Source organism: Takifugu rubripes, chromosome 8 (genome assembly GCF_901000725.2).
Source record: "Takifugu rubripes chromosome 8, fTakRub1.2, whole genome shotgun sequence".
Classification (NCBI taxonomy): domain Eukaryota; kingdom Metazoa; phylum Chordata; class Actinopteri; order Tetraodontiformes; family Tetraodontidae; genus Takifugu; species Takifugu rubripes.
This window is the reverse complement of record NC_042292.1, coordinates 9805173-9943090: the sequence shown is the minus strand read 5'-3', so window position 1 is coordinate 9943090 and position 137918 is coordinate 9805173. Positions and strand designations below refer to the sequence as shown.

At 48.1% G+C, this 137918-nt stretch overlaps 12 protein-coding genes and 2 long non-coding RNA genes across 33 annotated transcripts in view; 9 read left to right on the top strand and 5 right to left on the bottom strand.

The window, feature by feature from the left end:
* inpp4ab (inositol polyphosphate-4-phosphatase type I Ab) overlaps positions 1-7444 on the top strand; it is an 81498-nt gene extending 74054 nt beyond the window's left edge. For 4 of the 9 annotated variants that reach the window (XM_029840301.1, XM_029840305.1, XM_029840302.1 and 1 more), the window contains 6 exons: positions 1-11; positions 272-471; positions 734-831; positions 937-1049; positions 1442-1596; positions 2402-2583. The exon at positions 1-11 is cut by the window's left edge and continues 57 nt beyond it. In XM_029840301.1, coding sequence (XP_029696161.1) covers positions 1-11; positions 272-471; positions 734-831; positions 937-1049; positions 1442-1596; positions 2402-2582 — 758 coding nt within the window. In that variant the 3' untranslated portion in view covers position 2583. Of the gene's footprint in view, positions 12-271; positions 472-733; positions 832-936; positions 1050-1441; positions 1597-2401; positions 2584-5840 lie in introns of those variants that run through there. The other 5 variants (XM_029840307.1, XM_029840306.1, XM_029840308.1 and 2 more) reach the window with 4 other exon arrangements.
* Positions 2593-5366, top strand: LOC115250690 (uncharacterized). Its single transcript, XR_003889257.1, has 2 exons — positions 2593-4668; positions 5204-5366. It is a non-coding gene; the product is annotated as an uncharacterized lncRNA (long non-coding RNA).
* A 96-nt stretch (positions 7445-7540) lies between the features above and the next one.
* LOC101072033 (D-beta-hydroxybutyrate dehydrogenase, mitochondrial) lies at positions 7541-10832 on the top strand. The gene is made up of 4 exons (XM_003966695.3): positions 7541-7921; positions 8017-8169; positions 8247-8380; positions 8641-10832. The coding sequence occupies exons 1-4, from the start codon at positions 7567-7569 to the stop codon at positions 9001-9003; spliced, it is 1005 nt and encodes a 334-aa protein (XP_003966744.2). The 5' UTR covers positions 7541-7566; the 3' UTR covers positions 9004-10832.
* A 3577-nt stretch (positions 10833-14409) lies between these two features.
* On the bottom strand, positions 14410-16221 carry LOC101071806 (frizzled-7-A-like). Its single transcript, XM_011606433.2, has one exon. The coding sequence runs from the start codon at positions 16219-16221 to the stop codon at positions 14545-14547; it is 1677 nt and encodes a 558-aa protein (XP_011604735.2). The 3' UTR covers positions 14410-14544.
* Positions 16222-18443: 2222 nt separating this feature from the next.
* Positions 18444-24848, bottom strand: cdk15 (cyclin-dependent kinase 15). The gene is made up of 13 exons (XM_011606432.2): positions 24625-24848; positions 24287-24415; positions 24118-24212; positions 23241-23320; positions 23044-23138; positions 22818-22880; positions 22616-22739; positions 20620-20740; positions 20425-20518; positions 20295-20358; positions 20048-20096; positions 19784-19926; positions 18444-19556 (listed from the first exon to the last, which is right to left on the bottom strand). The coding sequence occupies exons 1-13, from the start codon at positions 24778-24780 to the stop codon at positions 19444-19446; spliced, it is 1326 nt and encodes a 441-aa protein (XP_011604734.2). The 5' UTR covers positions 24781-24848; the 3' UTR covers positions 18444-19443.
* An 845-nt stretch (positions 24849-25693) lies between these two features.
* Positions 25694-26640, bottom strand: LOC105416804 (putative claudin-24). The gene has a single exon (XM_011606439.2). The coding sequence runs from the start codon at positions 26607-26609 to the stop codon at positions 25962-25964; it is 648 nt and encodes a 215-aa protein (XP_011604741.1). The 5' UTR covers positions 26610-26640; the 3' UTR covers positions 25694-25961.
* A 1371-nt stretch (positions 26641-28011) lies between these two features.
* Positions 28012-29167, bottom strand: dph3 (diphthamide biosynthesis 3). Its single transcript, XM_003966673.3, has 3 exons — positions 28951-29167; positions 28381-28455; positions 28012-28311 (listed from the first exon to the last, which is right to left on the bottom strand). Exons 1-3 carry the CDS (start codon positions 29056-29058, stop codon positions 28234-28236), a joined length of 261 nt encoding a protein of 86 aa, XP_003966722.2. The 5' UTR covers positions 29059-29167; the 3' UTR covers positions 28012-28233.
* A 102-nt stretch (positions 29168-29269) lies between these two features.
* LOC101066425 (glycerol-3-phosphate dehydrogenase [NAD(+)], cytoplasmic-like) lies at positions 29270-32598 on the bottom strand. Its single transcript, XM_003966671.3, has 8 exons — positions 32291-32598; positions 31809-31986; positions 31469-31609; positions 31259-31397; positions 31069-31181; positions 30763-30996; positions 30470-30576; positions 29270-29926 (listed from the first exon to the last, which is right to left on the bottom strand). The coding sequence occupies exons 1-8, from the start codon at positions 32506-32508 to the stop codon at positions 29830-29832; spliced, it is 1227 nt and encodes a 408-aa protein (XP_003966720.2). The 5' UTR covers positions 32509-32598; the 3' UTR covers positions 29270-29829.
* A 62-nt stretch (positions 32599-32660) lies between these two features.
* Positions 32661-73044, top strand: LOC101071355 (nck-associated protein 5-like). 8 transcript variants are annotated; one of them, XM_029839797.1, is made up of 11 exons: positions 34391-34943; positions 37643-37798; positions 46273-46527; positions 48152-48268; positions 49502-49575; positions 63333-63396; positions 66385-66521; positions 70059-70140; positions 71032-71163; positions 72167-72235; positions 72948-73044. In XM_029839797.1, the coding sequence occupies exons 7-11, from the start codon at positions 66493-66495 to the stop codon at positions 73011-73013; spliced, it is 378 nt and encodes a 125-aa protein (XP_029695657.1). In that variant the 5' UTR covers positions 34391-34943; positions 37643-37798; positions 46273-46527; positions 48152-48268; positions 49502-49575; positions 63333-63396; positions 66385-66492; the 3' UTR covers positions 73014-73044. The 8 variants fall into 8 exon arrangements, with proteins under 8 accessions (XP_029695656.1, XP_029695657.1, XP_029695659.1 ...); XM_029839796.1 differs by lacking the exons at positions 34391-34943; positions 46273-46527 and adding an exon at positions 32661-33075; XM_029839799.1 differs by lacking the exon at positions 46273-46527 and having other exon boundaries at positions 37643-37725.
* A 15-nt stretch (positions 73045-73059) lies between these two features.
* On the top strand, positions 73060-87038 carry LOC115246457 (nck-associated protein 5-like). The gene is made up of 11 exons (XM_029839794.1): positions 73060-73204; positions 74964-75069; positions 75617-75800; positions 76064-79505; positions 79593-79677; positions 80244-80331; positions 81308-81619; positions 82715-82827; positions 82910-83009; positions 83080-83219; positions 85503-87038. Exons 4-11 carry the CDS (start codon positions 78565-78567, stop codon positions 85731-85733), a joined length of 2010 nt encoding a protein of 669 aa, XP_029695654.1. The 5' UTR covers positions 73060-73204; positions 74964-75069; positions 75617-75800; positions 76064-78564; the 3' UTR covers positions 85734-87038.
* Positions 87039-87379: 341 nt separating this feature from the next.
* On the top strand, positions 87380-89150 carry LOC101071126 (ly6/PLAUR domain-containing protein 1-like). Its single transcript, XM_003966692.2, has 4 exons — positions 87380-87538; positions 88166-88297; positions 88615-88862; positions 89036-89150. Exons 1-3 carry the CDS (start codon positions 87487-87489, stop codon positions 88857-88859), a joined length of 429 nt encoding a protein of 142 aa, XP_003966741.1. The 5' UTR covers positions 87380-87486; the 3' UTR covers positions 88860-88862; positions 89036-89150.
* A 1345-nt stretch (positions 89151-90495) lies between these two features.
* Positions 90496-94229, top strand: LOC101066039 (actin-related protein 3). The gene is made up of 12 exons (XM_003966669.3): positions 90496-90694; positions 91060-91115; positions 91455-91579; positions 91652-91762; positions 91851-91946; positions 92027-92134; positions 92204-92347; positions 92677-92850; positions 92943-93035; positions 93121-93246; positions 93440-93523; positions 93689-94229. Exons 1-12 carry the CDS (start codon positions 90651-90653, stop codon positions 93782-93784), a joined length of 1257 nt encoding a protein of 418 aa, XP_003966718.1. The 5' UTR covers positions 90496-90650; the 3' UTR covers positions 93785-94229.
* A 320-nt stretch (positions 94230-94549) lies between these two features.
* tmem182b (transmembrane protein 182b) lies at positions 94550-96955 on the top strand. 2 transcript variants are annotated; one of them, XM_029840622.1, is made up of 5 exons: positions 94550-94897; positions 95265-95304; positions 95379-95497; positions 95569-95706; positions 96233-96955. In XM_029840622.1, the coding sequence occupies exons 2-5, from the start codon at positions 95297-95299 to the stop codon at positions 96484-96486; spliced, it is 519 nt and encodes a 172-aa protein (XP_029696482.1). In that variant the 5' UTR covers positions 94550-94897; positions 95265-95296; the 3' UTR covers positions 96487-96955. The 2 variants fall into 2 exon arrangements, with proteins under 2 accessions (XP_029696482.1, XP_011604725.2); XM_011606423.2 differs by having other exon boundaries at positions 95208-95304.
* Positions 96956-100054: 3099 nt separating this feature from the next.
* On the top strand, positions 100055-107761 carry LOC115250849 (uncharacterized). Of its 4 annotated transcripts, XR_003889412.1 has the most exons (5): positions 100055-100232; positions 103277-103327; positions 103483-103660; positions 104462-104729; positions 106955-107584. It is a non-coding gene; the product is annotated as an uncharacterized lncRNA (long non-coding RNA). The 4 variants fall into 4 exon arrangements; XR_003889410.1 differs by lacking the exon at positions 100055-100232 and adding an exon at positions 107696-107761 and having other exon boundaries at positions 102589-103660; positions 106955-107368; XR_003889411.1 differs by lacking the exon at positions 100055-100232 and having other exon boundaries at positions 102589-103660; positions 106955-107164; positions 107250-107584.
* Positions 107762-137918: the final 30157 nt, after the last annotated feature.

The following is a 137918-nucleotide window of genomic DNA, read 5'->3' as shown; positions in this document are numbered from 1 at the left end:
TCACCTTTAAGGTTGGTTCTCCTGTGTCTGATTGCCCTTTATGGTCATCAGTAAGTTCTCACATCTGTCATCAGTGTTTTTATCACAGCTGTGAGGGATTTCTCCTCAATCATTATCTGTACTCATCAATCTTATTGTGCTACTAATGAAAATAATTGTATATTAATTCCAACTGCAAGAATTCTGCTTTTGTTTTTATAATTGATCAGTGATAAAGGTCATAACATTCATTCATAGTGTTAACCAATCCAAAATTTTGTCTGACTCCAAGGTTACTCAGGCCTCTGGACGCTCTGCCCCTGACATGCTGCCCACCATCACAGGCAATCGGGATGGGATTAACGTTCTGGTGCCCCTGCCGGGAACCATGTTCGACGCTCTGCCTCGAGAGATCCAGAGCGGGATGCTGCTGAGAGTCCAGCCGGTGCTCTTCAACGTAGGAATCAATGAGCAGCAGACACTGGCCGAGAAGTGAGACCGCTGTGAACAGTTCTGACTCTGACCCGTGCGCATGCATGGTTGTGTGTTCCTGTATTTGCTACACAGTCAGGCCCATAATACTAATTTTCTCCGTGAAGTGAGGACATTTTGTCTGGTCCTCACATCTTCAGATCAGGTGTTTGTGAGGGGTCACACTTGGTTGAAAGGTCCAGGGTTGGGTCAGGGTCAGGGATTATTTCGAAGAAAGTCCTCACAAAAATAGTTGGACTAACCTGTGTCTTTGTGTCTTCAGGTTCGGAGATACGTCCCTACAAGAGGTGATTAATCTGGAGAGTTTGTCCAGACTGAACTCATATTTTCAGCAGTTTCAGGAAGTTCTGCCAGAGGACTGTAAGTTCAGCCAAAAAAAGGACTTCTCTCATATTTCTGAAGTCTCCTGTTTTTCGGGTTGATCCGTCATTTGGATGCAATTGACCTTCTGTTGTCGCTTTTCAGGCCTCCCGAGGTCTCGTTCTCAGACGTGCCTTCCGGAGCTGCTCAGGTTTCTGGGCCAAAACGTCCAAGCCAGGAAGAACAAGAACGTGGACATTTTGTGGCAGGCAGCTGAGGTTCCACATCTACTTAAATCTCTCATTTCTTTAGAGTGATTGATAAGATAAGATGATCACCTGTGGCACAGTAACCATAACTGAGGGGATTATAATCAATGACAGAATCAGAACTGCTCAGCAGGAATTTCCAGGCTTTTGGTTCAGATGATGATTTACATCATTAGTCCCGTCAGTAGATGTCAAAGCAGCCATTTCACTAAAGATTCTGCTGGAACACACATTCTTCCTTTAATGACATGATGTCGTACATCGGACGCTCCTTTAGATCTCACATGAAGCTGTGTATTTGTGCACAGGTCTGATACAATTTCACATTTGATCAAACCTTCTCATGAGTGCACCAGGCACTAAAAGGTTTTTTTTTTATTTTCTTGTTTTTTTTTTATCAGATCTGCCGGCGACTGAATGGGGTTCGTTTCACCAGCTGTAAAAGCGCCAAAGACCGTACAGCCATGTCTGTGACCCTGGAGCAGTGCCTGATCCTGCAGCACGAGCATGGCATGGCTCCGCAGGTCTTCACGCAGGCCTTGGACTGCATGCGCAGGTAGGCGGCTACCTTCACACTCAAGACAAAGACCTTGAGCACGGCTCCACATTGCATCCACACTGCTGTACTTTAACAGAGGGCACATTTCAGCTGCTGTAAAATTCCTCGCAGCCTCCATGAGGTCAGCGAGGTTCGCTTCGTGTTGTAGGTGAGCTGCATCATTGCCGCCACTAGGGGGCGACGGCGTCAGGGTTAAGATCACACACGGCTCAGTGAGTTCACGTCTTTAAAATCTTAAACAGTTTTAAACAGTGCTTTCAGTGGGTGGTGGCAATTGATTCCCCCCGTTCGCCTCAGCCACACACAATCTGGCAAGAACAACACTGATGTTCCTGTTTATTAACCTTAGAAATATTTCTTTGTCCTTGTTTGATCCTTTAAAAGTCACGAATTGCTGCGCACGCACATTTGTTTCTTTGTGAAGATTCCTCATCTTCATCTCCTCTCTGTCTCCACACGTGCTCTTCCTCGGCTCTTCTTAATGTGCCAGCGGTCCCGTTGCTTTGATGCTTGCTTTGCTCTCCGTTTTGTGGATTTGTCCGAGTGATTTCTTTCTTCCTCATTCTCAGAGTTCTGCGTTGTTTTTCTCTCTGTTTCCCACCTTCACGCGTCATCTCCATTCCTTGTGATTTTCGGTTATTCCGTCAACTGAATCGATCCATCTGTATGTCTTGAAAGATTTCTTACTTCTCACTCTCTTACTTTTCTGCCACTCTCTTTTTCCTTTAATTTTCTCCTCTGTTCTCTTCCTTCCCTCTCCGTCACCCCTTTGCTCCTGGTCACTGGCTCCTTCCTCTGGCAGCAATGGGACGAGGGAGGGGGTGCTCCAGAAGAACCAGAGTGGTTTGTTGCCGATACGAGATTTGCGCCTGGACCCCAGCCTCCTGTACTCGCTGCCCCTGTTGGCCCTGAGCCCCAGCCTGCTGTTGGTCTGGATGTTCCTCAGTGTGGCCGTCTTCCTGGCCAAACTGCGCTGCAGCTGAGGCTGCCTCGCCGTTGCATTACAAATATAGTCTTTCTGAAGCTTCTGCATCCGCAACCACTGAACCTGAACATTGGTTCTGGGGTAGAATTCAACACCAATACGATAAGAACAAAATGTATTTATTCTCTGTTCATTGATTGTTAGAATAACCTCACTTGATTGAGTATTCATCCAGAACAGGGGTAACTTTGTTTCTGGACGTGAAATCATTGTTTGGAGGTAGTCTGACTCCCAGTACCGACCCAGTTCAGCTCATCAACAAATCCAGACCGTTACTGAATAACAGAGGTGCTGGTGGTAGAGATGTCACAGAACCATGTTCTAGGGTTCAGGAGATACAGGTCGACAGGTTCACCTGCTGCTCTGAAAGAACTGCGCTCATAGTAGCAAAGTCCTGAGACACAACCACAGGACGGCCGGAGGGTGAGTGGGACACAGACAAATCCTGAGGTGTGAGGGGGACACAGGACATCTTGAGGACGGATGGGGACATAGGAAGTCCAGTGGTGTGATGGGGACACGGCAAGGCCTGAGGCATGTTACTGCTATCATATTATTACCCCCCCCCCCCCCCACTGCTCTGTCTGCTGTTGCCAGAGGGCTTCACAGAGGTCAAGGAAGATCAAGAACAAGAAGAGGCTTTCATCAGGTCATAAAAAAATTAATTTCCTCATAAATCCAGATCGTGTTTGATTGACACTTTAGCAGTTCGGGAAATAATGAAGTGGATTCTCCAGTCACGTTTTTCTGGTCGAATATATACTTCCGAGGAGAACCTTTTTGAACGTTTAGAGGTTTTTTGTTGTTGTTTCAGCGTATCTGGCCCACGCTGATATGATCATCACTTAAAAGCCAGCGTTCCAGCTATCTAAGAAGAGAGAAGCTAGCTAAAGTCAATATTGGATATAATAATGGCCACCACACCACCAGTGCCAGTAGAATTTATCACTGGTCCATGTTTGGGTATCAGGACACCTCAGCTGAGTATTTAGCACTGTGCAGGTTTACTTTAGACTACGTAAACAAACACTTGCAGTGATTTATGTGCTAAATGACAATGGAAGACATGTCTTATTCATGCTGTTGGTCTCTCAAAAATGTCTCTGTGCACCCCTGAGGACTGACACGTTCAAGACGTCTCCCCAGGGAGGCATCTGACCTGAACCCCCTCAACCGGCGCCTCTCGATGTGGCTCCGATCCGAGCCCAGTATCACCGCAACGGTTTCCAAGCCCTCGCTCAACCTCCTGCTCCATTTCCCCCTCACTCACGAACAAGATTATGAGAGAGTTAAAGTCCTCCAACCCTCACCTGGAACGGGTTCTACTGACAGCCAGTGACGCCAGCCAAGCTGACACTGTAATACAGGGATTGGATGACCCCTAGTGTTGACCCATATCCTTGGGCTGCCCCTCATAAGGTGCCCCTGGGTTGCAAGCCCTTTTTTTTGCACCAGGGTGAGCCCCAACACCCTGGCAGATAGTTGGGGGGCTATTAATATGCCCACACCAGCTCTCTGCCTCTCACCTGGGACAACTCCAGGAGGGTCCTACCCCTCAGGAGCACTTTGGGTCCGGAGCCTCACCTCTGTGTTGAGGGGAGGCCGACCATGTCTAGTTGGAATCATTCCGTCATCCTCAAGCTCTGGCTCGAGAAACCGTCTCTCTGCTTCAGGTGGGGCAAATTTCCCCAGACAGCAGAGCTTCTAGGGTCCAAAACGTCCACCACAATAAGGGGGCGCTTCATGCTGGAGACTCATTGGTGTTAATTCCCGTGTCCACACCGACCCATAAACTCTAATCAGAGACGTCTGTCCTTGGTTGGTCTGTGTCCCCTTTGTGCAGGGTTTGATATTCCAAATTATCCATGTGCAGACATCACTGTGATGTGTTTCCTGCAGGAGGACAGGATGGGGGGGGGGGGGTCCTCTGTCTGCTACACACCCTCTACTAGCCAGTGAATTCTTTGTCACCAGCTGGGCCTCCCTGCTGTGATTCTGTGATGTCCCAGCTTCTCCTCTGCAGCTCCTTCTTCCTGTTAAAGTGACCGCGTGGAAAACGTTCAGTCGGCCGTCTTTACTCGCTGGTACATTCATGAATTCCTGTTTGAATCCACTCTGTTACCACCATCCAGTTGCCTCTTCGTGAGAACTTTGTGGAACATTTGCATCCAGTTTGTCACATTTAGTCTTCGTCGGTTTTGAATTTACTTTTAGACAAGTGTGATAAGCTTGAATAAGATGATTCAGATGCTAAAGGCCGTTTGATGGCTCTGAAAGTGTTAGATTTGTGTCCATTAAATGACTCCATGGTAAATGTCTGATATGTAGGCCTGGATCCTTAAATGTTGATGGGCTCCATCAGTGTATCGCAGTAAGAGCTAATCTATACAGAGAACTTTTTAGTATTATCACAACTGAATGTAAAGGTTTATTGTTAGTGATAAAGGAACCTCGACAAGAAAGCTTATCCTCATCACGTTAATCTAATTCTGTTATTTTAAGATGGAGTATTTTGGTTTCTAATCTGAAATATTCCAGTAAACACAACATACTCTTTTTTCTATCTCTTGGATCGTCAGTCCGATTGTTTTGATTGACTTTGATTATGTTCGATTTCAGTATTTCTATATGCCGTCAGTGCTGTTGACCCTCACATGTAGCGCGGACAGAGAAGAGGCAGTTTGGTGGAGCGCCACCTGGCTGCAGCTTCATCTGTGGGATGTTTGAAGCTCTCTGGTCTTCCAATAAAAGTTTGCAGCATCGTTGCAGAATGGAAACTGTCTGTTGGTTTCAGTCTGTGTTTTGCTTGAAGTTCCGGGTTCATGCGAGGATGATTCCATCTCTGAGCCAAGCTCAGTTCTCCATTCTCCTCTTTTACTGGCTTCTTGGTCACTTTATCTGCTTTTCACCAGCTCTCTACACAGAATTCCTGTTAGATGTTAGCAAAGATTCAAACAGTAATTCTCCCGTGAAGCTACAAAGCCCTAAACATTTGAGGAGGGTTAGAGTTTCAGTTCCAGGAGAACCTCTGAATGGTTCTGGTAACATTAACCTGTGTAGCAGCAGTTCTGGTGCAGTTTAGGTCAGCAGCAGAAACAAACTAAAAAGTTGTTTTTTTCCCCCTTTGCAAACCCAGAATAGCAGCTTGGTAAATAAAAGTGTGTGTTCTGCCTTCATGCTTGACACATTTGTTCCAATCATCAACCGACCAGTCATTACATGTCTCCATGACTTCCCCCCTGTCCTTTCTCCTCAGCGAGGGCTGCCGCAGAGAGAACACAGTGAAGAATGTCGGATGTCGGAAGTACGCCTTCCACTCCCTGCAGCTCAGAGCGTTCCCCAGATACTACCGACCACCTGACGGCACCTACGGCAAGACTGAAACCTGATTGGAGTGAGGCCTTCTTGTGGAGAGACGTTGTTGTCCAGTCAGATGGGACCATTTAGGAGTGTTAGTGTTAGCAAACAAGTTGTGTGTGTGTCCGTGTCATCAGCACTAGTGAACTGATTCAGACGTGAAATAAAAGAGGCATTTGTCCATCATCAGCTCACAGGGTCGGAGTCTGCATCTGCTGTTTGTGTGAAGACCTGCTGTGACTTCTTCGCTGCCGCATTCATCTGGATTCTTCATGGATCAGATCAACATCATTAGCACACGGGTGTCAAAAGGGTCTCATCCGAGTTCAGAGCACGCAGAGCTGGTAGAGTTCAGGGGGGATGAAAGGGATCTTTGAAAGAACAAAGCAGTGCTGTCCAACAGTTTTCAGAAAGCCAGATTTGAATAGGAGTTTAGAGGAAATCCAGAAAATGCCAAAATTTTCCTGTTTGCACACATTAATTATGTGTTTATGCACTGTTTTTACTTGTGTAACAAACACAAAGCATGATTTTAGATTAGCATAAATGGCGCATTATCGCCGCCGTACATCTGATCATGAAGAACTTCCTGTCGGAGCCTGAAGCAAACATTAAGCCTTTCTGATGTGATGTGCGGTGAGGCGGAGGCGGGGAGCGATCCGGGTATGACCGGTGTGCGTGTTCACCGAAATTAAACCTTTATTTGCGTGAAGGGAACCAATCCCAAATATTGCAGCTCGACACCGAAATATTGAAAGGTCCTCTGGTTGGTTTGACCTGACAGCATCCTCTTGGCCTTCGGTTTTTCTTAATCTGGTGAGATGGAGCTGATGGAACACGCCACTGTTGGCATGAAAAACGTCCTTTCAGGCAGGACAAACAAAGCTCAATAAGCGAATACATGCCAAAGGTTGTGGCTAATGCTCGATTGTAACAGCCCAGTTTTAGAATGTGGAACTGTGACGTTTCCAAATATGCGACTGTAGTTGGATGGGTCGCAACTGAAAAGTGTGGGAAACAACTAGTGCGACATTATGAGGTGTCCTCTGATTGAATCATAATAAACAGCAGTGAATCGTGACACCGTCACCATGACAACAGTGCCCAGAGCTGCTTCTGCAGCAGGAAACAAGGATACAGCAGAGTTTCCACAGAAACGAGGCCTCCCCGATGATGCAGGAAACAGGAAGTGAGCCAAACACCCAAACTAACTGCAGCAGCAACAAGCCACACCCCAGAACCGAAATGGGTCTTGATGGTTCTGGCTGCCAGACCTGTGATATCAGTGAGGTTTGGTTTGTATTGTTGCCTCGCTGTTGCGTAAGTGTGAGATGTTTTTTCCCAGGAATGTTGTGCTGGGCAGATCTTATCTGTAATCGATTAGAAAAATGGGTCCGAATTTCTTTGAAAACAGTCAGTGACGTGTTCGCGTTGCTTTATTCACTATAAAACCAAGTCATTTTCAGGAACTTGAAACCAAACCGTCCCAATAAACGCATGGCACAACTGATCTTGTGTGCGTTTCTATGAAAAGCTGAACAAATTGGGCCGCTGACGGCTTTAAATGGAGGCGGCGGGCGAGCAGCGAGCAGACTGATCTCAGACGCCAGCAGTGCTGCAGCAGCATGAGCGGCACCTTCCTCATCGGCCAGGTCATTGGCTGCCTGTCTACCGTGGCTTTGTTGATCTTCATGGTCACCAAACTGGTGTCCTGTCAGCAGCGCAGCTGCCTGCTGGACGGCCGCGGTTACGGCGTGCTCATTACCGGCTGTGACAGCGGCTTCGGACACCAGCTGGCCCGATGTCTGGACCAGAAAGGATTTGTGGTCTTTGCTGGCTGTTTGTTTCCAGATGGCAACGGTGCCCAGACCCTCACCAAGCACAGCACCTGCAACCTGAAGGTGCTCAAACTGGACGTGACCAGTGACGCCGACGTGGAGCAGGCGAGAAAGGTGGTCCTGGAGAACCTTCCGGAGAAAGGTACGTTTCCAAAAAAGATTCGAAACAAGGCAGTTTTTAAGGCTCCTACTTGGTCAGGTCATGTGATGTTCTGTACCCTGTCAATCATGGGTCAGGCTTGTGGGCAGTCGTGAACAATGCTGGAATAACGCAGTGGGCCGAGATCGAATGGAGCACCATCAGGGATTTCTCCAACATGGTGGACATCAACCTGTTTGGTTCCATCAGAACCACCATCGCGTTTCTGCCACTAGTCCGAGCCAGCAAAGGTGGGTCCAGATTGTTAGGGTTCAGTTTGTAGTTTCTTGCTTGGTGTGTTCTCAACTGGGCTTGTGCTTCGCTGCAGGTCGGATGGTTTACACCTCCAGCATCTTCTCCTTCTTCACCTGCCTGAACATGGGGGCCTACAGTGTGTCCAAGAGAGGCCTGGAGGCTTTTGCAGACTGTCTGAGGGTGGAGATGGCGAGTTTTGGAGTGAAGGTATGCACTGGTGATCCTGTTCAGGTTCTGGTTCAGCAGATGGCTTCGGGTCACGAACAGCACATGATGAGATGTTGAAGCTTTCATTTGGAAGACAAGAGTAGTAATAAATTTTTTTTCTTTTGCTATTTTGAGCTAACCTTCACTCTTGTCCTCCCGGGTCTCCGCCTACCCCTTGTCCTCCTTGCTCCTCATTCTCCTGGTTCTTTAAATAGAGGCAACATTTGTATTCCGGACTAACTTTTGCCTCCTCCTTTCAGGTCAGCATCATCCAGCCCGGAAACTTCAGCCGAGCCACTGACATCCTGAAGATGATGAACTCCGCTGATATTTGGGACAAACTGGACAAAGAAAAGAAGCTGATCTTTAACCGCCAATACATCAGGTTAGCCAGCAAGTACTTTGCATCCGCGTGCAGTTCTGGATTCAAAACCACCAACATGGTGACCGATGCGATGCTCCACGCCATCACGTCATCTCAACCCAAGCACAGATACCTGCTGGTGTCCACCACAGAGAGCTTTTTCTTTAAGCTTTTGCCGTTCCTCCCCACCGTCCTCACTGATGGCATCTTCTCCTTTAACAACATTTACGCTAAAAGAAAAGAGATGCTTTACAACTGAACAGTTATTTAATAAATCCAAGGAATTATTGTTGTGTTATATTTCTCTGCACTGCCTGATTGTGAATCCAGATTTCTAAACTTACAAAATGAAGCGGCGTGACGGAGAAGACACTTGCTGTTTGTTCTTATCAGCTTGGGAAAATGAGAATAAAAAAGTGTAAAGAGCACAATAGAACTTCTTTTCTACAAATGCATCAATGAAAATAAAAGCTTATGAAGATGTGGAAGAGGTGACTTAATGCAGGAAGGTGACACAAACGATCAGAAAGACCTGAAGTGTTTCCTACAAGCAACATGTCAGCTCCCAGATGTGAGTGGTGGCTCACATCTAAACATTGGCCGTTTGTAATTAACCCCCCCCCCCCCCCCCCCAACCTGGCTGCTCCTAAAAATACTGACTATTAAAGGTCCATACACCTGGAGTGCCCTCCATAGGGGGCCTCTGGGTACGCGGTCGTAATCCTTTTCCAGATCTTTAAAACCAACATTCACTGGTTGGGTGAAGCTCCCATGTCCTCTGCAGCAGTCTGGCAAGATTAAAGGGCTTGTCCACTGTTCCAGAACCTGGATGGAAACCAGTCAGACTCTCCTCTCTGGTACCCAGGAATTGACCTTCCCTGGAAGGCTGATGAGTGGGATCCCTCGGTAGTTGGAACACACCCTCTGGTCCCTTTGGGTCTTGCCCCTCCACAGGACACTGCCCCTGGTGTCCACGTGGAGGCCTCGTAACACTCTGACCATCTTCCTTACCTGACATAAATGAATAAATAATTGAAATATGACGTATTTTGTTTACACCCAAACTGCTGAAAGGCCTCTGACAGTTGAGCGCGTTCATGGCTGAGTGGAGCCAGCATAAACTCTCTTTGTTGGAGGGTTCTGAGAGTGGCCCTGTGGGCGTGATGACAGCACCAACGCAGCCACGGGAGGCCGCCCGCCGAGGTCTTACATTGGTGTGGAGGTAATCAGGTGACATGGCGTCCCCAGCAGCTGCCCGAATGAATCAGATGATGGGTTTGTGGTCTGGTCAGATGATCGAATGGACCCTGCAGAAGCTAGGCACCGAATACAGTTAAATGCTGGACAAAAAAACAGAAAAATCCTTTTTTTACCCCATCTCTGGCTCATAATTTGATTCAGGAGTAAATAACAGCAGGTGAGAAAAATCTTCCTGATTTTTAATACAAATGAGAAAAATCACCTGCTGATCTGATCATTTTTTTGTGTAGAAAAGGAGCTCCAACTGTGTCTTTATTCTTTTTTTTATTTCTAAATTCTTATTTGCTTTTGCTGATAATAGCAAACAATCAAGCATCTCCTCCTCCACACCGCTTCATTTAACTCAGCCTGGATTTACAGAGATGAGAAGTAAAATAAAACCCTCAAACCTTTACAGGATTCATCACCATCATCTCTCATTCCAGATCTGAGAAGATGAGCAGATAAACTGGGACTAATTATCAATTTTTACTGTTTCAGATGTTTTCTTTACTTTAAATATGTTCTTTATGTGGATGTGGCCTGTGGACATGACAGTGTTTTAGATCTTTGGAAGTTGAAACAGAAGTAGAAAATGGCGAAGAATCATTTGAACACAGAAGCGTGTCATCACTTGCAATGATGTCTAGAAGCTTCTACTTTTGTTTGTAATCTGACTAATTGAATTTTGTGGAACAATCTATTTGAAAGGGCAATGAATCACAACACCAGTTTAAAAAGGATTTCTTTGAGAATCAGGGGGACTGAACCACGCTTAGTTATGGCTGGTACAGGAGGCTGGAGGACAGGAGGCTAGAAGACAGGAGGCTGGAGGACAGGAGGCTGGAGGACAGGAGGCTAGATGACAGGAGGCTAGAGGACAGGAGGCTAGAGGACAGGAGGCTGGAGGACAGGAGGCTAGAGGACAGGAGGCTGGAGGACAGGAGGCTAGAGGACAGAATCAGAATCAGAATCAGAATCAGAAGAAGGTTTATTGCCATTGTTCATGTAATACACAGTATTACACAAACTAGGAATTTGTCATGGTGTGCCGCTGCGACATTCAACATAACACTAGACATCAACACCACACTAGAATAAGATAAATAAAATAAAATAAGACTTATATACAGTGTATACATAAATAGTGAGTGGTAAGAAATAGTGCAGGTCAATGCAGGAGTAATGTGATGTTCATGAGTCCGACTGGCTGCTGTACATGGTGCTTAAGTGATAAGTCACTTGGTGTTCAGCAGCCTGATGGCAGAGGGGAAGAAGCTGTTTGTGTAGCGGGAGGTTCTGGTCCGAATGGACCGTAGTCTCCTGCCTGAGGGGAGAGGGGAAAACAGTCCGTGACCAGGGTGGGAAGGGTCGGCCGTGATCCGACCTGCACACCTCCGGGTCCTGGAGATATACAGGTCCTGGATGGATGGAAGTCTGCAGCCGATCACCTTCTCGGCAGCGCGCACGACGCACTGCAGCCTCAGTCTGTCCCTGACAGTGGCACCAGCGAACCACACGGTGATGGAGGAGGCGAGGACGGACTCGTTGATGGCCGTATAAAACTGCGCCAACATCCTGGGAGGCAGTTTGAGCTTCCTCAGCTTCCGTAAGAAGAACATCCTTTGCTGGGCCTTCTTGATGAGGGAGCTGATGGTTGGCTCCCACTTAAGGTCCCGGGTGATGGTGGTGCCCAGGAAGCGGAAGGAGTCCGCGATGGTGATGGGGGAGTCCATGAGGGCAAGGGGGGGCAAAGGGGCTGTGACTTTCCTGAAGTCCACAATCATCTCCACTGTCTTCTGAGCGTTCAGCTGCAGGTTGTTGTGTCCGCACCAGGACACCAGTCGAGCCACCTCCCTCCTGTAGGCAGTCTCATCGCCATTGGAGATGAGACCGATGAGGGTGGTGTCATCCGCAAACTTGATCAGCTTGACAGACTGGTGGCTTGAGGTGCAGCAGTTAGTGTACAGGGAGAAGAGCAGGGGGGAAAGTACACAGCCCTGGGGTGATCCAGTGCTGATGGTAGACAGGAGTCCGGAGACAGTCTTCCCCAGCCGCACATACTGCCTCCGATCCGTCAGGAAGTGAGTGATCCACCTGCAGAGGGAGTCAGGCACACTAAGCTGGGACAGCTTGTCCTGTAGCAGAGCGGGGCGGATGGTGTTGAATGCAGAGCTGAAGTCCACGAACAGGATCCTCGCGTAGGTTCCCAGGAGTCCAGATGCTGCAGGATGGAGTGAAGGGCCAGGTTGACCGCGTCGTCCACAGATCTGTTGGCTCTGTAGGCGAACTGCAGTGGATCCAGGAGGGGGGTGGTGATGGACTTGAGGTGTGGCAGGATCAGGCGCTCTAAGGACTTCATGACTACAGAGGTGAGCGCCACAGGTCTGTAGTCGTTAAGCCCGGTGATCCGTGGCTTCTTGGGGACAGGGACGATGGTTGAGGTTTTGAGGCAGGCTGGCACCTGGCACGACTCCAGGGAGGAGTTGAAGATGTCTGTGAAGACAGGGGTCAGCTCCTCTGCGCAGTGCCTCAGGGTGGAGGGAGACACGCCGTCCGGGCCAGGGGCCTTGGGGCCTCCAGGAGGCTGGAGGACAGGAGGCTAGAGGACAGGAGGCTGGAGGACAGGAGGCTGGAGGACAGGAGGCTGGAGGACAGGAGGCTAGAGGACAGGAGGCTGGAGGACAGGAGGCTGGAGGACAGGAGGCTAGAGGACAGGAGGCTGGAGGACAGGAGGCTAGATGACAGGAGGCTGGAGGACAGGAGGCTAGAGGACAGGAGGCTGGAGGACAGGAGGCTAGAGGACAGGAGGCTGGAGGACAGGAGGCTAAAGGACAGGAGGCTGGAGGACAGGAGGCTGGAGGACAGGAGGCTACAGGACAGGAGGCTGGAGGACAGGAGGCTGGAGGACAGGAGGCTAGAGGACAGGAGGCTAGAGGACAGGAGGCTGGAGGACAGGAGGCTGGAGGACAGGAGGCTAGAGGACAGGAGGCTGGAGGACAGGAGGCTGGAGGACAGGAGGCTGGAGGACAGGAGGCTGGAGGACAGGAGGCTGGAGGACAGGGATGGACCAAACCTCATCCTTAACCCTTGTCCTCACCCTTAAACAGCCCAGCTGATTTTGCAACTCAATATGTAGCAAACACACACACATGCACATGAAAATGGTAACTTTTGTATTTAGTCTTTAAAATTTTATTTTACACCGACAAAACAAGTCTACAACTCGTGTTTCAAAGTCCATTGAACATTCTGTCACATGACCGTTGGATGTGCGGCACCGGGCAGCTTCAGTGGTTCCACTGATGATGGTGAGGTTCTCCCAGAACCTCCACAGTTCCCTTTGGAAACACGATCAGAAATGTAAAGGCTTGGTAACACTTTGTCAAATGTGAATGTGTGTGAGGTGCCTTCTGAGCTTTGTTTACAGATCAATATATGAGCCAGATGAAACTGGAGCGGTGGAGTCTGAAGTCCAAGGACCTCATCTGATGTTTATCCAGGACGTTTCCAGGATCATAGAATTAAGCTTCCAGAAACCCCAAGAGGCTTTTTCATCCTTGTTAAGGAGCACCAGATCCATCAAAGAAGGTGATTGAGCCTCTCAAACTTGTGGGTCTTTCTGAGGTCCTGACAGGACCCCCCACCCCTGATGCTCAGATCAGGTCAGGGGGGCCTCTTCACCAGGGCTCACCAACCTTTTTGAAACCAAGAGCTACGTCATGGGTACCGAGTCGTGTGAAGGGCTACCGCTTGACACACTCCTCTAAAATAACAAATTGTGTGTGTGTGTGTATCAATAACTTAGAGTGGGTAACAGAAAAGATCAATATTCAACACTTTATTATTGTTAATCTCAGCAATTGTTCAGATGATCACTTCTACATTTGATCAGAAAAAAAATGTCGAGTTTTCACCAGACCCTTTCAACCATAAGAAACTAAACCATTTTAACCATTCATAAACTATGTTAAACCAAAAAGTTATGCAACATTTAAAAAAAATTAACGTTCATTTTGAATAAATCTTAACTGAACAAATCGACTGCAATTCTGCTCAAAATCTGTTACATTTTATAAACACACTTTTTAGCTCCTGGGCCTTCTCTGACTGTAGAATGCTTCCCGGTGGGTAGTTAGCATTAGCATTGTAGCTTTCATGACGCGTAGTGAAGCGTCGCTCCACATTGTGCTGCTTCGCCGTCATCACAGTCGCCCCACAAATGCAACATACTCACCTTCCTTTCACAGTAGTAAAAAATGACTCTTCCTCCCATTCACTTTGAAAATGATAATTTTTTCTTTTTGCGATGTTTTTGGGGTAGAAAATTGCCCTCCACTCACCATCTTCACTGCCCACTAGTTTATTCTCCACAAGCGCAAAGCTTCTTTCATGCGCACAATACTGAACTAGGCCAGAGTTCACCTTCACTTTATTTAGATTTTTATTTATTTTTAAGACATTGTCATTTTGAAATCTATGTAAATGCAGGTGTGATTTTAAAGAAATAGCGGTAGAAAGTTTTTTCTTAGACGCACCTCACTTGCGAGTTTTGCTATTTTTAGAACAGGCTTGCGGGCGACTTGGTGCCCATGGGCACTGTGTTGGTGACCCCTGCTCTACACGCTCGGCTCCCGTAGTTTCTGCTGCACAGCCTCCTAAAGAAGCTCTGCCAGGACTGCAGCGTCTTCTCTGACCAGACCAAGAACCCCAACGTGATCCCTCCCATCAAGATCATCAGGTATTTGAGCATGAAGATGGTGAAGTCAGGTTTCACCGGGGCAACATTCCCAGCTGGGCACGGCACGGCAAAACGCTGGCATGTGCGCATGTGCCAGGTTCTGTCCCACTGAGGCCGGAACCTCTGCTCGTAGAAGCAGCAGGCAATGACAATGGTGGCGGGCACCGTGTACAGCACGCCGAACACGCCGATGCGCACCATTAGCTTCTCCAGCTTCTTCGTCTCGGCGCCAACGTGCTTCATGATGGCGCGAATACGGAGGAGCGACACAAACCCCGCCAGCAGGAAGGAAGTCCCAGGGATGAGATAGACGATCAAAGGAGCCAGGACAAAAGCCCACAAGGCCTCCACGCTGTAAATCCCCACGTAGCAGACGCCAGTGAGCACGTCACCCTCGACCTGTCCCGTGGCCACAACGGCAATGGTTTTTAGTGCTGGCACTGCCCAGGCCACCAGGTGAAAATACGGTGAGTACTCCTCGATGGCCTCAGCCCCCCACTTCATACCAGCTGACAGGAACCAGGCGAGGGACAGGACCACCCACCAGATGGAGCTGGCCATGCTGAAGAAGTAGAGGACCATGAAGAGGATGGTGCAGTCCTCCTTTTTGGTCCCCTGAGCCACAATCCTGTAGGTAGCTTCATTAAACTTGTCAACACACGGCACGTTGTCCTCCAAAAGGAAGCCAGTGAAGTACGTGGCCCCCACCATGAAGTAGCATCCTGACAGGAAGATCATCGGACGTTCTGGGTATGCAAACCGCTTCTTGTCCACAAGATAGGTGAGCAAGGCAAAGAGAGTGCTCACGCAGCACAGAATCGACCAGGTGCCGACCCAGAGGCGACCAAACTTTAGTTCTTCCTCATCGAAATACATCAGTCCATCAGGCAGGGAGACTTCACAGGGGGCTCCGCAGTCCTGTGCACCTAGGAAGTGGTAGTTTAGGTATGGGGGCACCCTGAGCCGTGCTGGACAGAGAAAGGACGGTTTAGTTTGTATGTGTGGTAGCAAGGTTGCAGTCTCGCCAAGACCAAGAGCCGGACCGGTGGGACTGGCTGCATCAGTTGTACCATCAAGTGGACCAACGCAAATCTCCCCTCCTCCGTGGACCGGGAAGCTCTCACAGCTCAACCTCTCCGGCCACTGGAAGCCAAACTTGTTCATGAGCGCCTCGCATCCCTGACGGGCGCGCTCACACAGGTTCCTGCAGGGTGGGATGGCCTGTTCTAGAACCGTGCAGACAGGCGCGTAGAGGGAACACAGGAAGAACTTCAAGTCTGGGGAACACTGGATTTTTACCAAAGGGTAAAACTGGTGGATCTCCAGCCCGGCATCTTCCTGGTTGGTGTGCCCTAGCAAGTTGGGCATGATGGTCTCGTTGTAGGGGATATCGCTGCACATGGGGATGGAGATGAGCTGACAGAGGCCATGTTCTGGTGTGGAAATCCTCCTCTCATCCTGGGCAGAGGGCTGCATGTGGATGGTGATGGCCACCATTGCCCAAACCCACCACCAGGTTCTCTCAGTTACCATCACAGACGGGGGAACTTCAGGGTAGACAAACAGAAGTTTCCACACAACAGCAGCCGTAGAGTGAGTGAGTGAGTGAGTGAGTGAGTGAGTGAGTGAGTGAGTGAGTGAGTGAGTGAGTGAGTGAGTGAGTGAGCGAGCGAGCGAGCGAGCGAGTGAGTGAGCGAGTGAGTGAGTGAGTGAGTGGCTCCATCCAGCACCGCGGGGTGCCTTATAACCTCTGCTCTGCTGCCTCCCTCCTCCAATCCAATCAGCTGATTTCTCTCCTGCGTCTCTGATTGGTGGATGGAGAGCGTGTAGGCGGGTTCTTGGCCCTCAGGCCTCAGAGTCTTTGATCGTCCTGTTTTACATTTTTGTCACAAAAAGAAAATCCCAGTTCTCTCGTGAAAGAGGACAGAAATATAACAACAATAACAATGATGATAAGTAAATCAAATAACAGCAATATAGAGTTCCTGCTGCTTGTATTACAAATATCTGCATTTAATAAGATTGTTTATATAACATCATGAGGAACAGAGTCACAAGGATGATGTTCATATATAAACACTCAGAAGTGAATGTTCATATGTACATACATCTAGCGCTGGTTTAGTGTTCGTCTGAGTTAAATCACCACAATTTTCTCCAGGAACGGAACATTTAGAGGAGAGCCATCAATAACAGATGTGAACGATGTTTTGTGAGAGTTTTATCACAGGTAGCAGAGTGTGTGTGTGTGTGTGTGTGTGTGTGTGTGTGTGTGTGTGTGTGTGTGTGTGTGAATATGTGTGTGTGTGTGAATATGTGTGTGTGTGTGTGTGTGAATATGTGGGTGTGTGTGAATATGTGTGTGTGTGTGTGTGTGAATGTGTGGGTGTGTGTGAATATGCGTGTGTGTGTGTGTGTGTGTGTGTGTGAATGTGTGTGAATATGTGTGTGTGTGTGTGTGTGTGTGTGTGTGAATGTGTGTGTGTGTGTCAATATGTGTGTGTGTGTGTGTGTGTGTGAATGTGTATGTGTGTACGTGTGTGCGTGTGTGTTACAGCTCTGTGTTTCACCTGTATGTTCTAGTGAGTTTCATCAGTTTCTCTGTCGGACTGATTTCAGTAATTATGAATCCAGAAAATAAACTGTCAGGTTCTGGCTGACTGACTGGCTGACTGACTGACTGACTATAGATCTAATAGTTCTTCTGAGAGCGTGTTTCAAAGTCCATTGAACATTCTGTCACATGACCGTTGGATGTGCGGCACCGGGCAGCTTCAGTGGTTCCACTGATGATGGTGAGGTTCTCCCAGAACCTCCACAGTTCCCTTTGGAAACACGATCAGAAATGTAAAGGCTTGGTAACACTTTGTCAAATGTGAATGTGTGTGAGGTGCCTTCTGAGCTTTGTTTACAGATCAATATATGAGCCAGAAACTGGAGCGGTGGAGTCTGAAGTCCAAGGACCTCATCTGATGTTTATCCAGGACGTTTCCAGGATCATAGAATTAAGCTTCCAGAAACCCCAAGAGGCTTTTTCATCCTTGTTAAGGAGCACCAGATCCATCAAAGAAGCTGATTGATCCTCTCAAGTTCTCTCGTGAAAGAGGACAGAAATATAACAACAATAATAATGATGATAAGTAAATCAAATAACAGCAATATAGAGTTCCTGCTGCTTGTATTACAAATATCTGCATTTAATAAGATTGTTTATATAACATCATGAGGAACAGAGTCACAAGGATGATGTTCATATATAAACACTCAGAAGTGAATGTTCATATGTACATACATCTAGCGCTGGTTTAGTGTTCGTCTGAGTTAAATCACCACTATTTTCTCCAGGAACGAAACATTTAGAGGAGAGCCATCAATAACAGATGTGAACGATGTTTTGTGAGAGTTTTATCACAGGTAGCAGAGTGTGTGTGTGTGTGTGTGTGTGTGTGTGTGTGTGTGAATATGTGTGTGTGTGTGTGTGTGTGTGTGTTACAGCTCTGTGTTTCACCTGTATGTTCTAGTGAGTTTCATCAGTTTCTCTGTCGGACTGATTTCAGTAATTATGAATCCAGAAAATAAACTGTCAGGTTCTGACTGACTGACTGACTGACTGACTGACTGACTGACTGACTGACTGACTGACTGACTGGCTGACTGACTGACTGACTGACTGACTGACTGACTGACTCCGCCACAGAAATGAGGAAACGGCTTCAGTAACGGGTTTGAACAAACTTTACATTAAAACAAGTTTCAGGCAGAAATCAAAGGCTGTGAATTAATTTATGATGAATATTTGTGTTGTGAATGTTTTTTTGGTTTTTTTCAGATCAAAGACAAACAGTTATTATTCACAAACAACTTTTGTTTGTCAGTCTGTCAGATTTTCACAATAAAAGCCTTCTGTCAATCAAATTACATTTGACACATGTTAATATATTTATTCATGGAATTAATTATCGGCAACTTCACGTTCCATTGAAATATTGTGTCATTTTTATTTGAAGTTTTTGAGTATAAACAAACAAAAAAAAGTTATTTCTGTGATGGGTGAAAAGCTCGACTGGCTGCGGCTCAAACTGGGGTCAAGAAACCATCTGTCGACTGGTTTTACTGGACCCAACAGCACGTTGTGTCTCTCACGCTCAGAGACTGGGCTGCTGGGACACTTTTCAGATCACCTGCATGTTTGTCGTGTAGAATTAAAAATAAAGTTTCTCCTGTTGCGCTAAAGGGGAATGATGTTAATTGTTCATTGTTCCAGACATGAAGCAGAAGAAAGTTGCCAAAAACTTGAGCTCTTAAGTTTGTTGAAACATTTCCTTCATCGACTTCATGCGTCGCTTCATTGGTTCCTGAGCTGATGTTAGTAATAATCTGTCCCAGTTGATGAATAATCTGGAAACAATCTTCATCTGATGAGTGAAGTTCAGCATTAATTTGCCAAAAGAATAAAGTCTTTCAATATTCATGAAGACTTTTATCCGTCCAAACACATGAATAAATGCATGAACGCCAACAAACGCTAGCTAATGCTAACGGGAGATCTGTCTGGAGACAGCTTCACGAAGGGAATATTTTCTGTTAAGATCAAGAAAAATGATGATTACATCTGATATACATGAATCTCTTTGCCTGTTCGGTGCATCGCTGTGGGTTTTCTCGCTGCTTCTGATCAAGTTAGCAGTTAGTTGAGTTTTTACACAACTTGAGGGAGGGTCACCAGAATTTGGAAGCAGGCAGCAGCATCCGTTTGACCCTCCGTCCCGGGTTAAAAATGTCTCTGACCTCCGTCTCCATATAAACCCCAGGCACTTTAAAAATGGATATCGCTGGAAATCAAACAGACAGATGCACAGGCATTAGAGGACGCATAAACTAAATTAGCTGAAGTCAAAGGTCAAAGACAATTTTAAGCAGCTAGCAGCAGGTAGCACCATGATAAGATGCTTTATTCTCCTGGACTTTTAAACTAGAACAAGGACAGCGGAATGATCGAGCTTTAACTGTAGCTACGGTTAACTTTGTGGTGGTAGATACGCCTCTGCGTTTGACTTACTGTCTCTGAGATGCATGATGGGAGGAGGTAATATACTGAAATATGGGTGTTGGAGAGCATCGTGTGCTGAGATCCTCTCTCCAGGAACCATCTTTAACATCTTTTGGGCCAGGTCTTCAGTCCTGTTGGGCAGCTGATTTAACCTGATTGACACAGAACAACAATAATAGACCCGAGATTACCATTAGACTTGCCACCTGTCTCAAACACCGGTTTAATGTTCCTTCTAAGATTAAAATGGAAAACATTTCTCATTTTTCCAACCTTTTCCAGACAGTCTTGAATGGCTTCTGCTCTGAGTGAACAAACCACTCTGCGGAAGGAAATAAAATAAAATGAAATTCCCTCCATATGATATATTAAAATGTACTGAATATTTTATTTTATACATTCAATAAAATCTTAATATAACATAGAGGAATATTAAATACTATCAGTGAAAATAATTGATATCTCGAGAATCTATGGACATTGTCCTCCGGTTGAGATGGGAAGATTCGGAGGGACTGACCTGGTTTATAATTGGGTAGTTGGCTGATTCCAGGCCAGCTGTCCTCCGACGGCATGCCCAGCACCTACAAGGTCACATGACTGCAATTAGTCACGTTTTCACTCAGTATCAAATTTCTTCTTTTTCTCACCTCCCAAATGGTCTGTAGTTGTTCCAGTTCAGCAGCTTCCCCTGGAAACGCTGGCGCCCCCTGCAGCATTTCAATAAAGATACAGCCAGCTCCCCTGATGCAATTTAATAAAAACAACAGCAACTTTATTTAAGAGCTTCTGATATCTTCAAGCTGCTTTAAAAATGACAACCAGGTGAGTTTGTCTTGACTGACCAAATGTCCAGAGCTGTGGAGTAATCTGTGGATCCCAGCAGGACGTCAGGGGGTCGGTACCACAGCGTTACCACCTCTGATGAGAAGGTGTGACTGGGGATGGACTTAGATCTGGCCAGACCTGAATCAAGAACCCAATAAAGGTCCCGGATGCAAATTTATTTAATTTTTCACGGTCAAAATAGAAAAATCTTGATATTTTTTGTCAAAGACATAGAATAGATTCAGAGAGAGGCAGTGTGCGTGTGCGGTGCAGCTACTGTATGTTGTCATGTCTGTAACTTTAATTATACCCCCTGACTGTCTGGTTAATGCGTTTATTGCACATGTCATTACTAAAGGTAAAAAGGTGAGACTGACAGTGCTCTGTCTTGCAGACAGGGGGCGCCGTGCACGCACAGGTTCTTATTGCTGCTCTTCTTCTACCTTAGATGAAGAAGAATGGGAACACAGACTTCATCTACAGGTAAAGGTAAGACCATAACAAGGTTTATTATTTTTGTCTTAAAAGGGGGGTCAAAGGGAGCCTTTAAAATATTTTGACCTTAAAAGAAAAACTTTTCTTGAGTTCAGCTTGATGCACCGTCTCTCTGAATGTCATTTAAATTTCTTTGGCTAAATGTCCTGTGTGTTTGTATAGAATTCTGAAATAAGACGCGTAACCTGTTGTCAGTGTTAATGCTGTGATTACATGGTGAATATGGTCCTGTCTTGGGTTTATGTGTTTGTAAATCTGACTCTGACCACCCATGAAACTCACCACATACAGTAAAAGAAGGAAAAGAGAAGGGAGTGTTCATTGGCAGAGAAAGAGAGAAAACTCTAGACCTGACAGTAGAAACTCTGAATGTTGGGACTGTCCCCTTCTCCTGTCCAAGGGGGAAGTTTCCTGATCCTGGTTTGAATCTTACCTATCTAGACGGTCCTTCAGGTTGTCACGGCAACCTCAGCTTTCAGCCCCCACCAGCTTTCCACTGTGTTCCCCCCAGGAATCGGTGTTGGGGCCGATGCTCGTTGCCATGTATGTGGCCAATAATCTGCTCGTGTGGTTTTTCATACCAGTGCTATGCAGATGACACCCAGCTGTACCTGTCTTTTCCCCCAGATGACCCCTTAGTCTTGGACAAAATTGTCTCTCGTACATACTCGCATGGATCAAGGAACACCACCACTTCCAACTAAGCCTTGTTAAAACTGAGTTCCTGGATTTCCCAGCCAACCAACCCATTCAATACAACAGTGACATCAAAATTGACACCCTTTCTCTTGGTCCTACCAAGGCTGTTCGAATTCTTGGGGTCTTGATTGACCTTCTGATCATGTAGCCTCAGTCTTGTGGTTGTGACACTGTGTCTTAAGATCAGAAACATCAGGTCGTTCCTAAACCAGCATGCCACCCAGATGCTGGTACAAAGGTGATTTCTCACCTTGACTACCGCAATGACCTTCAACCGGCTGCACAGATGTGTGTGGTGAAACTGCTTCAGATAGTCTGGAATGCGATGGCACATCTGGACTTCAACCAACTGAAGAAGGCTCACGTCATCTCACTGCTGATGGAGCTCCACTGGCCACCTGTAGCTGCCCACATCACTTATGCTAACCTAAAGACTACCGCCTGGATCTGCTCCCTCTTACCGTAATTGAATAATCTCGTAAGACCCCATGCTACCCCTCGACTGTGTTCTGCACATGATCGTCACCTGGAAAAATCAGCTGCACAGGCAGAGCAATGTAGATTATTCTCATACCTTGTTTCTTGAATGACGAAACAACCTCCTGAATTCTGTCAGAGCTGGCTTCTATCAAGCTTCTGTCATTGTTTAGATTAGAGGGCAAATGAAGGAGGAGTTTGTTAGGAATGTTCTGAAGAAGAAAAGATTCAGTTAGTAGTTTTGTTCCACAGGTTGGAGGTGAGTTCGATGAGAAAGACAAGTTCTGGAGAGTGTCTGCGGTGGGCGGGGCTTCGTGATGTCAGTGGGTGTGGCTTCCTTACCAAAATCAGCCAGCTTGAGTTCTCCAAGGTAGCTGATGAGCAGGTTCTGAGGTTTTAGGTCTCGGTGGAGGATCCTCCGGCTGTGGATGTAGCTAAGAGCTCGGACCAGCTGAAATAGGAAGATCTAGAGGAACAATGGATGAGCTGGGTAGAATCAGGATGATCAGGTATGATCACGTGTGTTAACAAATACTGAACGAACCCGAATGTTGTGCGAGTGCAGTCCGCCAGGATGCTGGCTCATATACTGGGCTAGGTCTGTTTGCTAATGCAACACATAAAGAAGAACCAGATCAGTTCCTAAAAAAACCTACTTACTGGCAGTACATGAATGCAACACAGAATTAAAACTGAACAATAATGTCTAAAAAATGAATTAAAATACGTAAAAAGAGCTTCTTCATCACATTAACAAATATGATGCTCACCACGTATTCGAAGACAAAGGTCAGAGACTCACTGGTGTGGATGATGTCGTGAAGGATGACGATGTTGGCGTGTTTCAAACGTTTGAGAAGAGAAGCTGAGCGCAAAATTACAATCACAGAGTCAAAACATCTTTAAACCCTTAAATCGACCGTTTCAAATTCTTTTCCCCGACTGCAGTCAGTGGAAACCCCTTCACCTTCTCTGATGGCGGTGAAGGGGATGCCTTCCTCTGTCTTCATACGGATCACCTTCAGCGCCACCAGCTGTCCATTTATCCTCAACGACACAGAAAGAAACATATATTGTTTTCATGCCTGAAGGTACTAATGAGCTCTGGTTCCTGTCTGTTGATTAGTTCATTTGACTGGCATTAAATCTTCTTGGACAGGGAGCTGGTTCCAGGGCGGGGGGCCTGATAGGTAAAGGCTCTGGAACCAGCAGTAACCAGTACTGAGAGTGGAGCATTCTACTGGGATGATCTGGTGATCATCCGGATATGACGGTTCTTGGCCTCTGAGAACCTTATAGGTCAGGAGATGGTCTATAGGTCTATTCTGGATTTTATGGGCAGCCAATGAAGAGCAACCAGCACAAGAGTCATGTGATCTCTCTGGCTGGTCCATTTTGGAACAGAATGTATGTAGACCTCCTGAATTAGAAGAGCTAGAAGGACAAATGCTGGAGGAGCTTCTTCAGAGTCAGTCTGATCTGATCTTTGTAGTGTTGCACTCATGACCAAGGTTGAAACTAGAGACCTTTTCTATGAGAATTAAAGGACATATCCATGTCAAAGGTCACCCCAGGATACAAACTAGAGGCTGAAGAGATGATCCTCCAGAGATCATAATCCGCTGATTGGTTCCTGCGTAGTTCAGGACCAAACAATCACCTCAGTTTGGTCTGAGTCAAGAAGGAAGCTTGAGGTCATCAGACTTTCTGCTTTTAAGATGAGCCCAAAGTTTGACTGTTCTGTTCTCTCTGGCTTCATAGGTAAACAGCTGGGTGTCATCAGCATAGCAGGGAACATTTACACTGCAGTTTTGTTGTTGGACTGAGGTGTTCCTCAGCTGTACCTGCTGATGCCTTTGTAGACAGAAGCATAAGCTCCTTCACCCAGTTTCTCCAGACTCACGTAGGAATGAGCAGCCCCGAACTGGAGAGCTGGTTTCTGTTTCAGAGAACATGTTAACATGTCAGGTCACATGGAGCTGTTCCAGACGAGGGCTGGTGATGTTTACAGACCCAGGAGAAGGGGTCCTGGCAGTTATTTTCCCTGAGCGGGTCACTGTTGCTGCGTCCACGCCTCCCACGGTGCCGTCGGACCTGCAGCGTGTGGAACCAGTGAGGCTGGGGAGTGTTGGACTCTTCCAGCTGAGGCACACGGAAACATATCTTTCACAATCAGACTTCTATAGAGGCTCCTTAAAGCGTTATTTAAGTACTATTTACTCTGATTTACTCAAATCCTTTATATTTCTTTTCATCTCCAGCTTGAGTTTGAGAACTTTTTTATTAACTTGGACTGAAATCCTGAAAACATTGACTCTGTAGGTAGGAGGGGTCACAGTCAGAGCACCAACCTGAGCAGACGGAAGAGACAATGAGCTCCGACTCTTCCTCAAGCAGACCTCTTCAGTCTTCACCTCCTCCTCAGGCTCTCCCCTGTTTTCCTCATTCTCCTCTTCCTCCTTATAACAGCAGCAGCATCTCCTAACCCAGCGGGATGCCTCCTCCATCTTTTTTAGTTTCCTCAGTGTTCTTCTGCTCTGGTCCTGTCTTATGACCCGCGTGCTTCAGGAGCAGAGTCCCATGACCCTCTGACTGACTGGCTTCACGAAAACAGTCACTGTTGTGTGTTCTGTGCGTGCGTGTGTGCGTGTGTGCTGCCCCCCGCTGGCCATTGTTACTAAGTGCAACGTGTAAAAATTCAACCAGAAACACCTTAAAAAAATAAAAGTGACTCTGACGTCACAAGAAAGTGTGAATTGTTCTGAAACTGACACGACTAATTGGACCCCCAGACGCCCTTGTGCTTCTATCTTTGTGAGGAATTTCATTGGAATAATACATCACCCAGTTCCTAAGTTCCTAAGTAATGACCCCAACTACCCAGTGACCCCCTGACCTTGACCTAAACCCAATTCTAACCTCAAGCTTAAAGCCACATCTTCACCCTCAAAAAGTCCTTTGAAGTTGTGAGGACCAGCAAAATTTTCTCACTTCCAAAAAATGCCCTCAATTTGCCCATAAAATGCAGATTTTGGTACTCAGTATGTACAACACACACACACACACACACACACACACACACGCACACACACACACAACATCATGTGATCCAGTCAATGACTTCTTGTCCTGCTGCTCTTGGAATCATATTAAAACAGCTGCTTTTGTACCAGCTGTTACAATGCTGAGAACAAAGAGAACAAAGACCACACACACAGACACACGCACACACACAGACACACACACACACGCACACAGAGATTCTGATGCAACCGTATGAGGATCTTCACCTGATCGGGGGAGAAGTTCTGACTGATATTTCATTAAAACAGAGGTGTTGATAAATCTGGGTCAAACATAGAAAAAACAAAAAAGGAGTGTTTGCTCCAGACAGTTAAAAAAAACGTCATGTCTTTATTTAGGTTCCATTACAATACATTTTAAATCATTTTTAAACAACAAATATCACGAATATCTATTGACTGGCAGCTCCTTCATGTCACAATCGTTTTTTGTTTTCTTTAATCATAACTTTTTACGACATTTTCAACCGTCAGAACCCGACTTCTGAATAGTTCTGCAGAGAGCGCACGCTTCAGAAAACAAGTGGCTCAGCTTCAGATGGAGTTCTGCTCAGGAACAAACGCGGAGCTGCTGTTCTGGTCCCGGGACGAGTCCACGTGGGAGCTCACACCGTTTGCATGCTGTGCAGCCTCCCAAGAGGGACCATGGGCGTCCCTGTGTCTGGACTTCCTGTCTGAGCACACAAACAGGAAGTGAGCAGCAGCGTTCCAGCCAGCAGGTGAAGGACCCCTGCTGTCCACCCACAGAACAGAGCGTCCCCAAACTCCCAGCGTGGCACCACCTCCGGCACAGACTTGTCGTGGTATCGAATAACGGCGAGGTGAGCGATGCGTGATACCGGAACCATCCCCAGGATCCCGGCCGCCACACACAGCGCCGCCCCCGCAGTCTTCATGGCCTTTTGGTGGCAGTGGCGTCCCAGTGGACCATGGCGGCAGCTGACGAGCTGCGTGCTGGAGACGGCCAACAGGAAGCCACACAGTCCCACTGCCAGCATCAGACACATGAGGATCCGGCCCAGTTTTATGTCCAGCGGCAGGCCCAGGATGCCACCGTAGGCCCGGCATTGCAGCGCTCCCTGCTCCTGGACCACACAGGTCCCCCACAAACCCAGTTCATAGCTTTCAGTTGGCAGCAGCTCGGTAGAGGAGGTCAACCATGTGGACATTAGGGTGGTGGCCAGTGAGCAGAGCCAGGCACCTCCTGACAGCACCACCCCAGATGCTTCCAGAGCGTGAAGGGTAAGAACCATGGTGGCTCCGGTACCACAGCACTCCCTCCAGGGAAAGATGATGGGACCAGAGTCCGTGTCAGGCTGTGGCCCCGCCCACCCCAGGGTTGGTCAGGGATTGGTCGGCGGGAGAAACAACGGCGTCATTGATCTTGAGGAAGCATGAGGATGCTCCCACCGTTTCCCCGGAAACGGTACCCATTGGTCTGCCAGTGAAGAGCTTCCTCTGAGCTTTGATTCATCAGCGCTGAGGCTCAATAATGGAGTGTTTCTGAGGGCTCCACGCCCATCGAGATTAACATGTTCATAAATAAGACAAAATAATAGCTGCTATATCTGATCAGTCGCCTGAGAAGATTTGAGTGTTGACTTTATCTCACAATAAAAATGTGTTGAGATCTAAAACATCTAGTTCATAACAGTATTATCAGGATTTCCTGTTTCTCATTCCGTTTAAAAGATCCGTCGAAATTTCTGCTTTAACACCAAATAATACTTCAGCATTAAATGATAAATTCTTACACAAGCTCATGATCTTCTCAGTTGTAAGATTCTAACCTCTCGTGATAACTACAAGTAACCTGGTTCAGTTTCAAACAGTTTATATGAAAATTCCAACCTGGGAGTTTTATCAGAGGCTGCGGAGACAGCGCCACCTGCTGGAGGCTGTTTTCAGCTTTTCCTGCTTGTTCTGAGAATAAACTCATGACAACGCTGTTCTCACACCCGTGACGACAGGACTAGATGATTGCAGGAGATCAACCCTTCATTTGTTCATCTGGTGTGAGCTTGGACTTTAAATGGCTGAGAACTTTTGCTTAAAACGTGGAAATGATGTAATCAAGTCAAAGAGAATACACCCTACCTATCACAGACAAACCTGTTATCTCTCACACATGGAACCTGAGGAACTCTCTCAAAACTGAGGAACTCTGGAGGATCAGAAGAAGGAACTCGAGAAGGAACCAGAGGAATTTCACCGACACCAGAGAGAGCTCATTTGCTCTCTGTGGAGTCAGCAGAGCCCAGGAGTCACGGTGGCCTGAAGGACCACAGTCCAGTCCAGAGAAACTTCAGAAGCCAATCACAGCTCACGGAGATGCACCAACAGGACCTGGACCCACTTCCATACTGATGTTTACAACACTTCAAAGAGGAAACCAGAGAATCCAAACTATCGTTGATGTTCCAAGACAAGAACAAACAAAATCGATTGACTCCAGTAATGTGAAAACATCAGTTCTTCAGAAGTTTCCAGGAACTTTGACCACAAGTGACATCAAGACCTGGGGCAGGACGTCAGAGCCAGCGAAGCCTAATAAACTAGTGTCTTCATTGTGAGGCTTGTCTGGTTCTTGTGCAGAAAACATATTTTTAACCAACCCTGGTGAATATCGTTCAAATAGCGCCACCTTGAGGCTAATTTCTGTTTCTGGAAAATATTTATTATGATATAAGATTGAACTAATCTTAATGTGATAAAATTATTTATTTTGTTAAATAAAATAAGAAACTTTCATATGAGGGAATAAAACATCTTTTGGAACATATTTACAAACTCATCAGTTCATTTGTCTCCTCGAGAGGTGTCAAATATCTGGGGACAAACGTCTCCCCCCAAACAACCAGAGGGGAAGAGAAGGTTTCAGGACTGGAGAAGCTCCAGTTTCCTTTCAGGTGCAGAAGGTGGAGCTTCTATAAGCTCTCCGCACGTAAACGCCTCCTGAAAATAAGAGCAAACAGCATCAGATCAGATAGGGAAACATGGATGGCCAAACTTTGGTTTCCTGACCTTGTCGTAGATGACTCTGACGATGAGAGAGCAGCTCGGACAGGTGGCCACTTCCTCGCCGTTCTCAAGATCGTCCTTTAAGAAAAGACACCCACACATGTCAACTTCTGTCTCTTCTCCATCACTATAGCAGAATTCCAGTTCTGAGCTTGTATTAGTGCTGATTTGACACTTCTTACATAAACAGGAGTCATTGTCTAAACACTAAAAGAGATGTTGATGTGATCACTATTCAATTATTAGAACAGGTTTCCCAAGTCATGCTAATCACACTTAACTACCAAAATAATCATTTTTCAATGTAAGAGACGAAAAAACGGACCAACTTTGTCACAAGTTTCAACAACGCGTATCAAACCGAATTTCATCTGGAAAATCAACTCAATTTATTATTAAATTTACTATTAATTTATACATGTATGTCTTTGACATAAACTAGACATTATGAATAGATGATATGCGTTTATTTCACGGTTATATGAGGAAAGGTGACAAAAGTGCCTAAAATGGACCAGATCTGGCAGACACGTAAATACGCACATCAAATGATCTCAGTGAGCCCTCACTTACTTTTGTAATGGCGAATTTGTCTCCGCAGGGACACGGGAAGTAATAGGTTTCCGTGTCCTCGTCATACTCGAAGTCTTCTATCTCTATTTCGTCATGAAACACCGACATTATGTACAAAGTGCGTGGAAAGAGAGAATTCTAGACGAACATTTCCAACAGCACACCGGTTTCATGCATGTGGCGAGTGACGGTGACGTCACGAGCTACCTTTGTCGCAGTCATATGACGTAACAGTATGTTGTGGAACATTCTGCAGTTCTTTGCTGCGTCCACCAGATGGAGGTAGTGTGTTAAAACTAAAAAGTCCTCACAGCAATGGTTGTTTTAATGAAGTCATTTATTGATAATCTGAATATGTAAACACAAAAAAAAACTGAATTAAAGTACACGTCTATCAGTTTTCAAACTGATTCTGTATTGAAAGCACTGAGGTTTTTTGGTAGACTTGATTAAAAATGCAATAGTAAACAATGAAAAGGAGAAAATAAAGTGTTGTATTTTCATTCATTTAACGGCACAGTGTTTTGTAGTTCTCATTTGAGTCTTTCATGCTTTAGAGTAATAAAAGTGTTTTGATGCAAAGTGATTTTGAAATGTTTTAAATTCTCTCAAACTTCACTGTAATCCTAACAGAACAAAGAAGTAGATTTAAGACTCCCTTTGAAATGTTTTTAAAGTTTAACATCCTCAAGTTCTAAACAGAAAAATTACGCTGAAAAAACGAACTTTTTAACAAATAAAAAGAATAAGTAAAGATCAGTCTAATGTCCTCAAGACAACTGAACTGTGTGGCCGCTTCCTGTGCTGCCAGCATAGATTTGGCCAGTATGCTCGAGGGTTCCAGAACACACTTGAATGGGTGTTGACAGAAAGGTTCCATCACATGTGTTCTGGGTGATTCTGCAGACAAGTGATGAACTCTTTCACGTCTCTGCCCTCGAAGCAGATCTGGTAGATGGCAGAGAACAGAGGATAGCTGCAAAAACCAAAGTGGCAAGTTAGCACCAAAATCCCATCAACATACTCCGTGATGTGGATGACATTTGTGCATAATGACAACTGTAATCACATCCTCCACTGTACCTTCTGTTGATGTCAGTGATTACATTTTAAAAAAGCACATTTTAAGAATGTGTTGACGGGACAGATGTGCTCAGGGTGACTGGAGCCGATAAACGCTAAACTGCAGCGACCTCATTACAACCTGGTGTTTAAAACTGTCTTTGCACAACAGTTCAGAATGATGGAGCTGTGCTCTGACAGTGGATGTAGCTAAACATGATGACGCCCACTGGTTGGTTGACAGAGCACCATCACGTGCAATAACCTGACAGCGGCAATCCTTGCTTATTTTCACAGCGTGCACCGTCACAGACAGGAAGTCAGTGTCACCACCTTTGTGAAGTGCTTCCTGGTTTTCTCTGGCGTATCGCTGTGAACGCAGCTGCTGTAAAACCCTTTTGGCATCACCCAGAACTGAACTGAACACTTAAACGAACACTTCTGTCAGCGGACTCACTCGTTGACCAGGTTCTTCTTCTGGAGCAGCTTGTAGATCTCAGCTGAGGTCTGTGGTCCCTGAAGTTTTTGGCCGTTGAGCATTTCCTCCTCCAGCATCGCGATGGACTGCAGTAAGCAACAATCGGACACTTCTGACAAACCAACAATGGAAATACACGAGCTTCCTAGTGACTTCATGAGGTGCTTTAGTGGGTTCTCATCAACACGTCATGAGACGTTGGCTTCTGCAGCTACTACTGGTCAGGGCTAGCACGCTAACGTCAGCGGATCGCACGTTTTTCCTGAACGCACCTTTGAGGTTTTGACAAACGCCTCCGCCACTTTGCGGTTCCGTCCTCCATAGCAGGTGGTGACGAGGTCCGCCACGCCGCAGCTTTCCAGGAAGGTGTCCGAACTCACTTGACCTTTGCAGAACATCTTTGCGAAGGCCACCATCTCCATGAGGCCCAGTCTGATCACCGCGGCCTTGGTGTTGTCCCCAAAACCGAGACCGTCACAGAATCCGGCACCTACTGCCACGATGTTCTGAGGATGGACCCCTTAGTTATCTTCTGTGGGGTTGATGACGGAGGACTAACCTGCTGTGTGTTTTCCTACCTTCAGAGCTCCACACAGCTCCACCGTGTCGCTCTCCTCCACCACGGTGATGCGAAAGTTGGCGGTTTGCAGCAGCTCTTTAAAGATCAGGCCGTTGGCCACATTTTTGGCTCCTGAAGGAAATATCCCGAATTTAGATAACAGTGAAATGTTCCTACAAGAATTCCTTGGAACAGAAGGACAATCGAACCGATGGTGGTTTCGCAAAACTTGTCATCCGCAACCTCGCTGGCGATGTTGGCGCCCATCAGGACGCTGACGTCCACGTGCAGTTTCTCTCGGATGATGTCCGATACGAGCTGGATTCCATCTGGACCCTCGCTGAGACCCTGGACAGGTGAAACGGTGAAAAGAATCAGCCAAATCTTCTGACCCGGCCCAAGAATCGCGATGACCTCACTTTGATGAGCGAGATTCCGATGGCCCCTTCTGTCAGGTGTGGTTTGATCTGGTCGCACAGGTCGGCGATGAACTGGTGAGGGATGACGAAAACGATGACCTTCGCTCCTCTGACGGCCTCGACGATGTCTGGGACCGCGAGCTGGTGGCAACAGAGTGAAAACTGCTTTAAACAAGTGGAAGACACGACTCGTTCCGTAACGACCAAAGCTCGTGGCTCAGAAGCAAAGCAAATCTATTTTTTATTGGCGTAAATATCATCTAAAACAAGGGAACCTTTCAACAGGTTTTAACAGAAACAGAACCAAGTCGGCTGGAGCAGGAAAAACCCGAACACTCACCACGTTCTTGGGCAGTTTGTGGCCCGGCAGATATTTGACGTTCTCATGTTCTGTGTTTATGATCTCTGTCAGCTTACGCCCCTTAATCATCTCTTCATAAACCCACATGTTGACCATCGGGTCGAAGCGGTTGGACGCTTTGACGTTGTTCCCGATGATTTTGGCGATGGAAGAACCCCTGAAGGAGAGGAGAGATGGGACATTTCCTATTTCTGATTTGCATAATCAGAAATCAGTCAATTCTGTGCATAATCAGAATCAGCAGCTTTTCCTTTATCATTCCTTTATCACTTTATTTTCTGGAAAACTCATCACTGTAAATAAATAAGTCGAACGATTCAATGAGTGATGTAAATAAAATATGAACAACAACAACCAGCCCGGAAGACCCGATATAAATGCATCTATGGGCGGTTTTATGATAAATAAAGAATACCACACGGATTCGTTCGAAACTTGCCGGAAACACAAACAAGAGTTACCAGTTTCCTGAGCCGACGATGCAAACCTTCTTTCCGGGCATTCTGGAAGAGTTCGGTGCGAGTGTTGTTCTGGAGTGAAACTGCTGCTTCTGCTGGGTGAAAACTTCCTCCTCCGCCCTGCAGATGAGCGCCCTCCCCCCGCAGACAGGAACCACGGCGGGACTGTGGCCACAACAGGGACCAGCACGTCCGAGGAGGCTCCAAACACTCCGGAACATCACGCCGAGGTCGAATTGTATGATTAACGTCACGTCTCTATGAACGCGAGCGTTTACTGCTCATATATTTGGATTATTTTCATTTATTTCTGATAAATTACCCAAACCCGGAAGTTGGTCTCCTGACACACTTCCTTTTTGCTGCAAAGAACTTCCGATTATCTTGGTTTTCAAAATAAACTGCGCTCCGTCCCTTGGATAAATACATAGCGGATGTTGCATCTAAATTTGTATTTATAAATTCTCCTCTTGTGTTGGTTAAAATTAGACCGTACCAACATCAGCATCAATGAAACTATACAATTATTGAAAAGAAGAAGAAGCAGAATGAAACTCTGGGTCAGACTGAACCCATTCCTGTCTCAGACTGACTGGAGAAAGTCATCCACACCTTCAGCTTCTCCAGGTCCGACTTCTCTGAACTGTCTAGGATCTCCCTTGAGTCAGCCTCTCACCTCCAAGGAGATCTCAGATGGACACCAAAGCACCAAAACGGCAGAAAAGCTGTAAAATCCAAAATGAGTGACGAGCCACGGGCTGTAAAACATATTCGATCTCTAACTAAATGTAAGTGAATTTCTCATATTTTAAATTATATTTACCATGAATTCACAAGTTGTTTTTTTTTTGTTTTTTTTTAAGAAACACAGTCTGCTGATGGTCTTCACTTTTCTGTGAAGGCTGGTTGGACTGAACATGTTGGTTAGCTTCGTATAGGGTGAATTTCACTCTGGCCTGCACGTATTTAAGTTCCCCCCCTTCTCCAACACACACACACACACACACACACACACACGCACGCACGCACACGTGCACACAGCAACCTGACAGCAGGGCTTTAGATGATAGATGTAGAATCTGTGTCAGGGGTCCTGGGAGGGGAAGTTCCCACGGGATGAACATGTCATCAGTGGGATTTTTGAGGCCCTCCACACAAGCGTCCCCTGTCCCCCACAACGGTCCATCGTCAGATGAGTTTGAATGAGGGAATTAATCACCATGGCAACGTGCCTGCCTGAAGATCAGAGCCGTGAACCGTCACATTGAAATGGAGAAATTTCTTTCAGGTGAGGAGATCAGTCACAAACATCCCTGAAAATCTACAGGTTCTTCAGGCAGCATGTGCTCATGTTCCCCTGCTCGGTTTTGAAGTAGATTTCTCAGCCAATCAAAGGTCACGGATCCGACTCTCTTCCCTCGCTGATACAGTGAAAATGAGACGCTGAAGGACTCTGAGGAGGCGGAAAGTCCAGCTTCTTCTTTGCCTCCCATCATTCGCTCAGGATGGGAAGGAGATATCAACTGAGTGGAGCTCAGTCCAGACTTGTTGACTGTGAATCACTAAAACCAGAACTTCGGGTGAAGAACCAGAGAGGGATCAGCTCCAGGTCTGACCTTCTGACCTCTGACCCATCTGATCATCAATATTTCCTCCTAAAATGATGAGCCTGTATGAAAACGGGCTGCTAACTTCATGTGTCCAAGATTCTGTAACTGTCCGTTTGACCAGTTTAGGGGAAGGGCCACTCTGGTTCCGCTCCAACTGAATCCTGTGAGTATAAGTATAAACTGAAGAACGCTGGCTGTCATGGAAAAGCAGAGGAAAAGGAACTGTCGGACCCTGAGCCGACAGCGAAAAACTCCAGGATGACCCTTTTCACGGACATTTGTCTTCTCTGCTCTCCTGGAGCTCAAACTGGACCCGTTTTCCAGCTGTGATGGTTCCACTGTGATCGGCCTCAATTAAAAATACTTCTGCTGACCTACAAGGTCCGACAGGAAGGGGGAGCGGTTGTTAAAGGCTTTCCCTGCCATGTTGCCGCCCCCTCGCCTCTCTGGTGCACATCTATGACTTGAGCTGGGAAGAATGTGGAGACACACAAACATAAATCCGACAGGAACCAGGATAAATTGTTGCTTTTGACACTGCAACAAGTTCAGGAGAGCCAGACGCTGACTTTGCTGATTCACTTTTCTGAATCCTGGAGATAAAAACTGGCAAAAAAAAAGAAAGAAATTCTGCAGGGCTCTCACTCCCTGCATCAGGACGGGGGTCCGGTGGGTGTCAGCGCCAGGGTTAACATCAGAGAGGCCGTCACACTGCACCCGATGGACCTGTTCATGCAGAGTTGCAGTCATGTGCTGGCAGATCAGAGCAGTCGTGTTGCGGAAAGAAGGAATGTGACTCTTCCAGCCCTGGTGGTTAGACAATAAACACCAGGCTGTGATGTCATGTGTAACACCCCCAGCTCTACCACCCACCTCCCTTTTGTTTACCAGACCTACGAAAAAAGTGTGTTTCCTGAGTGTGAAGGAGGAATTTACAACAACATGCGCTCAGCTGCCATGGCAGGAAGTCCCACAAACCTGAGCAGCTCCAGGAGTCCTGGACCTTCAGACTGGAGCAGCTGATGACGGAGGAAGTGGCTGAAACAGTAGGTTCCTGTCTGTTCGCGTGACTTTGTGTTTTTTGGGAACTCGTCGGCTTGAGCCCGATGAAGGGCAATAGCAGCTATTTCATTGCTTAATAAATCAAACAATGAAATCGCTGCTATTTCTTTTCAAAGCAGACAAATCATGCCGGCTTTGTTGTGCTTTTGGTTCCATTCGACAAGCATTTAAAATACCCTGCTCACAGTTTTGAAAGAGAAATTTCATGTATGAATGATTTATTTTTATTTATTTATTTTACAACAAACAGGGATTTTGTCATACAAAAAAATAGAAATCGGTCCAGTTTCTGGACGCTCTTAAAGAAACAGGAATTCATGGCGTGCTGATGTTGCAGCCTCTGAGGTCACCGATGCTGCAACTATCAAAAGTGCGGCTCCGCACCTCCGAAACTCATCACTCACATGAGCGCTCACATGGCCTGACACCGAAAACGCCCACCTGAGCGCTGACGCTTGCTATCCCATAGTGACTGACGCTAAAAATCAGAAACCATGACATCGATCTTTTCATCTGCGGGCACCCTGAGCTGCTCCATGGATGATGATCCAGTGAACGGAAACAGCATCAACGTGCAGTAACGTGAGAGTCCAAATCATCACAGTCGGCATCTCTCATCTCATGACCACTGGCAGCAGGAAAGTTACTTCAGGAAGTGAAACAGCAGCTTCTCTCTGAAGAAATGCCGCACTAACATGGGTGCAGTCCGATGTGCTGATCTGTCAGACGGTTGGTCCACAGCAGAAACAGCGACTGGTGGTGCGGCCAGCAGGGGGAGCCAACACAGCGTACATAATCTGACCGTTCTTCACAGCAATGAAGAGGACGTGGGGGTGTGTACGGACCCGGGCCCTGTCCTAGGGCAGAAAGAGCGCACCAATCAACCCCCACCCCATCCCATCCCACCCCCTCCACACACACACACACACCACCAACCATCACCACCACCACCACCATCTGTTTTGGTCCGCTGCCACTTCCTGCTGTTTTCAGATTACAGACCCTGATCCGTGCTGATTGTTTGTCAAAGAGGTCTTTTTTCAATCTGTGGGATGGACAGGGAGTCATTTTAAAATCACACGTCCAATGATGTTCGTATTTTAGGGAAGATTGAATGGTTTCAGATAGAACAAAGTTAGATTTGAGGCTAACACATAATCTTCATTTCATGCATGCTATTGAGTCAGTAGTGACTCAAAGTCACAAGACAACACCTATGTTACCATGGAGATATGGTGTCCCTGTATAGTTGGAATTTTCATAAGATTATCGTCTATTAAGGATGATGAATTATTTTTATTGCGAAATAAACATGTTCACTAAAGGTTTGCTTCATGGGGAGGATGAGTAACATTCCCGTGGTGTTCAGTCAGAGTGGCGTCTGTGAGCGTGTGGGTGAAGGCGCCGCTGTTCTGGGTACAAAGGCCAGTTTGTGTGCCGAACATGGCCGAGTCCAAAACCCTCCAACCGGGTGGAGAGTGTTTTTGCAGCAGATCTTGAATACGTGTGCTGGATCACTGCAGAAAAAGACCATCAAAAGGCTCTGCAGTCTAAATCTGCTCATGGACAAAGGAACAGTATTAACTCTGAACCAGAACCATCTGTAGTCATGGCCAATTTGGGCCTCTAAAGGTCGTTTATCCTGCAGCCCCCCTCCTCAGCTGTAGCGTAACATCGAGCTCATATCCTTCACATTATCCCAGCTGAAATTTGGAGCTGTGCGACCTCAGCTGGGAGCCCCCCCACTCCCAAGAGCTAATTAGTTCTTCAGCACAAAGAGTCCAGATGTCGGCGTCCTCCTGGCCCCCTTTGATTGTCCCCCCAGCACACTGAACAGCCCCCTGACTGGTGAGCTGAGCCACTGGGGGCTGTGTGGATTACAGGCGTCAACTCGTGTCACTCACAAAACGCTCATTGGATTTGGTGTAAATTGAAGGGGGGGGGGGTGACCTAACTTTACCAAGACTGCAGCTTCAGCTGGAGGCAGGACCCTCGACTATAGAGCAGAAAGACAGTAAACAGCTTTCCAGGCTTCTAACTAACTGTACGAAATGTGTCAAAAATGGTTTAAAATCACTATGGAAATCATTAAAGTAACAAAGTCTGAGTTGGAACTGAGCTCCAGGACTGGAGCGATGTAACTGTGGTAGCATCACGTGTCACGGGCGCTCCTTGATGACGCTGCTGGGCCGGAGTAGGACGCCATCGTCAAAGTCCCCCACCATAAAGCGCCAAATTTAAACATTTAAATGGCTTCATCCACGGCCCTCTGGGGTTGGTTCTGTCGTGCAGACAGGATCTTTGACCCCTATGGTGTCCATCCGCTGCCCTTTGACCCTGCACAGGCAGACAGGAAGTGGCGTGTTGACTGTGTTGGACAGCTCTTTGTGAAGGAGTAGCATGCGTGAAGTGTTTATCTTTGGCCCGGGCTGTTTCCCACATCTGTTTGGAGAGGCCTGTAAAAACAGAGAGTGTTGGAGGGCGGGGTGGCGCTGAGAGCTGTGATCCTGTGGTGATCCTGCAGTGATCCCTCAGTGATCCGGGCTGTAGTAACTCAGTTTAGATCAGAAAAAGACATCTGTGTGAAAAGTGGAGGCAGACTGTGATAACAGAGGTGTGACTGGCTGATCGACTGGTTATCAGGTGATCTTTTTTAAGCTCCTCCCCTTTCTCCTCCCTACAGGTTTTCCAGGTGTGTGAGTCTCTGCAGGGCAAACGTACAATGAAGAGAAGAGGCAGCTGCAGCTGAAGAGACTGTCTCTCCCAGTGAGTCCTCCTCTGTCTTCTCTCCGGGGAAACCGACTTGACACCATCCGTGAACTCAACGTGACTCAAAGAGGTTTGGGGCTCTTATGGTTATTGAAACATTCTTTGGTAAATCATTGCAAGTAACAAAAGATATTTAAAAATAATAGCAAAAATGTCAGATTATCAATGCAGCTGACTGTGGCAGACGGTGGATGACACGCGAGCTCACCGTTCCTGCTGTTTTCCTGTTGATCCGTGCAGCAGTCGGACATTTTCTCCCAGTCAGCAAATTGTCTGATCCATCAGGAACCAAGTTGGGGTTCACAAGATCCTGCAGAAAAGTATCATCTGCTTTCGAATTGGTAATCTTGCTACTGTTAGCGTTAGCAGCATAAACATCTAGCACCTCCCACAAAGCCATGTTCAGTCCGATGATGTTTCCATTATTGTTGGGACAAGTCACCATGGTTACTGAGAAAGGCCAGAACTAAAAAACATGTCATCATCATGCTTTGCCTTCCTTTCACTGTCATGTGAGACGCAGTGGTGTGATACTTCCTGCGATGCAGAATGGAAACGCCGGTCGGCACGAGTGAATGTAGGTCGGATGGGAATCTGCTTCTGTGGGAACTGTTGTTACTCGGGGCGACGGCAGCTGACTGGCACGGGCTCCTCTCTTTCATCACAGACACGAGCAAGCTGGCGGCATTTTGGGAAATGTCCAGCGTGGGTCTGTTTTCTGGTGTCACAGGGACACCTTCAGTGAAAACTTTATTTCTTGTCCTTTTCCCAAGTGAAAACTTGGAAAGGCTCTCGCGCAGTCTCCACACAGCTGTTCCCTCAGCTGCGGCGGCGTCGGCAGCGTCCCGCGTGCGTCAGTCGTGCGTCGGTCGTGCCTGTTTGTTGCCTGCGTGGCGCGGATCGTCAGAATGTTGCTCGCCCTTCATTGGTCAGTGTTTGCAGCTGTTTGTGTGTGAAACAGGAAATTATCTGGTCCGTCTCACTGAGCTTCTGCAGCAGAAATGGCAGCACTGGTGTGTAACTGGGGCACCGCTGCATTACATAACAGCTGTGTTGCTGGGTTGATTCTGTGGCTCTATTTATTTTTATCAGTTGACGCTGCCTGCGCATCAAGAGTCTCTTCGTCATGCAGGGACGCGTGCTCAGCCTGGCGGCCCGGGATGATCCGCTGCTGGCCAGTTTGAAATAGGTCATGATGGCAGAGAGTCTGCTGGGGGTCTCTTCTCTGCGGAGGCTCCAATAGGGGCCAGACCCCAAACTCCCAAACCAATCAAATAAGATTGTTCTGGAGGAGGAGGAGGCCAGTCGGAGGGTCAGTGGGATAATTTGGCTGTTTGTCCAGATTTGACCTCAGTAATAGATGTCGGGCCGTGTTTGGTCCATGTTCGGAGGCTAAATGAGTCGTGCAGGAATGTTGTTGGACGGTCAGACCGCTGTTGGATGGCCGTCCCTTTAATTAACCCTCTCTGGCAGAGGACTTTGACTGATTCTTGCCACAACTGAAGGGAGAAAGTTGGCTCCTGTGATTCGAATGGAGCACAAAGGACGTCCTCGTCGGTGCAGGAAGATGGCGTCCCATCATATCGTTATGAGAGCTGGCACAATCCCACACATCACTGTCACCGCAAATAACAGCACATCCACTTGGAAGTGACCCCCCAAAGCATCCTGAACGCCCACAGGAGCGAAGCCTCATCAGGCAGGTCCCTCCTGCAGTTTGATGGTTCCCACAGACTCCCACAGCGCCATGGTTACGCACACGAAAGCCAAAGCATTTGTGGTATGTCACCTGCACCGCGAGGGAGCTGGACGTTGGTCGCCCTCCCACTGAGAAACTTTATTTAAACTCTGAGGGTGAAGGGTTTTCTGGACAGTTAGACAAAGAGGAAGAGGAGGAAGGCCTTGTTTGACTGACTGCTGATGTCAGGTTTACCTCAGTGACTCTGAGTGAACTCTCTGCTCTGAGAACCGGACTTCCACCCTGGAATTACACCAGTACTTCCCAGTATGGATCAGCAACTATTGATATCAAACCTCTCTGCGTCAGAAGCCAATCAGGTCAGGACTCAGCTCTCAGTATCTCAGTCACTCATCTCCTCAGAGGTTCTAGTTAAAAACTGTTAACGTAGACAAACATAGAGGAAGCTGTTCTCAGAGACCCAGAGCTTGATGTTTAACCTGGTCTGTGAGTGGGGGGGGGTCAAGCTAGAGGGTAGCTGATATTTAATCAGCACAAATGCTTCAATGGGCTGCAAATGGTTTACTGACAAAAGATAAAACATTGTTCAGATGCAACCACAGTAGAATGACACCCCCCCTTCCTGCTTTCCAGGATCCCACACAGCTCTTCCATAGGCCAAGAAAACACACATGTAGGTTACATATGTAGTCCTCTGTTGTTGGTGTAGGTTACATATGTAGTCCTCTGTTGTTGGTGTAGGTTACGTATGTAGTCCTCTGTTGTTGGTGTAGGTTACATATGTAGTCCTCTGTTGTTGGTGTAGGTTACACATGTAGTCCTCTGTTGTTGGTGTAGGTTACACATGTAGTCCTCTGTTGTTGGTGTAGGTTACACATGTAGTCCTCTGTTGTTGGTGTAGGTTACACATGTAGTCCTCTGTTGTTGGTGTAGGTTACACATGTAGTCCTCTGCTGTTGGTGTAGGTTACACATGTAGTCCTCTGCTGTTGGTGTAGGTTACGTATGTAGTCCTCTGCTGTTGGTGTAGGTTACGTATGTAGTCCTCTGTTGTTGGTGTAGGTTACACATGTAGTCCTCTGCTGTTGGTGTAGGTTACGTATGTAGTCCTCTGTTGTTGGTGTAGGTTACATATGTAGTCCTCTGTTGTTGGTGTAGGTTACACATGTAGTCCTCTGCTGTTGGTGTAGGTTACGTATGTAGTCCTCTGTTGTTGGTGTAGGTTACGTATGTAGTCCTCTGTTGTTGGTGTAGGTTACGTATGTAGTCCTCTGTTGTTGGTGTAGGTTACACATGTAGTCCTCTGCTGTTGGTGTAGGTTACGTATGTAGTCCTCTGTTGTTGGTGTAGGTTACGTATGTAGTCCTCTGTTGTTGGTGTAGGTTACATATGTAGTCCTCTGTTGTTGGTGTAGGTTACATATGTAGTCCTCTGTTGTTGGTGTAGGTTATGTATGTAGTCCTCTGCTGTTGGTGTAGGTTATGTATGTAGTCCTCTGCTGTTGGTGTAGGTTATGTATGTAGTCCTCTGCTGTTGGTGTAGGTTATGTATGTAGTCCTCTGCTGTTGGTGTAGGTTATGTATGTAGTCCTCTGCTGTAGCTGGGCATAAAACATACAGGGTTAAACCACACAGAAACCATGTTCAAAGCAACATGTGATGTCCAACTGCACCACGCTGTTTGTTGGTGACAGAATCGTCACAGAATTCCTCTTCATCACCGTACTGAAGCTGCAGGTGAGGCAGGAACAGAGAGCTGTCTTCAGATGTTGGCACACCTGGTAACCTCTTTGCTGTAGAAGGGTTAAAGGTTAAACCAGGAATGTCCAGGGTTCTGAGACATGTCAGCTGTTTAGGTGATTTTCACTTGGTTTGAGTTGATTTTGGTTTCCATGCCTCAGTTTTACTTACATAAAGGATTAAGTGTTCTAGTGAAGTTCACACTGTTTCCCGCTGCTTTGATGATCGACAAACATCAATTATTAGCAATTAAGTCATTTCCTCTTCTCTTAAATGTTGCCTCCAGAGAAGCCAGCAGGCATTTGTGGGGATGCTTCCTGGGTGGGGTGAAGGTTTTCACACCTGCCGTGTCTCAGCTGTGTCTGAGCAGCTGCCATTTAGGTCTATAGATCATCTGCAAAGCCAGCAGTTATCCAAGAGCTGGTGCAAAGAAGAATAAAACGCCAATGGGCTGAGTGGAGCTGACTAAAAGGCGTGGTGATAATAATGTTTAATAATAATAGGACTTGAATGATAATTGTACTGTTAAGACTAACAGAATAACCAGATGACATGGGTATGGTTCTACTCACAATTTGGTTGTTTACTGTGTTGGATCTTCTTCTTCAAGTACACTTTTATTCTTAATTTTTTAATCTCAAAATAGTATAAGCTGCCACTGCAAGTTAAATAGGTTGGGAAAAAGGTGTGTGTCTTGTCATAAAGGTACATTGTTGTATAGCATTAGAATATTGTACTGTAATTCTAATATTCATGGTTACTACCACTTGGAGATGCTGCACAGACTTCATTAGACTCCACCTTTGCCCCCACCCACTGTATTTATGAGGAACTACAGTTCACTGATGATTATTTGTCATGACAAAATATTGCACAGCTCAGTTTTGCAATGTTTTGTCCCTCATGTTTATTTTGGTTGAAGCAACTAAAAAGTAAGTGAGTTATCACTCTACCCAGAAAGCAATATTACAAAATAACTCATTAACACAAACGCAAGTAACTACTAAAATGAAATAAATTAATCATATTACATAGTATCTTGTCCAACACTTTTTATATGCTCAGATCACACATATATGGCCACTTTCAGAGCAGCAGCAGCACTAAAGGATGAGTGATTACAAGAATTCTCACAGAAAAGAAAGAAATGTTTAACCTGAAAAGAGTATTGAACTCTCAACTTTGTTGTCAAAATTCAGCTATACACAAGACACATACACGCCCCCCAGCATACATGGCCCACAAGACACCCCCCCAACACACACACACACACACACACACACACACACACACACACACACACACACACACACACCCCATGACCACGAGCTCTCACCACCCACCCAACCTCAGACCACCCTGCAAACTATTATAGATCCATCTCAACCCTCCAGTGACTGTCCCAGCTCTGACGGGTCCTGACCCAGGTGATTGAGCTCAATTTGGTTAGAAACTGACAATGAACTGATATGTTGTCTCTGAAGAAACCCTGCATCATCATCATCATCGTCATCATCATCATCATCGTCATCATCGTCATCATCATCATCACACTGACAATTGGGTGTGTCTTTCAAAATGTCCTCAACTGGCAAAAATGTCCTCAGGTTGACAGTAAAATGCATATTTTGATTCTGAATCTATTGCATGTGCAAGAACACACACACACACACACACACACACACAAACGCACGCACGCACAGTGAGGGGCAGGCAGCAGCTGAGGCTCAGTCAGGGCAGAAGTGTGGACTGAAGCGGAAGCAGAGCAGAGAAAAGGCAAACAGGAGTCAGGAGATGAGCCATTTTGTGGAGCACGGTGCTGTGAGAGGATGGAGGAGGATCTGGATCGTTCCACTTCCTGGAACTGCTGGCAGTGAGTATCACTTCATGCACCCCCCCATTCATGTCCTCCAGCACTCTGAACACCAGTCACTATGTGGGGCAGGAGAACAGGCTGACAGGGGCAGGAAGTATGCTAATACCCTGCCCTGTGGTCCAGCCCAAAATTCGACCCACAGATATGGCTGGTGCTCTAGAACAGGGGCAGCCATTGCCTGGGGTGCGAGGTGGTGGGGCAGGGGGTGGTTCAGATCAACTGTATCAGGAAACGAGTAGAGTTTTTGTGTGCATGCGTTGCTTGATTGTTGATTGATTGTTGCTGGAGGTCTGTTGCAGTTTGCGTGTTGGAATCATCGCCTGTGATCTCAGCATGGTGCAGATTTAGGTCACAGCAAAATTCAAGCTTATCCTGGATCTCCAAAGCATCTTTGGATGGAGACAGATGCTGTGTGTTTGTAACAGATCTAGAAAGATGTCTTCCACTGGTCTGTGGCTCCTGATCACATTACAAGGAAATGTTGCCTCTGATAGTTCTTGATTCGCTCCCTCGTGCCCAGACGTCTGAGCGACCTGTGCTTTCTCTGCTGTCATCATCGTGGTCATGGTTCTGTCATGGAACAGCCTGGCTGCTGCTCTAACAGGGAGCTGTTTGGGTCACCAGAGAGGGAAGGTTGGAAAACTGTCCAAAATATTGAAACTCTTTCCAGAAGGAGGCAGTAGTAGGTGCACATTGAGAGCTCCATTAACAACACTGGTGTGGGTCACCGCTTCATCTCCAACCTGCATGAGAGTACGAAGCTTAACCGATGTGACATCACGTAAACGTGGACATTGTGCGTCACCACCATCACCCCGTGTGACCACGGAAAAGGATCAAACACTGATTATTATTGGTTGGAATAACTGCGCTCTGCCTCTTCTTCGGTGGCGTTTATTTTGTTTGCTGCAGATTTATAGGAGCACAGAGGTCTTTTGGCTCAAAAGTGCTTTAGCAAATACCCCCCAGCTGCAGCCCCCACCACATACACACACCACCCACCCACACACACACATGCTAACCCACACACACCACCCACCCACACACATGCTAACCCACACACACCACCGCCCACACATGCATGCATCTAACCCTACACACACCCATGTGCACACACCCCCTCATCCGCACACTCAGACACCGACTTACTCCGCCATCCACACACACACACACACACACACACACACACACACACACACACACACACACACACACACAGGACTGGTGAGCCCTCGGGACACTTTTGGGGGGGCTGTGAAATGGGGAGCTGGGATGATTAATTAACTGTGGCCTGGTTTCGATGGTGTGTTACCACCCCACCCCAAATGATGCTGCAGACCTTCTGTGCTGCCCAGAAGAAGCAGCTTCATACAGCACCCAGAACAATCACAGTGAAGTATGAAGTGTGTCATTGGATGGAACTTTCCTTTGATGATGGCGGCGTCACGCAGCTCTTGAATGAAGAGCCTGCAGCAAGTCTATCTTTAGTTTCTGTCAAACAAAAGATCACCTGCCTTCACGACGGAGCCGCATGTCACGGGCCGAGTCAGTGACAAGGGTTGCAAATGAGCTTTGGCTTGATACCTGTATGCATGACATCTGCATTGTATTTATATGAAATAATGCATTTGTCCCGCCGTAATAAACATTAATAATACCTCCTGCCGCCTCGTAGAAGCTGATCCCACAATGCTTTTCATCGGTGTTGGAGATTTTCTCTGTTGTAACAGGTACTGAAACTAAGACCTGGTAGAACAGGTTCAGAAACTTGTTTGCCATCTCATCAGCAGATGGAATAATCATTTAACAATGACAGTATCAAACAGTATCAAATGACAGTATCAAACAGTATCAAATGACAGTATCAAAATGCGAGACCTTTTAAAACGTTGAATCACCTGCCCCTGCTTTGTTTAAAGTCATTTTTATTCATTTGTTTTTTGCATAAACATACATTTGGAGGACTTTTTGACTCTGAGTTCTAACATCACATGCTTGTTTTGAAGGGATCCTATGTGAATAAAATCCTATCTTACAGTCTTAAACTGTCTAGTACAAGTGCTACTATCAACTAACAGTGCAGGGCTTGGAGAGAGAGTGAAGAGGGCTATCAACAGGAGGAAAGGTGAGAGGAGGGGCAGGTCCTCTCAGAAGAACTGTGTCCCTGAGAGCTTTTCAACGGAAGAGAGGGTCGCCCCTGCGATGGCAGTGCTTTGTAGGTCATGGGAGATCACCCTGGTTTGTACTGGCAGCTGGGTGGCATGCTGGGATAGGAACAGCCTGCTGATTCTGATGATGAATAAGGCAGAGCACCACAACTGGACTTGAGGCCACATGATCAGAAAAAAGTCAGTTGATCATCAATCATGACTTCGAGATTTTGAACAGCAATTCTGTCGTCAATGTTGTAGCTATAGCAAAGGTACGTTGGAGGTGGGTGTCCTGCATCCGTGAGGATATTCTAGAGAGGGACCATAACCAAACAGGAAACCTTTTGGCCTTGCCCCCACCCAATCATGGAGGCCCCCCAATTCCCTCTGGCAGTATCACAGACATAATAATGGCTTGGAATAATCGGGGCTGGAGAGGTCAAAGGTCTGCACACCCATCCCTTTTTAAACCAAAACCCTCCCATCTGCTGTATCTAGTCCGGGACTGTTGAATTGGAGCCGCTGTGGTCAGCCCCCAGCTGGGTTTATAGATGACCAAGGCCTCAGGTTCACACCTCCAAGGGAAATCTGTGTCCATCAGCCTGAATGTGGACACAGAAAGTGACACCATGGCTTCATAACAGTTCCAGATGTGTGAGCTTCCTAAAGGAAATGTGCATCTGACTGGAGCTGAATCTGCCAAACATCACGGCATCCTTTGGTACCAGAGCTCAGCTGTCAATCGTGTCGTCACTGTCAACTCGCTCAGACATTGAGTTGCCCACAGTCCTCCTCTGCATGTCCTGTCTGTTCGCAGGTTAGCCCAGAACCTGTCAGAACTCTTCACCCTCCTACTGTAACACCCTTTTCTCCATCGCTCTGGAGATATCCTGGCTCCGTTCACAAGGGTTGAGATTTTAATCTTCTCTGCTGTGCTGTGTGAGTCTTAGGAAATAGGGTCTTCATTGTCATGGTGATTGTCGTTTGTGTTTGTAGCTTTGGTGGAAGACCTGCTCAGGTTTCGGGCCTTCATCCTGTCTGGGCATAGAGGTCTGATGGATTTCACTCCTCTGTTTTTCAGCTGAGGTCTGTCTCTTAAAGAGCTCTGACGGTGTTCTTCACCGGCATGAATGGACGTCTGTGTGTGACCCACCCAGGAGCAGGAGGCTCACGCAGGCCTGCCGGACTGTTTGGAAAGACAATCTTCTGGGATTTGGATTCCTGTTGGCACAGAGGTGTTGATGTTTGGGCTGGGTGGAGCTTGTAGGTGCTGCCAGAGGAGGAACATCAGACAGACGACCGTGGACGACGATGAACAGGCTCTTTTACAGCTCAGGTAACCTTTAGAGGAAGATCCCGCTGACCCACGCCCTCCACTCAATCAGGCCACTGTGGTAGATGTCTTAGACTCTTTAGCATCGGATTATTTAGGTTAAAAAGTAAAATGGTGGATTTGATCGGACACAGACGAGCTGTGGTTTGAATCTCACCACAGCGCCAGCCAGGTTTAACAGGGTTTGTGTTTAGCTTTTCTTCTTCTGGGATGTTGTTTGGCCCATTGATTCATGTGAGGAAAAGAAGGTTGATACTCGGGAAAATCCAGCAAGAATAACTAACAGCTGTCTCCACCTAGTGGCTTTAGCTCTGTCAGCTAAATTTCTTCTGTGCCTTTGTGCGACAAATCAGAGAAGAGAAATAACCTTGAAGTCAACACATCACTAAAGAGTTGTTCTGGTCATCTTACTTTACTGACCAATCAGCACACACAAAATGAAATCCAACACAAACAACTGAATCTGGAGCAAACGACGGCTCATACCTTCACCCACTGGAGGGCCCACTGGAATTCCGTGGAGCTGGATCACAAAACCACCCGACACCTATGACGACTCCCACAAGGTCATGCAATTCAACCACATTAGGTAGTTCCTAAAATGATAAGTAACTTGATGACCAGCAACCATATATTTAGCCTAACCTAAAAAAAAAACTTGGAAAAAAAAGGTTGGAACCAGTAAACGTCAACAGTGATCAACTGTGATTCTGTATCAGATACTTTGAGAGTGGTACTTCAGCGAACATTGTTGGGGATCACCTTTGACCTAGTTCAGGTGTGCTGGTCCTGCTCGGACCTGCTGTGTGGAGGTTGTGACCTTCTGCAGAAGGCATCTTACCTCTGTGCCCCCTGATCCGTGAACGCATGCTGGCGGGGGAGAGAAGTGACCTTGGCCTTGGTGATGGAGTCACAGTTTTGTCTGGCCTGGGGTTTCCGTTCTGCTCCACACAGGCAAAGAAGATTTTTGTTTTTGAAGCAGCAGCAGCATCACAACTGTGTGGCTCATCTTTGGTTTTCTGTGCTTTTCCTGGTTCAGGACGGGGAAAGCTGGAGTTTGGCTCACTTTTGTCTTCATGCGATCAGCTGGGCCTCACAGGAACTCTGCAGCTTTCAGCTGAGCAGTAAAAATGTCAGAAATAATGTGCAGCTTAAGATGAAAGATGCTGCTGCAACCCCCCACCACCACACCCCTCCCCACCCCCGGTCATATTTCACCCGACAACGAGCCACATTCTGAGCATTCCTCCATGTGTGCTGGATTAGTGGAGTGGCGTGTCATTAGCAAACATCTGAGCGATGACAACACAGACTTTAGTTCATCTTTGATGGGGCCCATAAATATTTTTCCTGACACGGGGGCTTTTAAAAGGAACGCCCCCCCCCCCCCCTTCCTTGGTGATTATCGGATCACATTGCTAATGGTCCTCTAGAGACAGACTCTTGACTCCACAAAGGTTTCTGTGTGACCATTTTTTGGAGATAAAACCGTTAATTCTCTCGGAGGTCGTGCACAAACCTGTTGAATTGCCCGATGATGAGAAATCAGAAATTGTTCTCAATTAATAAAGTTGCGAATGTGAAAGAAAACACGTTGTCATTCCGGATTGTTCTCTCTTTCCTGCAGAAGATGATGCTGATGAGGAGTTGATTATTGCGGAGCTGTGGGACCAACGGGAACTGTAGGAGCTTCAGCGTTGCTGCCACTGCCTTCTGTCCATCATGGCTGATATGGAGCACTGAGGTGAGGAATGGATTAAAGCACGTCGGTGGTTTTCTTTTGGAAGGTTTAGTGTGACAGGAAGTGGAACCATCCTCTCACACTTTAGCTGTAACCTCAATTGCCTCCCGGCAAATGACAGTGCCCTTGACTGGTACCTCGGCAGGAAGCCTGGGCCTTGGCCAGGCCTCTCTGGCATCAGATTGAGCTGGTGGCCTGGTCGCAGGTATGCTTGTGAACATGTAATATATTCAACTCCATTGAGGAGACAAATGTCCTGAGGTCACTTCTCTCTCAGAACCTGAGCATTCTGTTCAGTTTTGTGTGTCAATGAGTGATGCTGCTTATAGTCCTTTTCTCTGATGTCACGCTGTTATCAACCTGGTGTTGTTAATAAAAATCATACACACATTTTTGTTCTTTGTTCTACTGTTATTAATCACAAATTCTACATTCCATCCTGCGTGCTGAGATGCTAAATAGACAGCGGAGACAGTGTCTGGAATCATGCAACCTTTGCAGAAAAAGCCTCAGCCCTGCGTGGCCTTTATATGTTAATGCCAAAAAGATGTAAAGACCGAGGCAGTGAATCAATAAATGCTGCTGCACTTTTCTTTTCTCCATTCTTGGCCCAGTAACCTCTTCTCTGAGATCCCCGTCGCTCAACAGCACGTGACCAGACAGCTGAGAAATCAATGAGGAGCATCTGTGACGCTTAGATAACCTTTTCCCAGGAGAGGAGCCGTCAGGCCACAACACAAGGAATTAGTCTTAAACTGATCTGACAGTCACGCTGTGTGTGCAAACACGTCCAGTGCAAAGTGTGTGTGTGTACGTGTATGTGTGTGTGCGTGCGCGCATGTGTGTAGTTCAGCGAAACTTTCTCAGCTGCAGCCAAGAAATCCCAACATCTGCTCTTTCAATTCCGCTCCAACTCTGAGCTCATTTGGCCATGGCTGTAACTCGGCTTGGAGAGTTCCTCCCAGCTGACTCTTCACAGCTTGACGGGCTTCTGAGACAGTGCGAGGACTTAGCTTCTGGAATTACACGGAGGAGAGGCTGAAGCAGAGAGTCCTGCGCTTCTGCTGGTGACTGGAGGAAACAGACAGAAGCCAGAGTTTAACTGTTTCCACTCAGGACATCCTGATCTGAGGTCTTCTGAGCAGAGCGGTCTTGGGACTGGAGGTGTAGGCCTAGAATTAGGTTGGGCTTGGAGACTCTTTGCTGCTTTTGACTTTCTGCCTCTCTTCTTGGTAGGAACACATGGACACCAACAGATGCATAGACGATCTTCTCAAACAACTTGAGGAGGAACACCAGAGAGTCCAAAGGTAAGGAGCTTCTAGAGACAGATGTTGAACTGACCGTCCTCTGCAGCTGGCTGCAGATGCAGCACACCGTTAGTTTAGAATGTGAGACAAGCTTTCAGCGGAGGATCGAGCGGAAGGTGAGTTCTCGGTATGCTGGAGATTGGATTTGTGCAGACAATGGAGATGAAGAGCTTGGGCAGATGCCTTGTCCCCTCTGTGCTCCTCTTGTCCAGAGATGCACCGCCCCTGCAGAAAGAGACACCATTTTTTAAACGTAACTCTCTTTTGAGAGATCCTTTCTCCCAGTCAGTGCCGCTGGATTTCCCACCTCAAAGTAATTTTCCCCCTGAGTGAGCAGAGAGGGGTAGGGGGTTGGACGCAGGGGGGGTTGGGGTGTCAGGGGTGGGGGGCGACCACTGACCAGCCCCATCACTAGAGCAGCACAGCCCCTCAACAAAGGAAGTGGTGAATAAAGGAATGAACCTCTTGTCAATGTTACCACAACTTTTACAAAGACAGTCCCCTCTTGGGAACAAGCCAAATGTCCCTGTGGGGGACCAGTGACAAATCAGAGCGGACATCCTGCGTGGTCCACGCCACACCGATGCCTAACATTTGATACTTGATATTGACCCAGTCTTAATAACTTCGCATGAGCCTCTTTGTGTGTGGTACTCAGAGGCTGCATCGTCACACACACACATTGAAGAGGTTCAAGTTTTGTGTTGTTGAACTCACATTAAACACACACGCGCGCGCGCGCGCACACACACACACACACTCTAGCAGTGGTGGCTCAGCCTGTTGGGGACTGGGCCAAGCAATGGAAGGTTCCTGAGTTCAAGCTCCACTGTGAACAAAAACATGGAAGGTCTTCTGGTTGTGGGAGGTGCCAGAACATCTTCAGAGCAATGCCGTGGTACCCTTGAGCAAGGTACCGGAGCCACAAAATGCTCACATAGGGCCGTGCAATGAGCTCCACCCCTGGATGGACCCTACCTTCGCCCGTTTGTGCACCCTCCCCGTGACCCCGAAAGGGAAAAAGCGGTTAAGAAAAGAAAAAAACAAAAAATCCCGACACACTAGCAGGAGTAAAAGCAATAAAACAGCATCAGCCGACAGCGTTGTCATTGGAGGCAGCGCGTCTTGTGAAGGGTAGGGTCAGGGGTCAGGGTTCGGCTGCGCTCTCTTGGATTCATCTGGGACCATTCGGAACACTGGCAGTGATGAAGGGTGGAGGCTAAAACTTTAGCAGCGTCTTTTCATGTTGGCTGTGTCCCCTCTTCCTGACCCGATGACCCTGACATTCACGACTCTCATTAATCTTTTTATTGGCTGGTTTCACACCGCTGAAGTACACAGCCCGAACACTTAGGATTGTGTTCATGCAAACTTCTAAATACATTCCCCACTTGGGGGGTGTTTCTGATTAAATTCTTCTGGATTCTTTTCACTATTTCACTAAAGGTCACTTTTGTCCTTCAGGACAACAAAAAACAACGCGCATCTGCCGTTCCTGACACGCTTAGCGCACATTGAAGAATGACAAAATAGCATTCGCCAGTACCAATTGGGAAAATCCCCTAATTTAAAAGGTAAAATTTCATCCCAGCATGGCATGTGACATGTGCACAGTGATGGTTTAGTGGCGCCTTCAGAAGTAGGGGAAGCACAGCCCCTTCTCTGAGGGCTGATGTAATGCTCCTCTGGCCTCTCCAGTTCTCTCCACTCTCCTTGTCTTTGGTGGAAAGAGGAGCCACACTGCAGTGTCAGCATCAGATGGATGTTTCTACTCATTCAGTAATTATGGTCAAATCTATTTTCATGAAGAGATTTCATCGCTCTTCTCCCGAATGCCTGAAAAAAGAGTTTATTTAGGTCTGAGTGACAAATGTGTGGGGGGATGTTAAAGCTGTAACCTTCATTTTGGATTTAAATAAGTAGATTATCTTCTTTCTTCCTCCGTCCGTTTTCTCTACATGTAGAGTTGGAGGTTTCTTCAGGTGGAGACCAGTGCCAGGTCACATGACTTGAAGCAGGCCTCAGCTGCTATTTTCTGCCGACCAGAGCAGCTGGTGTTCATCTGTGACCCCTTCCAAACCTTTGAGGATGGGTGAGACAGGCAGGGATGAGAAGGCAGGCGGGGGGGCCCTGGTGAGGAGGGGGAAGGTCTCAGCTGGAGGTCCTTGGACCCTGAACAGACTGTGTGGTCAAACATTAACAGCAACATCTGCTGATCAATGCCCAGGTTGTCCTGTTCGTTCACAGATGGATGGTAAAGGTCTTTGCTTGAGGGATTTGAGGTAATTGGACGAGCAAATCCAAAAAAATGTTTAGTTTTTGTTTGGTGGTTTGCTGCCAGCAGCAATTATATGATCCTTCTGTTTGACGTGAGTCCGTTCATTCTCACTTCAATGACTGATAAAAATCAAATCATAAAAGACTTCACTGAGTGAATAAGCTCAGCTCAGCAGAAATGTCCTTTTGTCCCCGTCAAGGTCACATGAGTGAAAACTGAGCTCCAGAATCTACAACCGCTCATTTGGAGACTAAAAAAGTCCCTGAAGGCTTTTGTCTGATTTTTGGTGGATAATTAAATTTGGTAGCGCTGTCGAAAGATTAAAAAAATGTAATCAGTCAATCCCGATTATTTATTTACATTTATTTTAATTGATAGTAATCACGTTTCATTCACAGACTCACAAAAGAAGGAAGCGTGATTTGGTGCAAGCTGGGCGACACCTTAATTGAATTGCTAGCTAACAAATGCTTCGCCGTAATGTGGCATTTTAAGACGGATGCGTTTTGGTAAAAGAAAACTCCCTCCTGCAGAGTTTTAATATTTTCCTGGACCTGTTTGGACACAGAGAACCAACATCCTGTTAAGCATCTTCCATCGTTGTCCGTTGCTTCTGCTGCTTGTCATGGCCAGATCAACTTCCTGACGACAACTGTACTTGGAAAAATTGCCAGAAATTGGACGTTCAGAGTCTTTCTTCGCTGCAGATGGGTTAAATTCTTGAAAATCTAAAATCAGGGTTCATCACGACGATGGATAATATGCATTAACACCTTGATTCCGATAAAGTTAACAAGTAACAAGCTTTAAAAAAAATAGGATTATATTCATTTCCAGGATAGTCTGATTTCCACGATGTAAGTAGCCACCAGTCTGGGCCATTCCAGCTAAAACGGGACTTTAATGGTCATATTGCACTTTATTATGTGAGAACCTTCTGGGCTCATACTGCAGGTCACCTTGTCAGCAGTGGAGAAGCGTGAGTCAGGACACCCCTGAGGGTCCAGGAAGTCACAGGAAGCTCGTCTTCCTCGCGGGGTTGTATGTAGTAATCAAGGCCTTTCATCGATGGGGGGGTCACAGGCTGCACCTCGCACACGTGCCACCTTCCTCCTTTACACGCCGCTCACGTAATTCCACACATCAACAGCTGCTGCAAACCAAACACAGGAGGACATTGAGCCTGCAGATACTCCGCTGTAAACATGGTGCTGCCTGCAGGGATAAAGTGGTTTCACAATGTGGATATTGTGTCTTAGTCCCTCTGGAATTATCTGCATTCCTGCAGCCAATTAGCTGTGTTTAAGAGCTGAGTCTTGCCTAATGCCGAATTAGCTGTTGTCCTTCTGGCAGTTGGCCACTTTCAGCTGAGGGAAACGCACTGTAGGTTTTTATCCGATTCTTATCTCGTGTCTCTTTAGCTGAGTGTCCGTGCTTGCTGTCTCTGCAACTGCAGCGGAGTTCCGCTTCAGCTGGACAGATTTCGAGATGAGCTTCAAGTGGATTGAAGGACTCCCTTCATGCTCATGAAGGTGTGAAGTTGTTTTGACTCTACCTGAGCAGGTTGAGCAGAAGTCCCGCCCACACCGAAATAAGAACCGCGGACCCTGTGTGATCCCTGACTGACTTTGAAAACATCTGCAGAGGAGGTTCAGTCCAATTGGATCTTTTTCAAGTTTCAGCCGATGTAAAATCTTTACATTACAATGTAATTTCACCATGGAAACCCAGAGCTGCGTGGTTCTTTTGCAAAAACTTTCTCATCGTGAGGAAGAAAGTGTCACTGTTGGGGGTGAAATACTGCCCCTGCTGGCTGCAGGTTGCACCATTAAAGAAATAACATTTATGAACTTCAGACTGATGTCAGCCTGGAGTCGTCATGTGGATTTTCCTGTGCCGTTGGGCTGAAGAGACACTGGAGCTATTGTAAGCACGTTTACTGGGAAGTCAATTTTCCAGGCTTGTAAATGGTCGTGTTCACGCAGCAGGAGGCTTTTATGGCTCTCTGATTACAGTTATGGCATTTAAAACATCAGTAAAATTCAGCCCTGGCACACAGGAGGTTGTTTCTTCTGTCAGCGGTGAAATTCTGTAGAGCTGTTAAATCAGGAACCGAGCAGCCCGGTCACCATAAAAACCTGCAGAGTTTCTGAGCCAGAGAAATTAGCTGCAGTGGGACGGCTCCACTCGCTTTCCCATAATCACACATGGAATGTTGAGGTCATTCCTAAAGATTTGCAGCAGATTAATTAAAGATAATCTCCAATAAATCCTGCTTGTTTCAGTCTCCATGACTGAAAGGCCTCACAGACCACCACCATGACCATGACCCCCCCCTCCCGCTCAGCCCAATGAGACGTAACAGACATCCATCTTGGCTTTTTCGGTCTTCCCCCCATCATCTCAGCAGTCTGCGGAGGGCGATGTCAGCAGGGCGTGGAACCCCTGAGTGACTTTGTGTTGGGTAAACAGACTCACTGGCTGCCATTTCCTTTTCTCCTGCCCCACCCACTCCTTTCAACGCCATGTTGACAGAGCCCTTCCACATTTGTTAGGATACATGCTGATCGTTTGTGGTGTCCTGGAGACATCAGAGATGGACGCGTGCGTCTGAAGGACGCAGGTCCTGTGGACCCTTCTCACTTCCTGTTCTCTCACTTACCTGGAGCACCCCTGAATTATGACAAAACACAGAACTAACAGGATTTGTTTCTCACAGTATCATCGCGTTAACCCAACTGAAGTGAACAGTACACACACACACACACACACACACACACACACACACACACACACACACACACACACACGCAGACTCACCATGACCACGAGCTCTCACCACCCACCCAACCTCAGACCACCCTGCAAACTATTATAGATCCATCTCGACCCTCCAGTGACTGTCCCAGCTCTGACTTCCCCGCCCCTATGGGGGGGGGGGGTGGACAGTGCTGGAGCCAGGCTGGCTGTGTGGGCGGCTGAGTGTTTCCAAACAGTGGAATCTGTCACCGACACCCCTGGCAGAGCAATAATCAAGCCCTTAATGAGCTCTGAAGCTCTGTCAGCTCCCCCCCCCCATGCACACCACACACACACTCACAGGGCTGGAGAAGACGGAGCTGGGACAGTTTCTTTTGTGACAGATCCATCTGATGACTAGCCTGTGGGTCCTGATCACATTAGAAGGAAACGCTGCCCCTGATATTTCCTTGATTAGCTCACACACGTCTCCGTTAGACCCTCCATTTGACGCGGACAATAGTGTGTAATTTGTCGGACACCTGCTCACAGAATTGAATCCTGTATTCAGATTTGAGCCGCTGTGTTTATAATAAATGTGCGGTGGCAGTAATCGAGTGAATCGTCCGACCCGAGTGTTCCTGAGCTGACGGCAGGAAGCTTTACGGGCCCGCCTGATGATCATTCAGAGTCTGCCTGTTTCTTGGGGCCCCGTCCCCTCTGCCTGTCCCTTGTTTAGTTGTATTGTTCCTTTAGGACATTAGTGGCAGTGAATTGGAGTAAAATAGCAGAAATGGCCCCCACTCAAAGTCAGCCCTGGCCCCTTCTTGCCCCTCTTTCACTGAGCTCCTGTCACTTAGACCCTTTTAATTCTCCCTTTCGCCCCACGGAACCAGCACCCTTTCACAGCGGTCTGATGGGGAGCAGACAATGGTGGCCTCTTCATCCCCCTCTCCTCTCTCTGTGTCCTCAGTGGCATCCTGCTTGGTCCGGTTGCCCATTCAGCTGAGATGATGGGTCTGAGCCACGCTAGTCCGGTCCATCGCTCAGCCTGGGCCCAGATTCTGTCCAACCCAGTCCTCAGTGTCTCTGTCTCACTGCTGTTTCTCAGGAGGTCAGTTTACACAGAAGCTGAGTGATCAGAGTCATTCTGCAACTAGATCTTTACTTCGCAACCTGGCCCCCTGGAAACTGGTCCCAGAACACTTTGATGGTGTGGAAGAAAGAACTTCTTGCACCTGACATAAACCGGGATATTGGGCTGTTTCTCCCGCTGCACAAAAGGAACTCTGTCACTATCGCTGTACCACTATATCACTATACTCGTGCAAAAGGCGCCGAAGATTAAGGGTTTTGAATCATCTGTACATATGAGGTCAGTCTGATGAATGATCGGTGTCGGCGTGCTTGAGCCGATTCACAGAAAAAGGAACAGAACTGCAGAAAGAACACGTAGATGATTGGAAGGCACCGTGGTCCACTGGCCAACAGGACCAGGAAGCTGTTTCACGTGCACGCAGAATGTCAGCTGACTCCGATGGATGCCTCCATGGTGTGGTGGGAAGTTGCCTGGAGCAGAAGAATGAAGTGCCGCTCCGTTGGTAAAGACCCAGTTGTCTCTTCCTGTCTGGGTAGACTTAAACAGCCCCCTCCCCCTTTGTTCACCCCCTCTCAGACTCCTCCTACTTATCTTTAAACCCCCCACCCTACCCCAGCTCCTCCCCCGAGGAGCCACCTTCAGCAGCAGTGGAACAGCCGTCTCCCTCGACACATGTTAAACGTCCCAAGCAGCAGGAGGAGGAGGAGGTGGACGCAGTGAGAGAGGAACGATAAAGCCTGGAGGTGGGGTGGAGGCGGACGGACTCAGTGAGCCAGAGGAGGCAGCACCGCAGAGCGTCTGGAGCCTGGAGAGGGAAGCGGTGTCGGAGCAGGAGCGGGGCATGTCGGCAGGCTGAAAGAGAGACAACACAGAGGAGCCGCGGCAGAAGAGGAGGAGTCGTGGACGGAGCGCGGCGCTGCGGATGGAAAGTTCTGCAGGCTGGAGGTGGATTACCATGCGTGTCCTCTGACTGCGCCAGGATGTTGCATCTCCTGCAGGGTAAGAATCAGCCGCGCGGCAGCGCTCAGGACCAGCTGCTGGCTTCCCCTCACTGAGCGGCGGCTGCAGCCCCGGTGCAGCACTCGTCCCCCGTTTAGTGAAAAGCATGGACCAGTTTGATGTTGGGGTGGTTTAAAGTTCCCCTGCATGACCTCCTGGATGATGGACTCTTCTTCTTTTCGAACCTTTCTTCATCACTGGGGCTGTGATGGTGTGTGTGTGTGTGTGTGTGTGTGTGTGTGTGTGTGTGTGTGTGTGTGTGTGTGTGACAGAGAGAGCGAGCTCTGAGACACACTGACATGGTTGTTGCAGGTTCTGCTCCAGTTTGTTGCTGGAGCCTTCCTGAGCGCGCTCTGCCTTCCAAACGTTCTACTGAAACCAGGTAGTTCCGTCCAGGACCCAGAACATGAACTATAAAGTGATGAAATGTTCTGTTCTGTGGTCCAGGTGGACGCAGCCGTCTCTGTCTCCCCTGTTGTTGTTGTTGTTGTTGTTGTGCTGCCGCTGATCACAGTTTTGAGGTGGAAAAGTGACTTTTGTCCCATCGAAACCTTCTACCTGCTGTGTCTCCGGCCAGGCTGTTAATCCCACTCTGACAGCGTGTGCTCACAGATGAATGTTTGAAATCATGGATTATGGGATGTTCTGTAGTCTGTCCCTGTTATGATAGTCTTGGTGCAGCACGGGTCCCATGTGCAGGTCACAGCAGGGCAAAGGTCACTCCGCTCAGCCTCCACGGTATCCGTTGCATGGTTGTAGCAGCAAGGCCAATGTGGGATTGTATATTTTTAGCCAAATTTCGGTGACTCTAAGAACAGAGTATAAAATGAGAGCATGGGAGAGGACGGGAGCCGGAGAAATGCCTTTTTTTTTTTGCTACTCCAAGAATTTTGAAGACAGCGGAAATTAGCCTGGTGACGTGCACCGGTGAAAACACCTCCCTGCCAATGTTTTTGCTTATTTCAAACAATTTCCATCAGTCAAACCGTCCTGGAGAGTTATTGGTTGTCGTCATAGCGATGTTCAGCAGATGTGTTCAGCCGCGGGCAGTTTGAGCTCTGAAACCTACCTGGGGATTAGAGCATAAGAGGATTGTCAAGTGGTGGGATTTGATTTCATAGAATTAAAACTGTTACTCTGTCCATCCTCATCACCGCAGCAACCATTTCTGCTCACCATTACCCCCCCCTTGTTCCCTCACGTGTCCCACTTTTAAGCACAGACAGGAACGCCGTGTGTGTGTGTCTGCGGCTTCGTGTGGTCAGCGCTGCTGCAATCGTACCAGAACGGGAAAAAAAAAAACAGACTCAATGAATTTACTTGTGTCTCTAAGTCGGTTTAAAAGGCTCATGACAGCGTGACTTCATCTCAACTCTTCCTTCTTCTCGTTCTTCTGACTCGCCCCCCCTCACGGATTTGGTGACCCTCAGCTGACGTTTTGGCTGCAGGTCAAACTGAATTACTGAGGAATGTTTCCCCGTTCGTGGGGCCTCAGCATGTGAGCACTTCCCGATCGTTGCCTTTCCCACCATTGCGTATCTCCCAGTGCTCCTGTTCTGGGGCTGCAGGCCTTCCAGCTCAATTACAACCCCCCCCCCCCAAACAGCACATAGGAAACTGTGTGGCGGGTCTGCCAGGCCCGTACAAACCTGCCCGTGCAGCCGCTGCATGTGTTTAATCATGTGCTTGGAGAGTGCTGAATCAGGCAAAGTCGGTCAGAAAAGCGTCGGTTCCCATTTTAACCCCTCAGACGTTCTGTTTTTGGGCCAGACGCCCCCCCCGGCTGCAGGGTGATGTCATGAGACAAAATATTCCTGCGGTTTTCTGAGTGGTCCAACTGGGTGCAGAGGTGCGAGAGCTTGTGGGCTGTTTTTTGTAGTCACGCTCTGTTTTCCATCCAGGCTGCTTCAGCTGATTTGCTGGCACAAACCTTTGTTTGCTTTTCTCCCAGTGAAAATTCTTCTTGGTGAGAAAAAATAAATCCCCAAACTGGATTTGTTTTTTAGGTCAGACGTGCGAGCCAACAGTTCACGAGATAATATGTTGTCCTTGTTTTCTTGCTGACACACTTTTCAGATCAGAGGCTTTTTCCTGTTTCAGGCTTTGTCTGGCGTGACGAGTTTAACAGAGCCGCCGTTAAAGTGGCTGAAGGACGCTGGCGAGCCTCACCTCCTGCCCCCCGTGCTCGTAAATCACCGAGCAGCATCTGATCCGGTGGCCAGACAGACGGCATCACGCCAACGTCTGAAACATCCGAAACATGGTGGCGAAACTGGAGCAGAGTTCAAAACTTTAAAATTGTCTTGTGACTCAGTAAAAATGCTCCAAAGACACAAGGAAGACTCAGCAGTCAGCCCTGGAGCTGGGGGGGGGAGGGGTGGAGGGTGCATCTGTGAGCACTTGTGTCCCTGACCTTTAACCCTACGTGGCTGTGTTCCTGACACGTCGGCCTGCTGCTTTTGAGACTAGAGAATTTGCCTGATTTGATTGGACACGTCTCTGAAACGTGTGCCGTCTGGTCTTCAGGTGTCATGTCAGTGTTGCTCCCGTGCTGTTTCCATACATTTACAGGATCTTCCCTCAGTCAGTTGGACACGTGTGTCTGCAAAGGAGTAGGAGGAGGACCACTGCTCAATAGTAAGATGTTAGCTGCTCTGGACTGCAGGCTAACAGAAGTGTGGGGGTTTCACAGAAAAAGGCGACGACAGTAAACGCGTGTGGTTGTGTTTGGAGTCCAGGTGACGACAGCAGAGGTTTCCTGTCTTTATTTCCCCTCTCGCATCACTGGACTCAGTGATGCTTCACCTGCCGATATTTACACCACAAGCAGACCTGGGGTTTTCCTCACCAGAGGTGGGGCCGCCTCCTGTTGGACATCGTAAAGTTCGTGATCTAATAATAACAAAATTACAAGAGCGAGCAAAATGGCGTTGAGGAAGCTCTCTGACCTCGAAACGTCACCTTTGTTGCATCTTAAAAAGGGAAAAATTTCAGTGCTAATGAAAAAAACTCCCAATGAGATGCTGAGTCCATGACAGCAGCATGTCGATCAGCTTCCAGTGCGATTCAATGACGTCGGGCCAGTGGAAATTCACAGCAGGCCAACGAGAGACGAGCCGAAAAAAACCCACGACCCGGGTGAACGACCGGGTCTGAATACCGATCCATACGTTCACACTGTCCTCAAATGCCGATAGCACGCGAGTTGAAACAGGTTTTTGGGAAAGAAGCTCGAGAGCCTCAGACTCAGACAGATGTTTTAAAGACACACACTTCACCTCCAAACTCCTGAAGCAGCAAAAATGTGACAGGAGGAATTCCGCGAGGCTGCTGAGAGGAATGCCCCGGCCCAGCCTGGATCAGCCTGACCGGCTGCTTCTGTGTTTTCTTATTCTGACCTCAATTGTTTCCAAGCCCACAGACACATTCCAGTCTGACCAAAACCAAACAGGGGACGAGCGGACGTGTCTGCGGTGGAGGAGCGTCTGAGGAGCGAGGCGCGTGTTTGTTTGTGACGCAGGGACGAGTCCAAACCGGCGACGGACACTCGGGGGGGTCACCTGATGCCGCTGCTCACCTCTTGACCTGAACCAGTGCTCTGAGCAGATGTGCTAATGTGGTTTTGCTCTGCGTCTTGTGACTCCCGTTGAAACCTTGACAACACTGACTGTCACGGCTCTAATTCAGCCGCTTGTGAAGCACGAGACCATGACCGCATCTCCACTGGTAACAGCTGGTTAGATCCACGGCAGTTTGGTTGTTTTCATGGTCAGGGTGTCGGCAGAAACGTCCTCTGTTGACACGTCTGCCTCCGAGTCAGGGCCACAAGGCTGCAGGACAAAGGTGCTCTTGGCATGCAGCAGCAGAAGCTCATCGTGTTTCACCTCCTCAATAATTGATGGTCTGCAGCGGTGAGGTAAGGCTGCCGCCTGGGTGGCGGCTGCTTTTCCTCTGTAGCCGTGAGGGTCAGGAACCAACTGTGGGAACGCCTAGATGGGTTAGGGGGTGTTGGGGGGAGGGGGTCCTGCTGAGGGATTTGACCTGCTGATTGATCTGTGTTCCCATCCGGTCTGGGTTGGATGTAATAACTTATCAAACGCCTCAACGAGCCCGTTGTCCTGCTGCAAAGCATGAGGATGGCTACAGAAGCTTACATAACAGGAGCCACAGGCGGATTAAAGACGGGGATGACCCGTCCAGGGTGGGAGCCAAATGTGTCCAGAGTGGCCTGAGTGCCGCGGGGTTTGCGTGCCATCGGAGCTGGAAACACAGCAGGAGAGCAGGCGCTAATACATAAATGCATAGCAGCGCTCCTCCTGCAGCCGTCAAACTGGCCGTAATTTGATTCGACAAAAAAGTTCACATTGATGCTTTGTGTTGTTTATAGCAGCTACGCTGGAGCCTCCTCAACCACAAGCCTTGTAATGACAGACCCTGCTTTCGCGTGCGCGCCATCTGAAGCTAACTGTCGCCGCGTTGTCTGAGCCTGGAGGAAAAACTGTGGCGGGAAACTGGGCCGACCTGCTGCTGCGCCACAGGCGAAGAAAGCTGGCGAGCCTTGAGGCGTGTGGCTGAAGAAAGCTCCAGAATGTCAGAGTCACATTTCAGGAGCTCTGCGCCGAAACAGAACACATCACAGACAGCCCACACAGTAAAACCATCATAGGAACAGGTGAACCACAGACTTTGGCTCAGCTCAACAGGTGAAACTCAAACCCTGATCTGTTTCTGGCATACGTGTCTCTGTAGCCCGGCAGCCTCGGCCTACCAGCAGAGTTTAGATGAGGCTAACTGTTAGCTGCTCATGTTCCAACTATGAACATTAGCTTAGCGAGTGTACTGACCGTGGCTACAGAATGACTGTAAACACTCTCACAGAGGAAATATTTCAGCTTCATCTTAAAGTAGACAGACAGTCATCATCCTGTAGCTGGACAGGAAGCTGGGTCTACAGCCAGGATCCTGATAACTGAAGGCTCGGCCAAACTAGAGGCTAAAGAAATGATCCTCCAGAGTCACGATGAGATCAGCTGATCGCTTCTTGAGGACCAAACATAATTATCCCACTTTGTTCTGAACGAAGAAGGAAATTCATTGCAGAGAAGCGGGGACGTTGTAAATCACATTCATGATTCCATCTCAAGCTGAAAATGTTTAAAAAGTCATTTGTTTTTAGTCCCGGTGAGGACTGAATTCACTAAACAGATTTGTTTCCTGCCACGCTGAAGGGTTTTCCTCCTCTGGCTTCTGAAATCATGTTGCCTTCAGGCACTTATGATGTATCATTTTCTGAATAACTGTGAAAAGACGCTCAAATGTGTCACGACAAGTTAACCAAAAGGCAGGATAGAGCACGTGGCCTGATTTATCTCAAAATAACTCCTTTCTGGATCTAAATATGAGCAAAAAGTTGGATTAGGGTTCATGGGGGGTCTCAGATAGCAGCCGTGTCCCCTGGCCTCTTTTTAGCCATCATTAAAAAAACGCCCCTTTTCTGGTTTCACTCAGTTTCCTGAGGTTGGTGAAATAGAGCGTGAAACCCACCCGTGTCCTCAGGAGCCACGAGATCTCGGTTCAGACAGGAGAGGTGGCGTGTCTGTGCTGGCCTTCTTCTCCAGACACCTTTAGCTGCCTCCTGAATGACTGTAATTATCAGCGCAGCTCTGTATTGGAGCTGCCGTTGGTTCCTCGCTGTGGCTCTCCTGGAACACCCCCGAGCAGACGTTAACCTTCCTGGTGTGAACAGTCAGCCATAACACAGACGGCAGGAATGCCAGGACGGCTCAGTTTAACCAAACAGCAGCAGCTCTGACGGCTTCCAGAGACGCTGCCTTCGTGGACACGGCAGGAGCAGCCATGTGTCATTGGGCGTGGAGCGTCTCGCACTGGTGCTGCTGCTGGACGGTTTCGCCAGGTGTGTTACCTCGGCCTGATATTCGGTTCCGTCTTAACCGGTGGAATGGGTCAGGTCCCGGCTGAGACGTGAGTCAGGGGGGAGTTTGGGCATCTTCAGGCTGTGGACGGCTGTGAGACGTGAGAGACGAGGTCGTGTTTTCAGAATCTCACCTGTAATACTGACCAATGCATTTGATCGGTCCACCTGTTGCGCCGCATCTGTGCGGCCAACAGAGGGCGCCGAGCAGCGCGCCATCTCGTCTTCTTCGTCCTGAAAGAACCAAAAAGCTGTCTCCGAGTTCAGTACGATCCAGAAGGTCCCTGGGGTTATTGTCCTGTTTCTGTGACCTTTGACCTCCGTGTCACAAGCGACGCGTGTGTTTAGGCTGGTTCTTGTGTCGTCACACAGCCCGAGAACATGGAGCTGCCAGGAAACTGCTGGATTTTATCTGCCAAGAATTTCCCTGTTAAAGTCTCAGCTGGTGGATCACACCAGCTGTGGACGCACACACAACACACACACACACACCACACACACACACACACACCAACACACAGGGTTTCTTGTGTGAGGACACTGTCTTCTTGTTTCCTCGTGTTTTGTCTTGTGAGCCGTCTGTGTTTTGGTGGTTAGCGAACGCTCCAGCTGTGTTTTCAGCTGGCTGGCTGTGGTTCGTCCAACGGGGGTTCTCTCTGATGAAACGACCTGTGACCCCCCAAAAATCACCCTTCTTCTCTGTTTTCCAGGGAGAAGCTCGCCATGGCCCGCCTGCAGAGGGAAGTTTCTCGCTGCCAAAGCGAAGGAGCGATGGTGAGTGCTCGGTTTTATCGTTTGAACGTGAGCTTGAGGTCAGATCTAAAACCGATCCGGGATCAGCGGAGCTGCTGACAGAAGGTTGAGGGTTCCGCCTGCGGTGATGGTTGCCCCTGAAACCAGAACACTGATGTTCCCAAGTTGAAGAGAGTTTCACTTCCAGCTTCACGCCTGTAGCATGTGGAGCATCTTTCAGCACTTTGAAGCTCTTGATGTTTCCGGTTCTTTGAAAATGAAGCTGCTCCTGGAGTCACATGACCTCGCCCTCTGATCAAAAGATGAGCGTGAGCACCTGTTACTGCTCAGAAAGAGGTCAGAGGTCATGCAAACTTTATCTCCTTGACCTTTAGCGCTCGTGCTACCACCATAAGAGCCTTTACCGTCCACATGCTCAGAATTCCTGCTGCTGCGTCATGTGACTCCAGCAACAGAAGTCAGTGCCGGCATCTCATCGTGTAAACATTCCCACACTGAAACAGCGAGTTTAAAGTGACACAAAACCACATCAGCGATGGGACTGTGATGCTGATGGGTCCCTGAGCAAAGGATGGACGACGGACGGACAGGGAACAGGCAGACAGACAGACAGACGAGAGAGAGAGAGAAAGATGAGACAGAGTGAGAAAGACAGCAGGACAGCAGACAGACCCAGACGGAGACAGAGAAAGAGACGGAGAAAGAGAGAACTATCCGTGCCAGACAGCAGGAGAGCACCAGAGGGGGGAGGGGAGGATGGCACTAAGCTCCATTTGAAATTGGGATTATCCAGTCCAGTCCCCTCGCTCGCTCCATCTTTCTGGTGTTCCTGGAGGCTTCAGGGCTCCGTTTTTCAACACTGCAGCGAGCAGATAACGTGTCCCTCAAACCCCCGCACCCATAAACCCACATCCAGGCATTACAAAAGCTACCGTCCTGTATCGTACCATCCCGATCCGTACTGTTCTATCCTGTATCGGCTTTGTCCGTAATTCCATACCATCCCCTTCCACTGTTCTCATGATGCTTTTGTCTGTCTTTGAAGCACAAAAGTCAAGAGCACTCATTGAGTCTGGCTGATATAAATGAAGCCAAAGTCATCAGTTTGATCAATGACTTTTTAAACGGCCTGCTTTCAACAGATAAAGCAGTCCTTCCGGTCCATTTTCTGAGCACTGAAGGAGCTTTTTGACAGCTGTGGGATGACGAGGGGCAGCATGGAGGAGACTCAGGTGCTGCGTATGGCCCTTATCAGGCATGGACACGGCCCTGAGGCTGAGACGGGGTCCGTCTTCTAGTGATGAGTGCTGACAGCCTCCTTTTCATGCCGTCGCCATCACACACTCACACAGTCTGAGCGGCTCAGGGCTGCCAGGCTCTTGATTAATGACCGAACGTGTTCCTGACGGGTGTGTGTGTACTGCCAGAGGTGCCGTGCTCTAATACAGTGACTCTCCATGATAATGGATTTGATGGTCTCCCAAGGGAATAAACACACACACACACACACAAAGCAAATTATATTATTTATAAAAGAAGCTGTGTTGCTTTTGTGTCTGGTTTTCGTTTTAGCTACAGTGAAGGTCTGCTTTTTGAATTGTGTGTGCATGCGTGTATGTGTGTGTGTGTGTGTGTGTGTGTGTGTGTGTGTGTTTTGTGTGGTGTCTAATGCAGGGATTATAGCATCCGCCCACACACGCATGTTAATGCACGAAACATAACGGTTGAAGACCACAGCTTCTTCTTTAATTTATTCTCTTTCTAATTAAGCACTGAGTCAGCGATGACAAAGACTCTCTGAGATCCTGTATGTATGTATATATTTTTAAATTAGATATTGTGAATAAATTATAAATAATTTCTCTTCACCCTCCAGATACCGTTTTTATTTTATGCTGAAAGATCAAACCAGTCGACGACAGATTAAATCCCAGCAGCTGGTTTTTCTCTCTTCTCGGGCTGTGATTGGCTGTTTTTCACGGAGAGATGTCGCCCCCTGGAGGAGAAAACCAGACAGTATCAAGAGTGGAAGCAGGGAGACGTTCAATTACTACGTTTGAGAAAAAAAACAAACAAACATAAAAATCTCCTGACCCTAAGAAGTCCAAGTGCCGTTATTACGTCCGCAAACCAGATGGATGAAACTAGATTATATTTTCACTTTGTGTAATAAAGATAAATGTGGCGCAGGTGACAAATGCAACCAAAAAACGATCTATCGGCCATTTTCAAACAATATTTAACATTTAAAAATACGCTTTTTGGCAGGAACAGATATTTTCATCTCGATCAAAAATTCAACAGGACTTTATAATTCATTTTAAATTAACTTTATTGCATGTGTGATGATGATAGTAATTTATTTTGGTGGGGGGTTGGGTGGGGTGCAGAGGGTTCTCTGTGTGAGTTGGTCCGGGTCCAAACAGAGACCCCCACAAAAGGTGGAAAGAAGATGGATGGATAGAGGATGTGGGGATGGATGGATGGAGGACGTCCTTTTAAACCACTAGGTGTCACCATGACAAATGTTCTGAAAGCCAAACAGGTGATTTTCATTTTAGCCAACAGGTGCAACATTTAGCCTGTTAACAATAACATAACTGGCATTTCTGTTGTCATGCTAGTAAACCGGCAGGGAGACTCTGCAACAGTCGGTCTGGAGCTGGATCTGAAATCACTCCCTCGTTCACTAACAGGTCATGTGATTGATCCATTGCTGGCATCAGTTGTTTTCCCACAATGCATTATGGGATACAGTGAGTGCACAAAAATAAGAGAATGGTCCTCACTTGAAATGTGAACTCCACAAAAGGGCCGACTCACTCACTCTAGAGTGTGTGTTGTGTGAGTGTGTGTGTGTGTGTGTGTGTGCGCCTGTGTGTGGTTGTGTGTGTAGTGATCTGTGGAGATCTATGGTGATGACCTCTGCAACCAAAACCTCGACCCTGGGAGAGCTGGAAGAGCTCAAAGGTTCCTAAGTGACCGGAGCTCCTTTTTGTGTGTCCACAGCGATGAAAAGCTGATCCTGGAGCTCGAGGAAGAGCGACGTTTGCGTCTGGGAGAGCGAGAAGCGTCTCCGGGAAGTGACACACGATTCCGAGCTGGGCCCGAGCTCAGATGGTTTCACTCCAGGAGCAGTTTTCCAGGTAGGTCCCATCCAACGCTGCTCGTTGATGGTACAACGCCTGGGTCACGTGATGAACGGCTCTAAAGGTTCCCTTCGGAACTTCATCAAGGCTGTGTAGTGAGGTGTGGTGTGTGTTTCCTTTTCCTCATCAGTCACCATTGTCTGGACTTTGCGGGGGGGGGGGGACTCTTAGGGTCCAAACGTTGCCTGCCCCTCCGTCTGCCTGTCTTCAGCATGTGGACCTGATGAGTGAGCGCGGTTTAACTCGCTGCGACGCTTCGGCTCTGAGCCACGGCGCCAGATGGAGCAGAAAAATAGAAAAAACAAACGAGAGGAGCAGAAGTCGGTCACAGAGCTGCTGAAACACGTCTCCCTGACCTTTGGCCCCTATTGGACAGGACACGCTCCTCCATGTGCTCACCGAGGCTTAGGTTCTGCTTTAGCTGCTCGCACTTGCGCGTGTGCGCCGCCCCGTCTGTCGTCATTAACCAACTGGAAGACTGCTGTCTCACAGAAGCGTCCAAAACCAACAGGACTGGTCCAACTGGTGCTGTTACTATGGACAGAGACCGCCTCCAGGGCGAGCTGGAGAGGTAGACGTCATCGCCTGGCAACCGTGCAGGCACGGCCGAGCGCTTCCTGCTGTTTGGGACGGGCTGATTGCGCTCGGTCTGCAGATCAGTCCTCTAATCATCCTGCCAGGAAACACCTTTCAATTCCTGCCGCAGGATTTGGTCGGATGAATTGGGAGCTTGTTCGAGGCGGCACATGCGGGCGACGTGGGCGTGGCTCCGGCCCTTTGAAGTTCCTTCCTCATTCCTGCCTGAAGTGCAGATCCCGGGGCAGTTTAGGAGCAGCCCCACCCCAGGTTTTACTGGCTCATTTCTCCTCAGAGTGAATGAAGTCTTGTCGCCTGAAGCCAGACGTCTAATTTAAACCCTGCTGCTCTGGTGCGCACGTGCAGACGAATACACGCCGCTTCCTGTTTAATGAAGTGCTTCGTTGTTAGAGGGAGACCGCGTGGAACCTGAATCAGCCCCAGTGGCTTTAAATCCAGGAGACTCTCCTCTGGTTGGGACTTTTTTCTTTGACATCCAACAGTATGAAACAAGTCCGGAGGGGTCACAGAGGTCAAAGGCTGCACGCTCTGTTTTCTCTGACATGTGGACCTTGTTGACGGGGTCAGAGGTCAGCGGTCAGCGGTGCGAATGGAGACCCTTGAGACATTTGCCGATTATCTATGCAGTGAATCGGCGGGTTGTGCTGCCTGTCGATGCTCACTCTGACGGTCAGAGGGACATAAAAACCAGAACATGCTGCGGAAGAAATGTCGGACTCTTGTTCTGGCTGTTGGAAACGTGTATTTTGCAGGGCGTGACTGATCGTTACCACGGAGAGGAGGGTCGCACGGCGAGCGTCCCGGCGTTCAGCAACAAAAAAGGTGTTTATTTATTGCGGAGCCAAATCCTGTTGATCACATGACAGCACAGAGGAGAAGCTGTCCCCGTCCTCAGTCCTTACATTCCTCAACTGATCCCAGACCAGTGGCCGGCTTGTCTCCCAGCAGGGGGGGGGCTCCTCCTCTGGAGAGGGCTTAACATGGGACATATGGGAAAGTCTTTGCCTGCCAGATCGCTGCATTTACACGCGAAGGGTGTCGGATAATTACACGCCGGAGACACAGGAAGTGTAAAAATGAGAGCAGCACCCGCGCTGGAGGCCTGGCTGCTGGGCCGCCGGCCCCAGGGCCACGAGCGGTCGATGACCGGGTGGCCTATTTTCAGCCAGACACCCACATTACATCGTCCACATCAGGGTCAGTGTGGAGCGAGCCTCCGTATGGATGTCAGGGACGTCTGCACCGCCTGTCTGGCTGTTTTCCAGAAAAAGACCTTGAATGATGGAGCAAAAGTCAAGAGGGGGTACGTTTCCGAGTGGCCGTAGCAGATGATACGCGCAGGCTGTGAGTGTGATAACTGACACACGGGGATGGCAGACGGGTGCTAAATGCTAACGCTAAGTGTCCATGCTGTCTCAGTGTGATTCTCCGATGATGGAACGCTTTTAATAAAGTCGCTTTTGATGAATCGCCGTCTTCACCGCTGCTCGCCAGAGATGACTCATATAAAGTGCACGTCAACCTCTGGAGATTGATTAGGACCTTAACGATGATGGAGTTCGAACACTCGTCTTTCCTGCCTCGGGCTTTGTCACCTCTCTGCTAAACTCCATCCATCTTCGGTGCTCAGCAGACTCACTCTCACATACCAACAGGCTGAATTCACACTGTTGATGCATTCGCTTCCTGATTTCACAGGATGGACTTAGTCTGTCTGACGTTGAGTGAGGGGGCTCCACACACACTTATTGATCTGTGTCCATGGGAAGGAGTTCGGGTGGGGGGTGGGGAGATGGACTTTCTCAAGTTTAATCACGCATCTGAGAGTTGACTTGCTCGGAAAGACCACTAGGGGGCGTCTTGTTGCGTGTTGACCAAGATCTCGGCGTGTTTTGAGAAGTGACTTTATCAACAGACCACCAACAGACTTTAGTGGCAGGTAAAGATTCTTTATTTTCTTGAGGAAAATGTGAAGAAAGCAAACTTGTAACAGTTGTGACATGAGAAATTAAGGTCTTAAATTTGCATGTTTTGCTCTGGGTTTCAAACGTGCCCAGGCCCTCCGGGTCACTCAACAGCACTAACCTCTCAGAAGAAGACGAGCGCGGACAGCAAGATGCTTTGAAAGTTCAAAAAATGTCTTTTTTCGATCACCCGCTTTTGGCACAAATGTGAAGATCATAAAACTTTGACCAGACTCAGTCAGAAGGTGCAGATGTTTTGGTTGCATAAAAAGGTGTGAGGGTGGCTCACTCGCCCAGGCCAACAGCTGATTTGTGACTCCAGAACTGCTGCTGTCACCTTCTCCCTGTCGGCTGATTAAGGCCAGAGCAGGAAGTGGAGCAGCTGCGCCACTGACAGCTCAACCAGCAGCAAGCGACATTCCAGATGGTTTGATGTCTCATCCTGGACAGATGGCGAGGCCGACACACGCCGCTTTTCTTGTTGTAACCCACTGACATGCAGGAACAGGAAGATCACATTCTGTAACACACAGACAGGCTCAGGACAATTGACTCAATAAAAACAACATTTGACAGGTTTTAGTCACTTCAGGATTTAAATGATTTTTTAAAATTGCAACTGTAATTACCAAATCCCAACCAGTAGGGGGCGGGAAGTGCACCCCTTAAAGAGTGGAGTTATTAATAATTCTGAACAGATGATCCAGGTAGTTCTGTGGTCTGATGTGGATCAGACTGACTCACTTTGGACCAACATGGGATTGTAACATCTGCTGATGGCTCAACCAGAACCAGTCCAGAGCCAGAACCAGTCTAGAGCCTGACACTAGAGTCAAGATCATTGAGTATGCTTCATTCAGCCCTAGGTCTAATCCAGCTCTGTGCATATAAATTGTCTCCTGAGGATGAATTCCAGGATTTATGACTGAATGAGCAGTTCTTTTCTTCAGCTAACCTGAAGTTCTGTGTGCAGGATGGAAGAGACAGTACGGTCCTTGCTACAGAATCCAGGAGTCCTTGAGCAGACGGCTGTGGACATCATGAAGGCCTACAAGGTAAGCTGCTCTCTGCCCAAGATCCTGTCAAATAGTTCCTCATGTGACAAAAGTTAGAAATGAGGTTGAAGTCAACATCTTTAAATCTGCTGAACTTTTCCTTTATACCATTGCGCTCTGCTCAGCACTGGGTAACATTGGTTAGCTCTGGTTAGCATTGTTAGCTCTGGGAAGCACTGGGTAACATTGGTTAGCTCTGGTTAGCATTGTTAGCTCTGGGAGCACTGGGTAACATTGGTTAGCTCTGGTTAGCATTGTAGCTCTGGGAAGCACTGATTAGCAGAACAATGTTCTGCTTAATCAATGTAGCGGTAATCTCACAAAAATCAAAGCTAAAATGTGGATAAAGATGATGACTGGGTGAATTTCATGTAACTGTTGGTACAGCAGACAACGTCAATCTTCTGAAATGGCCGCAGGAGGGCTGAGGTTTCCCCCTCGTCCATGCCGTCCTGCCTGTCCATGCAGGTGATCCTTAATGGACCTAAACGCTTCACACACTCCTGCAGCAGCATTATTATAAAGCAAAAACATCTGACATCATCACGAGCAGCCAGCCGAGCCAGACGCGAATCATCAGTCGTAGTTCGTTATCTCGGTCCTCGGGAAGTCGACAAAAGACAAGGGGAAGAGAGAATCAAGCGCAGACAGAATGAGGACAGATGGCGAGAAGCAAAGCCTCAAGGTCACTGACGCTCTTCAGACAACTTGACCACAGGAATGAAGGCTGACATCCTGTCTGCCAGCTCTCTTCTTGTCTTTCCTCCGAAACAGTTGTGTCACACTTTTCCCATCTGCTCAGGTTTTTGATTCGCCTTTAATTTATTCTTCTTCTCCTCCTCCTTCCTCTTCCTCTTCTTCCTCTAACCTCATGTGTCCTCTCTATTGTAGGAGAAGCTCTCGGAGGAGGTGTTTAAGGACCACCCTGCTGCTGGGAATGAGCCAGAAGTTGATGTTGACAACAACCAAGCAGAAGAAGACGACATGACCAAGCCTCTTCTGGAGCGCCTCAAAGCTCTGGAGGTAAAGTCGTCCTAGCGTCCTGCGATGTTTCGGTACCACTTGGTTCTTCCCTCCATCCTCACTCGTCTGAGAACTCTGGTGTTTAAATGTTCTGAAAGTGCTGCGGGTTCTGCTGCCGCCATGCTGAACTCCTGCTGCGTGGTGTCATTTCCTCTCACAGCTTCTCAACACGGAGCTCTGGAGCCGTCTCGTCCATATAAAGAGCTCCGCTGCCTGTTGCCATGGTGCAGCAGTTTCAGATTGGGAACTTTTTCATTGCTCTGCTGCGATCAAAATATTTACATGAAGTCCGATTTGAAGAACGATAAATCTCTTGCTGTGTCTTCAATATTTGTCCAGAGTAGATTTTTCTTTGGATCATCCCAGAAATTGAACACGAGCAGGTGCTAATACCTTTGTTTTGTAGCAGTAAGAGATTAGATGGATGCGGGTCCCCCTCCATGTGGGTGTGAGCGCACCGTGTCTCTACGGCAGCCCAGAGCAGACAAAACACAACTCTGCAGTGTCCAATACTCAGATGTCCAATGCCATTCTAATTTTTTCTGACTGCCACCATAAGAAAACTGGGACCTTAATTTGTTCATCATCGGCTCGGAGGACATTAGCCAGGCGTGTTAATTGGAAGGATGTAGGTTGTAATGTGTTTTGCGTCCAGGGATTGGTTCTTTATCCTGAAGGGCACAGGAGCGAGGCCGCCCTGACAGCTCCTAATGCACCGCTCGCCGCTGACAAATTAGGAACTCCCAGAGATCAATGGGCCTCCAGGCTCACCAAGTGGAGGAGATCTTCTTATTAGCTTTCCAAAGTCCCAGAGGCCTGCAGCGGCCCAAAGTTCAGCGTTCATAACTCTCATTCCGCTGACCTTTCTCAGCCCGCCGCTCAGCCCGCTCCTTATTGGTCTTCTCGGCTCCACGCTGACATCTGACCTTTGCGAGGCGCGGCGGCTGGCCGCGCGGAGCTGGATGTGAAGGTAACTGGCTGTGTGATTGTGTGATTCCTGCAGGAGCAGAACTCAGCCTTGGCCTTGGAGAACAACAGCCAGAGGGAGCAGTACGAACGCTGTCTGGATGAGGTGAGTCGTCAGCCGAAACAAAACCTTTGATTTGTCTTTACGAATGCACAATACACAAATGACCCCAAAAAATGCGTGAAAGCCGGCTCCCTTGCCTCCCACCGTGGTCACCTCCGAGTCCTCATTAGTCGGACCCCTCACGACTCGACTGTTTACCTCAGCGGTGGCGTTAGAGGAAGCAGACAGATGATTATTTCTACAGCTGCAGCAACTACATCACACCAAAGCCTGCAGCCAGGTTATTAACAGATGGAATAAATATGGGAATAAAAATACACGACTTGGGAAAGGCGCCCATTTCACCGTTATGCCTCAGTCCGTCTGAGAACAACGTCATGTTGTTTAGCATCTTTAGCAACTCTTTGTGTCACTGACCCCGCGGCGCTGCTCCAGCTCCTCACTGTTTAATTGCTTGTGTCAGACTGGTACCAACAAATCAAAACTGGGGTGTTGGTGGTTCGATCGGGTTTCATTGGGCCGCGCTTCCGCTCTGCTCGCATCATTGAACAGATGAATGTGGAGCCGAGAGCCTCACGCCGTATTAATGAACAGTCGATGAGCAGTAATCAGATCCAGTCCTTTGCTGGCGCTGCGTCTGTAGTTGATGGTGGAGGTGTCGGGGCACCGCCATCAGATGGCTGAGAGAGAAGATAAATATATGAAGTGAGACACCGGCCCTGAGTAACCAAAACGCCTTGTTCTTCTCTTCCAGGTGGCCAATCAGTGGTTCAGGCGCTCCTCACCCAGAAGGTTGGTGGTGTTCTTCAGTCAAACGTGACATTGTCATTGAAATCTCAGACTTTTGGTGTCTTTCATCGCGAACCTGTGTGATTCCTCACTCGCAGGATCTAAGAGAAGAGTTGTCTGAAGTTGCGAACTCGAGTTTTTTTGACCTGGAGCAGCAGAACCGGGGCCATGAGCATCCTGTTCCAGCAGCGGATACGGCACGCCTCAGACCTGCTCCTCCAGGTGCGTCACCTACAGGCAGACAGCCTCAGCTATTAACGAGTGGCGGACACAACTTTCATTCAAACGGGCAGGAATAAAAACCACACACTTTTTTAAGTATTAAGACTTTCATCAATCTTCCCTTTGAATATATGATAATGATTTCATTTAATATTTTTACAAATAATCTGACAGTTAGATGGAGGACCCCACCACACACACTTGCACACTCACACATACATTAATATTAGATGATTTTTTATCATTAATATCCCGTCTGTAACATCAAGAACTGAAATTTCCTCTCTTTTTCTGGCCGTCGGAGACTCCAGCAAAACGACGAGAGTCGTGTTTCCTTATCAGTGATTAATGGTTCTTGGTTCCCGCGGGGTTTCTGCGGCATTGCTCACAGAACGGTGAAATAGATGTGAACCGTGAAGGCAGCTGAGCACCTTTACGACTGTGTTATTAAAAAAGGATGGAAACCGCCGAAGGATCAGATGTTACCTCAGCGGCGTGTCGGCTGTCTGTTAACGCCGAATGCCTGATCCGTGCATGAAACATGACAGAATGGTGTATTTTATACATCTGTCGTTGCTGGTCCTTTTAGAGTTTATATGATTCTGATTCTGGAGTTTTTCCCAGAAGAATCTTCCTTTTCCCTTGAACAATATCAATATTAATACTAAAACAAAACCATAATAATGATGAAAATAACAATAACACTAATATAATGATAAATTCTTGACTGGGGCGGTCGGGTGAACATGGATCCCTCGTGGCAGCGGCTCATGTGTGGTGATGGTTTGTTGATTCCAAACGTCTTCATAATGTTTTAAGACATTTTTGACCTTGAAACTCGTCCTTGAACCTCGTCATCTTCCAGTTCCCTCCAGTGAGATTCCCTGTTTGCGACCCTGCGACACTATCGACTGAATCCTTGATGAGGGTGCTGAGGAGGTGAAATCCAGCACGCTCCTGATAAGATCAGAGCTCCTGCGAGAACCTCGACTGCTCACATCTTTTTTAGAAGAAGAACCAGAGCAGTAAAACGAAAACGATGCCCATTTTTTTTTAATTGGAGTTCCATCAATCCTGAAGGTCGTTCCTCTTCTTCATAAGTTGAAGAAACGTCTCAGAGGTCCCGTCTGGGGTCGACCATCACCTCCTGCAGCTGCTGTTCTCTGTGAGTGGAGGACAAGAGGCAGCGAGACGTTTGTTATGGCCTCAGGCGACTCGATGCAGGTTGTTGACTGAACAGCTGATAAGCTTTCACCATTGCTACAAAACTGTTTTCTCTTTTCACTGGAAGAGGAATCGATTCACCCCGTCAGGACGTGAGAGATTCACATGTGCGGAAGTTGAAACTTTTGATGCTCCATTGTTGAAGGTGCCCTTTCTTCTTTTTCTTCTGCTGGTTCGTTCAGGAGTGTGAAATTAACTAGGCAGAAGCTAAATCCATCAGCTAGATCTTCATTTCATGTAAACCCTCTGAGGAAGCATCGATGTTCATTCTTTTGACTCCATCTCAGCACGGGAAACTCATCATGATCAGATTGTGGGATTGATGAGGAGGAAAATCTGTCGCTCTTTTGTCAAGACCTCTGTGAGACCTCAATAAGAACCTTCATATATGCTGTTTTCTATCTCTGCTGTCTCATCTCAATCATTTAATTTCTTTATGTTCATAATCTAAAAGTCTCATGACTGTTTCCGGGTTCCCTGCCTGTTCCTGACTCTGACATGAACCTCTGACCGTAGCATGTCCTCTGGCTTTCAGAAGCTGCACTCTCGGATCATGGATCTGTCCTCAGCAGATTTACTTCTGGAGCTGGAGAGAAGCAAAGACATTCCTGCTTTCCAGAAACTTCGACTCATCCTCTAACGTGAGCTTTCTTTATTTTATTCTGGGCATAATGTGTCCAGGGTAACGTTACCAAACCCCTGAAGAAATCATTAAAAGATATTAAAATACTGACCCCTCCATCTGAAGCGTGACCCCACCTCTGGCTGGCCAGGAAGAGCTGTTGGTTTCACCCTTCTCTAAGATGGAATCCTTGTCATATTTACCAGAAATCATCGATTGAGAGCCGCCATCTGCAAAAATGACTCCATGGGACTCGCTGCTACATTAGTCATCTTATGTATTATGCAGTAATCCTTGAAAGTTCTCTGTTTTTCCCCTCCAAGAATGCAAGACAGCCACAGTCAGGACGTCGGTTACAAAACCACATGACAGACTCTGCATCAGTGATACAAAGGCCAGCTTTTATTAAGTGATTCCATGTCAGACTGAGCGTATTCAGATACAGTTTCAATCCATTATCATTGATTGTTTTGATATAAAGAGTTGGAGAATTAATCATCACTGGGCTGAAAATGTGTTGCATCTTCATTGCGCTTACCCAGTATTTCACCTTGTTGCCCCACCAGGAGCTCCAGTTAAACAGGAAGGCCGGCCTCCCAGTGGGAACGTGTCTGAGCCAGATCGCGGTTCCTCCTCCCATGTACCCGCGCAGCAGCTGTAGCAGCAGCGAGCTGTCGCTGTCGAGTGCATGCAGCGAACTCTCCAGCGGATCGTACACATGGAATGACGGACGCTCTTGCGGAAAAAAAGGTTAGACCTCTGTCCTCTTCCCCTCCCAACACCTGGAAAATGATCCAAGCAGGATATTTTGGAGTCTACAAAGCTCCAACGTCTAGTCCTAAAAACTTCTTCCACAGCTGATCAGCGTATCAATGCACTAAAAATGCTCAGAACGACACAATACAGACCCACAAATCTAATCAGCATGTCTTGTTTCTATCGTCACACTTTTGTTCGAAAACCTGAATAACATTTAAATGGCACTGCTAACAGTCACCTCTCTGTTTTGGTAGTCGTCCCTGACCTGGGAGAAGAGGCTGAGTCTGGGCTCATCTGTCCCGGCTAACATCTGTGCCGCCCTGGAGGAGCAGATGCCTACAAGGTGCAAGGAGAGCCACATCCTCGAGGGCCTGAGGAAACTCCAGAGGAGAAAACACAGGAGCTCTTCTGCTTCATCCAAGGTCTCCAGGTCTGGCTACAAGGACTGCATGAACTCCAATGAAGAATCTACTCGCTTGGGATCAAGAGCAGCAGTAAAGGGGTGACTAAATCTAGCCACACAGGGAGAACTGCAGCTGTCCTGGGAAAGAAGAGCTCTTATGACTCGGATGATGCAGATGATGAACTGGCACATTTTAGTCATGGAGACAGCATCCCAACCAAGGACAGCTGGTTATACTGGAAGCGTCTCTCCCACAGCACCTCAGACAGTTTGTGTAGCTGGGAGAGGATACAGGAAGCTGAATCCGGCAGCAGTTCATCTGGTGGTGGGGCCATGAAGCCCCCTCCTGGATCTGACTCAAAGGAGCGTCCTGAGGAACTCATGAGCTTCATCAACAGTTTTCTCCCCGAGGGAGGGAGGACATCAGCTTTTACTAAACCATCCAAGCTGCATTCCAGACCTCTTGACCTCCAGGGTCATGAACACATCTCTGATGTGGAGGATCCTGAGGAGCTCCCCACTGAAGCTGCAGACATACAATCAGAACAGGCTGAAAGGGACTCCAGGAGACTGTCATGTGATGCTGGCAAGCTGCTCACACAACAATGGATTCAAAGAAGCCAGACACGTACCCAATCTGCAGATGGAAGGGTGAAACCTTTCAGTCTTGTGAAGGAGCCCAGAGGGGCCAAATGCACCCAGTCAGAGGAGAGCATTATAGCAATATTTAATGCAGATAGGGAGTCTGCAGATAGAGAGAGTTCTCAGAAGGTTGCTGAGCCTCAAAATGATATTCAGAGTAGCAAAGTGGTTTCTGATTACACAGAACTTGTATCTCAAGTAAGACCAACAAGGCAAAAGTCAAGAATTTCAAGAAATATCAATGTTCTGGAACCTTCAGAGAAACAATCTGAACATCAATTTAGGACAAGCAAACAAAACAGCAGCACAGATAAGTCATCTACACCCCTGACTCCACAGAGGAAACCTGTCAAAGCTCTCAGCATCAGAGCTACAAAGGCCTTTGCATCCCTCCCATCAATCATTCTGCTAGTGCCAAGTCAGATGGCTCCAAGATCTCAGGCTCTAACAAACCCGTGGCCTCTCCCCTCAGATCTAAAGGCTGCAGCACTGAATCAGTTCATAGTTGCAACTCAGGATCAACTGCTCAGCCGAAGTCATCTTCATCAGCAAGAGTATCCAGATTTGTCAAGACTCCGGGTAGCTGCTCCCAGGGTCCAAACCCTGTGATTTCGCGACCCTCCGGCAGGGCTGAATTTAAAAGTTCCTCTTCCTGTTCTCCACACCTCTCCAGGAGGCACTTGAATTACATTAACAACCGTGAACCTCCGACCAGAGACAAACACTGTGAAGCCAGTAAAAATAAACTCAGGTCCCCTTCACCACCCCCTCCCCCAGGCCGCACCACCTCTTTACTGATAAAACCAAATTATGATGTGTCGACACAAGCACAGAAACCATGGGTGGCCCCGCCATCCACACCAGCCACTGTGAGGGGCCCTCCCCCCAGCTACCACACTGCACTTTTACCAAATATGCAAGGTACCCTTCCTATCAGGCATAAAGATTCTTTAGCTTCATCAGGCTATGGGACTGCAGCAACACCTCACAAACTGGCTGAGAAAAACAGTCAGCAGCTTCCAAAGTCACCTGTAATAACTCAGACCCCCACTCAAGGCACTCTCAAGAGGATAACTACAAAAGACTACCTCCCCTCTGCAAACTCAGGCTGTCCTCCAGAAACTGAAATGACATCTAAAGGTTCTAAGAGTGTCCCTCCTCCTTACAGCGCTCTCCACTGTTCCTCTATTTCAAACAATTTTGCAGGTAGATGCAACCATGAAAATGCCCATTTCACAGTGCAGAAGGGTTCTGTCAGTTTACCACTCGAGCTGCAGGATGGCACACAAGGTAAACCTCAACAACAGAACGGCAAAAGTGTCATCAGTCCGCCTAACTTGGTCCTAAGTTCACCCAACGCAAAGACACGCATCCCTATGGGCTTCAAAGCTTTTTAAAATCCCCCCCTGGTGAGAAAAATCCTCCCTCTATGCCAGGCAAGCAGGAGAAAGATCATATCAACTCCATGTCCAAGGAAACAGTCACTTCAAATATTTCTACTCAGTGTGAGAACATCGAGCCACAGCGCATCGATTCAAAACTCTCCATTCCAGACAGGAAAGGTGAAGTCCAGAGCAGGTTCGTTGGGCAGGAAGCCCAGGATGCCCCAATACCAGAAGGAGCTGTTTTAGACAAAACAAAAAGAAGCAGTCTTCTGTTCTCACGGTCCATATCTGTCACTACCAAACCTCACCTAAAACCGGCTTGGGGATGAACGGCGCCAAAGCTCGTAGCCAGAGTTTTAGCTCCAACAACATCGAGAAACCCAATATCAACACCCATGATGGACCAGCAAAGATCCGGACCCAGTTCATCACTAGCTCAGGGGAACGAGGGAGCTCTTTGTCCAGACAGAATTCCTTGGAAGTCCAAAGTGCAGCATTGAGTGAGACTCCTGTCCTCTCCCCGAGGAGCAGAGTCACTCACTATGGAGGCATGACTGGCTCAAATATTCCAGAGAGAATTGAATCCATTTCCAATGTTGACGGGACGGAGGCCTCTCCGATGGGAACAGTCACCTCTCCTTCCTTTGTAGAGCTGCGTAATTTACCAGGGAAGGCAGCAAAGGTGTCATCTCATGCACAGTTTAAGCCTCCACCCTTTAGTGTCAACTCTTCACAGAACCAAGGAGACGTCCCTCATGACAAAGAGGTCAAACCCCAAAAAGGCTCACCAGACCAAGGTTCAGAGTTGGAGGAGAAAAGGACTAGTACAACAGCCTGCACTATTGAAGAGAAGGTCATGCTGGGAATCAAGGAAAATGCCCAGAAGTGTCAAGAACAGGAAAAGATTGCTGCCAGTGAGTCCAAACAGAAGACGGGTCCGTCTCTGGCCAACTGGTTTGGCCTCCGGAAGAGCAAACTCCCATCTCTGAGCGGAAAGAAGGCAGACTCTACCAAGGCAAAAGATGAGAAAAAAGAGCTGAAGATGGCATCAGTGCTGGGCGGCAAGTCTGATAAAAAGAAAGAGAGGAAGAAAGGGGAGAACCAGCAGACGGATGGTCAGGAAGGGCAGAATCTGTCTGAGATGAACAACAAACTGAGCTCCATCATCGACCACTGCAACAATCAGATGGGTCAAATAGCCAATCAGATCCAGTGTACCACAGCCTTCATCGGCAAAGACCAGTTCGTCAGAGAGCTGTTTGGCAGGTGCGTCAGAAAAAAATCCGTTTTTCAGATGCTCACATATTTTTCGTTGAAGGCAGCTCCTGATCGCATCATTACGTGTTCTTACAGGGCCTCCAAGTGCAACTGTGTGAGCGCATCTCCTCCTGGGGTACCTGGTGTCAAGAAGCATGCGGAGATCTGCCCCAGCTCTGCTGTAAGGAGGTTTTTACACCAGTCACATCAGTCCACAAACACATCCTCACACCACCAAAATCACCTCCGCATCCCCTGTCGCCGCTCACGCCATCGTTCTTTCAGCCACAGCACAGCTTCTTAGACTGAGGTGGTCGGTGCATCTTAAATTAATTGCCTGTGTGTGGACAAACAGGTGGGATCATTGGAGCCCTGTGGATATATTCTTCATTATCAGTCGTTTAAAAAGAGCATAGAAAGGAAAGAGGCCGCTGAATCAGCCTCAAAGGAACTGAGCCCTGTTGATGGAGTCTTTGATAACACAGAGGGACGCCTTATCACAAAGACGTCATTTAATATGTCCTCAGAGCTTTGGTCTTCCCCCTGTCGAGTTCTAACAGAGGGCAGATGATTTGCAGCCGAAGAGCTCTTCAAACCATGTTTTTGAAGAAAAGCGAGCCAATTAGCAAAAGCCTGCACCACCGGATTTTTTTACTCAACCCTCAGATCAGCTCAAACATGAATGAATCTGTTTCTTTTCAGCTTTAGCTACTTATTAACACCTCACACACACTGTGTTTGTTCTAGACCCTCTTAATGACACAGAAGATCAACCTGGCAGCTGAAATCGAGGAGGAACTCATCCCAGACACCGCCTGTCAAGATCACATGATCGGTACGGACCTTTGTTGCATATAAGTGTTGGAAAAAAGCTGATTTTTTTTTTATGTCTTCTGTAATTTAATCCGTAAGTAATTTAATGTGTAAAGATTTTACTCCTGGCCATCCTGAGAAGTGCAGGATTTGTTGTTTACTGGTCCGGGACCAATTAGACGTGATTAGATTTACGTCTCAGGTCTTAGCACAGGTCCAAAGCTGGAGCCCTGGAGGACTCCACGGCTGTGGTGGACCAAGGGGTTCTCTTCATCATTGTTGGAGAGCAGACAGAGAAAGATTAAATATTATTAATGAAACTAATTTTGCATGAGAAATCCCAATTGTTTTTGATTAGACAGGACTGAGGTTGACTCCATTTTACAGTCAGAAACTGCTGACGTTAAAAAAAAGCCACAAGAAGAAACAACGTCTGTTCTCACAGCTTGCTTTGGACGCATCTTGTTTGATGTTGAAGAACAGTCCGTATGATTGGTCGGGAATTTTGAGTGGGCGTGGTTGATAAAGAAAAGCAGATGTGCATTTTCCGCCGGTGTGCAGATTAAATCTAGCATTCATAGCTTTGAGGACTCCATTCGCTTCTCATGCAGCGTGAACTTTCAGAACAGCTGAAGGGCTGCTGACAGAAATGGCGGAGCAACGCAGACACCTCCCCACCCCCAGTTTAAATGCCCTCATTATGAAACGCTGAAAAATGACTCAAAGGAGATTAAAGTCCGAATATTAAGAGTGATCAGGTGGAGGTGTCCTCACCGGAGCTGATCCAGTCGATCCAGGAGTCGCACCCTTGTAGCTGACTGTGATTAGATGTTTCCTTGGCTGAAGTATTCTAAAATGAATCTGCTTCTGTTGTATCTTTCCTCGCCGGCTGACCCGCCCGCAGATGTCTTCCTCACCCACAGACCCTTCCCCTGCATGTGAGCTAAGCCCTCCTCTCTTTTCCCTCCTTCATCACACTCCTCTTCCTCCCACTCCAGGCTCCAGCTGTCAGATGAGAACTCTGGACAGCGGCATCGGCACCTTCCCCCTCCCCGACTCTGTCACCCGCATCAGCGCTCGCAGCATTCCCAAATCTGAATCCAGCCCAGAGTCGGTGACCAGCAGTCTCACTGAGGAGCCCCCCCACTCTCACCTTAGCCCCCTGTCACCTGATGTAAAAGTGTCTCTCCCTCCAAAAACCATCACGCATGCCCCCAGCAGCATGGGACACTCCCAGTCCGACCACAGTGTGACCAGCAGCAGCCACGCAGGAGAACGTCGGACCCACCTACCCAAGCTAGCAAACTCAGGTGAGTCCACAGCCTGTCTGTCTGTCTGTCTGTCTGTCTGTCTGTCTGTCTGTCTGTCTGTCTGTGTCCATTAAAAATCCATCATCCATCCTCCATCCCTCCATCCATCCATCCATCCATCCATCCATCCCTAATCCATCCATCCTATCCATCCATCCATTAATCCATCCATCCATTAATCCATCCATCCATTATCCATCCATCCATTAATCCATCCATCCATCCATCCATCCATTCCAATCCATCCATCCATCCATCCATCCATCAATCATCCATCCATCCATCCATCCATCCATCCATCCATCCATCCATCCATCCATCAATCCATCCATCCATTAATCCATCCATCCATCCATCCATCCATCCATTAATCCATCCATCCATCCATCCATCCATCCATCCATCCATCCATCCATTAATCCATCCATCCATCCATCCATCCATCCATCCATCCATCCATCCATCCATCATCCATCCACCATCATCCATCCATCCATCCATCCATCCATCCATCCATCCATCCATCCATCCAATCCATCCATCCATCCATCCATCCACCATCCATCCATCCATCCATCCTCCATCCATCCATCCATCCATTAATCCATCCATCCATCCATCCATCCATCCATCCATCCATCCATCCATCCATCCATCCATCCATCCATCCGCTCCCCCATCCATCCTCCACTGATCCCCCAGGGAGGTGGCAGGGGCGTCCTGTTACTGACTGCTCAGAGCTGTACGACTGCTGCTTACTTCAGCTGACAGGATGAGCTCCTCAGTCACTACAGAAAAAACCTGCATGTTGATGAAAACATGAATCCCAGTTATCCGCTAGGCTAACCCTGGGGATGAAGTCCCCCGGGTTTCTGTCTCAGATGTTGTTGTTGGCTGACTTGATGAAGTTTCATTGGTATAGAGAGGAAGTGGGCGAGTCATCAGATAGACAGTAGAGTTCATTCCATCACATTGGAGACGCTGTGGACACTGTGGAAGACAATGGCTTCCTGGGGATCTGAGCTCTATTTTCAGAAAGCTGCTCCCATGCTCATGTGTTTGGGCTTGTTCCTCTCTTCCCGTGTCCACATGCAGATGCCATCAAGACAAAGAGGTCGAGTCTGGTTGTTCTTCGCAGCAGTGTGTCTATGGAGGACAAAGGGAAGGAAACTCAGAGGAGCAGGACAACTGAGCAGGACGTGGCCACTGTAGGTAGTTCACATGAACATGGACGCGCCCCCCGCTGATTTCCCTTCACAGCAATGTTTCTCATTACGTCTGACTGAACAGGAAAGGGCCCTGCAGGTCAGCAGCAATACCGACGCTGAACCTGATGGAATCAGTTCATCTCAGAGGACTCTGGTCTACAGAACCAGGAGGAACGACTCAGGTCCGCTCAAAAGATCTCATCAGCACTTTTAATCATTCTGTTCCCGCTTTAACAAACTTCTCTAATACAGTGGAACAGAGCTGCGAGAGCAGGAAAAACCCGGAGAAGACGCCGTCCATCATGGACTACTGTCACCTGGAGAAGGATGGCAGGAGGATTTCCCAGCATGCTTTGCTACACAGAGATGATGAAGCGGCAAACAGACTCAGCGTGAGTAAAAACAATATTCTGATGGTTGCAGAACAAACTTTTAGGTCTGATAACAGTCATTTGTCTGAGTACATGACCTGGAATATCAACTAAATATACTGGCACATTTGAAGAACCATGTGGAATCCTGTTTATTATTTGCTTGTAGAGAATGACAACAAATTCGACGGGGACATTTTTTGTGATGCAGCCCATAAAATCCACTTTGTTGCAGGAATCAACCAAAACTGAAAGTTTTTGGAGTCTTTGTTGTGCGTCTGGAACAGAATTCAGGCTGTTTAGACAGAAACTGTTGCTGCGTCAAGATGTTAGCATGTTTCTGCACCAGTATTGATCGACGAGCGCATGTGAACGTGTCCAACCACCATCAGCAGCAGAGACGTCACCTCCTCTCCTCCTAACTCCTCCTCACCCCTTTTCACCACTCCTCATCTCCTCTCCACCCCTAGTGTTGGTCTTGGTTGCATTGTGCTGCATTGTCCAGCTGATTTAGGCACCTTTAATAACCTTTCCCAAACACTCAGGAGAGTGATGTGAAGCCGCGCTCGCCCCTCATTCATCATCCTGACAGCACCCGACAGCCCCGCTAACAGCGAACGCCCCCTTCATTTTGTCCCACGTGGCTTCTCCTCACCTCCGTCTGGTGTCTCCATCGTTAAACTTCTATTCAGTCACTCTCTGCTGGAGCCACCGTCGCATCTTCTGCTCCCCTCAAAGGACGGCTCCATTTCCGTGAACACAAACAAATGTTGTTATTAACACAGATGATGATGGTTTACTGAGCTCCTCCAACTGTCACATCCAGCACACGACAACATGTTGAGGGATTAGTTTCAGTTTTCCCAGAAGTTTTGGTTCTGGCTGACAGGGCTGTTGCCATGGTAACAGCCCGAGATTAGAATAAGTCAGAGGTCGTTATCCGGATCCCCCCAAGGCTGTTTCAATTCCTAACACAGAACTTCAACAGAAATTAAAATTTATCCGCGATCCAATGAGTTTTTCAGCTCAGGTCGGACTCACAGGTGGACGACCGCAGTGTGAAACAGACCGAGACGTAACACAAAATTAATTAGGCATCAACCATAATCTTATAGCGCAATAAGATGCTGCCATAGCAACATGCTCAACAGGTAAACAGATTAGGACTGTTTTTTCTTCGGGGGGGGGGGGGGGGGGGGTGGGGGGGGGGGGGGGGGGGGGGGCGCTCTCCGTCGTCTTGGCAACAGAAACTCTTATACATCTTTGAAGATGATTCGACTGAAAGGTTATTGAAAGACTTGATTTTTCTGAATTTTTCATACAATTAACACTGAAAAGGATGTTAAAAGAAGCCAACTGTGTTTCGCCAGGATGTAAACTTTATGCAGATGACACATTAACGCTCACCAAAACATAAAACCTTCATAATTAGGTTTCTGATGAAGAGAAAGAACCCTGAGCTTCTCTAAATCAGTTATGACTTTGGTCATGTTGTGAGCTGTGGATTTCTGCTACTTTAGTTTGTTTTGTTTCTTCTCATGCGAAGTCGCACCGAGCTGCGGTCTGAAGGGAGATACCACCTGCAGCAGTCGAGAAGTGGAGGGTCCCACAGGTCTCCTGGACCTGCAGGCTGTGGACTCACTGCTGCTCTGGAGATACATGTTCTCTGCAGAGGGAAACAGAAACTACAGAAGCAGATTCCACCTCAGCCAGAAAAACCTCCTTAAAGTCTTATATTAGTAACAGAAGAATGAAGAAGAACTGTTGAGACAATTGTTTCTCAGTATTAAGCTTTTCTTCTAACATCTTCAACATCTCCTCTCTGTGGAGTATTCTTGTCCCCTCTGACCCATTATAAGATAGCTAAAGCCTACGTTAGAAACAATAATAGTCCAACCTACAGCTGAGGTCATTCAATTGAGTTCAATTTTATTTATAAGTGTCTGTTACAAGACAAAATCTATTGCAAGCAGCAACAGTCAGCTAGCGTTGGAAACCAATGATATAGCTCCCCCTCCTCTGTAGACTCCATTATCCAAAGTCTTCTAGCTTACAGGAAGTGGAAACGTGGCAGCCATCTTAATTGAGGTTATACAATTGAAGACGTCGGCTTATAAAAATGTTAGATTAGCTTTTCTGTAGCTAACTGTCACTGTGGCTGTATGAAAGGAACGCTGATGTTGTCCTGCTCTGTAGGTCAAAAAACAGAGACGCCATTGTGCCACTTTGTTCAATGAGTGGGACGGTTGTGTTGTCAAGAGCCACCTGTCCGTAATCTGACGTCTTTTGTGTTTCTTGGTGCAGGAGGCGAGTGAGGACAGGAGCTTGTCAGGTTCTGCCACCTTCTCATTGGATACCCTGAATAAGCTGAACCACGGCAGTTCTAGACGAGGAAGCGGTCTATATCTGGGAGGGAAGGCCAGTGACGAACCCTCGTCCTTCTCCAGGTTGTCAAACGGGCCGGGTCCGGAGCCCGAGGGCTCACTCTATGACAGTTTCTCCTCCTGCACCAGTCAGGGCTCCAACAACGTGTGAGGGCAGGAGTGAGAAGATGGGGCCGCCTTACATCTTCCCTACAGCGCCTCCTCTGTGGAGTCTCCTGTGGTGTTTGGATTTGATGCCACAGAACTGATACGGAGCGCCGTCCTCGCTACTTTCAGCAGGAAGCACTTAGAGACTGGCACAGAAAGCTGTGTTTGCCGGGTTACAGTGGGAGTGACAGGAAGTGTTCCTGCCGTTCCTGCTGCTAAAGAACATCTTATCTTTGCACTGTAACAAACCTGTTCCAAACTTTTGTAAATGATTCCAGCGGTGTGGATGAGCAGTAACGCCTCGCCACCGCCATCCCGCTCCTGTTGGCTCCGAACAGGAAACAACATTAAAAGCTACGGCGTTGGTCAGAGTTGCTGCTACGGGTTAGACAGCTGGTTCACCTTTGATTGGGGTTTGTAACACTTTAACAGGCGGCAGAGAATCAGTCGGAAAAGTGTTCATGTGTTACTTCACACGCTCCCTGTTACCAGCGCTGACCTGTTCGGGTTAAGATTCTGTCTGTTGCGGGCGTTAGCTTCAAACCTGAGAATCCGTCTTGAATCCAGTTTAGTTCCACTGGACCGGTAACAGCTTCATTAGAGATCGATCCATGATGCCAACGGTCTGATTGTGTGGAAGGTGTGACGTCACTGAAACGGTTAAAATCGTACAGAAAGCAGACTTTTATCAACCAGGCCGCTCATTGAGAGCAAACAAACACTGTGATGTGAAAACGAAGTTTCGCAGCTGATCATCAAAGATGCCGCGGGTAGCAGAGCCACAACCAGGAGCTCCTCTGCCTGTAGTTGGATCAGCGTCACTGTTGGTAGCTCAGGGAACAAAGTCAGACTGTTGACCACCACCGCGACTTTACTGTGATGCAGCACCCAACTTCTCCAATTGTCTGCAGCTGCTCCATGCTAATAGCATCGTGGGCATTTCTAGCTTAAATATGCAAACAAGATGGCTGCCACCTGCTTTTGGTTCTTTCATCTTTGATCAGATGAAAGTAAAAAAGAAAACTCTTATTGGTGTCAGGTGATGATGGGAGCCACTGGTGCTAGCAGATCCGACTGTTTGAAATCATGTTGTACGTGAAGATGACGCCTGTATTTTTCTAGCTGTGCAGTATTTGTACCCATATTTTGTACTGTGATGGTCACATGGCTCTTGTGTTGTAAAGACTTACCAGCAGTGTTACTTTCATGTTATTACCATGTTTATTACTGTGTGCAATTGTGTCTGGTACAGACTTTAATGCTATATTTTATCTAATTCCTAAATAAATATTTCCTAATTAACACAGAGCCACGCCTGTTTATCTTTTTTTATTTGTTTTTGCCAAAACAACCACAAAACACAGAAATCAACATTTCTTTTATCAGTAATTTGTCATCTGAGCTGCTCCTGGTTTTCTTATTTGAATTCATATTAATTTTTTTATAAATATATCAAAGACAGAAAATGAGAACATGATTTTCTTCAGCTCTATTTGCGTCGAACTAAAGTGGGCGGGGCCGGCGAGGAAAGGAAATGTCACTGTATCGATACTTCATCTTCGATACTTTTCTGGAGGCGGGACATTAAACTCGTCATTGCGTGACTCCAGCCGTCACGTGGTTGGTTTCGCGCTATGATCCACGCGCTCCGGACTCTCGCGCCTCACTTTGCAGAGCTGCACCGCACAGTGCAGGGTCCAGGGGCCATGATCGGGTCCTGATGCGGAGCCGGTGCGGATGCGCGCGCGGGGGAGAAGATGCGTCGTCTCGTGCTGTTCGCCGCGCTGGCCGGAGTCCTCGTGGGCACAGGTAAGACACGCACGCGCCACCTTTATTTCGGATTGTTGTCACGCGCAGGATCTGGTTATTGGTCTCTGGTTTTAGTTTCAGAGTTTTGGAGATTTTTTTGTTTAAATAAAGTTGGTTTTCCTCTGGTGACAGATGAGGTTCAGGTCCGCTGACGTCACCCTAATCATTAATAAACAGGATTATCCCAAACAGCTTTGTTTTGGATTCACATTTTAAGATCTTTTCCCGTTGTTGCGCCTGCAGCCAGCTGATTGTGGCGAGATTCCCAGCAGGAGTCTGGTGGCGCTCCTTTTTTCCTCCTGTGCTGTTTGCGTCAACACTTGGCCCTTTACTTTGGAACTAGATGGAGAACTATCAGACCATAATGATGATTTGTGGTGTTTGCCAGTTTTTCACACCGTCGGAACAAAGGAATGCCTGGGTTGACCCCAGTTTGGTGCAGCTGGACGGTCAGGACCTTCCAGGACCAGAAGATCTGGATCTGATGCCCGGAGGACCACACAGCTGATGTGGGCCCATTAGCCGTCAGCCTGCTCGTGTTCCTCAGACTTCTCTCATTCCTCATTGAGATGGCCTGTGGGGGTCGATGATGTCTCATTTCCTTTTCTTATTTTTGTGTTGGCTTAGTTGACGCCCTTCAAATCCAGTGTTACCAGTGCGAGGAGATGAAGCAAGACTGCTCGGCACCAGAGTACGTAGTTAACTGCACCGTCAACGTCCAGGACATGTGCCAGAAGGAGGTCCTGGTCAGAGCTGACGGTCAGTCCAACCTTGGTTTGTTCACTTTTGGTCCAGGGTCCATCGGCGACTCGCCTCGTGTGTCGTGTTGCCGAGGCGATGCTGACCTTGGGCCTGGCTGTGCTGAAGTCAGATGAGTGTCATCGTACATTTATTCCAATCACGGAAGACGTTTGTGATTCTGAGGCTGAATCGTCCAACAGACAGGAAGCCAGTGGCGCCCCGGCCCAGCACGCCGCTCCTATAAATCTTAAATCTGAGCAATTCCATCACAGCAGAAGAACCGTCGTTGCACAAAACTCAATATTTGTTGCAACTTCTGTCTCTCTTTCATGCAGGCATCCATTATCGGAAGTCGTGCGCGTCGTCGGGGGCGTGTCTTATTGCCTCCTCTGGTTACCAGCAGTTCTGTACCGGCAGGCTGAACTCCGTTTGCATCTATTGCTGCAACACGCCGCTCTGCAACGGGCCCAGAAGAAGGCGTCCCATCTCATCCGCAGCAGCAACATCCAACTTGCAGCTAACGATACAGATGCTCCTCCTCCTGGCGTTTTACGTGATGCCCCGCCACCACGAGGCCTGAACGGTATAAATCACCAGGCTGTTGCCCCAGATTAGCTCAAATGTCGTTAGCGAAATCCATAATTTTGACAGAACACAGTCGCAATAGCGGAGCGGCTTAGCACAAGTTAACAGACCGAAACAGTTAACGTCAAACTTAAATGTCTTATATGAAACCTGAATTCTTCATTTTCCCAGTCAAGCGTTTCATGGAGTGAAGAAACCCGCTTGGCTCGAGAAAGACTAACAACACCCCCCCCGGATCATCCATTGTTCCTTTTTTTCAGTTTCTGATGAACTTAATTTGCCTTTTTAAAAAATGAATTTAATGAAATGAATTTGCTTGTTTTCTTTGCTCTTCATCCACAAATTGGATGAAGTGGGGCGGGGTTGCCTCTTCGTTAAGGTTAATGGCTATTACCCTTCCTGAGTCGCAGGTTCATGCTCAAATTTCTGAAGGTAACAAATATAAACAGCATGTGAGCTAATCCAGCCCAGCGGTTGACTGGTGATCCGACAGCGATGACAGGGGGCGTGGCCTGTGGAGGTCAAAGGACAACCAGCGAGTGGTGGTAGTTTCTCGGCTCGTTGTGCTATGATTTAATACGCAGCAGTGACACGACACCATTTTCATCCGCCTAAAGCCTGTTTCTGCTATTGTCTGACATAAAAATCATAAATTACAGTCAAAGTAATCTGTAGAAATGTGGCAGTTCAGAGACTCGCTTTGGTGTTTCCTGTGACCCGATCAGCCAGATCGGATTTTTCTGATGTACATATCAAAACTCAATTGGAGATGCCAAAGGTCATGACCTTTTCATGGCAGTCAGGATTATACAATGTTAAATCAATGTTTGCTTCATTGATCGAATGCTATTAATGACAAATACCATGTTATTGATCGCTGTAAATGTTTCACCTGTAAAGCTTTTTTCCTTAAATTGATGTCTCTGAGTAAACAAATAAGTCAAATGAAACAAACACCTTTTTTTCTGAAAGCTGTGAGACCTAAAGTCAGGGCTAAACCAAGTTCATTTTTAGTTAAGTGCCCCAGATAAAACTGTCTCTGTGACATCATGTCTTCTAGGATTTTTGTCCTTCTGGCTCAAGGTCACTGTGCTGTTTTAAAGTAATATACTTGTGCCAACGCAATAACAGCAGTATTACTGAACGTGAAGTGACGTGAACGTACCTGTGGTGTATATCTAAGGTTAATACTGCCACCTGTTGTCCGGAAGAGGACAGACAGCTCATCTTGAATCAATAATTATGATCTACGTTATTCTGATCACAAATGCAGGGACTATTTTATATATTTCGGAGAAAAACATATTGTTTGGGATTTATCACCCTTTAGAGTCACAACTGTAACCGTCAGCAGCCCTTAGAGCTCAAGTACAATAAATAAGGGACTTTTTGGTGTTTTACCAACGGATATGCGAGGGGAACTACTGAAATTACAGAAATAATCAATGGACTGCTGAAGTTCATGTTGGTGCAAATGCTCAATATTACATCACAATAAAAAAAAAACAACAACTCACGATTTGGTTATATTATCTCGTTGATTGATCTGCCATGAAAGTGTAAAAATGTGAACATTTGCGTCGACCGTCCACATGGCGGCAGTGTTGCGCGCTGTGACGCAGCTGCTCACATGAAGAAGCTTCGGACGGAACCCGGAAGCGCCCCGTCAGTCAGCCGCGGCTGCTTCTCATTCAGGCTGCAGTGATTTCCAAATAAGTGCCGTGAAAGATCACTTCATATTTGTATTCTACAACGTCTCTTTGCGGGAGATTAAAAGCTACCACACATGGCGGGCCGTCTACCGGCGTGTGTTGTTGACTGCGGCACAGGGTGAGTCAAAAAACGGAGAAGCTCGTTAGCATTAGCCTGCTACAGTGAACACATAAGCGGCTGTCAAACTTCCAGTCAACGCCCCGTCTGCTTGTTTAGCAGCAGGTTGGAAATGCCATTTAGACGCATCTGCTTCATTAACGATTGTTATGTTCTCCTCTATTCTATACTCCCACGAAATATCACAGGAAAGATTTATTTTATATGATTTGGATCTTAAATCTCTTTGGTCTTTAGTTAGCTGCTGGTAGCTGCTAAAGCTAATGCTACTTCCTGGACAGCTCCACATTTCTGATGAAACACTACTGTTGCTTTTCAAAGTGGAATTAGTCAAACCTTTAATTGTGAATTTGTTCTACTTCCAGTTATACCAAGCTCGGCTATGCAGGAAATACAGAACCACAGTTTATCATGCCGTCATGTAAGTTCCTAAAACCAAGAATACCTCATTAGTACTTCCTGTATTCGTCTTTATTTGCCTTATTTGCAGACATAGATTAGCACCTGTAAAACATTAATATTAATACATAATTATAATTATGAAAACGATAGAGTAACCAATTGTGAATATTTACATATTAATTATGAAAATGTTCAGGTCAAAACTAAAATATCACTCATTCACAAATAGTTTAGTTAAAATGTGCAGTTTTATGTTTTCAAACATTGTAAAACTTAATTGTTAGTTTCTAAAACATTCACCTTCTTTTGGATGAGACACTTTTTGAACCATTGTGTCACGTGTTTGCATCTTCTGCAGGTATCGCCATCAAAGAATCAGCAAAGGTTGGCGATCAGGCTCAACGCAGGATGATGAGGGGTGTCGATGACCTGGACTTCTTCATCGGGGACGAAGCCATCGACAAACCGTCGTACGCAACAAAGGTAGAGAATTGCATGTGATGTTGTCCTTCCTCATTTTAAAGGTGCTGACCTCTTCTTGCCGTTCCTGTCTAGTGGCCGATCCGCCACGGCATCGTTGAGGACTGGGACCTGATGGAGAGGTTCATGGAGCAGATTATCTTCAAGTACCTGCGGGCAGAGCCTGAAGACCACTACTTCCTGTTGGTGAGGACACAACTCGCCCACCTGTTCTACCGGTGTTTCTGATGAAAACGGGCGTTCTTACGATTTAAACATGTGCACCTCTGTCCAGACGGAGCCTCCTCTGAACACGCCAGAGAACCGTGAGTACACAGCTGAGATCATGTTTGAGTCCTTCAACGTCCCGGGTCTCTACATCGCCGTTCAGGTGCGATTCTTAAACAACACGATATTAAAAGATCGAGTCTTTTGGTTTTGCCTCAACAGTGTAACCTTGTTTTGATTCAGGCTGTCCTGGCGCTGGCTGCCTCGTGGACGTCCAGACAAGTCGGTGAGCGGACACTGACTGGAACTGTAATTGACAGTGGAGACGGTGTCACGCACGTCATCCCAGTGGTAAGTGTGGCCATTCTAAACCATCTGTCACCACTGCCCTTCTTTCTCTGATACGATATGTGTTTCCAGGCTGAAGGTTACGTCATCGGCAGCTGTATTAAACATATCCCCATCGCCGGCCGTGACATCACATACTTCACGCAGCAGCTGCTGAGGGAGCGGGAGGTCGGGATCCCACCAGAGCAGTCACTGGAGACCGCTAAAGCTGTCAAGGTTGATACTTCACAATCTCGGCTTTCCAAAAAATTGATCTGCTGTTTTCGCTCTGACCACTAGAGGTCAGTGCCGAGCCGCATTTATTCTGCTCGATTTTCACCCAAATTGCAAATTTAACCAACGACACCAACTTTTATACATGTGTTGGTGATGTGATGATTTCCTAGCAGGACGAAAAACCTCAAAGGACTGAGGTGGAAAAAAAATACAAAACATCAATTTATGTGATTTAGTTTTCTGTCTTTCTGACTTGGATTCGTCCAGTGCCGTAACTGCCCCTGTCATTTGTCAGTTTTCACTAATTTATTGTTGTTTTTCTGGTTCAGGAGCGCTTTAGCTACGTGTGTCCCGATCTCGTAAAGGAGTTTAATAAGTACGACACAGACGGTTCCAAGTGGATCAAACAGTACACAGGCATCAACGCCATCACCAAAAAGGAGTTCACGATCGATGTTGGCTATGAGCGCTTCCTGGGGCCTGAGATCTTCTTCCACCCTGAGGTACATCATGCTACTCCATGACACATTCACTCCCTTTTCCCCCGTGTCCGTAAATCTTGTTGTCTCTGAGCCGTTTTGATTGTCTTGTTTAGTTCGCCAACCCGGACTTTACTCAGCCCATTTCAGAGGTTGTAGACGAAGTCATCCAGAACTGTCCCATCGACGTCAGACGTCCACTTTATAAGGTTCTATTCTAAAACCAGCGTTCAGGTCTCTGGTAGCTCTGGTCTGTGTGTCACCGCATCCCTCCGCCTCCTTCCTGTTTGGTAGAACATCGTGCTGTCTGGAGGGTCCACCATGTTCAGGGACTTTGGTCGACGCCTGCAGAGGGACCTGAAGAGGACAGTGGACGCCCGCCTGAAGATGAGCGAAGAGTTGAGCGGCGGCAAACTGAAGGTCAGCCTAAAGATTGTGGAATCACATCTGGGGTAGAAACTATTTGGAATCTCTCTGCTGCTGCTCCAGGTGGTTGTGGGGTTCTGCTCATAATGGGCAGCAGGAAATGTGTGGTGAACTGTGAGGATTTGGTAGTTTAATGCGAACCTGCGGTTTTGGAGTGTAGTCACCTTTCAACGTCTTTGTGTTGTAGCCCAAACCCATCGACGTGCAGGTCATCACGCACCACATGCAGCGGTACGCTGTCTGGTTTGGAGGATCCATGCTGGCGTCCACCGTGAGTAATGACAACATGCTTCGTCTCTGTTTTTGTGCTCATTTTTATTGTCAAATATTTGACCTGAAACTCAGGAAAGTGTTTTTTTGTGTTGTTTAATGATATTTTTGTGGCTCTAAGTGTTGTCCTCCCCAGCCATCTGATTCCTATTATTTGTTTTGGCAGCCTGAGTTTTACCAGGTGTGTCACACCAAGAAAGACTACGAGGAGATTGGGCCCAGCATCTGCCGCCACAACCCCGTCTTTGGCGTCATGTCTTAGACGTCAGAGAAGGAGGGGCTGAGGAGGAGGTGGGAGGAGGTGACACGAGACCTCACGCTGTGAGTCCCATGAGCCTTTGCACAGATGCTCCCGCAAATAATTCGGATCGAGCGACAGTGGACCAAAACTAAGCGGAGAGGTCCTCGGAGAAGCCGAGGGAAGCTCCGCCCACACGATCTGGATTCCAATGTTTCCTGCAGTAGGTTAATTATAGGTCATAAATGTGCTCTGCGTGCCTCATACTTGTTGTCATACAGTTCTGACAGGCGTTAATGGGTCGACACCTCGCAAATATGTCCAAATCAATGAAACTAATTTCCTGCAGGTTTCACTTCCTGTTTGTGTGACTCTGTGACGCTGGATCTCAGTTGTACTGTACATACCTTCAATGCTGGGGTAAAAATAAATGAAATGTTTCGACATATTTCTCTTTTTACGTCAAAAAGATAAATGTTTTGAGTTCTGTTTGTCTTCATCTCTGTAAAAGTAATTATTTGGGGGCGGGGCAATTATCACATGGGGGCGTGGTTTGCGATCACGGCAGGAAGCCCCTCAATTTAATTTCACCAATATTAGAAAACGTTTATAGGAAAGAACCTTGAACATTTTTGTGGTACATCATGCAACAAAAATAATAAACGGCTAAAAGTTGGCGTTGAAAATCTTTATGACTGAATGTTTAAAAAGTTCATTTAGGGTTTATAAAAAGTTCATTTAGGGTTTAATTTTTATCTTAAAAATTCTATTTGTCACGTGTTCTTTCGAGCTCGGGTGAGACGTTTAAGGAACGTCTGTAAATTAGTTATTACATTGACTTTATGTGACTGATGGTTTAAGAATATGATGTTATTTATATATGGCGTTATTCTGGTCAGAGCCCCGCCCCCGTGTCCGCGAGCGGGGACTTTATTTCCGTGGCTCCACGTCATGTCCGATATGTCTCGAGCTGACCGGCAGAGGCTTCGGCTCTTCTTCGCACTTTTTTTCGGAACCGTCGGTTTTCTGATTTCGGTCTTTTCTTGTGGAACCGAGTATTGGCTCCTGGCCTCACAGTCCTGCGGCCGAACCGAGCCTGCCTCCGGAACCAAGACTCTGTTCCAGCCTGACGTTGAGGTAGGATGAGCTGGGTCGGCCCGGCCCACCCCCCTTCGGATTCTGATTGGTTTTGGGATGATTGATTAGACCATCAGTCTGGACCAGCGGGACTGGATGTTCAAAAATCGGCACACGCAGAACTTTGCCAACGTGCTAATTTTAGTTAACTGACACCTGAGCTAACATGACTGCTAATCTTATTAAAATGTCACCTTTGGCATGAAATATTTCTCTGAACTGATGAGATAAGATGAAACAATAAAAAAAAGTTGCTCTGGGTCATAAAAGTTCAGAGCTTTAGGATTTTACTTTTTCTTTTATCAATGAGGTGCAAATCGGTGCGAGGGTCTTTCATCAAGGTTTGTTCTGGCACTGTTGGTTCCAGGCTCAGTCAGATGAGTTCTCTGTCCTGGACTTATGGAACAGTAAGGAACCTTCCCATCGTGTATTAGCATTTTGTTGTTTTTACTGAATTAACTGAGCGTTTCTGTCCCTCCAGCCAATCAGGAGCTCTGCAATTTTTCTTTTCTTTTCCATTTCCTGTCAACGAGCCACTGGGATGTAGGCCGGAGTCTCGGAGATCAGCTCCAGAGCCGTTTGAACCCCGCTCTGCCATTGGTTGGTATCGTTTCCCACAGTTAGCAGTTTAGTGTTCCGTAATCTTCACTGTGATCTTCATAACCTCCTAGTTTTTAGGACTTTCTGGAGCATCTTCCTGGTCACAGCTCTGACTTCGATCCCCACGGGGTCTTTAGTTGCCATCTGTGCGTGCCCGCTGTCCAAGCCCACTCTCTTTAAAGTTGGCGGAGCCTTTCAGCTTTGTGGCGGTAAAGCGCATTTTCTAGTATCCCATAATTCTGTTTAAATCTTTTTTCTGAAAAAAAAAAAAAAAAAAGGAACTAGCTTTACCAATTCTACATTTTTTGCTCTCATTACTCAAGCAGCTCCACTAGTTGATTTCAGCAAATATGTGCTGGTTTAAAGCGTATTAGAGTCACCTCGACTAGCTGCTAAATTGATCTGCTTCTAGAATTTATTTATTGGCATAAAACTTTGTTAATAATGGGAGGTGACATAAGATTATGTCTGGGTTTAGCTCACATTTGCATCAAATATATTAGCTGAAATGAGCTAATCTTAGCAAAGACGGTTCATTCATTATGCTTTTTTACTGCGATGATCTGGTGGAATCCAGAGTGATTTTATTTTCCCTATTGATGTATATCTTTAAAAATCGGTTCACTTTGACTGCAGCCAGCCACCAGGGGGAGTCCAGTTTTTTCAGCGTCAGTTTGGGGGATTATTTCATGTCAGTCATCCTTGCCTCACAGTTCTGACTACATCTCCCATCAGGCCTCAGTTTGCTGATGGTTCTACTCCTCTACGTGGTCTGGGTCGACTTTCTGGACACGCTAGAGGACGTGGTCCAGTATCGCCGTCGCTCGTCCTGCCCAGAGTTCCAGCTGAGTGTCATGCACGGTCCGTCCTTCCTGCTCGCTCCTGCCGCCGTCTTCTTCCTCCTGACATCTGGACTCCTCCTCATCGTCAGCCAGAATGTTCTGAGGACACAACGGATCCAAAAGACTTCGTCATCGTCCAGCGTCTGACCTTAGTTTATAAATGTCACCAGGGCAACATACCTTTATTTTAAAGAAAGTTGTTTTTCTAAATTTCCAAGCCTGGAAATAATTTCAAGAAAAATCATATTCCTTTAAAAAATTAGAAAATTCTTTTCTAATATTTCATTTTATAAGAATATTTTTTTAAACTGTTGAAACGTGTAATAATTCTGAAAAAAAAAGTTATGCTATAAGCCTGGAATCCGATTACAGGTTAAAAAACAAACAAACAAACAAACTGACGTTTCAATGGGAATAGTTTTGTATGAATAGTTTGTAAACTCACTCTGAACTCTGATTGGTCGGCCGGGGTCACCTGACTGCAGCTCATTAACAGGCAGCTGCTGAGAAAACTTTGAGTCCAAGTTCCTGTAATTCTGAAATTGCGTTAAAGGGTTATTAAAAAGCTTTGTGTCCGGTGGGAATTCAAACTCAAAGCGGGTTCAGCCACCAAGCGTTGGTCCTTGAAGGTTTTGTAATGGACTCTGCTGTGATTTCGCTGGGTAATAAGACAGACGGATCAGAGTCGGAACCGGAGAGGACAGCTTGCCAGTCATGACGTCATCTGAAGAATTAATTAGACTCACGATCGACGAAATCATCGCGGCTTGTCCGATTCCTTCTGCGGCCATCGGGGGGCAGTATTGCGTAAAGGCCGCAGCCGAGACGCGCATTAAACCAGAAGAAGGCTGAAAGTGATAATTAAAATGATTTCTCACACAGAAGTAGTTTTTGAAAGGGGAAGAAGAAGCTTGGTCACAGCTGATAATTGGAAAAGGCAAAACAGGAAGTTCGAGCTCGCGCCAACCCTGACAGGAGCGGGACAGGAGGGAGTGACGCCTCTTCATCCTCCTCACCTATCCTGTGAACGAGGTGAGTAATTACACTTGTACGTGTCACCTTCACCTTACAGGTTCGTGCCAACTCGTGCACGATGAAAAAACGAGATGCTCTGAACATTAATCCTTCATTTGGAACCTAAAGCTGAACAGAAGGAACCGGACAGGCTCCTCCCTCCAGATGTGAGGAGCAAACCTGCGCAGCAGCTAAACCAGCAGTTAACACAAACAGGCCAACTCCTCAACTGAGAAGACAAAATGAGTCTTTAATCCTGAACCCAGACCTTTGTCCTTTACCAGATCCTCTTAGCCTGTAACAGGACCTCCTCACCTAAGCTGGGACCTCCTCACCTTAGTCAGGGTCTCCATACCCGAAGCAGGACCTCTTCACCTGAGCTGGGACCTCCTCACCTTAGTCAGGGTCTCCATACCCGAAGCAGGACCTCCTCACCTGAAACTGGACCTTCTCAGCTGAGCCTCCTAAGACCTCCTAATCTGAGCCCGGACTCTGGGTTGCTGTGTCACTCCTCTCCATATGAGCCTGAGCCCCCTCAGGTGAGCCCCCCTCACACCCGATCCAGTGTTTGTTAGCAGTAAGAAGATCTGGCATTGATCCAGTGGTGCGGTTGTCCCAAAGCTTCCGTGCTGATCCAGCTGTGGTGTCAACATCTGCATGAGTTGAACCCCAAACACCAGACCGGCTCCCCGCTGTGGGGGGGGTGTGAAAAGTCAAGACATCACTTGTTGGTCCTGAGCTGGTTGTGACTGAGGAGATGCGTGGTCTTCTTTAAAGATGCCCCCTTCCCCCTCCACAGTCTTCTGTCTCTTCTTCTGGGGAATTATGGGGTGATGGAGCCGAAAGAAGGTGGAGTGACATTTTAGTGGAGTGAGCGAGGGGAGGGGCAGAGAGTCAGGTGGTGGGGAGGGAATCCTGAGCGACCTCAGGTTTCTGGGTTTTATCTCTCTCCATCTCCCCTACCACGTCTTACTGTGAGAGAATTTGATGGCGAAACACTCCGCGCTCTCTCAATCCCACTTGAAACGAGCACGAGGTCGGCCAAACTTAGCAGCGCTAGCGGAGGAGGAGGGCTAATCCTTCCCCCCTCCAAACAGGCCGCGCTCCCCACCTCTGCCTGCCTCGTCTAATCTCCGCCGTTCTGTGTTTTTTCATTAAATTTGCGTCAGGACTAATTTCCAGGGGAATGAATACAGATGTCAGGATGCCATCGAATCCCATCGCTTGCTCTTTAATGAGATAACAGGATTTAGTCAAAGAATTAGCAGCACTGAGAGCAAAAATGAGATTAGTTCTGTGGGATGTGGAACTGTGGAGTCACATCAGAGCCGGCCGCCAAATCACAAATCTATTTCTGGTATTAATGATCAAACTAAAGCTGCTGTTGCAGATTGATTCATCAGGCTGCGCGCTTCCATTATCTCCTATTAAGGGAGGAAAAAGGAGAGATTACAGGAGGCCTCCGGGGCCGTTTTAAGGCTCCTGAGAGACGGTTAAAGCTCGTCACCCAGACTGGCTCGTCTCCGTGCTCCCACGCTTTTTAAGCCTGAAATTTGATTATTGTGATGAGCATTTTTCAATTAACCAGCGAGCAGACGAGTTCCTGTCCAAACAAACACGTGCGTGGATTCCGACGAGGAACGCTGATTTTCAGAGCTGAGGCCGGAGCTGCCGGATCAGTGGATCCCAGCCTTCCGGTTCCTCTACATCGCTGTCGCTGTTCTGAGATGAACCAGACGTTTCCGCTTCTCAGGCTCAGCAGGGTGAAGGACCTCAAACAAAGCTGGAAGCTCAGCTCATCCCTGGAATCGTACATCTGTACCTGTTCCTAAAGGGTGGGGGTTGGGGTGGGGGGTGTCCATACCTCCCTCAGATGAGAATTGTGGGAAATAGAAGCTGCAGTGAGCAGAAACCAGCCCCGGGAGACACCGGTGGCTGGTCTGGGTGGTGGCAACAGTCCTGAAACCTCCCATTTCACACATGGATGGTGTCCGTGATGAGGAAACACACGTCTGTATCCCAGATAATTACTGGCAGCCTGTTTGTCGACTTCCCGAAGAGACAAAGGGCAAAAAAAAATGGAGGAGAAAGAGCATCAGCGCTCCATCACCTCCTTAATTATACAGTGAGAACTGCGTCCGTCCGCAACCACGGCGGCACGCTCCCATCGTCTTCGCCGTCACCTCCTCGCTCTCCTCGCGCCGGTGTTCAGGTGTTTCACAGGTGGGGATCGTCCTGGAGGCGAGAGAAGTCAGGTCGGGACAGTCGGCGGGAATGAAAAAGGAAAAAAACTTGTCAGATTTAGAAATCAGGCGGCGAACAGGAAATGAAAACGGAGACTGAGAGATGGGAAAGTGGGAGTGGGGGTGGGGGGGTGCTGCAGGTGCCGGGGCAGACGTGAATGTCATTAGCTCCTGAGCCCCAGGTGAATTTGCCACAGTTCCACATGATTAAGCCAGATAATTGTGTGTTGATAGTGAGCATGCTCCGTGGAACACAATTCCAGAGGCCACATTCCAAACAAACACCCCCCCATCCACTTGCCCCGCCCCCAGAGGCAGCAGCTCCAAGTGCTCAGACTGATCAATGCCCTTATCGATCCCACCTGCCTGAAACAGGAACCATTAACCCCCTTCAGCCTAACGACTGACAGGGACACGCCTCAAAACAGGAGACCCAAACATAAACAACTGCGTCGCCGTAGAAACAGGCCCGCTCGCCCATCTGCAGGTTACCGGATTCCTCCGCAAAGTGAACGCACGGATGACAGAGTAAGAACCTGCACGTGACCGTCTCAGTCGGGACAGTTGGAGCTCATTTCTGCACCTTCAGAGCGTCAACGGCAACAAGGGTTTATCAGGCGTGACCACGATCTGGAGGTGAGAGACTGCACACACACACACACACACACACACACTCTTTTCTGACTTTTATTTACACAAAAGGCCCATTTCTCCCCAATGTTGTTCCCAAATCTGTCGTCTGAGACCAGCCGCCTGGACAGCTGCCGTCAGTTTGTCCTCATCGGGGGTCTCGACCTGACTGCACTTGGTCGTCTGAAGCGACTCGAGCGGACAAATGCTCACATCCGCCTGGCTCGTTGGAGCGGTCTTCTCCTCGCGGGTGAATCCCGGTTTTCCCACTGTTGGCCGACAGTGGGAATGGCGCGGTGTGGGTGAGCAGTTTGCTGATGTCAGCGTTGTGGATGGAGTGTCCCACGGTGGCGGTGGGGTTATGGCATGAACAAGGAACACAGGTGCGTTTTATTGATGGCATGTTGAATGCAGAGAGGCAGCGGGGCGGGAGCCTCGGGCCCCTTGCTGGAACATTCATCCATGAGCATCACCTCACGATACGGAAGCTGAAAACATCCCAGTTCTTGCATGGCCAGCAGATTCGCCAGACCTGCCCCCCCACTGAGCATGTTTGGGGGGCTCCGGATCGCCATGGATGACAGCGCGTTCCATTTCCTGCCAATATCCGGTTACTTTGCAGAGCCATTGAAGAGGAGTGGCCCAACATTCCAAGGTTCACTCCCTGGCCACTTTATTAGGTACCTGCTCAATTACCACAAACATCTAATCAGCCAATCACATGGCTACAACTCAACAGAGCGGATCTAAGTGGGCATGACGTGGTTGTTGGTGCCAGGCTGGTGTGACACACACCCATGTCTAGGGTCTAAACATGGTTCCGTCATCACGTTTATGTGTCACAGCTGATGCGTGAGGTCAGAACGCTTAATGTTGGACCTTTAGCTTAGTTTAGGGCCCAACTTCCTTTTGATATCAGGGCTCAGCAGGATTATTCATAAATCCTGGAAAATTGGGCTGTAGAAAATAAAGAACATAAGGCTCTCTGACTCCTCTGGAGGTTTGCATACATCTGCCTCACGTGACAAGCACATGACTCCTCTGCTGGCTTCTCTTCATTGGCTGTCTTTGAACCCAAGAATAGTTTTTAAAATTCATCTTCGGACCTACAAGGTCTTCAGAGGCCAAACTCCATCCTGGCTGGAGGAGCTACAAGCACCTTATCATCCAAATAGTCTGCTCCGCTCTCGGGATGCTGGTTTACTTGTGGTCTCCACCTTTAAAGGTAGAATGAGTGGAACCAGCTCTTTGTCCAGGTACGGGAGTCTTGTGATCAGTAAATCATTGTCCATAGAATCATTGATCTAGACTAATGATCAGATTTTGAATGAGGTCTTATTAATGTTTTGTGGCATCATCTTCGCTGTGCTGCTCCATGATCACCCTACTGGTTCATGGCCTCCTCTCCTGTTAAAAGGGAGCTTTTCTTTCCACTCTCGAGGTCAGGTCCTGGGTTTTTGTAAAGCGCCTAGAGACAATTTTGATTGTAACAGATGAAGTGTAAATAAAGATTGATTGACCTGAATTGTGAACTCAGCCACCATCGTGGTGAGGGTCCAGCCCCAGAATCATCCACAACCAGTGTTTCAGAACTATCTGAAAGTTCTGGGACGCCTGAACTTGTTCTTCTTGGTGTCAGAAGTCCCCAAAGAGGTGGGCGTGTTGGAAGAGCGCCACCTCCAGGCTGCCCAGGGGTGGTGATCCAACACGAACCACAGAGGCAGAGTCGAGGAGGATTGTGATCTTCAGTAAATTCCAACATGGAGAATGTTAAAAAAAACAAGGCTGCAAATCTGAGAGAGAGGTGCAACACCGCTCACATTAGCCTGACTGTTAGCACATTAGCTCATGTAGTGAGTGCATGTACAACAGCAGAGTTATCGGCTGTTTATCTTGCTAATATCTTGTTATGTAGCTGGAACGAGCAGCGATTCATTTTGAGCTCGTCGACACCTTGAGGAGTTTTTATCTTCGCACCTATTCGTCACAGTTCCGTCTTTTCTGCACGGCGCCCAGATGAACAGCGCGGCGCTAACGAGCGCCTCATCGATCCGTTTAGGAGCAGCGGAGACAAGAGAAGAGACGTGCTGAGTGCAGAGCGATGGCGAGGCCTGCTCCTGTGGAGGAGAAAGGGATCCGATGTGGAAACGATAACTGTCGGGGCGACGTCGTCAACACGCCGCCGAGCGAGCGGCGGCCGACGCGGGCGGACGTGTCCCCGCCGCCGCTCCTGTCACGTTAGAGCCGTACCTGTGAGCAGATCCAGCTAACGTGTCCAAACTTGATTTAAAGTCGCGAAGGCGTCAGATCATTTGCATCTCATTTAACAAAGTTCATTTTGTGTTTGAACCCTCAGTGAAACACAGAAGTTCCGCCTCTCAACTTTAGTGCAAACTCAGCCGCCAACTGCATTTAAAATCGGCTGCAGTGATGAGAACGATCAGGACGGCTGTGAGAGCTCCCCTGCTGGCGGGGTGCAGTACAGCCGTGACCTGCACTACTTCCCTGTAGATCACGTGGGCTAGCGGGTGGCGGCGGCAAAGACCAGGCGGTTCCCCTGCATGCGTGCGATAAAAACGCATCTGATTGAAATTGCAGGCCTTTTGTGAGACGAGAGCTGGAGTGTTTGGGAGAGACGGCTGTTGACGCGCTGAGGTGCTCCCCTCTTCTCATTTTCAGACGGAGGGTAATTACGCGGGGTGGCAAGACACCCGGGGCGGAGCTCGCCGGCAAATCAGGAGCCGAGCTGGTTAATTGGGGTGTGTGATTACAGAAGGAGGGAATAAGGTGGCGACACACGCGGCAGCGGGATGATGTGGTGGTTTCAGGACGAGGTCACGCCTGGTTCTGCCGGTTCTCTTTGCTGGTGAAGATAAAAGCTTCCGTTTACTGCATTTGATGCTATTTATATCGGAGGAATCTCTCACACCCAGAGCAAAAACTGAGGAACCTTTCAGCTGGTTTCGTACAATTAGAAAGAACCTGGATAAAAATCCTCAAATAAAACTGTTGCATGTTCAGCTGTCAAACCCCCAACGTTCTAATTACAGGCTGCTGGAGGGGGAGTTCCTGCTTGACCTCTGAACCCCGTCAAATAAAAGGTTTGCTCTGTTGTTTTGGCGTCACAGTGCCTTGCTCATCAGAGGCCAAACCGGCAGGAATGGGGACGAGCTGGCGCGTGACCCTCCTCTCCTTGTGAGCGCCACATTATCTCTCAGCAAGGTGGTCTTCATTGATTCAGCCGCTCCGTGTCCAGTTCTCTCCTTTCATGTCGTAGAACAAAGGAACCCTCTGTGAAGAGAAGGACGAGTTATGGCCGGAGGCGCCTGGACCATCCATCATCCTGCATCTTCACCCCAGACACGGCTCAGCTCTGGTCGACACTCCTCAGGCTGGGATCTTCATCCGTTCTCCTTCCGGGAACATCAACACACGTTAGTCTTCTTCTTCTTTTTTTTTTTTTACACCACAAATGTAAACATTGACCATCAGATCAGAGAAGAACGTCTCCTAAAGTTTGAAGTTCTGTCCTGCAGTCAGTGAGCATTCAGATGGTTAGTGATCAGGGACCAAAAGGGATCCAAAGATCCACTTTTAAAATAATTTCTGCTGAAAAGAGACAAAAGAAACGTGTCACAAATGTCATGAAGACGCGAAGGGGTGTGCGCTCTGCTGTCATCCCACCCGCGGCCGCTAGATGTCACTCGAAGACGAGAGAAAAGATGCTCTCGAGTTTGCTCCATAAATCTGTTAAAAACAAGAATAACACGACAGAAACATAAAAGTTGGCGTCAATTGGCCATTTATTTTCGAGAAACATGCATTTGTGTGATGAAAGAGTAAAATATTCATTTTTCATTTGTTCATCTACAGAAGGGATGATGGAGAAAAAAGATGATTTGTTGACTTAAACTGAACAAGATTTTGGTTTTATATAAATATATACAGACAATTTATATTTCTACATTCAGTTGCAGTTTCAGGTTTACCGTTTGTGTTGGTTAATGTGTAAAACTGAACATTAATGTCATTTCAAGGTGAGTTTTGATGAAAATATTCTTTCAACATTCTAACGTCACAGTTTGAATCCCAGATTTTCCAGGTCTTCAGCCGTAGATGCACGCTTGTCTCTTCAACATGTGGTTATTTACGTTATGTATTATTTATGCAGGTTAACCTTCGGAGAAACATCCATGAGTTTGACGTGTTCTCCTCACACACTCGTGTCCTCGCAGATGGATCGAACTGCTGCTCCAACATCGGCCTGGAGGAGATCTGACGTCCCATCTGGAAACCATCCTGTGTGGTTATGACCTCTGGCGAAGCCAAGGGGCGGAGCTAGTCCCCCCAAAATAACAGAAATATAAATGTGTCCATCCCTGAAGAAGTGAAAGCAGTGAATCCAGCCTGTTGGGGAGGACTGAGGACTCGTGTTTCACCTGTAGTGTCAGAGAGGCAGGTGATCCCGATCCAGGATCCTCTTCTGAAATCACCTTTATTAAGGTATATAATTATTAAGGTATATGATTATTAAGGTATATAATTATTAAGGTATATGATAACGGCGGGAACGCCATCGTGATAACCAACATTTAGGCCCAACTGGGCATCTGCCCACCCTCCACTCTGGGAAAAGGCAGCCTTTTAATGAACACGCGGGCCTTTAGATTTTTAATTGTAATTTTAATCCTCTCCACTTGAGGACTTGGAAATGCATCGTTTGAACTCCCCCCCCCCAGCATTAAAAGGTGTAATCCCACAGAAATGTAAATCAGCGTTCTTGAAAACAAATTAGGCACAAGGATAACAGGCCCGCTGCTCTGTCAATGAGGACCCCCCCTCCCCTCCCATTTTAAAAAATATATATATCTCTGTTTTCTGTCGTGGGACAAATTGCCTCAGAGCTGTTATCAGGGGTAATGGTGAGCTGTCAACCAGGCTGGCTTGATTACCAGGTTCAAGTAAACAATCCCGTCTAACGGCGGCGGACAGAGCGAACTCTGATGGGCGCCATCACCCCCTCATGATAATTGCTCCTTGAGTTGCCCAGACCCTCGCTTATTCCCCCCCCCCCCAACCCAGTTTGTTTGGAAAACGAGCGAAAGCGTCGTTGGCTGTGAAAACGTCTGATTTGACGCCCTCACTTCCTGCGTCCTCGTCAGAGCCGCTCCGGGCCCAGGTGCTGATCCGGCTCCTTCAGACAGGCAACCGCTGGCGGCGGCTGCGGAGGCTCAGGGAGCAGCGAGTCCGCCGGGGCCGCCGGGGCCCCGTCCCTGGGACCCCCGTCCTGATAGCAGAGATAGGCCGCCGAGGTAAGACGAGAGACGTCTTCAGCCTCGTCCATTAGGACGACAATGGCCGCCGTTGTTCAGGGGGAGGAAAGTGATGAGGTCGCAAATGGAATCCTGCACAGGGACACAAAAGACGAGGAGATGGTTTCATGCAACCGGACCCTGGGCGAGGTGCCCCTCCGGACACGTTAATTGATCTCATTTGTTACCTGGAGCTGCCCGATCAACCAGCCATCGTTCCTGCTGGGGCGGGGGCCTGGGGGGGGGTGGGGGGGCAGGTCGTTGTCATGTTTTGTCTGGGTGCAGAAGGAGAGGACGGGGCAGTAAAAGACGGGGCAGAGTTTCATTTAACTGCCTCTGCCTGAAACCAACCCCCCCTCTCAACCCCCCCCCCCACCCCCACATTACACCTGCACTTGTTGTCCTCGTCCCCCGCCTGAATCTCAGCCAGCACAAAGTGGACGATTGTGCGACGCTCGGCGGAGACAAGCTGCTCAAACATCCGATCAGATTTTATTGGCGCTGATTGGACCCTGGTGGGCCGCACCTCCGGGTGACCTCATTCAGACCAGGGCCCGGTCGGAACCGGAGCGTTTAGTGCTGGCAGTTATGTTATCGGCCTCCCGTAGTGGGGACGATGGGGCAGCGCAGGTGGTCCACACATGCTGTCTGATGACATCACAGCCATGGACGATTGGACAGCATGCTAACGTTAGCATGGTCCGTGGACGGACCAGAATCCTCTCTGGCGGTCTTTGTCAGAAAAGGCCGCGCTCGCCCCGCGCGGGGCGGCGGCGGCGGGAGGGGAAACACGAACGCCGCGTTCACGCTTCCTGCTCAACCGTCGTCCTTCAGCGGCAAAAGTGCAACTCGCGCTTTAGAGGTCCCTGAAAAGTGCTCTCTTCTCTGCCCCCCCCCTCAAGCCTCCTCTCAGCTGGCACGGCAGGGCGAGAGCTCTCCGAGCCGCCCGCAGCTTCTCCTGCACGCTGCCACACGATGAGTCCGGCGCCGTTCATCCCAATTAGAGAAATGTGGCGTGATGGGGGGGGTCAGGGAGAGAGGAATCACATTTTTAGTTCAGCCCCTGTCTGTCAGCTGCCAATTTTGCTGGAAATAAGAGAGTGGCACCAATTAAGGCCGGGGGGGGCCGGAGGCGGCACCAGCTTTGGCACTGGATCGGCACGTTTGAGGCGCCGGGTGGCATCATGCGAGGCCCGCGTCTCCTCCGACACTAAAGCAAATGAAATGAGACTAATGGGCAGCTCGTTTCCAGCCGCTGATTAAAGGCCTGGGAGCTCCTGAGGCATGGCCCAGGTCCGGGTCCTGGCCCGGCATCACGCCGCCTTCACATCGCTCCTGTAATGTCATTTTGGGCATCGGCACGTCTGTCTCCCCGGGGTGGTCCTTCTACACGCTCTCTCGTTTTGTTTGTTCCAGAGTGAAAGGCGGGCCCAGAAACCTACACTTTTGTCCTTTGGGGTGTTAATTAAGCATCCAAAATTAATCAGCGGACTCACTAGGGCGAAGGGCGATGTGTCCGAAGGCCTGGAAACGGCGTCCGTGTAGCGCCCGCAGAGAAAGAAGCCCTCGGCTATGGCTGGGGCAGCAAAACATGTGCACAGACGGCTACGTGACACAAAAATTCACGTAAGTATAAAATTTTACAGTCATTTTCTCTGTCAGCTTGTCACATTGAATTATAAAGGTTGATTTGCTTATCTGGCTGAGGGAGACGGCGCCGCCGCTCGGCCCAACGCCCTCATATGGTGGACGTCTGCCGGTGAAGGCCTGCGCTAACTCGCCAGGCTGACCCGCCGCAGGTCCGCCTCCTGCCCCGCGTCGCGCACAAGTGTGAGAAAATAACTTAGTAGTTTATTCAGGGAGCGTCCTGGAAGGTTTTTAAAAAACATAAAAGATCCTTTTGAATTTCCTTCTGACCCAAGTTTCTCATAATTAAGGTAGATTTCACCTGATATTTACGCAGTTGCTGTGTGTAACGTGTTTATGGATTAGATTTAGATTAAGACTTTCAAATTTTTCACATTTAATGTAATTATTGATCATTTCTTTGAGGCTCATTTTTCTAAAATAAGCATTTAATTTTGAATAAAATCTTACTTGGACCCCGAATAAGATTCTTTTGTTTGTTTTTGCCTGATTTTAATTTGGTCCTTTCAGGTTGAATCTTTCCAAAAACCCCATAAATGTGGCGTTTGATCGGGAGGACGGATTAGACCTCTGCAGGGTCCATCGCTCCTCTTTCTACCATCTGACTTTAACAGTAAGTTTTGATGCAAAAGTCCTTTTTCCCCTGCGGTTTTCACGTTTTTGGTGATTCCTGATGGCCGAGTCTTTTGTTCTGAAAGCTTCGGCCACTTCCTGTCTCCTTTAACTCACCTCTCTCTCAGATAACTTGGTGTTTGTCTTCTAATTGATCGTTGGAGTTTGCTTCTCTTTCTTTCTTTTTTTTTTAACCACATTCTCTAATTAGCGGCGTGCCTGCAGGCTATTTGTGACCTTTCCGTATGTAAATGGACGGGTGCGTCCCTGCCGCTCGCCGCTCGCTCTCTGACTTGCGGTGACAGGATGAGTGTCGTCAGACTGAGCCAGCGCTCATGTGTGGATGGATGACACCACTCGTGGCGTGTTTGGCAGCGGCCGCGGCGCTAGCAGGGAGCGGCGTGATTGACAGCTGCCAGGTGTGACATTGCCAGCCCGACAGAGAGCGCGGCGACTGTCTTCTGTCACTTCCTCTTCTCCTCATGGCGCCGCTCTTCATGACTTATGAGCCTTTTCAGCGCAGCTAAAAACACCTTTTATCTTGAATTTCACGTGTGTTTTTCATCAAATTCCTTCATGAAAGACTAAAAAGTGCAACGTGGCCGCTGGAAGGATGTTCGCCGTCAGGGTTTAACCTGGTTCACCTCTGACAGAGCCGCAGAGCAGCCATTTTATTACAGTATCGCAGCTAAAATGCATAAACCACCAACGCCGAGTGAGAGAAATCCACCTGAGCAGCAATCAACCTGCAAATGGGTCATATTTCCAATATTCATCTTTCTGACCTGATGTTTGGAGCAAATGAAGCAGCGGTGAAACAAGCGGTGGTTCGAGGGATGTTTGGGTTGGAGGGCGATCCGATCACAGCCGCAGGGGTCAGGCCCCCGCTTTGACTAATGGACACCCCAGCAGAGACGTCCAGAGCTGGTTTCACTCACATTAGCATACGTTAGCTAACCCTAACCCCGACCAAAGGGAACCCCAGGCCTTAATGACTGAGTACCAGGCGACCTCTGACCCCTACAGGTATTTCAGGAGCCTCTTTTTTTTAATCCCGGATAAGACGGCGTGCGAAAAAACAGCTAAATATGGACACTTCTGTCGTCACTTGCTCATTAACATGCTAACTTAACATGCTAACTTAACCTTGCTTCAGACACCACCAGTTTCTGTTCGCTGTGTCTGCGGCCATGACTCCAGCCCGTTTACACCACCATAGTAATCCTTTAACTGGAAATAATCAGCTCGTGTGATCATCGTGTCTGACGTGTTTACATGCACGTACAGTCTGGATTTGGCAAACACTGACCTCAGACGCTCTCGGGCGACTTTCTGCCGGTTTCGTTTTTCTACTGTTTGTTAATCTGACTTCTTCTAAAGCACATCACATGATCCTCGTCTCAGCAATTTCTTTTTTTAATATTTTTTTTCAACAAACGCAACGTTGACTACAGCTCATATTCTAGCGATTGTCATAGCAACCCAGATCTGGGTGTAGTTAGCCTCGGTGGCGAGCGTGGCGAGCTGGTGTGTGGTTACTGTGGGCCGGTGAGGAGAGATCCCACTTACTCAGTGATTAAGATCTGTTGACCTCCTCAGAGGCGAAGCCGTGGGCCCCCCGCTGTCCAACCCCCCGACCACAAAACACGGAGGGGATGTGACATCAACATTATTTCCTCACCGAGCACCTGCTCGCCCGCCACTGCGACCCCCTCCTCCCCGCCGCCTCCAGCCCTGGTGGTGGTGTCCCTGGCCGGGGCCAAGGCCGCAGCGCATTCCTGCCCGACACTGATGCGAGGTGACCGGACCGGCCGGTTCACACGACCCCTGCAGGGGGAGGAGGAGGAGGATGAAGGGCACAAACAGCCACGAGAGAGAACGATCGCAGCCGGAGCTGACGGGTTCAGCAGAGCAGCTGAATGTCAGAAACGGCGGCCAAAGCCGACTCAGCGCACACGCCGCCTTAGATAAAGTCGCCAGGGAAAAGTTCCTGTTAGCATGCTTCGGAAACTCTGTTTAACTGGGTACGTGCTTGATAAAGTCCCAATTTAACACCTCCAAACATTTTTATTTCCTAAAATACAGAAGTAACACATTTATCACCCTTTAGAAAAAACAAAAGACAAAAAAAGGTGGCGCTTATTTATGTGAAATGATCACACGAAATGTTTCTTCTTTAGTATCAGGAAAATAAAATGTTTTTATGTGTATTAAGAAAATCTCAAGACCGTGTGTGTTAGCATTAGCCCGCTAATAACAATAATAATAATAATAGTGATAATAATAATAATAACAAAAATAACATCATCATCAATAATAATAATAATTTTGTATAAAAGTATAGATCCTTTTTTCATTGTCTTATTGTTGTTTTTATTGTCATTACATTTTCAGACACATTAATATTTTTGTTTTATTCTGTTTTTTAGGTTTTTAATCCTCTTGCTCGAAGTTTTAGGTGAGTTTTTCTTGACAATTGACAAAAACAAATTATAATATTTCCACTTTAGTGTTTTGTGGTGTTTCACCTGCTGACACATCTTAGAAGTAAAAATCTTTTTTTTTTAGCTAAAAACAAACATTTGATTCATAGAAATGTTTCACAAATTTAAAGCTAAAGAAGAATCAAATTCTTTTGACCAGAAATGAAAGAATGTTTCATAAAGATGTGAAAGATCCATTTAGTCATTTTATCTGTCTCTTCTTGTCTTATTTAACGAAAATATGTTTCATAAAATGCTGCATCATTAGCAGGGATCCTCCCTCTACTCCTCCTCCTCCTCCTACTCCTCCTTCTCCTCCTCCTGCTCCTCTACTCCTCCTCCTCCTCCTTTACTCCTCCTGTCCCTGCTCCTCCAGCAGGAGTTTCACCCAGCCCAGCCAGCTCCTGTAAGTGGACGCTTCAGTCCCTCCACACGTATGTTAGCAGCAGCTTTGGTAAACGTGACACATTTTATTGAGAAATTTGAGAAAAAAAACAAAAAAAAACAGAACTTTCAGGATTTTTTAAAGTTTGGAGACTAAAAGCTGAATTTAATTTAGCTGAGTTTCCAAATAAAAAAAGAAAACAATTTGTAGGAATTCATTGATTTTGTTTACAAAGTGAGAATTATTTTTCCCTTCTGCAAAAATTTACAAACTTTCATTTCAAATAAGAATGACGCCAAAAAAGTGTCTGAAAATGTAAATAAAAACACCAGTAATGACAACAACAATATACAATAAAACAGCTCTAATACTATAGTAGATGTAATAATGATGATGGTGAGGTTGATAACAACAACAACAACAATAATAATGATACATAATGATGATGATAATAATAATAGTAACACCAACAATAATAATAGTAACAATAACAAAAAAATAATACATAATAACGAGTATGTAATATTACAATCAATAGCATTATCAATAATAATAATAATAATTATTAGTATTATTATTATTGTTATAATTATAATATAATATAATAATAATTCAATATCGTAATACTACTGTATTAAAATATATCACAGTTCCCATCAGGATGATCTCAGTGATTATGTCACTAAAACTTGTTAAATATACACACACACACACACCCTCACACACACACACACACACAGCAGAGAGAATGTTGGCTCCATGACCAAAGAGGAGAACCCTTTGATGTGTGAGGTCTGATCCAAGTACTGAAGTGAACGTCGGTTCTTTCTGTCTTTCTGCTTCATCTGCTGATCCATGTGACCTTTGACCTGAGAGTCCCGACCATTCTGGGATGAGACCGTTCATGTTGAACGCGCGTATGAAACCTGCAGCCAGAGCTAAACTTTCCTGATCACTTTCATTGGTTGATTGATTTGTTCTGTTGGTGTCTGCAGCAGGTTCTAGAACCGTTGGAGCTCCTCTTGATCCGGTTCTTTTCTCTCTCCTCCGCTTCGCTGTGGGCGGAGGTGTCTCTGCCCACAGCACCGGCGCCGCTGCCCAGAGCCACCGATGGCCACATCTGCACCTTCATTACTCATTCAGCTCTGTGTTTGTTCGCTTCCCCTCCGGCTCCTAATTAATCCTGAATGGAAACTGATTCATGAATATTAAAACCAACTCTGACACTTTAGCTGTGTGGTAGCCGAAGCTGCAGGAAACCCCGGTTAGTCCAGAGAGCCTCATTGGTTCAGAGAGTCCAATTAATTCAGATAGTCCAGTTAGTTCAAATAGTCCAGTTAGTCCAGATAGTCCAGTTAGTCCAGTTAATTCAAATAGTCCAGTTAGTTCAGATAGTTCAGATAGTCCAGTTAGTCCAGATAGTCCAGTTAGTTCAGATAGTTCAGATAGTCCAGTTAGTCCAGATAGTCCAGTTAGTTCAGATAGTTCAGAGAGTCCAGTTAGTCCAGAGAGCCTCATTGGTTCAGAGAGTCCAATTAATTCAGTTAGTCCAGTTAGTTCAGATGGAGGGTTCATTTATCCCAGTATGTGTGTGTGTGTGTGTGTGTGCGTGCGTGTGTGTGTGTGTGCGTGCGTGTGTGCGTGTGTGTGTCTGAGACTTTGTTTTTTTGCCAGTAAACTTTATTCCAAACATTAAAAAACAGATGTGGATAAAAGGCTGGAATAAGAATCAAAACGGATCTCAGATGTTGGAGTTTGCTGTTGGACTGGATCCCAAATAGAATAATAACAATAAGAGATCAAAGGTAAACACAAGACAATAAAGTCAGTGATTCCAGTTTGAACCTGCTGTTTGAAATATCCGCACAGTTTAGTTACCATGACAACAGTTTATAACCGCTGAATAACAAACAGGAATATGACCCTCAGAGGAAAAGTCATCTCCACAGTCTTCACCTCAACAATCATGTTGACCCATCGTGACGTGGGCGGTGCTCGCCATGACATCACCGGACAAAATCCGTGTTGGCGTTGGAACGCCGCGCTGAGAGCCCGTGACATTTTGTTGTTCAAGTTGTTCAAAGACACTTTGACTTCTGACGAGGTTCTGGTGGTGAACGCGCCGGCGGGGAGGCGGGAATTTGCATAATGAGGACATGTCCATTTCTGGCGGCCATGTTAGGGGCGGCGTGGAGAACGCAGACGGGACTGAGAGCCGTCAATAGGAATAATGTGGAAAAGGGCGTCCCGATCAGCAGATCCCGTCAGAAAGCCGGCCAACGTTCTGAAAGTGGCGCCGCTGATGCTAGGTGACCCTGGCAGGAAAAGGACGGAGGCGGCGTCGCCGTGAGCGACGAGCTGGACCTTAAACGCAGCGCAGACGAGTTGGACCGCAGGACAGAACTCTGATAGGCTGACAAACACTGATGCTAATGCAGCGCAGCTCCTTTTGCTCTAATTGTTGATTCAATTTGCTAATGACTAATTTGATTTAAGTGGCAGCAACGTGTGCGCGTGTGTGTGTGTGTGTGTGTGTGTGTGTGTGTGTGTGTGTGTGTGTGTGTGTGTGTGTGTGTGTGTGACGCCGAGACGAGTGTTCACAGACCGGACTGGAGGTGGCGTGACGGCTCTTCACACACATGCTGCCGCCCATGAATATTCCATCAGAATTCACACTTAATTCTTTCTGATTTGTTTTTTTTTTGATGCATTAGCTCCCCCACCCCCCCTTCCACACACACACACACACCCACACACACACACACACCCTCCTCTCACAAGTGCTGCTCGGACATCCATCATAAGCTGCCACTGAACATCCCCACAGGTTGTTGGAGCTGGTAACTAAAGTGCTCCAGTTGTGTTTTTGCCCCCCCCACGTTGTCCTCCAGCCCCCCCCCCCCAACACACACACACACACACCTCAGCCCATGACTGTGTGTGTGTTTGTCTGTGTGTTTTTATGGGTCAGTTTGAGCTTGATCAGGTGGTTCACAGTCTCTTATCACACAACGCTGAAAAGGTTGAGAAGCTGCCTGACCAGGTGCTGATGGCAGCTGGGTCACCTGAGGACCTTCAGCTGACCGCAGGAGGGTTCAAAGATGCTCCAATAAAAGCTTTATACCTCCTCTGACGTCCTCCTCAGACCTTCTCAGACCACTTCTCTTCTCCGACCTCAGCTCTCCTCTTATCAGCTCTCCTCCAGATTTCCTCAGATCTCCTTTCATCTCAGATCTCCTCAGCTCTCCTCAGCTCTCCTCAGATCTCCTCAGATCTCCTCAGCTCTCCTCAGATCTCCTCAGCTCTCCTCAGATCCCCTCAGATCTCCTCAGATCTCCTCAGCTCTCCTCAGATCTCCTCAGCTCCCCTCAGCTCTCCTCAGATCCCCTCAGATCTCCTCAGCTCTCCTCAGCTCTCCTCAGATCCCCTCAGCTCTCCTCAGCTCTCCTCAGCTCTCCTCAGATCCCCTCAGCTCTCCTCAGCTCTCCTCAGCTCTCCTCAGATCTCCTCAGCTCTCCTCAGACCTCCTCCTTGGACCACCTCTGACGTCCTCCTCAGACCTTCTCAGACCACTTCTCATCTCCGACCTCAGACCTCCTCAGAGCTCCTCAGTGGTGTCTGCGTGGTGCTGAAGCTCTGGAGGAGCGTGCGTGTGAGAGGTGACACCTGCCAGCGGCGCTCTGGGCGCTGCGTGTTTGTGTGGATACATAAACATGATCTCCAACACGTGTCAGGGCCAGTTAGCCGTGCTCGCCGTGCTTCAGCAGCCAGGCCTGAATAATAGACGCCGGTCGTCTCTGCGTCCCGTCTTCGTGCCTCGCAGGAAGTCTGCAGACGCTGTCCTCGGCTCCGCCCCGCCCACGCGTGCTGCTTAATTAGCTGGTTAACGGCGCTGAGCTCCTTTCACATTTGTGATGTGACGGAGCGACGACGCGGGGCGACGCCACGCCGGGGATAACGCTCCTGATAATTGATGATCGCTGTTGCAGAACGTGGCCGCTTCCAGAGCGCACGTTCCTCCTGGCCGCCGACCTCTGACCCCTGTTGGCACATCTAGTCACAGGTGGAGGGCAGGCGTCCTGGCGCTGCTAATGCTGCTAATGCTAACGACCCTGGGATTAGGGCATCAGCACACACACACACACACACACACGCACACACACACACACACACACACACACACACCTCTGTGTAGTTTCTTTCTATTTCTACTTTCTACTCAGTCTTTCTAATATTGATCACTGATTGACTGATCAATCTTGTGTTTAATCTGATCTGATTTAATTGGAGACGTTTTGAACCTGAAAATGTTGTGATTGTTTATGTTTCTTTTTATGTTTATGTTTTCCTCATTTATGCTGTGAAATATTTACATTTCGAACGCTGTTTTTAAAAGGAATAAATTTAAATTTTTGGGGTTATTTTCTGAGGAACAATTGTCATCCTCAGATAGTGAAGTTTAAATATTTATGGATAAAAATATATAATATACAGCAAATATCTGACAGGGAAACATGAACAAGCTCTTTATCGATTTAGATTTTTAGGGCTTTTAAAAATTAAATACGATTAAATGTTTTTCATGTTTTCTCTGTCATTTTTCCTAAAAATATAACCTCTTTTATCTTTTCTCTCTTTAACCTTTTATCTTCAGAACGTGAGTGTGTGCTTGAGCGCGTGCGTGCACGTGTGTGTCTCACCTCTCTATAATGAAATCATGCGGGTGAGTGAGAACGACGAGGTCCAGGCAGGTCACCCAACAGATCGGAAATAAGCTGCTCTGACCCTGCCTGGTACTGTGAGCCAAACACACACACACACACACACACACACACACACACGAGCGGTTGCTCATTCATGCCGCACAAACAATTGCTTTCTTTTTGTTTTTGAAGAGGAAAATAATAAACGAACAACAACAATGGCAGCAATCAGTGTGTGTGTGTGTGTGTGTGTGTGTACTTTTTTCATGCATTTTAAGTACCATAATCCATCTTTCCAGGTTCATAGGACAGTTTGAGGGTTAACTGTGGAAGCTCATCAGGGCCGACAGCTTGAGTTTTTTATGAGTGAATTTCAAATCGAATTTTCAAATCGAAGTCCAATCAAAAAAAATTCTGTCAAAAATGATCAGTATTGAAAAATTCAACACGTAAAACAACCGTCTCACCTTTATTTATATCTCACCAGGTCGAAGTTAAGTGCACAATGGAAAAAAAAAAAATCGAACACACTTATTTACACTTATTTAACACACTTATTGAAGGGCCACATAAACGGGATCCTGTGACTCGATAAAACGGTCGAACGTGCGCGACATGGAGCTTCGGGCCTCCTTCAGGGTCGGCAGACTCGGGAAATGATGTCGGCAGAGCAAAAGAGGTGGAGTTTGGGCACAAGTGGCAGCTGCCTCATCACCTGCCAACTAAGGATGGGCGATACCACACTTTTGGGATTCGATACGATACCGATACTTTTTCTTGTATTTTCATCGATACCGATACCGTTCTTTTCATACTGGCAATTTTTGTCAGTCAAAATATTATTACATTTAAGACAAATCACAAGACAAATACAGACCATTTATATACAATTTATTATGGTCAATTGATTACTAGGATTTCCTTATCCTTTAAACCAGGAGATAGCGTTTAAAATCGTTTAAACGCTATCTCCTGTCACGTGACATGGGCACGCTCAATACGCCGCCAGGTATAGGGGTGTCCCGGCACATTTTAATTTAAGTTACTAATCTAAAACGGCAGAAAGTGATGCATACACCCCCAATTTTATTTTTTTTAGTTAGTATCGATATTTATAAAAGAAAATCGATACCAAATGAGTAGCTTGTGAGTATCGATATATCGATACCACGGGATCGATCCGCCCATCCTTACTGCCAACAAGTCCTCCGGTGTAAAGCGGCGCCTCGGACTACTGGTTCCCGCCAAGGAGCGAAGTACTGCACGTTTCACGGAAAAATGGGCAAATTTTCTTTTTGCATGTCGAATTTTTCCATTAATGAAAATTGAAATGTAATGAAATAAAAAGGAAAATGCCAGAAATGTGATGTTTTTTTTTTTTTTTAATTTTATGTCAACAACGATACAGCTGACAGAAAAATGAGGCTTTCCCACCCACGTGGGTCACATATGTGCGTTCACGTCGGCTACATACCAGGCTAAGTCCTGCTGTTGCTAACTGGGCTAATGCTGGCTAATGGCTCAAGCTAATGAGGTTGATGCTGATTTCTTCTGCAGGTGTTCGTGTTCCATCTGCCTCATTTCTAAAGGTCACGAAGAGGCTGATGAAGGAAAAGGAGGAGAGGAAAGAGCAGAAGAGCCACGCTTGAGGTGTGAGCATCTCTTTTATTTGCATAGCCTGCATGCTAACATTCACAACACAAACACGCAGACATCCAATCACCGCGGGATCTCATCACTTCTTTCCAATCTCGCCCGCCGTGGTTGCCTCACTCCTTTTTTCATCCCCCTCTTGTATTCTTCTACTTCTGCACGTTGTCATCCTCTCGGAATAATAGCGCCGCTGCCTTCATGTCGCCGCTTGTTTGCCTGGAACGTAATCTGCAGATGTAACAGAGGAAGAAATTGAGTCCAACAAATGTGTTGAAAGGCTGGTGCGGCATATCAAGCCGAGCCCACAGAGGCAGACAAAACGCTCGTCTTCTCTCTTCCTCCCCTCGACGTCTGAACGTCCTCGACAGAATCGCGGCGCTCGGCGCCGCCGTGTTGCGCTGTCATTCCGCCTTGAATGGGGAAAGTTGAGGCCCGCTTGTTTGGCCCGGATCCCCAGAAGAAATGGGCTTGTTTGATTAGCATTTAGCTCACGTGCGTGCGCTTCAGCTGCGAGGGGGTTTTTTCCCTGCAGGAGTGAAAAGAGTCGGTTGTTTGAGCCTCAGAACACTTCCAGCACCAGTCAAATCAAATGGCTCCTGGTTACAATGGCTGCATAAAATCTGAAATTAGCCTAACAGCAACCGTGATTATGGTCATTACTGCACACGCTGACCCACGCATTATCAGAAATTACCTGCGTGTGTGAGTGGCGCCGTGTCCCAAACCGCAGCCAGGGATATCTCTTGGTTTCACAAATGTGCTCTGAGAACATTGTTTTTGCTTCCCCAGTTCACAGAAGTCACATCACACCTCCGTGCAGCCTTCTGTAGTGTCCCATTTGGGCTGGCGTGCAGCTAGCTTGCAGCTGAGGCCGCCGTTACCTCCAATCTCTTATAATGCAGGATAATTTCACGCTGGAAAATGGGAAATTGTCCGATGTCAAAGCAACAGTTCACCCTGAAATGGAAATTCGGTCATTATCTAACTACCCCTGCACTGATGGATGTGAAAAGACGGTGCTTTCGCCAATTTTTGAGCTAAAATCTTTGCCGTAGCCGCTAACATTAGCTCTGATGTAAAAGCTGCAGATAACATCCGTTTAAATGGGATCTACAGATCAGCTGAATTTATGTTAAATATCACTCTGTCTGTCTGTCTGTCTGTCTGTCTGTCTGTCTGTCTGTCTGTCTGTCTGTCTGTCCGTCCGTCCGTCCGTCCGTCCGTCCGTCTGTCTGTCTTTTCGCTTGTTTTACTCGTTAGCTTTAGCCTTGGAAACTTTTGGACTCCCTCGGATCAGCTGATGTTTCCCGCTTTGATGTCAGCGTTTTGTTTAATTTCTTTTGTCCTTCTCCGTTCTGCTCGGCTGAAGGTGATTAAACGTTTCTGCTGCCTCTGAATTCATCTCTGACGGGATCGATCACCGTGATTCGGCTGCAGTTTAGGTATCAGGTCACGTGACGGGCTAGAACACCGTGGAGGTGACCCTCCCTGGCGCCCCCCGGGCCATTGACCACAGCGTGCACAGCGGGGGGTCCCGCTGCTCATTAACCTCGTCTAATTAGATGGCAGCGAGGTCCATTGTTTGGCCTAATGAAGCCTCAATGGAAGGACGTGGATCCCGTCGACTCTTCTGGACCCCCCCAAGAGAGAGATGAAGGCAGACAATTCGTATGCTAACTCAGAGCCCAGGGTAGCATTAGCTTTGATTGGTGCCTCCAGTGGGATCCCAGTTGCCAAATACTTGAGCTGCTGTGGATCACTGAGACTTAAGCACCGCCTCCATGTGGTCATTTTCAACGCCGCCGGGGTGGGGGGGACGGGGGGGGTACCGATAATCAAGCAAGAAGAGAGGGTGTGGATCATCAGACCAGAAGGAGCCGGGCTCCAGCACCTTCTAATCGCCATTCTTATCTTTTCTTTGAAGTCGTTTTTAATTGAAGAGATCAAAGCCCGTTTTCATTCCTCGGAATTCAGACGTTTACTTGTGAGCGCTTCTTTTTCCTCCGGAGCCAAAAGGGACGTTTGCAGGAGTCGTCGTGATCTTTGATATCGACGAAGATGATGCTAATTTTTTTTCCCTCCCTGAACACACGCGAATCCGTCGCACACAACAAGGAAGCGGAGTGAAAGAATTCCAAAGGCCTGCGAGGGGTGTCATCTCAGGAGAACGTGTGTCTCTTGGCAGCGAGATGGGGGGGGCGGGGGGGCTGGTGCGAGTGCATGTGGCGCGGTGGGCGTTTGGAGGTGATGGAGGGGGAGTGTGAACACGTCGACCCGTCGCCTTCACACGTCGGGATTCGCCTGCTTGGCTCATCGGGGTGGTGGTGGTTTTTCCGAGGAGGTGGAGGGCAGCGGAATGACATCTGCTCTGCTAGGGTGGGAGGGGGTGGGGGGGGAGCGATGGGGCAGGAAGACAGGGGCACTGGCGCCAGGCTGGCCGGTACAGCAGGGTGGCGGAGGGCCGGCACACTCACGTGTCCTGGAAGGAAACGCACTTCCTGCCACTTCCTGGCACTTCCTGCTTCTCTGCAGACATCAGGCGATGTCGGGGCTCGCTGTATCCACGACGACAGAAACTTCCAGCAACAAACACGCGTGGAAGGATTCCGTTTGATAGTTACGGTCACCAACGCTAGCACTGCTATGGATCACGTTAGCCTACGTTAGCCACAATCAGGAAGTCGTCACACCTGAGAGGTGCAGGCGTGACGCCATTTTCCTCCCCGGCTCGAGCGCACGTGGTCGGTTCGACGCGGCGGCTTCTCTTCACTCCCGCGTGTCCAATTACTTCCCCGCCTTCCCGTCACTGCTCGTCTTTTATCCGAGGAGCTTCTCTCTCAAACAAACGCGCTAACGAAGCGAGATTCTGACGCCCGTGCGGGGACGGCGTCCGCATCTGAGAGAACAGCGAACGAAAGCGGGGAATCTTCAGCGTCTCGACCTGGCGGCGAGCTACAGAGGCGGGAATGTAAATAAGAGTTATTAGCACATGCTAATTCCCCCAAAGGGTGGTTCAGGTAACGTCAGGTGACGGCGGAGAGAGAGAGAGAGGGGCGAGTGAGTGACATTTATTAGATGGGGCCTGAGCGAATTTCCCAGAATCCACTTCTCTCCTTTCACCATGAACGCGCTCACGTGCTGGAAATTGATTTTTCCCGAAGACGTGATGGATGAATAGACAATGAACATCTCCATCGCTGACCCCTCCACCCCCCCCCTCCCCCCACCTCTCATGATTGACAGGCCTGCTAACGAGTGCTGTCGCCGCCGCCGCTATAATTTGGTTGTGCTGAAAGCAGCCGAGGTAACGAGCGCGGCGAGGGCGGCGAGAGGTGAGCGCACATGAAAGCAGATGAGAGGGAAGTTCTGCTCCACCCGAGAGGCGCCGTCTCCGTTTGTGCCGACAGGAAGCGACTCAGCCCGCCGCCGATGTTTGGACGACTCTCCCGTTTAATGACTGCGGCGTTGACCGGCCGCCACTTCAGAGGAAATCAGTCAGAAGAAAGACAAACGTTTCCTCCCCGACATCCCAGATCCCTTCTGAAGCATCGGGAGCGTGGCGCGCGTGTGCGTGCGGACGGCGAGCGCCTAGCTAGCGCCGTTCGGATGGAGCTGATGGCAGGTTCTAATCAGCTCACGCGGCTCTAACCTTGATTAAAGAGCTCAACGTCATTTCCAGCTCACAATAAGAAGACGCTCTGATTAATGCCACGCAGACTCCCGGTGACAGAGAGGACGGCCGCGGCGCCGCAGGAGCGCCGTCACACTTCTGATGCGTCTGCCTGATTCAGGGTCGCCTTAATTAGTTTCTCTTAACGAAGGAATCCACGTGAGACTGATTTCCTTTTCATTAGCGCCACTCTTGATGACGTCTGATTAGATCCAGGAGCACGCTGAGGCCCCGCCCCTTTCAATACCATAGACTTCCTGTCGCCCTCAGCACTTGATGGACACAAGATGGAGAGTTTGTTTATTTATCTATTATTTCCCCTGGTTCCATCTGTTAGCATGGTTCTGTGTGGGTCTCTCTGTTAGCATGGTTCTGTGTGGGTCTCTCTGTTAGCATGGTTCTGTGTGGTTCTCTCTGTTAGCATGGTTCTGTGTGGGTCTCTGTTAGCATGGTTCTGTGTGGGTCTCTATGTTAGCATGGTTCTGTGTGGTTCTCTCTGTTAGCATGGTTCTGTGTAGTTTTCTCTGTTAGCATGGTTCTGTGTGGTTCTCTCTGTTAGCATGGTTCTGTGTAGTTTTCTCTGTTAGCATGGTTCTGTGTGGTTCTCTCTGTTAGCGTGGTTCTGTGTGGGTCTCTGTTAGCATGGTTCTGTGTGGTTCTCTCTGTTAGCGTGGTTCTGTGTGGGTCTCTGTTAGCATGGTTCTGTGTGGGTCTCTGTTAGCGTGGTTCTGTGTGGTTCTCTCTGTTAGCGTGGAGCTGTGTGGTTTGAGCAGCCAAGCTAAGCTAATGGGAGCTCTGTTGGTGTGTTTGGATGCTGCTGTGAGCTTCCATGTTCTCCATTAATGTTTGAGGGCCACTGAGCCTGTGACCTGTCCTCCCGGCAGGTGAGCTCGTGACCTCTGACCTCTCCTCTCAGCAGGTGCATGATTCTGGCTGAATCCCAGATCCCTCTCATGTCCTCTGCCATGAATAAACGTCATCTGCAGGTTCCCTCCTGACCCTGTTGGCCAGCTGCCGTCTGGAAGTCAATTTGGTTTATTGAGGTCATGCTAACGTTGGCAGGTTAGCATTGATTGCTGGTCCCTGCGGCGCGGCACCAGGAACATCTGTGAGGTTCTGCTTCTCTGGTCCTTCAGAAAAGGCTGACTCTTCTGAGGAGCTCATCCCTTCTTCAGGGTTCTCATCCAAGCTAAGGAACCTTCTAAAAAAGTCTGACCTGGCTGATCCAGAAACTTGTTTCCTTAAACTTCAACTTGTCTGACTCGTCTCTTCCTCATTAATCAGGACTGGACGGTCATGTGACCATGCCGGTCCTCCCCCTCCTTCTGCCGGGCGATGATCTGCAAACACATCACTTCCTGCTGCACATGTTTGTAGATGTGGAGTCGAGGATGTTTGTTACTGTTCGCGTGTTAACAGTAGTTGTAATTACGGTTTCTACCTCAAGGTGTCGTAGTTCTGCCACATTGGACCTTCTGCTCATTATAACCTCTAGATGAAGAATCAGCCCTTTATGTTTTCAGACAGATTTGTCAACCAAAACATATAAATATTCTATTATAAATAATTGGTTTAATATTTTAATTGTAAATCTGAGGGAAAAGTCAGCAAAAGGACTTTTGGACGACTTGAGAATGATATTAAAGTAATTTTTCTTTCTTTCTAAAAAACCTCGATTGGTTCAGTGTTGACGCGGTTGAATTCAGGTTTTTATCTCAAAGGTTTGACTTTTTCCAGGCCCGTTGGCCTCTCATGCTAAACGATGCTAAATGATGCTAACTGATGCTAATTCAGTCGGCCTGGAGAAACTTGGTGTTTTTTCCACTGAGGGGAGCGACAGAGACAGACAGGGAGAGAGAGGGAAAACCTGTAATTAGTGTCCTGACTGGAACAGAGAACAGGGGGCCACATGGTCACGGCATCTGTGAACACACACACACACACACACACACCGTCTGGGGTCGGGCAGATTCAGCCCAACTCTGGGCCAGCGGCCAGCGCCTCTGTCCCTGTCATGTGGCTCCGTTAATGAGGAAGTCACATATGGACCAGAGACCCTGGTTACACACACACACACACACACACACACACACACACACACACAGCCTCTGCTGTCAGAAGTTCGAAGCTCTCTGTCCTGTTGTCTGACTGTCCTCTGGTAGGACGTGGGCTGAGCCAGGGTGGCCCATCGATTGGTCAACAGGCCATCAAAACCCGAGAGGCGACGCCCCCTTTATTAACCTATGTTCTTCTTCTTCTCTTCTTCTTCTTCTTCTAACGCTGGTGCTACGTGCGCACTCTGCAATGCAGCCAGATCAAAGTGTGGTGAGATTGGACAGGTAAGATCTACCTGTCCATCACTGAGCGAGGACGCTCTGGCCCCGCCCACACTGTCTTCTAGTGGTCCCGGGCCGAGGCAGCTGCTGCCCAGCCCGCCGCTCCAGTGACAGGAGGGGGTGGGGGGGGGGGGGGCATCAGGAGGGTGGGGGGGGCATCAGGAGGGTGGGGGGGCCCATCAGGATGGTGGGGCTCTTTCACTCAGGCCTCTCACCAGCTGTCGCCCTCACAGCGCCGCTGAATGGGTCCTGTCAGTCGTCCGGGGCCCCCGTCGCTCTTTAACTGGTCGGGAGAGGAGCTGCGAGACGGAGGCGAGGACGAACAATAACGGCCGAGGGAGCGCGGATTAGGCAACACACCTCACCCCCCCAACCTGACCAAGGGATTACAACCCCTCCGGGTGGGCCGGGGACGCGGACCTTCAGTCATTGTCCATCCTAGCGTGCCTCGTGTCCCTGGCGTCCTGGTCACACTCAGGTATTGCTGCAGTCATCGACGTCGCCCCCTGGTGTCTGGCTGCGTCATAGCAACCAGGCGTCCGACAGAACAGGATATTTGGACAGTTGCTGATAAAGAGGTACGTGTGTGTGGACGGGCTATATCTGTGGGGACCATGGTGTCAGTTCTGATGGGTACCAGCGCACAGACACGTGCACACCCCACACGTGCACACCCCACACGTGCACACCCCAACCCCACCTGAGCCTCCAAACACACCTTTAAAACATAGTAGACCGGTCCAGTCCACACCACTCCAGTCCAGTCCAGTCTGGTCCAGTCCACACCACTCCAGTCCAGCCCAGTCTGGTCCAGTCCACACCACACCACTCCAGTCCAGCCCAGTCTGGTCCAGTCCACACCACTTCAGTCCAGTCCAGTCTGGTCCAGTCCACACCACACCACTCCAGTCCAGCCCAGTCTGGTCTAGTCCACACCACACCACTCCAGTCCAGCCCAGTCGGGTCCAGTCCACACCACTCCAGTCCAGCCCAGTCGGGTCCAGTCCACACCACTCCAGTCCAGCCCAGTCGGGTCCAGTCCGCACCCACTCCAGTCCAGCCCAGTCTGATCCAGTCCGCACCACTCCAGTCCAGCCCAGTCTGGTCCAGTCCACACCACTCCAGTCCAGCCCAGTCTGGTCCAGTCCACACCACTCCAGTCCAGTCCAGCCCAGTCTGGTCCAGTCCAGTCTGGTCCAGTCTGGTCCAGTCCACTCCAGTCCAGTCCAGTCCAGTCTGGTCCAGTCCACACCACTCCAGTCCAGTCTGGTCCAGTCTGGTCCAGTCCAGTCTGGTCCAGTCTGGTCCAGTCCACTCCAGTCCAGTCCAGTCCAGTCTGGTCCAGTCCGCACCACTTCAGTCCTTCCTTCCAGTCTCTGATGTCCAGTGAACGTTTGTCCTGACAGCAGCTTCATTTATTAAAGTCTGAAGGCTCCAAAAAGCACATTTTTGTGTCGGAGAAATAAAAAGAGTTTTTCTAAGTTTCAAAGGATGAAAGTGAAGATTCTCTGATGACCTGAGCTGATCTGCTCTGTTCTCTGTGTGGGAGGAAAACCATGAAGTAGATGGTGAAGAAGCTCCATCAAACCAGCTTTGACCCGAGTTCAGGGGGAGAAGCTGAGCGGTTCCTTTGGAAGAGAGCCAGAAGACAAGACGCCAGCATCGGAACCACCAGCATCAGCATCTGAGAGGAAGAGGAGGGTGAGGAGGAAGAGGAGGGTGAGGAGGAAGAGGAGCATCAACAGGTGAAGGTGGGCGACCACATCCTTTGATGTTGGCAGACAGAATTACACCATTTTTCTTCCTCATCTTTGTCTTCCTTTCCTTTTTCTTCTCTGTTATTTGTCCTCTTCCTCTTTCTCTTCCCCTTCTTCTTCAATAGACTTCAAAGCTCAGCCTCCTCCTCCTCCACTGCTCCACTCGCTTTAATCCTCAGCTCTTCACTTCAAAGAATTCTGGGAAAAAAAGCTGTGATGCAAACGTTTTCCTCCCTCCTCCATCAGCTGACCAGCTCCCGCTCATAATGAATCCCACCGTTCACTTCCTGGCTGTCTCAGATTGACAAGAGATGAAGGGAAGGGGAGGCGGGGGAGTGGGGGGGCAGATTCAAAGGCTTCAACAAGCCAAGAAGAGGGAGGAGAAAGAGAAGAAAAGCAGCTCACACAAGTGGAGGAGCGTTTCATTTTATACTGGAATGTGATTGAACACTTTTGTCCAGCTAATCTTTACCTGCACCAAAATATTCACGGTGCCACAAAACTGCCCCTTTAAAGGGCAACGGGGGGAGGGGGGCAGGGCCCAGCGGTGTGCCCCAGCTTCCTTTTGGATGTTTTGAACCTTCTGTCTCAGAGGAAATAGGAGCTCCTCCTTCTGACGGCAAGGGAGTGAAGATAAAAGGCGAGCGAAGGAAGGGCGGAGCCACGGAGGAACTGCGCCAGCGGCGAGGCCATTCGAGCTTTGGGGTTCCTCGGTTCGCCTGTTGAGAACCAGCGCTAATGCTAGCTGGAGCAGACGCACCTCTGCTTCTGTGGTATTTCAGTGCTCCAGTCTGTGCCGTCTACTGACATCTAGTGGTGGGAAGAACAACGGGGTTCAGTGAACCACTAAAATATTGTCCGTATCCTGAAGAAGAGATCAATTATGCCGAGTCATGAGCAAACCCCACTGTTGTGACTGAAGTCTGTGGCGCTGAGGGAGCAGCGTCGCCATGGAGACGGCCTGTGTCGGTACATACACGTTTCATGTTAGTGTCAAACTAATATTATCCTTTCGCTTCAGTAAAAATAACAACTTCTACGTCATTTCATCGACGTTGTTGCTGCGTGAAGTTGCAGCAGAGGTTAGCTAGCTCTGGTGGAGCTCAGCGGAACACAAACCTTGAGTAGCGTTTGCTAACGTCGTCGTCTGAAAAGTTCGCCGTCCCATGTTGGAGCACCTAGCGAGCGCCAGTCTGGCCGAGTCTTCTTACAGAAACGCATAAAACAGATACGACTGACTGTGTTTGTGCCTGATGGAACCGCGTGTTTGCTGTTGTTTTAGTTGCAGGTTCGAAGCCAAACTTGAACCCTTCTGATTCTCCCTCGGGGAGGAGACGAGGGGCCTGAAGTTCAACCTGGTTCAGGTGAGTCCAGCTGTTCTGGTTCAGTCTTTTGTCATCCGTGACATCAGTTGGGCTGCAGCCTCCAGATTCAAGTGTTTATTGGTTTGTCACCTTTCTAACAATGTCAGTCTACAGAGTGTTAGCATACTGCAGGCTAATTCATTAGCACCGCTGAAGGCTGGTGATGTTTGTTTCTTTTAGCAGTTCAGTTTGTGCCCCCCCTCCCCCCCACAGTTAAAGTTTGATCACATTAAACTAGAAACTAAATCTAGATATATTTTTGATGGTGGTGGAGGCTAACTAGTTGCAGCAGATATTTACGCTGACATTGAGTTTTTCCTTTTAACCTCCTGTTCCGGTGTGATCCGGGTCGGCTCCGTTCTTCAGGTCCGAAACAGAAACTAATCGGACAACTTTGAAGTTTGTCTCACTTTTGGCGAACAGAATTGAGACAAACATTTTCTCATCACCACATTCAGCGCAAACTGACACGCTGAAGTCATGACGCTCGGCGCCACTTTCCCCGTGGCGCCACTCTTGAGATTACCCACAATGCTAATCTAATCACTAATCACACAGTCCAAGTCGTGATGTCACGACTTGACTTTGGCGAAAGTTCTTAGTCTCGCCGATCGATTTTCAAGGTGGGAAACGGGACCTTTTCTGAGATCTCGGGGGTCCAATCAGGTGGCACGGAGGTGTCATGTGACATCACAGTCGCACTCAGGCGCGAGCACAGCCAGGACATCTGCGGGTGGTGTAGTGGCCAACATGCCGCCGGGAGCCACGTTCCTGACCAACACGCACACATTTTGTGACAGCGTAATGTTTTAGGCGCAGGCGCCCCCCCATGAATATTCATCCGCAACTGTGATGAGCGCTGACATGCCTCGCTGGCAGGGCCGCGGGACCACATGGCGCGGGTGTCGGAGGCCACTGTGGAGCGCCATGGTTCTCGCTCTCAGATGGTTTCCAGACTGCAAGCCAGATCTTTGACTTCCTGCCGCAGCCTCAGGAGTTGAGACCTTCCAGCTCGCCGCGCTAACGAGCTGCTCGTTGTTGCCGAAGACGACATAGAGAAGCAATTCCACCTTTCCTCTCTGCTCTCTTCTGCCCGCCCCTCGCCACTCACGCCCAGCCAGCTGGCACGCTGAAGGCGGCCCTATTGACGAGGTTCACAATAGTAAGTGCCTGTGGTACATGCCACAAAGAAAGACGCCGATGTTGTCATGACGACGAGCAGCACAGGTTGTGTGAATATTTCTGAAATATTAGTGAGGTCCTGCAGGTACGGGAACGCCAGGTGAGCGGGAACGTTAGCCGTCAGCTCTCCGGCCGAATATCTGCCACGTTCAGATGTTTTTCTGACGTTTTTCTGGGTTGAACGTGCACGTCCGGAGGAACAGGCGGGATTTTCCTGCCGCCAGGGTTCCAGTTGTTGCTCCTCAGCACTTTTTAAACCTGTTTATTTTTATGATGTTGACTTTTTCAACTTTAATCTCAAAATAATTCCGCCGATCACAGTTTTTTTTGTCCATTTTTAAACTCTGTGGTTCTTCTCTGCGTCTGTCCTCGTGACCCCCCCCCCCCGCCACCTCCCCGGTCTACTTGTAAGTTTTACTTTACTTTCTCTGCTGCCCCTCCCCTGTGGTTCCCCCCGCCGCTGTCAGGGAATTGGCGTTCTTTGAAATGCATATTGTGGAGGCCTGGCGCTGCCGCGTGTTCGCCGCTGAGAAACTGCGGAGGCCAAATGTTTAATTACACATGGCAGGCCGAGCAGTGGGGGGGCGCACCTCAGCGGGTGGGGGCACACACCATGGCGGGCTTCAGAAACAACAGCCGAGCTAGTTTCTGTCCACCGCCAATAAGAGCAAGCTGGGGGGTGGTCCCTGGTCTCAGCAGGACCCGGCTCTGTCCCGGTTCTGCTAATGTTTCCAGACTGCCCCCCCCCCTTCCCCTCACAGGGAGGAAGTGGGAGCACCTGTGCAGGTCAGAGAACCCGTCAAGCTTAACTAATTTTGAAGCTGACCTCTGACCTGTGGTCCAGGCTCCGCCCGCGTTCCTCCTGCTTCTCATTAGCGTCCAGCAGCAGCTCGTTATCTGATTAAGCCTCCGCATGAAACCGTATCCATGACTGTAGCATTTAGCTCGGCGGCGCTACAAATTAGCCCATTAGTGCACAACAGGGACACAGTGACTTTAATAAAGTGAAGCTGAAAATGGTGCTGACCCACTGTGAAGGATTAGCACACACACACACACACACACACACATTCTTCTATCTTTATGAGGGCTTCTGCTGACATAACCCACCCCCACCACTTTGCCCCAAAACTCTACCCTGAACCTGAAACGCACATCAGATAAAATGTCATCAATTTATGAGTAAACTTCTGTACCAGAATACATAGAAATTAAACTGATGTGTGCGTGTGTGTGTGTGTGTGTGTGTGTGTATTTTCACTTTATATTTGTATCAATAAAATTAATCACTGTTCACGATTGGAAGGTTTATTAAAGAATTCTCCTGATGTTTCCAAACTTTTTTGGTCAGGTGACTCCATCACTTCCTGTTCATGGGTCTTAGTCCACCAGTAGAAAAACACGAGAGACAAAAACAGGAAGTATAACAATCAGCTAACCTGGCTGAGAGCTGCCGCCGATCACCAACTTCAACTTCCTGTTTGGTAGGAAAAGGAGCGAACCTGACACGATGCTCTCTGATTGGCTCACGTCTCCTCTAGCAGAGGTGCAACCAGGATGTTACTGCAGTCAGGTGACCTAATTGATCTATTTGAAGGATGTTCACGTGCTATTGCTACATTTTCTGTCACACATTCTCCTTTGTTGACGTCGTTTGTCCTCCATGTTTGATTATCGGCTTAGCTAATTGGTGACCAGTCCCGTGTGCATGTGCGGATGGATGAAACATGGATGAAGGGACCTTCAATATCGCACTAAACAGTTTTAAATGTTGAGGTCATCGCTGTTCTGAGTCTCAAGGTTAGCCTGAGTGATGTCACAGCGTGAGCGGGCGGCGTGGCCTGATCCCCCGCAGCTCGAAACACGAGGCAGCACTCAGTGCACGCTGGGCCCTGTGGCCTCATGGGAAACGCAGCCAGCTAGAGGCCACCATTTTCAGCTAAAACTAACAAAAGAGAGTAAAGAGGAAGAAGAAGAAACAGCGCAGCAACGCCGCCGCCAATTTGGCGAGCAGCTCTCTCAACTCTGCTGAGATCAGCTCATCTTCCACGTCACGTCCCAAAACTACAGGATGAGCGCAGGAACATGTGATTTACATCCATGATCTCCGAGTGTCACCGCCACCACGATGTCCGAACCGAAGACACGTGACACGCTTGTCCCAGTAAAGACTCCATAGAAGGTCACACATGGGAAACGCGCCCATCACGCCATGACATCACCGGACAGGGCTGTGTAGCTCCTCCCTCATGTACCTGCACGCCGCCCCAACACAGCGGAGATGTGTTTCCATCAGGTGGAATCCATTTTTATCCCTCTGGCAGGATGACAGAGGGTCCTGACGCCTCTCTCGGACGGGTCGGCGAGGAGGCGACCACGCTGCCGTTCACCGATGGACAAGGAATTCCTCCGTGGAGCATTCCACGCTCCCTGAAGGTGAACACCTCAGAACGCCAGCGTCCTGGTGAGGGAGGCGGCAGGAGTACTGATGCTGAGCAGTTTCCGTGTCGGTTGTTAGCATTTGATGATTGCTTGGATGTTCTATTTATTTACAATCTTTATTTAAGCAGGTTAAAAAAAAGGTGACCTGGCTGGAAACGTAAACGCCATTAAAGTGGTGAGGAGAGAGGCCCCTCCTCCAGGGCTACTGCCAGGCGTCGCATGTGTGGAGCGTGTACCTGCAGCAGGTGAGCGTCAGGTCGCCTCCTCTGATAGACAGACTTGGTTTAGGCGTTTGAAAGCAGCCTTCAGAGGCCTCGCCGCCATTGTTTCCTCTGCTGCGGCGTCTAATGACGCCTCTGACGGCGGCGCTAGATTACGAGCATTGTTGCATTTTGACAGTTCTATTTTCCGCCCATCGCTGCTCGCTGCAAAGGTCTGACTTTTAATTTGCAGGAACACTGGGCCAGATGGCGAGGCTCCGCCCACCACCGGTCAACAAAGGCATGCAGATGAAGTGGCGAGCTTTGGTCCGCCGCCAGAGGGGAACAATAGCCGCTCAACAAACAGACACGTCCTGCTAGCCGCTAACCTCTAACCGAGGATCACTGCAACTGAATGGCGTGTTGTTTCCCAGTCCTCCCAGTCCTCCCAGTGTTTGCTGGACATACCGGACTGTGAGTTTGTCCATCTTTTCATCCCTTCACACACTCGGATGCTAACGGGTTCCCTCTGAGGGACAGTCCGTAGAGAGAGCTGACCTTTACACACAGGAGAGGATATAATGGGATCATTTGAGTCGCAACTGAAGAAATATTTTCAGCGTTGATAAGTGAGTGAGATCAGGAAAGACAGATGTAGGTGGACAGATGCATGTGTGCACACAGACATGCATCCCCCAGCGCCGAAACCTAATCATAACCATCACAACCCCCTCGCCGTCGGCCTGAACTAACATTAACCCTAAACTCCTGTCGTAACCCTTCAAGTCCTTTGAAATTTCAAGGCCCAGCCGAAATTCACTCGCACAACTCACTCGCCCAAAAATGTCCTCGCTTTGCTAGTAGAATGGGTATTTTGCTACTCAGTATGTCGCAAGTACACACACACACTTAGACACACACACGCACACACACATATTCGGTCCTAATGGGGGTCAGGGTGGAGGAATGCCACTTCACAGGCTTTTCTGCGCCATGATGGGGGGCTGCTGGGAATCATGGGATTGAGTCTGGCTTCCTGTGGTGCTGGGGTGTCTTCGGCTCACTCGCTCATTTCAGCCGGAGCGGCAGCGGCGTCCCACCCCGGGCGGCGTGCAGATGGGCTCATGTGTGGAGAAATGAGCCGCGAGCAATCAGTCACGGCGTGTGTCACCTCCTCCCTGCTTTCTGTTTACCTCTCGCCTTCTTTCTCATCTCCGTCCCTTCATCTTCTCCACCTCTCATTATTCCCTCCATTCCCATCATGCATCTCTTTCCCGCCCCCGTGGCGATCGTGTCCTGGGGCTGAGGAGTCTGCTGGTTAAAGGGGGACTCTGCAGGAGGCTCAGCCAGCTGCTGAAGCCCATCTCAGGCTTGTGTTACCGTAAAATCTGCCCGTTCACGCTTCAGCGCGCAGCCACGTCGTGGAAAGAGTGTGATGGCAGACATGATGGCCCAGAGTTTCATCACCTCAGCAGGAGAGACGCCGGCCAATCAGGAACCATCGAAGACCTTTCAGGAAGACCTAAAGCGAAGGTCCTTTGGGTTCCAGGAATGAATGATCAACACCAACGCTGTGTCTGAAACCACCTCTGCGCCCTCTGTAGTGCACTCAATGTATCCCATAATACACTGCGAAAAGCAGTGGACAACTAAAGATCCCTAACCAAGCAAAATATCCCATCATCCTCGGCAGTTCTGTGCGAGACGCTAGGCATGATGCTAATTAATAATGAAAGTTTAAACAAGCTCACTGTGTTGGGGACCGGAAGCAGAGGGTTCTTGGTTCCAGTCGCAGTTCTTGGTAGGAGGGGAAGTAGGAATATTAGGTGTTCTGGCACCGTCCCCCACTACCAGAACACCTTCAGGGCAATGCCAAGGAACACTTGAGCAAGGCACCAAACCCCCAAATGCTCACATAGGGCCCTGCCATGAGCTGGCGACTCGTCCACGCCATTAACCCTGTAGGGATAAAGTGGTTAAGAAGAGGAGACTAAAGTAAACAGTTCAAGTTCAACAAAAAAATGATCAGTCTGTGTTTTAGATTTGTCAGTAGAAAGATATAAAATTGCCAGAGCTTAAATCAATCTGCTACGCATTTATTGCGCAACACTGTGATGTAGTTTGAAGCCGCACAGAACCCTGAGGTTCCTTGTGAATATGGGCCTTAGAATTTCTTAGAATTTTCCCTTGGTATGATAAGTTATTCTCAAAGCATCTTTAGCCTTAAGAGAGCTTCAAAGGTGAAAAACCCTTAAGAGGAGGGAGGAGGACCTTTAAGGTTTTTAAGAGAGTCCTAACCAGAGAGGATGGCAGAGAGGAAGTCGAGATAATTTCTGTAAATTTGACTGACGGTGATTTAATTAGACTCCGCAGATCGTGCTGGATTGTTTGTGCTTGTTATCTCTTTGGTTCTCTGCCTTTTTGTTAAAGGGGGAGCGAATGACACACTGATTATTTGGATGGCAACTCTGCCTCCTCCAATGATCCAGGACTGAATTTCCCTGTTAAAACTCTGTTGTTCTCCTCCACCAGCTGTGCCGAGAGCAGCTCTCCTCTTCTGCCCCGTTCAGCTTTCTTGTTCTTTTTTCTCCATTTTGTCATTTTCTTTGGTCATTCTGCCAAATCAAACCCAAATGACCATAATTACTAGTGTTTGTGTTTATCACTGATACATTTTTGGGAAATGTGAATAACCAAAGGAAACTCCAGAAATGTTAGCCATTATCTGAGCATGGCTAGCATGCTAGCTTGTGTTTAAGGATCACTGTGTCTTTTCAGTTATCGGTATATTTCCTATTTCCCTTCTTGTAGTCTTCAAGGGGGAAATAAGCTCGCAGACAGACGCTGCGGCCATCTTGTATTGCCATCGATGAGGCGATGCAGATGGCGTCCTGAGGCAACGTGAACTGCCGCTGAACTTCTCACATTAGCCTGGTTTAGTTCATTGTTTGAGCAGTGAGCTGAGCACTTTTCAGATGAAGGTATCCCTCAGAGATATTTAAAGTCCCCGTGTGGCGGCGCCGCCTGCAGGATGGTTATTAATGCATTATTTACATACACTTCCTGCTGTCTGCAGTCATGACGGTGCTCTTCTCACAGCAAGATTGCTAAGAAAGCACTTTTTGCAAGTGAGAAAGACAAGTTCTCCCGTTTTTGTAAGTTTTTTCCTGCTGTATTCTTTCTTTTTACTGAAATTACTCAGATTACTTTGATTTCCTCCACAAATTAGCTCTTTAGCTTCTCATAAATTATCCAGTACCAGAAAATTCAGCTGTCCCACCTGAATTTGTCCTGAAGTTTAACGCATAAAGACTGAATCAGCAACTCCCATATTCAAATATTGTATTTTCCCGCTTCTGTTTTTTTACTGTTGGCACTGGTCGGTAGCATATTTTATTTTAATAATGTTACTTTCACTTCCATTTCAGTTCTTGCCTCAATGTTGAAAAAACCCCACCTGACTGATCGTCATTTGGGTGAAACGTCCTAAAACCTACAGAAAATGTTGCGCCCTGTTTGTTTGTGTGACTGTTCATGTAGAAATGAAGCTAATGTCAATAACAGCTGTTTCAAACGGAGCTCTGTGGCAGCAGATCTCCTGATGTCAGGGGGATTCCAGCGGGATCCTCAAAAGAGAGCACCACTCTTCTGTTTACCGCGTCCTTCCTCATTGATCTAAAAAGGATGAAAAGAACAGTTGGGAGGGTCTCCGCAGAAACCCAACGACCGGAGAGCAGGGACTGCGATCCATTAGCAGCTAATTTGTCTGTCCTTTTCTGTGCTCGCAGAAGATTATTGTTTCTCTGAGATCCCAAATTCTGAAGGAGCAAAGAAGGAAACAACTTTTTTTACCAGTGGCGGCTGGTAAAAATCATTCTGGATGGTAAAATTTCAAATCAGCAGTCGGACTCCCATTAAATACGGATTAAATCACCCTCTCAAAATGATCAGTTTCAGTATGTGTGTCGGGTCCCAGCTCTTTAGTTTGGATTTTCTCTTATATCGTCCTTCTTGCCAACGGGTTGACAGCGGGTTGACAAAACCTTGCTGTATGAGATGTCATGAACGGACGACACACACTCACACAAACTCTCTTACACACTTGCTTACTCTCTGAGACACAACAGACACTCTCTCAGCAGGGGATACTGTGACTGGCAGAGGCAGAGACGCAGTTTGCACTCAGCATCTTGTCGCTGTTGTAATATTGACTGTTAGCACCTTAGGCTACAGGCTACATGCTACGCTCCAGTGTTGGGGGTTGCACAGCTGCCCCCCTCCATCTGTGAGGAACCCTGGAGTTTCCGTCTGATCCTCGTCTTCCTCCTCACGTACCCTCCTCCTTCCTCCAATCCCGAATCGATCATCCCTCTGACCGATAATTCATTGTGATGGACGTTGGAAGGCGCTGATGGTCCGCGCATACTGAGTAGCGGCCTCAGCCAATCAGAATGCTGCTATGGCGGTCAGCTGTTTATCCTCTGATAAATGGCAGGTCAGGCAAGGCAGCGCTCGCCGCCGCATCCCTCAGCGCCGTGTCACCCGTGCTCATCAAACCGTGCTCGCTGCTTTTTACTCAATCACACCCCCCCCCCCCACACTTCCACTGTTTTGCTCGCCGGCTGCACCGTCAGCAGGCCCCTGACTGCTGACTGTTCCTCATCCTCAACACAATTAACAGAGTAATTGCATTTGTTTGAGAAGTCTGGACTGATTATCAAAGACCCCGATGTTTCCTCTGAGCACGACCCCATGGTGCTACAGGAGGGGGGGTTTGATTGGTTCCCACCAACTGGGCAGTACCGCTGATGTCACAGTTAGTCAGCTGCCACCGACGTGGCATTACCAGCATGAAACGTCGGTCCCAGTATAACGAGTAGACTGAACCCCACTGACCACTGGATCAACTCACAGTCACGGATTCCTCAGAAAAGCTCCGGTGTGGTTAAAAAATCGTTCGTGCGGCGGCGGCCGTGTCTTTGTCCCCGCCACACGGGAGCGGCTTCTTCCTCTGACACCGCCTCTGAATAAAGCAACAGTATTGCAGTGTTTTTTTAATTGAAATGCAAACGACATCAGCGGCGGGGCGGCGGAATTGGCAATAGTGTCGTGGCGGCGTGATAAAGACTTTTCTGCTGTTTCCGTGGCTATCGGCCTGGTCATGTGTGTAATTGCCTAAAGCGTTCCTGAAGCCTCCGATGCACCAATGTAAATATTAAAGAGGACGGCCCGGCTTAATAAAACGCTGTTCAAACAATACAGGGCGGCGTTTATCAGCACACGTCCAGCTTCTCAGCACAGTCGAGAGGTTTGGACGGCGGAGACGGAGGTCAAGATAGAGCGAGAGAACGAAGGCGACAACCGGTGAAACCAATCAGAAAACGGCTGAGAGCAGGGAAACTGGGAAAATGGGAGATGTTCTATCAGCAGGGAGAGGGGAGGTGAGGAGGGAGGAGGGAGAAGATGGGGGGGTAGGATGAGGAGGTGAGGTTAGGAGGAGGAGGTGCAGCAGTGATGGATGGTATTGATCCCCCTGCAGACGAACCTCCTGCAGATATTCTGCTGTCACCTTGACCCCGGGCCAGTCTTTGACCTTTGACCGATCAGTGAATCAATCGGATCTGAACTTGTATTGCCTACTGATCATCTGCTGTTCTGTATTTATGTAATCTGCAGTGGGTGGAGCCAGTTTCAAACCTGTCATCACACCTCAGAAGAAGGAGACAACAATGGCGGCAGCCTTTCACTTATTTCCAGAGTCTTGTTTTTGTGCTTGCTGCATATTGAGGACCCATATGTAGTCATTCAACTAGCAAAGTGAGGACATTTTTGGGAAGTGAGGACGTTTTGGCTGGCCCTCACAACTCCAAAGAGCTGTTGAGGGGTGATAATTGGGTAAAGGGTAGGGTCAGGGGGTTAGTTGTGATGGTCAGGGTTAGGGTCAGGGGCTGGGGGTTGCATTGTGTCTCTGAATGTCTTCCCAAAGATAGAAGTAAAAGGATAAGTGTGCATGAGTGTGAGACCCCGGAGCTGATCATCAACAGCTGTTTATCATTGAACATAAATCAATACAAATAAACATACTTGCATTGCATCGCAGGTTAGACACTTTAACCACGTTCCTGTTGTTCTCGCCGTGGACGCCAGAGCAGAGGACCCTCACCGCCATTATCCATTGATCTATGGGTTAAATTGCCTGAGCATTGAGGAGGAGGAGGAGGAGGTGATGATGCACGTTCTCCTCAAGATCTTCCCCGTCTAATGGTAATTGCTTTCGATCGCGCCCGCAGACATTTGCAAGAGCTCTTTTCTGATTGGGTGACACCAAAAATACGCGCGTGTGTTTTCTCAGGCCCTCATTGTCATGTTAGACTATGTCACCGCTCATTCAGGAGCCCGAGGAGGTGCTGAAGTTTCAGAACTGGACTGTTGAACTTCCTCAACTGGTTCCTCTAGTTCTCCTCAGCAGGTGCTGGGTTGATCTTGCGGTGGTGGTAATGTTCCTGCAGCGTGGCGCTCTGTGTGGCGCTGCTCTTTACCGTGTCATGGTTGGGTTTTTGAGTTCTGAGCGGGTCGGCAGATTCCCGAGTCATCTCATGGGGATGTTGTTCTGGACCCCTCCGTCGTGAAGTTTCTGTTTCTTCTTCCTCTTTTCCTCCTCCTCCTCCTCCTCCTCCTCCTTCTTGGTCCTCCTCAGATGGAGCCCAGATGTGGAGCTGCTTCTCTAAACACTCCCAGTCCTTCTTCCTGTGAGACCGTCACACTTTGGTGGTTAGAACAGTGATGGTCTGATTGTTGGTAAAACTTTTCACGGGACGGTTCGGTCGCCTTGGCCGCCGTCCGTAAGCCGCCATTGCAAAGCCGCTTCCGAAGTGACACAGAGTGAGCGCTGAGAGCGAGGATCGACTTGGCAAGGCAGCAGAAACCCTCTTGAAATATTTATGGGCTTTGACTCGTGTTTCTCCCCGGGGATCAGGCATTGAAATCTCACATTGTGCGGATCGCCTGAGGCGAAGTGGCGCCAGGTCAAGCCTATAGGTTTTTCTGTACATGAAAACAAGTGGTATGAAGAGAGACGGAGGGAGAGAATAATGTATTCAGCAGCCGGGAGCAGGATTTTAGCTTGAGAGGGTTATGGATTTTTTTCTTCTCTCCTCTCCAGTTTGTGTTTTCTTTTATTTCTCTGTTCCCGACATCTCGCCTCATTTTCCCCGGATCAAAGATCCATCTTGGATCATCCGTTCCATATCACATCTGGCAGCTGTTCGTACGCACAACAAACCCAATTTTCCGGGAGATTTGTGAAATCTTCCAGGGATGTGTCGACAACAGAGGACCTGTCGTTCAGTTGTGATGCAACAGGTCGAGTGACATCCCAGTCACACCAAGAACATGTTGCCGTAGTTACCCAGGAGGCCGGTGATCTCGCCTCCAGAATTGGACCTGCAAATTGAAGCCCAAATCATGTGAAGTAATTACCCAGACAGGCCAGACGGAATCGATAGGCCGTCAGACAGATGGGTCAGGGTTGAAAGGTCAGGGGTCAGAGATCAGACCCTGCGTTTTCCAGTCTCCAGAGGACGAGGATGCTGATTCATAACTGGTGGTGAGGGAGGGGCCTGTGTGCGTGTGGGGGTGGTCCTCTTCAGATGGTGAATATTGATTAAAATCTTGGCAACTTGGAACCCCAAGAGCCCCGGGGTAAACCTGCGGCCAGTCAGGTGACCAGAATCAACTGAAGAACTGGGCCTCAATTCAGTTTGTGCGACCCCAGCTGACTTTGTGACATCACATTGTTCGTTTTGATGCAGCAGCTTCACTGTTTGGGTTTTACGTTTTTACTTGATTCCTGACATTCTGATTGGTTGATGAGCGTTATTCGCGAAGGCTAATGACGAGCTAATAGCATGAACCACTGAGCTAATTCAGGGCAGCATATAATCTGC

Coding starts and splice junctions, on each gene's coding strand:
- dph3 (XM_003966673.3), bottom strand. CDS start 29,058: ATGTCGGTGTTTCATGACGAAATAGAGATAGAAGACTTCGAGTATGAC. Junction 28,456..28,950: donor ACAAATTCGCCATTACAAAA/GTAAGTGAGGGC, acceptor CTTTTCTTAAAG/GACGATCTTGAGAACGGCGA. Junction 28,312..28,380: donor TCAGAGTCATCTACGACAAG/GTCAGGAAACCA, acceptor TCTTATTTTCAG/GAGGCGTTTACGTGCGGAGA.
- LOC101071126 (XM_003966692.2), top strand. CDS start 87,487: ATGCGTCGTCTCGTGCTGTTCGCCGCGCTGGCCGGAGTCCTCGTGGGC. Junction 87,539..88,165: donor CGGAGTCCTCGTGGGCACAG/GTAAGACACGCA, acceptor GTGTTGGCTTAG/TTGACGCCCTTCAAATCCAG. Junction 88,298..88,614: donor GGTCCTGGTCAGAGCTGACG/GTCAGTCCAACC, acceptor TCTTTCATGCAG/GCATCCATTATCGGAAGTCG.
- cdk15 (XM_011606432.2), bottom strand. CDS start 24,780: ATGGAGGAGGCATCCCGCTGGGTTAGGAGATGCTGCTGCTGTTATAAG. Junction 24,416..24,624: donor TGTCTCTTCCGTCTGCTCAG/GTTGGTGCTCTG, acceptor CGTGTGCCTCAG/CTGGAAGAGTCCAACACTCC. Junction 20,359..20,424: donor AACTACAGACCATTTGGGAG/GTGAGAAAAAGA, acceptor GTGACCTTGTAG/GTGCTGGGCATGCCGTCGGA.
- LOC101066425 (XM_003966671.3), bottom strand. CDS start 32,508: ATGTTCCGGAGTGTTTGGAGCCTCCTCGGACGTGCTGGTCCCTGTTGT. Junction 31,182..31,258: donor GTTTTGCGAAACCACCATCG/GTTCGATTGTCC, acceptor TATTTCCTTCAG/GAGCCAAAAATGTGGCCAAC. Junction 30,997..31,068: donor AGCTGTGTGGAGCTCTGAAG/GTAGGAAAACAC, acceptor GTCCATCCTCAG/AACATCGTGGCAGTAGGTGC.
- LOC105416804 (XM_011606439.2), bottom strand. CDS start 26,609: ATGGTTCTTACCCTTCACGCTCTGGAAGCATCTGGGGTGGTGCTGTCA.
- tmem182b (XM_029840622.1), top strand. Junction 95,498..95,568: donor TGAACCCCGCTCTGCCATTG/GTTGGTATCGTT, acceptor ATAACCTCCTAG/TTTTTAGGACTTTCTGGAGC. Junction 95,707..96,232: donor AGCCTTTCAGCTTTGTGGCG/GTAAAGCGCATT, acceptor ATCTCCCATCAG/GCCTCAGTTTGCTGATGGTT.
- LOC101071806 (XM_011606433.2), bottom strand. CDS start 16,221: ATGGTGGCCATCACCATCCACATGCAGCCCTCTGCCCAGGATGAGAGG.
- LOC101072033 (XM_003966695.3), top strand. CDS start 7,567: ATGAGCGGCACCTTCCTCATCGGCCAGGTCATTGGCTGCCTGTCTACC. Junction 8,170..8,246: donor ACTAGTCCGAGCCAGCAAAG/GTGGGTCCAGAT, acceptor GCTTCGCTGCAG/GTCGGATGGTTTACACCTCC. Junction 8,381..8,640: donor TGGCGAGTTTTGGAGTGAAG/GTATGCACTGGT, acceptor TCCTCCTTTCAG/GTCAGCATCATCCAGCCCGG.
- LOC101066039 (XM_003966669.3), top strand. CDS start 90,651: ATGGCGGGCCGTCTACCGGCGTGTGTTGTTGACTGCGGCACAGG. Junction 91,580..91,651: donor AACCGTCGTACGCAACAAAG/GTAGAGAATTGC, acceptor GTTCCTGTCTAG/TGGCCGATCCGCCACGGCAT. Junction 91,947..92,026: donor GTCTCTACATCGCCGTTCAG/GTGCGATTCTTA, acceptor GTTTTGATTCAG/GCTGTCCTGGCGCTGGCTGC.
- LOC101071355 (XM_029839796.1), top strand. CDS start 66,493: ATGGTTTCACTCCAGGAGCAGTTTTCCAG. Junction 66,522..70,058: donor CTCCAGGAGCAGTTTTCCAG/GTAGGTCCCATC, acceptor TTCTGTGTGCAG/GATGGAAGAGACAGTACGGT. Junction 71,164..72,166: donor AGCGCCTCAAAGCTCTGGAG/GTAAAGTCGTCC, acceptor TGATTCCTGCAG/GAGCAGAACTCAGCCTTGGC.
- LOC115246457 (XM_029839794.1), top strand. CDS start 78,565: ATGAACGGCGCCAAAGCTCGTAGCCAGAGTTTTAGCTCCAACAACATC. Junction 79,506..79,592: donor GTCAGAGAGCTGTTTGGCAG/GTGCGTCAGAAA, acceptor GTGTTCTTACAG/GGCCTCCAAGTGCAACTGTG. Junction 83,220..85,502: donor AAGCGGCAAACAGACTCAGC/GTGAGTAAAAAC, acceptor TTCTTGGTGCAG/GAGGCGAGTGAGGACAGGAG.